Source organism: Natator depressus, chromosome 8, assembly GCF_965152275.1.
Source record: "Natator depressus isolate rNatDep1 chromosome 8, rNatDep2.hap1, whole genome shotgun sequence".
Classification (NCBI taxonomy): Eukaryota; Metazoa; Chordata; order Testudines; family Cheloniidae; genus Natator; species Natator depressus.
Window position 1 is genome coordinate 62,772,022 of NC_134241.1, and position 144,179 is coordinate 62,916,200.

A 144,179-nucleotide genomic window follows, 5' to 3' on the forward strand; every position below is an offset into this window, starting at 1 on the left:
CCTACTCAATAAAACTCTCATTGCAGCCATTGGGATTTTACCTGAGAAAAGACCGAGTAAACATTTGAGAAAGAACTTCAGGATCTGGCACAGGAAGAACTGTCTGGAAGAAACTGTCATAGTTCAAAATGACAAAGACTGAGGGCACAAAACAAGGGAAGTGGTGTGTGTGCGTGACTCAGATTCCAAATATGATCCATATCTTATCAATGCCACCTGTGAGTTAAAGAAAACAATATATCTCTAATCCCCAAATAAAACTTTTCATTTGAATAAACTGCTGACTGCTGTAGACTTAGAACTATTAGCCTATAACTTCGATGCCACACCGTTTGCAGCACATATACTCAAATTCATCCTTTTCTCCTGTTATTTTTTTAATTTTCAAATATTTCCTTGTATTCTGAAACATATTCTGTTACAGATTTTCATTTTCCTCCCATTTTAGTGTGTCAAATCTTTAAACCGTTATCTGCTAACAGCTTGAAATGGGTACATGGTGAGCATGAGATTCATCACTATGTTCATATGTGCACGCACTTTGGAGTTTGCATGCATGCCTGTCTGTTTATTGTGTGTATCTTCTAGACTAATACATAACCATACTTCAAGAGGTAGCTTTGCATATATATGCAGACTAGTGTATTATCATGCAACGTACTGTGTTTTCCTAATAAAACAAGTTATTTTTTATATATTTGAATAATACAAAAGTAGGGTGAAAATCAGAAAAAAGAAAAGAATACTTTTTTGTAAAACCTGGGATTTTTTTGGTAAAAATCAGTTTAAACTGAAAACGTAGGGGCTTATTTGTACCATATTATGTTATTTTCACAGGTGCTTTTTCCAAGTCAGTCAAAATAAACTTTTAAAAATAAAACCTCTGAAAACATGTCTAATTCATTTCTCTTTATATTGTCAATTGCAGATATTGTATAATCATTTGGGCTTTGACATTTAAAACATATAAAACCAAAAGCAACTTACAGATACACGTTGGAATAGGTAACCAGCCATTCTTTGTGCATTCCACTGTCTTTTCCTTATTCCATTTCAAAGTGAAATCCACTATTACAATCTATGCTGATTACATCCTCTTCCTTGAGCACTGACTTTTGAGGGTGGCAGGTTCCATTATTGCAGTTTAACAACTAGAAACAGGACACTAGGTCCTAAATCACCCCTTCAATTGAGATTATTTGACTTTTTTTTTAATTAACTTCACTAGCATTGTCGTATCCGAATATCTTTTGCATAAAATTGGCAAGGTGAAATTCCTATGAACTTGAAGTCTACAGCTGGAGTATTTGCTTGCAATAATATATGTTATTTTGGGGGTGAGAAGGGGGCATTGGTGGATATAAGTGTCATTCTGATTATCGTGGACAAACTTTCTCAAAAAATGAAATCTTGCAGTGAGACCTAAAAGTGATCAGACTGGATTTCTTTTATCTCTTCTGGCAGTTCATTCCATACTGGTCTTCTATTGTGTGTAGTTGGATGGAATACGTGGGCTCAGATAGTTCAAGGTGTTAACACTACCCTGTCACAGTACAGCACAAACATAGTTCAGGATTTTGAGTACAGAGTCCTGAGCCTGCTTAGTCCCGGGGCAAACACACTATTAAAATCATTTTATAATTTTAAAGACACATAAAAAGGAAAAACAGTTACAGCATTTGATATGTAAGGTATCAATTAAAGTTTTTATTTTAACAATATCCCTCTTTCATTTCCTAGTTCTGTATCGAAGTAAAATCCATTATTACAGGCTACTTCGATTTCATCCTCCTTATGGACGTGAAGTCTTCTCCCATCTTTGGAGTTTGGAGGATCTGCTGAGGGTAAAGTTATTTTATTTTTTTAGGGGGGAGTGGGTAGTTGTTATGATTAAGCCTTTCCACCATAATCAGAATGGTACTTCTCAAAAAGGCAATTCTTGTAAGTGAGACCTAAAGCTGGTCTGACTGGATTTGTCTAATTTCCTCTGGAAGTTCATCGCACAGCTGGATTCCTTTCACCAAAAATGGCTTGTATGTGGCACTTTCTCCTCAGCTTGGTGATCATCTTGTCCCAGAGAAATCAACTGCATGCCTAGTTGCTAAATGGAGATGTGATTTCCAATGTAGCTGGGATCTGGTCTATTACTGGCTTTGTGATCATGCTCAGGAGACCCCCCACAATATGTGAGTTCTGGGGACAGAACCCCTGCTCATTCCAGGACAAAACTCTACCTCCTCCTCTAATGGGATTCTCTACATAATGGGATTCTCTAATGGGATTCTCTGAGTGGACCCTTTAAAGGTTCACCCTGAGAACAGGAATGCTAAGCATAATCCTTAGTACTCAAATGAGGCAGGGCTCCTACAACTAGGGCAGCTTCGCTATACAACCCTGATTCATTCCCAGAGCAGGTCCACTTTAATAGTAAGGTTTCAAATGGATCTTCCTTTGCTTCCACTAAACCCAAATAGCCCTTATCTACTCAGGAATCACCCCATTCAGGTCTCTGACCTAGAAAGTCACACCTACATACATATATTTTACTATATGACATCATGGGAACGGACAAAGCAGGCTTGGTGTTAGAAATCACTCTACAGGGCCTCCTTTGTACTCTCTGTATATGTCTGGCACCTATCCCCAGGGTACCTATACATCACACCCACATGCCAGAGCATTTGCTATAATCCATGTACAACTGAATATGGGAGTGATACAAAACACAATTGCTAAACTATGAACACAATGAATATAATTACAATTCACTTAGTGGAATAAATAATTCTGGAGAAGAACCAGGAACAGGGATAGGAGTACATAGTGAATTTCCACAAACAAATATAGAAGTACTAGGAAGGTTCACCTGCTTTTGCACGATGAACTCTGCAGTATTTTGGAGGATGCACTGAGCCCTGTTTTATCAGGCAGTAGCTCTGGCATTCAGAAATATTTTCTAGAACTACACAAAAAGGAGGCTGCATAACTTACCTTCCCCTATCAAAGATTTCATTCACTGTTTTTAACTGCTTTCTCCAGTGTGCGGTACATTCTGCTTTTTGCCCTTGCAAAGTGGAGCTGGAGATGTCACCACTTAAAGCCATGACAAGATGGTTCAATCTCATGTTAAATATTTTGTGTTCACTACCGTCCCTCAGTTGTTTCATTTCCACCTCTGAATCCCTCTGTGCTATTGAAAACAGCCATTACTGTAACTGCCCACGGCTCTGTGTGGTATCAGGCTTGTTTAGTATCCCTGCATGCGAGAGAAGGGTTAAGCCAAACTGTTATTTAATCTTTTGATTAATTTTGTCTTTTACCTTGTCCCCTAGCACAGAAAGCCCAGAGTATCTGAATGATGAGACAGCTCAGCAAAGTCATCCTGTGCTTGATGAAGTAAACCCAGCGCTTGTAATGGCAGCCGTGGAGCTTTGTTCATCTCTGGATCCTGTCCTCACCAATTCCTTTTGAAGGCTTTCTAACCCTCCACCCCAGAGCTCTCCCCACGTCCCTCTGTCAACATCATGGTACAGAGATAACATGTGTAAACTCCCCCAGGAATACAGCCCAAGTTATTTTTTTAATATCCTCTTTGATTTCACAGAAGGTCTCTGCTCACCACATTTCCTCACTCCTTTACTCTATAACCTACCAGCAGCCGTGTATAGCACAAATCCTTGATTAGAACATGTGCACAAAGTTGGAGTCATGACGACTGACTCCTGTATTGCAGAAGAAGAGACGGAAAACATGCAACCGTTATAAATAGATTCAGCATAAGAACCTGCTTAAGGAACTATAACAGAGTTCATATAAACAGATTTAACACTCTGCTCAATATATTAAAATGTATCACGACTGACCCCTTCTCTTACACACACCCGTTTTGGATTATCTAGCTGCTGGTTCATCCTCTCGGTGAAAGTGGCAGGATCTTCAGCATGACTCCCAGTCCTCTTCCCTCCTCAAAGGTACCAGCTGGTGGTGGCAGCTAGGCTGGCAGATGCAGAGGACAGATCCCTGATGGTATATCTACCCTTCAGGTTTTTACTTCACATTAACTGGTTGCCAATTAACTCGATGTAATTTAAATATTTACAAAGGCTTGTCTGAACGACCCCCAAATATTTGTGGCTTACTCTAGCTGATGTCTCTTTGGTAAACCAAAACATTTGGACCCCGGAACAAACATTTGAGGAGCATCTTCGTTACCCTTTACATTTGTGTAAACGACCTCAAGTTATCTGGCAGACACTCAACTTTAGGTTAAAAACATGACGCCCAGGCCTGAGAGACAGCAATTTGCCAGGGGAAGGTGGTATTGTGAAAGCATGAATGTTTACCAGTTATTGATTAGGAGTTCATTGGCTGCACAGACACTTTGCATTTTGGAGTGAAGCAGAACTTATTCCAGTAAATCATGTTTTGAGGGAACTTTCCACCAAATGCTAAAGTCTATTAGTAGTATTTATAGTTACTACTTTAATGTGTCAGACTCCACCTCATCTTCCACGGCCTCCTGTCTCTCTGGGAAGTATATTACATACAGTTCATTGCTTTTGTGGAGATTCCCAAAAAGACAGAAATCACAAACACTTACAAATTAAAGATCAGTATCAGTGCATCACAGTACCGTGTATGGGATACGCATTGGCTTTCACAGGAAGAAGCAGCAGCAATTTGGGGGATGGAAAGTCCAGTACATCTCTACCAAATACCCACAAAGTGATGTTCTGATCTCCCCATTTTGCGATAGTGGTTCCAAACTCATGGTTCTACACTCAGAATTCAGGGAACACCCCAGTAAGGAGAATAAGTTCCCAAGCTATGTTATAGGGTATGGCTCCACTGCAATACAAGTCAAGCGTTAGTGAGATTTGAGTCAGCTGACCCTGGGTTACTATTGGCTTGAATAGCTTCACTGATTTTTATGTTACATCTATGTTATGACTTTTTTAACCTGGTCTCAAACCCAGGACTCTGACATCCTCACTGCAGCATGCAGATCAGACTCAAATCAACCATATCCCAGATTCCCTAGTGCCCTCCCAAAATGTAGCTAGTCTAGCCCTTTGACCATTGTGCACTGTGGGAAAACTTGACTGTCCACTCTGCATGTTGCAGAAAGTATGAACAGCCCACCAATGCATCCTGTGAAGCAGTTAGTTTGGTCTGTGTGCCCAGCTACCGGAGCCAGCAACCTGGAGGAGGTGCTTTTTGAAAATCTTCTCTTGCTTGCACTTTCACGCCTGTGTCGGGAAACAAACAGAGCTGCCATGAGACACTGGTGCAGAAAAAAGGCACCTAACAGAGCTTATCATGGAGCAGGAGGAAGGCAGGGGAGTACCAGGACCCAGGCATGGCAGACTCGCACTGACTGACCCTGCTCACAACACTTGGTATAGCCACTGATGCCCCCTACGTAGACTAGTGCTTCTAGATCAGGGCCACAAGCACAGGCTGGTTGGGACCACATTGTCATGCAGACCTGGCATGACCACCAGGGGGTTCAGAACTTTCACATGAAGAAAGCTACATTTCTGGAGCTTTGTGAGCAGCTTCCCTGGACCCTCCAGCATACAAATACAAGCAGGAGGACAGCCATGTTGGTCCAGAAGTGCTATAACTGTCTGGAAGCTGGCTACTCCAGACTGCTACAGGTCTCTTGCCAACCAGTTGGGTGTTGAGAAGTCAACTGTGTGTAAAGTGGTGTCAGAGGGTTCTAAGGCAATCAGGCGTGTGGTTTACCCCAAGGTGGCAGGCATAAAAGATAATCCTGAAGTAACTGCTGGCTTTGAAAGGGGTTTCTAAATGGTGCAGGGGCCATTGCTGAAACTCGTGCCCATAGCTTGCCCTTCTCAAGGAGCACATGAGTACATAAACAGCAAAGGGTGCACTCCATTTTTATGCAGGCTTGTGGTGAGGTAGGGATGGGGCTGATTGATCATGGGGGTTTCAGTGCTCAGGGAGGGATGGGTACATTGCACAGCAAGCAACTATTTATGAATGACATGACCACTTATGAAATGGGGGCGCAATTCACAAGATGGATTGCTATAGATGATTGTATTGAGGCATAGTGTTTATACACTAATTCCTAATTATTTATCTTTATTATTTTAAATATAGATTGTATGATCTGATGCAGTGATGGCAATAAACTTTGTGGATGAAATAAAAAGTTTTATTTTATAAATGTGTATTAGAGAAGTACAACATTCACCCACTGCCAAACAGGCCAGCTGCCAGTGCCACAGAAAAACACCAGTAACAACAGAACCTTTCAAAAACCATTTGAAAAAAAAGTGCTTGAACAAATGGAAACAGTGAAACCAGTTACAAGACAGAGACCCCATCACTGCATGACCCCTGGCCCCCCATTCTCCTTTATCTTCTTTCCCTGCTTGCCATGCACTTGGTACTGGGAGAGGGAGGAGGAGGCATCCACAGGGGAGTGGGTCAATATGGAGGGATGCATGGGTCAAGCTTGCACTGCCCAGCCGCGCATAGGGCCCCGTGCATGGGGCCCAAGCAGTTCCGGACTGCATTGCATGGTAACATGCAAGGGATTCAGGCCATGGTATGGGTGACAAGCATGAGCCAGTACTCTTGCAGCCATTAGCGGTATCAGCTGCTCAGACAGTTCTTTCAGTCCTTTTCCTTTCGCTGCTATTCCTGTTATTCCTGTTCCAGGAACTGCAAAGCAACTGTCTGCGCCCATGCTGAAAACCTGACCTCAAGCTGTGCAGCCAGCCTCAGCCTTTTCTCTTGCCATGCCTTTCCTCTGCCAGGAGTCCCCATCTTTGGTACTGTTTGTTGGCCCTCTCCAGAACATCAACCACAAGTTCATCATTGAAACACTTCCTCTTGGAATGGGCCATGAAAGTCCAGTGACCCAGGCTTCTGTTGCAGTGTGGATGGTCTGTGCATGTACAGCAGCCAGTAGAGGTCAAGGGGCCTGAAAGAGGAGTTAGATACAAAGGGTTATTGTCTCAAATAACTCAGTGCAGGAACATAGGAAAAATCCCTGTGGAAGTTCAAGGACATAAAATGTTACTTTTCCAAACTGAACTTCAGTGAGGCGGATGCTTCATGCAACAAAGCTCCTTGGACACAGCCTGGTTAATCACAGCAAAAGAAATGCAGAGGCAATGGTAAGTCAGAAAACAAAAAAGTGCTTTCAGTTTTTAAGAATAGCAGAACTACTTGGGTTTGGAGGGGGGCGGGGGGATGTGCCACCAGTGGCCACACTACAAAAACTTTGTCTATCATTTCAAGCCTTCCACATTTTGGAGGACATAACAGTTCTTATGGTGTGCAATTGGCAAAGGAGAGGTTATTCCAAGCTGCTGGTGGGAAATCTGCTGTGTACATAATAGAAGTATTCAGACATATAGTGACAAAACAGCACATCTATGAGTTGAGTGGGCTGGTCAGCTACCATGGTGGCATTGGAAAATATGCCCTTCCCTGAAAAGTGACTACCCATCTGGAGTTCCCGCTTCAGGAAAACTTTGCAGCTAGTCAGCTCCCATGATTGGGTCAGGGAATCAACAGGATGCTGTATTAGCTTCCACCTAGCTTAACCTGCATGCAAACACACAGAATTCCACAGCCATACTCCTTCTCCTGCTATATTCCTGTAAAAAATTGAAAACCCCAGTTGAATTTGGCATGAATGATGGTCATTTTTGAACTGCATGGATTACCTTTAACCTAATGGAAAACATTCCTTCACCTACTCAGAGTTCACTGTTCCGAGGCAGCACATTACACTGTCGAGTGGTTACAGAGCAGTGTACTTTCAGGCATGGCAATGAAAGGTTATTATTTTTAAGAAACAGGAGTGTCTTTGAAGTTTGTTTTTGAAGTTTTTTTGTTGCAGGATGGCTACTTTAAAATCTGCTATTGAATGTCATCGGGAATGGTAACATACAAAAGCCAGTAGGAGAACACTTCAAGCTCCCTGGACATTCAATAACAGATTGAAGTCTGTTTTTGAAGTTTTTTTGTTGAAGTATGTCTACTTTAAAATCTGTTATGGAATGTCCAGGGAGATTGAAGTGTTCTCCTGCTGGCTTTTGTATGTTACCATTCCTGATGTCTGATTTGTGTCCATTTATTCTTTTACATAGAGACTGCCTGGCTTGGCCAATGTGCATGGCAGAGAGGCATTGCTGGCACATATCACAGTATCACAGTGGATGTGCAGGTGAATGAGCCCCTGATGGTGTGGCTCATGTGGTTGGGTCCTCTTATGGTGTTGACAAAAAACTTCAGAAACAGACTTCAAAGAGAAACTGCAGAGTTACAATTCATTTGCAAATTTAACACCATTCCATGCATCTGAAGAAGTGGGTTTTTTACCCATGAAAGCTTATGCCCAATTAAATCTTTTAGTCTTTAAGGTGCCACCAGACTCCTCATTGTTTTAGTGAGGAAAATGTGAATGAAATGAAAACTATAATACAGTTGCATCTCACTGCTGTCTGACAGTTTTAGATGCTATTTCCCAATAAAGGAGTTTTAATATTTGAATGAAAAACTCTGGGTGAATAATCCTTTTGCTTTCGAATACCTAAGGCAATAAGGGAGCCAAATCTGACACCTGAGCAAGAGAATGAACTGCTGCATCTCACCTGTGATACTCTGAAAACACGATACAAGTCAATAAACTTGTCATTTTGGATCAATGTTTCCAAAGAATATCCACAGCTAAGTAAAGTAAGTGTACTCTTGTTGCTGCCTTTCAAAACAACCTACATGTGTGAAGTTGGGTTTTCAACTTTGACAAGATTAAAAACCAAAAGAAAGGAACTGACTGAACAGTGGATCTGATACGCGGGTAGCCCTTTCATCCTGTGATCCCGACTGGAACAAGATCATGAGGAACAAACAGGCCCACCAGTCACATTAAGTAAGTGAAACTCAACCTGATCGCCTTTATAGTGTTTTGTTTAAAAGTAATGTCTTTGTCTAGTGTTAGTTATATAAAGTGGGTTAAGCTGGAATGTATTGCATTATTATGATTTTATGAAAACTCTAGTCAAAAGATATAATTATGTTGGGTCATGAGCATCAACAATTTTCTTTAACTGGGACACGAGAAAAAAAGTTTGAAAACCACTGACCCTAGGCAATCTCTGTGCCAATGCAAAATTGTTCCCGATGGTACATTTTCTAGTATTCTGTCCAATCTAGTTTCCAAGCTCACATAACAACAAACAAATAAATAAAACAATGAACAATACTTATCTATGTGTAAGGCTCCATTAAAATCCTTCATTAAAATTCCCAAAGTTGATGATGGTACTCTAGGCAGAGCCAATAGTGCCACCTGTAGTTAAGGTAGACATACTTTCCATTATAACACCCTGTTTTCAATTGTTTATAACCTGGCCAAACTTTAACCATTCAAAATGAAAATTTATGTACTGGGTTTCTCTGTCATGCTGATTTTTCGTTAGGGCAAATATGTTGTTTTACCACATTAAAAAAATCCTTTCCATTGTTTTGTTGAGCCGTTCTAATGCCTGCATGCTTTGGAGTAGGTACTTAAAATTTGGCAGAGGTTTGCCTTTACATGAGGGGTATGTCCTTTGCTATCTCTGTCAAAATACACACAAATCTATTTCACAAAAATTTAATCTTTCTGCCAGGTGTTGTCAGTAGCAACAAGGGCCAGATTCAATATCTAAGCATTCCTCTGAAAATTACAAGCCACCCGCCCTCCCCCCTTCGATCACAGCTTGCTTGCAAAGGAAATCAAGTCATTGCCATTTAAAAACCATGTATTCTTTATTAATTGATTATAAAAATAGTGAGATAACTCACAAGGTAGCCCAGGTGGGGTGTGGGAGGAGGGTAGGAAAAGGCCACTTCAAAACTTGTTGAATGACAGCCTTCTGTTGCTTGGGCTGTCCACTGGGGTGGAGTGGTTGGGTGCCCGGAGCCTCTCCGCCCCCTTCCCCCCCTCCATGTTCTTGGGCGTCTGGGTGAGGAGGCTATGGAACTTGGGGAGGAGGGAGGGCTGTTAAACAGGGGCTGCAGCAGCAGTCTGTGATCCTGCTGCTGTTCATGAAGCTCCACCAGACGCCGGAGCATGTCCGTTTGATCCTGCAGTAGCCCCAGCTTTGCATCCTGCCTCCTCTGATCTTCCTGCCACCACCTCTCATGTTGATCGTCCCTCCTGTCCTCACATTCACTGACCACTTTCCTATACTGTGCTACTGTGTCCCTCCACACATTCTGCTGAGCTCTGTCAGTGCCGGACGACTGCATGAGCTCAGAGAACATTTCATGGCACGTGCATTTTTTTTGCCGTTTTATCTGAGATAGCCTTTGGGACGGAGGAGGGAGGCTTGAAACATTTTCAGCTGCGGGAGGAAAAAAACGGAGTGAAGTATTTTAAAAGATACATTTTACAGAACAATGGCTATACTCTTTCCACAGTGAACAACACTATTCACATTACATAGCACATGTGATTTCGGTACAAGGTCGCATTTTGCATCTTATATTGAGTGCCTGCGGCTTTAGTGTTAGAGATCACACACGCAGTGCCATGCAACAGAATTCGGCTTGTGGCGGCCATGGTAAGCCATAGTCTTTCGGTTTCTGCAACCTTCATAACAGCAGCGCCCTCCTTTCCCATACCAAGCAAAGCCCGTTGAGTTGATCATTTAGTACTGCGGTTTTCATGTTAACGTGCAGCAGCAGAAACCAAACTAACCCCCCTACTCCAATTCTCTGGGATGATCGCTTTACCCCTCCCCCCATCGCGTGGCTGGTATCAGGGAAGATCCCTGATCGCCAAACGTGAACAGCTCAGTGCCACTGTGCCCCCCCGCCCCCTACCCCTTGCCTAACTGCGGGGAGGATTTCTTTTCAGCCACAGGCAAATAGCCCAGGAGGAACGGCCACCTCTGAATGTCCCCTTAATTAAATCCCCATATTTCAACCAGGTTATCATGAACGATATCACTCTCCTGCGAATAACACAGAGAGATAAAGAATGGATGTTGCTTGAATGCCAGCAAACACCGGGACCATACACTGCCAGGCTTTGTCATGCAATCATACCAGATTACTTGCTACTAGCATGGCGTGGTAAAGTGTCCTACCATAGAGGACGGAATAAGGCTGCTCTCCCCAGAAACCTTCTGCAAAGGCTTTAGAGTACCTCCAGGAGAGCTTCATGGAGATGTCCCTGGAGGATTTCCGCTCCATCCCCAGACATGTTAACCGACTTTTCCAGTAGTTGTATTGGCCACGAAGGCATCCCAAGTCCTCAGGGCAAATTAATTAACAAACACTTGCTTTTAAAACATGTATTATATTTACACATGTACACTCACCAGAGGTCCCTTCTCTGGCTTGGTTGTGTTGGGAGGGTATTTCAGTCAGGGTGATAAAAAGATCCTGGCTGTCGGGGAGAACGGTGTGCTGTGTGCTCTCCTCAAGCTCATCTTCCCTGTCCACAAAATCCTCAGGCATGGCGGAGAGTACCCCATCATCGGAGTCCACGGACGGGGTGGGGTAGTGGTGGCGGCCCCCACTAGAATTGCATGCAGCTCAACGTAGAAGCGGCATGTCTGGGGCTCTGTCCCGGAGCGTCCGTTTGATTCTTTGGTTTTCTGATACGCTTGTCTGAGCTCCTTAAGTTTCACGCTGCACTGTGTTGCGTCCCTGCTGTAGCCTCTGTCCCTCATGGGCTCGGAGATTTTTTGAAATGTTTTGGCATTTTGTCTTTTGGAACGTAGTTCTGATAGCACGGATTCCTCTCCCCGTACAGCGATCAGATCCAGTACCTCCCGTTCGGTCCATGCTGGAGTTCTTTTTCGATTCTGGGACTGCATGGTTACCTGTGCTGATGAGCTCGCCTGGCCAAACAGGAAATGAGATTCAAAAGTTCCCGGGGCTTTTCCTGTACACCTGGCCAGTGCATCCGAGTTCAGAGTGCTGGCCAGAGCGGTCACAATGGTGCACTGTGGAATAGCTCCCGGAGGCCAATACCATCAAATTGCATCCACGCTAACCCTAATTCGAAATGGCGATGTCGATTTCAGCGCTAATCCCCTCGTTAGGGAGGAGTACAGAAATTGATTTTAAGAGCCCTTTATGTCGAAAAATATGGCTTCGTTGTGCGGACGGGTGCAGGGTTAATAGATGTTATAATATGATTCACTCACATGATATTATGATTCACTGTCATAGAGTGATTCACTCACCACTGGGCTAGTGCCTCCTACTGGTCATTCTGGGGATTAGTTCGAGGCCGACACCCGCACCACAGTTTGCACGCCGTCGCTCTGCCTCTGATCTACAGCTTCTCTCACTTGGCTGCCCCAATCACACCCGGATCTGCAGCCTCTGTTACATGGCTTGGCCCGCCAGCCAGATAACTAAAGTCCTCCTCTTCCAGGTAAATCACTGTGCTCTGTCTGTCTGGCAGCTCTCATGCCCTTCTACTTCCCAGTGGCAGGTAGCAGAACCCGGGCCCACCCTTTACACCAGGTTCCAGCCCAGGGACCCTTTACTAAGCAGCCACAGTCCCTACTCTTACAGTCCTACCCCTAGCTGCTGTTGCTCTGAGCTATTTCCTACCTGTGTGGCTTCCCCCAGTCTCTGAGTTTGCCACAGGAACCCCCCATCTGCAGCCAGCTACCTGGTTTGGGCAGGCAGCACCTGTTCTGGCACAGCTGAGCCTGTTCCTCTCATTAGAGCTCTCTCCTGTCCACATTCCATATATTAGGTTAATTGGTCCATCTGGCCTCCATTAACCCCTTCCACTTCCGTGTGGGGTGGATACCCCACCACAGTCCCTGAAGCCGCAGGCTCTCCTTCAGAAGCTTCTGCTCTTTGCAGCATTCAGTAGCCTACTAACTGTCTCCAAGTTCACTTTGCCAGATCTTCCTCTCCCAGTTTCCTCTTCCCCTCTGGCTCTGTGTAGAGTCCAGTTGCCCTCCATCAGGCCCCATCAAGAAGCTGTTAGTGAGGCATGGGCAGTGCTTAATTTGTGCCAGGGCTTGCCAGGGATGAGCCTCAGCACCTCCAGGCTTGGCAGTTCATAGCCATGGCACCTCTGGGCTTGCTGCATCAGTTATGAATGTAAAGAAATTGCTTGAGCCCTGACACCTCTTTCATTACAGATTAAGCACTGCGGACAAGTGGGCTGGATCCGTTCTCTCCTAATGGGGCCCAATCTACCCTGTGACACTTGGGATCAGACAAACATACTGTGGGTCAAAACCATTCTCTAAAAGAATCCATTTCCATCCCAGAGTAGTATTTAGAGAAGCTGGCAGTCCAGTGAGAAGGAGCTGACCCTTCTGTTACTGCTGCCACTGCCAGTCTTTCCCTCTGAATGCAGTTGTGGAAAAGAGCAGTTAAGAATCAGGAGAACCCTGCCATTAACTCTACATTTCCTGAGTCTTGTGTGATTAAAATCTCACCCTTAATCTTGCATTACATTCATTTTGTGCATCTATTTATATATTTATATTCATTCATTTCAATACATACAAATTTGGGGAGGGGCATATCACAATAGTTAGACTTTTCCCATAATTGAAGTTCTCCACCCAGCTAGTCACACAGGAAGCCTCATCCAAAGACCATTGAAAGCACATACATATTTGTGAGGAAAACTCTCACTGACTTCAAAGGGCTTTTGATCAGGCCCCGTGAGACAGTTATTGGGACAAATTCTCAGAGGCACAGGACAGAGGTGTCTGGCAGAAAATAGCCATCAACAATGAGTTATGGAGTTGACGTAGGCTGTCTCCATGCTAGCTCCACTCAAAGCTAAGGATAAGTCACTTCACTGGAGTCATTCAGGAGAGGCATTCACCCCACCACAGAGTATTAGTGCCCTGGCAGTAGTTAACCAGAAGGAATAATCTATTGGAGGGGGCAGCTGTACCTGGTTTCAGTGGTAGCCAGAATAACAAAGTACATTTAATGGACTTTCTTAGGGCCAGATTGAGATACCCCCATGCATGCTGAGTAGGACTTTACCTTGCAAGTAGACCCATTGATGTCATTAGAAATTGGAATAGTGACAGCCTGGAAGTGTGATCTCATTGCTGACTGCTGTTCTTCTGGCACCTCTCTACAGGGCCTGCCAGAATTTGCCCTAATAACTGTCTCTCTGGCCCTGATCGAAAGCCCTTGAAGTCAACAGGAGTTTTTGACACAAATATACAGGTCATAATATTTATTTCAAAGGGACTATGTGACGAGTTCCCCTGTGTAAGTGCAGTACCTGCCAGAGGTTGGTAACTTGATATCAGCATCACAGTGTGAGGGCCAATCGAGGTTGGTGAGCTTGGAAGAGCTCAGCGGTCCCACAGTCCAGGCTGCATCCCAGGGACCTGTCCCAGACTGCTCACAGCACTACTCAGACTGAAGAACATATCATAGACTGGCCCATAATGTATATCTATCTAAGCTTGGAAAGGGAGCCATATCACTTAGTATCTGAAAGCCTCAGTCTTTAATGCTAGGGGTGTGATTTGCAGCTTAAGGGGACGTACCTGCATTATCTTTGATTGAGATAGTACGCTAAAAATAGAGGGTGGCCACAGCAGTGTGAGTGGAGGACAGGCTAGCCATCCCACGTACGTCCCTAGTGTCTCTGACAGGCACATACCCAAGGTAGCTAGCCCTTTCCACCGCTCAAGCTGCCGGGACGACTATCTGTTTTTAGTACGGAAGCTCGATGATAGCTAGCACAAGTATATCTCCTCGAGCTGAGAATCATACCCCGAGCTTGAAGTGTAGACATACTCTGGGAGGTAGAGAATATATTATTCCCTATTTACAAATGGGGTGCTGAGGCACTCAGCCCTGGTCTACACTGGGACTTTAGGTCAAATTTAGCAGCGTTAAATCGATGTAAACCTGCACCTGTCCACACGATGAAGCCCTTTATTTTGACTTAAAGGGCTCTTAAAATCGATTTCCTTACTCCACCCCTGACAAGTGGATTAGTGCTTAAATCGGCCTTGCCGGGTCGAATTTGGGGTACTGTGGACACAATTCGACAGTATTGGCCTCCGGGAGCTATTCCAGAGTGCTCCATTGTGACTGCTCTGGACAGCACTCTCAACTCAGATGCACGATTGTTTGCCGTTGCTCTGACGCAGGGAGGGGCGACTGACGACACGGCTTACAGGGTTGGCCTACAGGGAGTTAAAATCAACAAAGGGGGTGGCTTTACATCAAGGAGTATTTCAGGCAGGACTTCACGGAGGGTTCCAATAAGAAATGGTGCACCTAAGTTATTGTTCTTATTGGAACAAGGAGGTTAGTCTGGCCTCTGATTGATACATGGCTAGATTTACCTCGCTGCACCTTCTCTGTGACTGCAGTGTGACCTAGAGGAATGAGTCCCCTAGACAGGGGGCGGGGGGGTTTGCAAATGAGTACAAAACAAATTGGGTCTATTTCTTGTTTTGATACACTCCATCTATCTTTTACATCTTTGACTGGCAGCAGACGGTGCAAAAGGACTGCATGCCATCCACATCTCATGGCTGCTTGGCAGAAGATGGTACAATAGGACTGCTCGCCATCCTCATCTCTTGCCTGCCCGGCAGAAGATGATGCAATAGGACTGCTAGCAATCCGTGTCACCTGCCTGCTCACCATAAGATGGTTCAATAGGACTGACTGCAGGACTAAAGAGAATGACCTGATCAAGTCACTCCAAATTTAGTCCCTGCGCCCGTGTCTGCCCAGGCGCTCCTGATCGACCTCACACAGGCGATCAGGAGCACCTCGGACATGACGATGACGGCTACCAGTCCTATTGCACCGTCTGCTGCCACAAGGCAATGGTTTGCTGCTGTTGTTTAGCAATGCAGGACCACGTCTGCCAGCACCCAGGAGACATACGGTGACAGTGAGCTGAGCGGGCTCCATGCTTGCCGTGGTATGGCATCTGCACAGGTAACTCAGGAAAAAAGGCGCAAAACGATTGTGTGCCCTTGCTTTCACAGAGGGAGGGAGGGAACGGGGGCCTGACGATATGTACCCAGAACCACCCGCAACAATGTTTTAGCCCCATCAGGCATTGGGATCTCAACCCAGAATTCCAATGGGCAGCGGAGACTGCAGGAACTGTGGGATAGCTACCCACAGTGCAACACTCCAGAAGTCGACTCTAGCCTCGGTACTGTGGAAGCACTCTGCCGAGTTAATGCACTTAATGCACTTACGGAGTAACAGCCGTGTTAGTCTGTATTCGCAAAAAGAAAAGGAGTACTTGTGGCATCTTATTTGAGCATAAGTCCACGGTATGCATCCGATGAAGTGAGCTGTAGCTCACGAAAGCTTATGCTCAAATAAATTGGTTAGTCTCTAAAGTGCCACAAGTACTCCTTTTCTTTTAATGCACTTAGAGCATTTTCTGTGGGGACGCACACACTCGAATATATAAAACCGATTTCTAAAAAAACGATTTCTATAAATTCGACCTAATTTCGTAGTGTAGACATACCCTCAGAGACTAAGTCTCTGGAGTCCCAGGCTAGTGCCCTAACCACTGGACCACCTTTCCACTCTGCCTGCTTTTGGGGCTATTTGGTTAAGTTCCAGAATTTGACCAATTTACTGGGGACAGAGCATCCCAACAATGCACACTAGTTTTGGATTTGTTTGTTATTCCCAGCTCGTTCTGGCAAATCAATCAGTTACAGGACTGGTCAATTTTCCAATTCACTGCTTACAGAGGAAGGCAGAAATAGTTTGTTCACATACTGTGAAACACACGTAGCTCACTACTGCTCAAGTTTTCTGCAGACCTTGGTTCATCTTTCTTTGCATTTTTCATCATACCCTAAAGTTTCCAGTCAGTTTATTTCAGGATGGGACTGTTAATAAGCCACAAAATATACAAGACAGGAATGTTCAGGTTATCTTAATTGCTAAATGTTTTGTACGCTGTTTTCATTTTAAAAAAAGAAAATTAAGATTATGCATGTTTAATCTTTAACCAAAAGGAACAATCATTTCTATATAATTCTGTTAAATAGATTGTGGTTGCATCTACTAAATTATTTTCTTTTCCCAAAAGTCAGTTTTTCCCCCCAAAAGTAAAAAGGTCTGAAGGTTTTCCTGAACAAAACCAACATTCTGGTACAAGATCAAGGTTGCTAGGGAGATTTCCCATACATCCTCCTATTGGCCAGGTGGGAAATACTACTTCTATCAGCATATTAGCAAAAATAGGAAGTGCAGAAGCATATGTGATTACGTTTTAAGCATCAAAAAAAGGTTTGGCGTTGGTTTGAGTTTGGGGTGAAGATTTGGCTCAGATCTTATTTTATCCAAACCCAGTTGCCCATCCTGCTTTACTTGAAATTAGTTGTAGAAATGTACCTTTGATCAAAGACATAAATAAATGTGTGTAACCCATACATGTAAACTGTAATCCATGCAAATATGCCAAAAAAAAAAAACAAACAACAACCAGGAAATAATCTGTGAATATTACAAATAACTGGTTAATGGATATTGAACATAAGATGCTGGTTAAAGATACTGTTAGATGCTTATTTTCCTTCATCCGAAGGAACCAATCAGCTAGAAAAAAATGGACAGTAAAGAAGTTACTTGTAAAGATATATTTTTGAAGCGAATAGTAGCCCTGAGAGCTTCCAGACTCCTGGCTCCATGGCAGGAAGTCCCAGGTTTTCTCAGTGACTGAACTAGCTCAGTGGCAGCTCTGTGGCAGGGCATCCGGAAGCCCGAAGAGACATGGCTGAACCAGGAACCTCAGACTTGGGCTCTCTGCCATGGAATTTCATTTTGAAATTTTCAAAATAAATGCTTCAATTATTTGTCAACTGAATTTTTTGGAACGTTCCTTCCGTGGGAAATTTCCACTTTTTGTTCTGAAACAGAATGATTTTTTTAAAATCAAAATTCTAGAATGTCCCACAGAAGGGACATTCTGATGTTCAACCAGCTGTAGTATCATCTACCACAAACTGTTAATTTCCTTATTGTAGAATTCTCTATAGTCTTGCCTGTTATGTACAAACTTTACAAACAAATGCTCTTGGGGCTTGAGTCAAAGTGCCATGAAGCACGAGGAGGGAGACTCTCATGTGAATAATTCTTGGCACAGGGTTGGGTGCCAAGGAAAATCTCTTAATGTCATTAGAGGACACTTTAATCCAAAAATATGTTTTAAGGATCCAAGATTCCCTGTTCCTTCTCCATTTAAAACACCATTATCAAAATAACCTCTCCAAATTAACAGAGTTACACTGATTTATCCCAGCTGGGGATCTGATCTCATGTTTTTAATTTCTTAATAATAACTTGCATACTTCTACTGGAATATTCAACACTTTGATATTAAGCAACAGTTTGTATCTTGTGAACAAGGCATAAATCTCACTTTATACATTAGAATTTCAGAGAATATTATATTTGACTCTGTTCAGTCACTATGTCATGTATTGATTGTATTTTATACACCCTTAGACATCCTCAAAAAAAATAAATAAATAAAAAACTTGGCTTAGTGGACAAGTCATCAATATTGTGGTTAAACTAAAGATTACTTCTTCCTGTGTTTACACTTAGGGTATTCCAGACTCCCCTCTAAACATTGTACCCTAAGTCCAGAAGATGTTGGATCCAATTTATATCCCCATTTACACACAAATTGAACAAAGATCCCTGATAACACATAGAATTTTTGTTCATAAGGCCATCTCAGCTGTATTTTGTTCCTCTCCATATCCTCCAGGGTTATGGTACAAGGCTCTGCAAAAAAAAGAAATGGCACTTCAGTTATTTGCACATGGGTCTGACCTGGACATTTGACTTAACAGCACTTTCTTTGTAAAGTATGTATTCGCAAATGCTTCAAATAAATAAAAAGATCAGTGCTATTTTCTCTTTGCCTCTGATGTTACAGAGACAGATGCTCCAGTAAAGAGTGGTTTCAGAGTAGCAGCCGTGTTAGTCTGATTTCGCAAAAAGAAAAGGAGTACTTGTGGCACCTTAGAGACTAACCAATTTATTTGAGCATAAGCTTTCGTGAGTTACAGCTCACTTCATCGGATGCAACTAAGGTGCCACAAGTACTCCTTTTCTTTTTCCAGTAAAGAGTGTAGACCTTCTTCCCTTCTGTCATAGATCCTAGCAAATACCCCCTTGTGGACACTTGCTAAGTCCAGCCATTGCCACAAGTTTAAGGTCCCTAGGCACACTCTCAGGGCTCAGACCGCTGTCCAATTGCCTAGCGCTTGGATGGAAAGATGACTCTTCAGAGTTTCTTGCACCTAAACCCACCCTATCCCAGAACTCCACCCAAAAGGTGTGAAGCTCCTGGTTTACAGTTTAAGACTCCCAGGGGCACACAGCAGTTAGGAAGAAGTTCACACACACACACTTTGCACAGCATGTAACACATTTGCTCTTTTACTTAATATAAAATGCCGGAGAGTATAGACCACACAAAATAATAAAGCTCTGAGACTGCAGTGTCCTACACTAGTTCACCCTGCTCTTGTGTGTCCTTGAGGAACCTTTTGGGTCCAGGAAAGTAGGCAGTTCCCTGCCTCATTCAGCCTGTCACATGCTGGCCGGTCTCTGTCCCTCATGGAGTTCCTTACCCAGCTTGCGTGACCTTGTTCTCTCCTGCCCCATTCTTCTTCCTGTCTGGCCTTCTCTGTTCCTGTTTGGTTGGCTATTTAAATCCCCCCAGCTTCCTTTGTTTTGTCTTTTGTGTCACTCTCGACTGCTCCAACCTTTCTTTCTCCCTTCAGGATGCAGCTGCTTTTCAGCATAACCTTTGTGTCATTCACTGTAAATATTTCCCACTGTCCCTCTCTGGTGTGTACCTGCTACAGGACTTGTCAGCAATGGTGGATCCATATACAAATTGGCAGTTTTCCATAATACAATGCCACAATATCAACCAGATTTCATAAACTGTACAGTCATAGTCCCAATTCATCTCCTGATGGAGAATTATGCAATCAAATGTCTATGGGGAAAATTTCTTCCCAATTAGAGCTAGGAAAATAGTGAGAGTAAATAAATATCCACAGATATTCTCTTGACTTCTAATTCATCTGTAATGTGACCATGTCCACACCAATTCTTACTTATTTACAAGGAACACTGGAGCAACCATTGGCTCAGTAGAATGTGGGGTGAAGTCACACGTGCATGCCACTACTGGGGTTACACAGGAGTCCCGGTGAGGGGGAAAGTGAACAAAGGATTTAAAAGATAAATAAACTGGTGCGATCAACATCATGAGCAGCCTTGATGAGGAGATTGTAGTACAGTGGGCCAAGAGGATGGATGCTGCAGTCCCTCCAGCTGAGAGGGCCAGCCCTTTGTACCATCAGTAAGCAAGGCAGGACAGGGCAGGTAGAGCCAGTGATAGTGCTATGGGGTGCCACAGACACAGGAGTAGGAACAGCCATAAAAGCTGCAGGTGGTAAGGTCTTTGCTGCTGAAGTTGACCAGCAGGTGGTACCGGTGAGAGTAACTGCCACAGCTGGGCATCTTTTCTCCATGAGTGGAGGCACACTTTGGGAAAGAGCAGGAGCTTTTGTGGAGTGCAAACAGCTCCTGAGGACCAGAAGGATGAAGCAGAATGGCTGGATGAAAGCCACAGGCTATATTCAGGTAGCCAGAATATAATGAATGCCAGGCTTTTAGCCTTAGGAAGAGGAACATTATTCTTAATTAATTATTATTATCTGCTACATGATGCATAGAGAGTAGAGCTAGTCAGAAAATGAGGTTTTCTTCTGCAGAATTTCTAACTTTTCAGCAAAATAATAATTGAAAAAAATTGTTGGAAATGCCACCATAGTGCCTTATGGGAGTTTAGTTCATCCGTCTCACAATCCCATTCTCCTCAGGCTGCCTGGTTGGACTGCATTTCCCTTGATATGCCATGGTCTCCCCCACTGGGTGAGGATAAGTGGTGCATCATGGAAATCCCTGGCCACAGTGCATCATGGGAGATGTATTTCAGCTGGGGAGCCCAGCCTACAGTGGAGGATGCCACAGTTGAAGCATTGGAACTACAAGTACCATGAAGAACCACCACAGCATATGCAAATACAAATTTTTGGTCAGAAACTGAAAACTTTGATTTTCAAGGATTTATTTTTTTCAACAACAACAAAAAAATAAAAACTTTACACAGAAGAAATTTTTGTGAAAAAAAAAAAAATCAGTCAAAAACCCAATTTTCAGTCAAAAAATGTTTAGATGGAAAATTTTTGACCAGCCCTAAAAGGGGGAGTCACATCACTCACACAAGCATCATACAAATACGTTAGGCTCAGTCATCAATGCTCATGCTCAGCACCATCTGTGGAGGTGGCAAAGATTGTCTAAAAGCCACTTTTATGCCTCCCCTGATCCTGGAGACAGCTGGGGACTAATCCCAGAAGACCCAGAAATTCAGGGCTAGAATTCTGCAGTGAGCATCAGGAGCAGAAACAGAAGCAACATTCTCATCACATGGACAGAGCATTACACAAGAAGCTATGCACAATCGTGGAAATATGGGATCGCTCCTACCCCACCCTCATTTGAACCTTTTCTCATAAGAATGTAAAGATGCTGATGAAGACGACTCTTGTGTAATGAAATGTAACAAAAGCCCCAGACTTTAGAGACAGAAACAGGAATGGCTCTGATATGTAGATAGGTACTAGTGCTAGCCTGAGTTCTGTGTTGCCAACAAATACCAGAGCCCAAATACGGAGTCTACTAAATTTTTCCTCTTTCCTCCTTTCCACATTCTATCATCCCTAATTATTAACTAACTGAATTCTAAGGGACTCCAGGAAAGGAGGCAACAAATTCCATATTCTCTGTGTGTAAAGAAGACAATCACTGGCAGGTTTTCCCCATTCACTGCTTTATGGGGCATGTACTTATTGGCGCTCAGAATCCTTTCTGGTTATTTTCCACCACCATCTCCATGGGTTTCACCTCTGCTACTAGTCTCATACTCTGGCTATGGGTATTGTCTGTAAGCAGGTAGCGTTGTTCATCTTAAAAAATAACACAGCTTCATAACTCACTACTGTCCTTTTTCATATAATTGATTTTTGTACATACCTAAGCAAACCGGTGGGTCTGTCCATTGTCCAGAGTCACATCTAACACTTTGAGGTCCCTTCAATATATGCAAACTTTTGCATTTATATTCCACTGTTGAATTTAGTACATATTGTTTTAATGGGAATGAAACAATGTCTCCATTATCAATTCTTGGTGGAGGCCCACACTTTCCACCAGCCTCTGAAATGAAGTATAGAAATAGAAAATAAAACTACTGGGCAGCATTTAGTTACTGTAAATGCTGTAATATGACAGTACAGCACTATCAATTCACTCTAATTTGGAGACCAGGAAAAATCAAAGGAAAAAGTGAAAAACATCTATCCCGATATGGGAACAGAAACCAAAATATTAAAAGTCATACGGACATTCAAGTTGCAGCAGTACTGTATGAAACTGATGGCAAACTAGGGTAACAAGATGCTCTAGCTCTTCATGAATTGGTGCTGGGTGGACTTTGAAGCAGGGAATGTATCCTGTTTTGAAATCCTTTGGCTTGCCAGTCATTTCCACCATACTAATCACACCATTCCAACTTAATATTTGACACACAAAGTGAAGGAGGCTTTGACACAATTCATCTTGTGCCGAGGCTTCTTATTTGTGCTAGTGTTCCCACTTCTTGTCACTCAAGTAGTCACCGGCCTGTGCACAGCCTCATTTCTCCATGAACATGTTAACCACTGAGGTATTTCAGACAGTGGTTGAGTACATTAGAGCATTAGATACTCTTCCTGTGGTGACTAAGTATTGAGAGGAGGAGGAGGAAAGAGAATTAAGAGAGATGAGAGATGGAGGGTAAAAAACTAGGTAAGAGGATTCAAGTTAAGGAGAGAAATGGAGAAAATGGGTTAAAAAGTGTAACATAAAACACAAAATGAAAAAAGGAAGAAATACTGACTAGATAAGAAAATGAGCAATGAGAGTTCAACAAAGAAATTAAACAAAAGAGAAAAAGAGGAGGAAAATAAGAAAAGGAAAGGTGCCAAGGAGAAAAAAAACCAATGGTAATAATAAGAAGTGATGTAATCATGAATGGAGTTAATGCTTCGCTCTCTGGAAAAGGCCTTGGGCCCAACAGATTAATAATGGATTATACAAATATAGGAAAGAGAAGCACCACTCATCATTTGATAGTTACTCTCAATAAATATCAAACGATAATGATTTGATTAGTAAAATAGCCCAGAGTGGCTAAAGGGGCTGCAAAGGATTGTTTCTGGACGGGGAAGTCATCAGCTGAAAAAGGCAGTGTCTGAAGGGATTGTGTTGGGGCAGAGATGACCTGCAGCATGTACCCCTAGCCAGTTCTGAGCTGAGGAGTTGTCTCTTATGGTTTTTCAACCATCATTGGCCTCAGAACCAGGCTCAAAGCCACTTTTCCCCCACCCATCCTCAGCTGTGCTTACCTTATACTCAGCACAGCTTGAAGGCACTGGCCCACATTTGGAGCCATGTGTAGCCTTTCCACCCTAAGGAGAATTCTGGAAGCCACTGTGCCATAGGGAGGGAACACCTCCTGAGCTCAGTGATGCACAGGGGGGTCTGTGCATGCTGCACCACCCCTAAGGAAAGAGGGGGTGGTGTTGCCAACTCTCAGGATTTTGTGATGAGTTACATGGTATTTCATGTGCTGTTGGTTGTTTTTTTTTTAATTCCAACTCCTGGAGTTATGTTATTATGTGAGAATTTCAGCTGCCATTAAAAAAATAAAAAGATGATAAACCTCATGGATGTGGAGGAGCACTTGAAAACATGGCCCAGAGGGTTAAAAAAAACAGAAGACAAACAGACCCCAGATTTATTATTTTTAAATATTTTATCATTGTTTAGTGCATCTGATGAGTTTAGCAGGCCTTATTCATAATTACTGAATGCTTGAGGTTGGCAATACAAGGGGAGTGTTCTCCCTTTTGTGGCTGGCCAGATCCTCTAGCCAGTGTGAGCCACGGCCCCTCCTCTTTCTGTCCTCTTTCCAGAAGGAACTAAAGGGCAACAGGCTCTGTACTGAGAGCAGGGACTGCAATATATGATTGTTTCCCCCGTCCCCCTCCCCTCCCCCGCCCCAAAAAATATTAACGGAAATACCCTGGTTTTATTTTATTGTCAAAAGAACTGGAAAATTAAAATATTATATTTGTGGAAAATGTGTGTGTTGAGAGAAAAGGTCTTTCTGCTGAAAAAAATTAGTTGGAAATGTTTCTGTCTACTCTAGTTATTGGTAAAGGAAGATTCATAAGCTCTTTGAGGCAGGGGCGGTCTCTTTATGCATATGGCTACAGTGCCTAGCACAATGGGTCCCTAACACTACTATTTTGGGGAAGTTCTATGGCCTGTGTTATACAGTACGTCACACTAGATTATCAAATCGTATCCTTCTGACCTTGGACTCTATGGATTTTCCTGCCCAAATAAGCAGGTTTCCTAAATAGCTGCCCAAATAGCTATGGTTTCCTAAAATCAAATGCAGTCTATAGCACTTTAAATGGTGGGGCAATGTTTAAAGAAACTGTATTTTTTTTTCCTGAATTTAGAAGTTAACTTAGACTTTTAAAAGACCTTTTACATTTTGTTCATATTTCATCAATTTAACTTTTCATTTATTTTTTATAAAAGTCATAATTACTTAAAATGGTTTACAATTATAGTATGATTTTGACTTTAATGTACATAAACCAATAAACTGCTATTAAAAATAACCCATTCCAATCGTAATGATACCGGTGGCAGCTGAACAAGAAGGTCTTACTCTTTTTCAAGACTACATTGCTTCTGCCAGAGAGAGATTATAACGAGGAGTCCTTCTGGCACTTTAGAGACAAACACATTTATTTGGGCATAAGCTTTCATGGGCATGAAGTGGGTTTTAGCCCACAAAAGCTTATACCCAAATAAACGTGTTAGTCTCTAAGGTGCCACAAGGACTCCTTGTTGTTTTTGCTGATACAGATATCACGGCTACCGCTCTGAAACAAGAGAGATTATAGAATATATTCTACTTCTTTAACTGCATTACCACCTCCAGCTTCAAATTACATTTTCATAGTATTTTCCTGCAAATAAAAAGGTAAATGGCAACACCATAAGCACACTCACATTATTGCCACAACATTAAAAATAATAATTTTAATGAGCAGAGGATGTTAACATTTACTCTAAGAGTACGATAACTTTATAGCTAATGGAAGAGGAACCATATCACTTATTTTTCTGATTTTTTGTTTCTAAACAAAGCAATGGAATGTACAGCTTTTGGGTTTCCCAGAGGCTCTAGTTGGGTGGGCAGGCTACCTGGCTCCCCAGCTACTTGGACTGATAAGAAGTTTGAACTTATTTTAATTTTTTCTGATGGAAGAATGCTGAGTATCTGGCCGTTGCTAGGGTTCTCTCTCAATTAGCTATGTTTATAGTATTTTTATGTTGAAATTTCCATAAAATGATGACATAATATCATCTTAAGAATTTTCACCCAGATAAAACCATGCCAGCTTCCTCAAAAATGGTCTCATGTATCTGGATTTTTTATATTTTTGGGGTGGGCCACAGACATCGATCTCTGTGTTATGGAAAACACCAAATGTTTTTAAAATTGCTAATTTAAGGGGGGCTTTTCCAAGTTGATACTCACTAAAGATGACCTAATTCAAAGCTGATTGCACCAAGTTGCATGGCTCCAAGGTAGGCCTCTCACTATGAGGGGGGAGGTACATCAAGGTTGAGTAAGCAACTTTCACAAACAGTAAGAATCAAGTGTAAGGCTGAGCTCCCTTGCGAGACATCCCAGCTGTTTAATATTATTTAATTTTAGGGTGTGGAATTGTGGTTGTAAGCATGCTTATGTAGAACACTACCCATAAAGTCTTCATGGGGAAACCACCAGAAGAAAATTTCTCTATGTTAACACAGCCCAAATAATGTCTCATAGAACTTATTTATTAGAGAGTGGGTTCTGCATTCTATGTTTAAAAGTCCTGAGAGATTTGATATTGCCATTTATGATAACTTGTCTGGTAACTTCTGATAGTTGTCAAACTTCTCCTTATCAAGAGTGTTCTGTTAAAGTCTGAATTATAATCTCTGTCGATGTGAGAGGAATGTATTAACCACTATACAAGATGGAAGAAGCTTTGTAATTGGCTCTGGGATTGCGATTCAGACATTATCTTAATACTGAAACCAAATTATTATCTATTTAACCAGTGCAAAGTTATATATTTAATTGACTTTGGTAAAATTCCTTACTTGGGATTTACAAAGAAATGGACAGCCATCTCCTCAGACTCCTCCTTAGAATTTATATGAAATTTTTTTGCATTAATTTGATGATTTGACTAATTTGATTATTTAATTTCAATCCAATATTGAGACTAATTTGTTGATTTCTTGAACTTACAACAATCTAATAAAAATAAAATTAATGAAACACTTTACTTTTAGTTTAGTTTAATGAAATAGCAACTTAGCTTTGGTGATATGTTTTCTTAGTTTTATTTTAATTTGTCTAATAGTTTTAGTAACATTTATAAAATCAATACAGTCACATTTCTTTCAGTAAGCAACATGGGTTCAGAAACTTTGAAGGCACAGGGTGGATATTGGCCAGTCAACCTAGAAGCTTGATGAGCTCCCCCTAAATAAGTCTCTTGGTCTCACAGTCTATACAAAGCCCTGACCAGTAGAATTGTCCAGAAAGAGATAGGAGTATGTTTTCTTCTTCCTTAAAACCATTATTAATATTATTGGACCTTTGGAAGACTTTTGAGACCAAATGGCAATGACTGGAGTTGAAAAAGTTGTCATCCCTGTGCAAAAGGGGGGAATTATCTGTGGTATGGTAAAATGGGAATGTTTGTTAAAAATAAACAAAGGCTAGATTCTTTCAGTTGGAATGCTATAAAAGTTCCTCAGAAGGTCCGAGGTTGCCTCAGATAAATATATATATCCCTCATGCACTTGTTTGTAATCCTCTGACACAGATTCAGACATCAGGCCTTCCTTCCCTGGAAAGGAAGATTTCTTGACACCCCCTTTTCACCCTTTGGTCTTAGGTGTTTGGCCCTGTGACAGAGTGGTCTGGGACTTTGTGGTGCGATATATATTGAGGAGGTGTTTTCCCTTTAAGAAATTTCTATTGTTGATAAAACTCTTTTGTTGCAAGTGGCATGAGTGAGTGAATGAGATACAAATGGAGATGGCGTATGAGAGATCATATTCGTTTTTGGTATTTGTACCCCTCTGCTTTATGTCTGTATATGCTGCAAAATTTTGTTGTTCTACTTCCTATTTCACTTTTGTTGGGAATTAAATGAGTCCCAGAGGTTTAGCAAGCGCTGACATTGGGAAATTAGTTGGGGTTGTCATGACAACAGTTAGCCAGGAAAAGCAAGAACTAGTTCCCCGGATTTGATTTGAAACACTAGATGAGGAAATAGAGTCTGGGTCAATCAGGACAGAGGAAGGGCCAAATAAAAACAGGTTTCTTCAGTTTGTAAGGTGTGGATGATTCCACAAGAGTGGGAGCCTTGTGTGTGCTGGTGGGGTTGAGGCCTGTGAACTGGAACTAGTTAAGAACTAATGACAGGATACTCAGACAGGGAAGCTGAGGGCAGTATACTGCAACTGTTATGCTGTTAATTTAAAGGCTGAAAGCTGCAGGTATTCTGAATCTGGATGCTGAAACCATTAAACTTCATGTGCTGAGACTGAACCTAGGAAGATTGTGTATGGGGAAAACCAAGTGTGAAACCTGAATTCTTTTTTATTCTTTGGGAATGTTCTTTCCCAGTTTTGGGAAGGATGAAAAGATTATATTATAGAAAGAGAGCACTTGTGACTATTTTATTAAACCTAGACCCATCAATTGAGAAGAGTCCCGGGGACAGGTCCTATGCTCCTGTTTCAGAGGGAGGCAAGAAATTGGGCTCAGGGATTGTTCAAAAAATATTTTGAATAAGTAGGGTTCTCCCTCCCCACAAAGAGGTTTGGCTTAATGACTCACATCCCACTCTGGGGCTTGCCTATGGCTCCCTCAAGGAATGGTTTGGGCTCAAAAATGAACTCTCCAGAAGCCTGATGCCTTAGGACTGACTTGCCCAAGATGGGAGGTCCCCATGCTCTACCCCTTTCTGACACATGGGGTTTACCTGGGTCTGCATTTCCTCTGAAGGCTTGAGCCTGGAATATTGTGGGAGACCTCTAGGAGACCTTTGACAAGTGGCAGGAGTGGGAAGGGGTCTGGGCAAAAATGCCCCTTACCCAGCTACATGGTGGTGGCACTGTGCATGTTGTGTCTAATGCTGCCTTTCTGTGATCCTATATGAGGTGGAGCCATTGCAATCTTCAGTCTGCTACACTGTCTTTCTGGTGTTGCTATTTTGAAGATGGGGGCATGGAAGTGGGAACTACTTGCTACTGGAGCTGGCTTTTCAAATTCCACCTGCCCCTTTCTCCATCTGCTGGAGGGAACAGAGGTGATTGCACCTGGGCTGCTGAAATGCTTCCTGCATGTTGGAATCAGAACTGCATTTTCCTTGCCTTGCTTCTATCTTTCGTGCCTGGACAGACTTCAAGCTGACCCCGACCCAGACTGGGCTGTGAGATGGAAACTCCATTCTGTTCATTGAGAACACAGAGCTTCCCAATGAGCTACTCAAAAAGGGGGGTGGGATGAAGCAGGAGACACAGAACTTCCTTTTTGCCTTTGGCTTTTTTGGCCTCGCTTTCCCGCAGAAGACTGTATGCAGCTCTTCAGAAGAGGAAGCAGTACTGAAGGGAAAAACTCCAGCAAGCAGACTGAAGTAACCATCATAATGGATCTGTGGCCCTTAGCATGATGAAGAATATATTTCTTTTTCTGGTGCATGTTTTGCAAGTCACATAATATAACAGGGATCGGTAACCTTTGGCACACGGCCTGCCAGAGTAAGCCCCCTGGCGGGCCGGGCCAGTTTGTTTACTTGCCACATCGGCAGGTTCAGCCAATTGCAGCTCCCAATGGCCTCGGTTTGCCATTCCAGGCCAATGGGGGCTGTGGGAAGCGGCACCCAGCACATCCCTCAGCCCGCGCCGCTTCCTGCAGCCCCCATTCGCCTGGAGCACAGAACCGCAGCCAGTGGGAGCTGCGATCAGCCGAACCTGCAGACGCAGCAGGTAAACAAACTGGCTGAGCCTGCCAGGGGGCTTACCCTGGCGGGCTGCGTGCCAAAGGTTCCCAATCTCTGTAATATAAGGAGAAAGATACAGAGAGAAGTAAAAGCTTCTTAGTATGAATGCAGCTTTTGATTCCAACAGTATCTTCATTTTTAGGATATGTATAAATAATAAAATAAAATACCTCTGCATTCTGGTGGTTCTGACCATTTTTGCTTCTGACACGTCACTGTCTGTGACCCAATGAGGCTCAGCCCTTGTTGACATCGATAGCGCACTCTCTCACCAGGCAAATACCTTTGGTTTCCATACTCTAGAATCTGACCATTAGTAACTGCAGGTGGAGGTCCACACGTCATATCTGAAAAGATACATGGGCACATTTACAGTCACTGACATTTCCAAGAAATACTTCAGTTTAACCAAATCTTTAATGACATTTCATTAGCTGTGTATCATTTCTGTTCAGATCCTCCAGGCAAGGTATGTAATTTATTGTGTTTAGTTTATCAGAACCTTTTTAATTGTAGAAAACCAATTGACAAACCTTTTTAACTTCAGAGATTAACATAATTAATCTGAAATACCCTTGGTCTATAGAAAATAGATCCTGTCAAACGAAACTGATATATCTTTGATGCAATTACAAGTTTTGTTAAGTAGTGATGTAACAGACAGACTTCTGTAAAACATTTGACTGGGTACTATATGACAATTTGATTAAAAAACTAGAACAATACAAAATTAACATGTCATATATTAAATTGATTAAAAACTGGCTAACTGATAGGTCTCAAAATATAACTAACGGGAATCATCATCAAGCAAGTGTGTCTCTACCAGGATCCTGTAGGGATCAGTCCTTGGCCTTATGCTATTTAACATTTTTATCAATGACTAGTTTTATCTGCACTTGAATCAGCTGCAGCCCTAGTCACAAAGAGAATATCAAAGAGAATATTGCTGACAGGAATGGGTTGGGATTTCAAGGGACACCAGAACTTCCCTCCACATCCTTCAAAAAAGATGAACAAGACAGACTTCTGAATTATTGAGGGGCTGAAAACATAAGAAACAGCATATAAGTCTTTTTCCTAACTTCTCCAAATGGAAAAATCTTAAAGTCAGCTTGTTTGGCTGAAAATATTTGCATCACCTTGATTTTACTCATTTCAAATTTAACTTTTCCTACACTTCATTTTTGTAAAGTTTTTCCTTTCCTGTTTTAAAGGAGACACTAGTTGCAGACTCTGTCACCTACAGATGTCCATATGGACTATGAGAGGAGTGAAGGAGACACTGTGATTTTACCCAAAGTTGGCAAAATTAATAATAAGCATGTTAAGGGCAGGGCTGCATGACCCCTCTCTTTGAACTGTCCATTGAGCTGGTGAAGTACTGAATGTTGTACCCATTCTAACGGCCAGATTCTGTTTGGCCCTAATACAGGTGCTCACTTGTGGCAAGGGTGCAAGGACCCTTCCCCGACTTTTGAATAGCTTACATAGTGGCCAGAGAGAATTTCAATCCCTATGCTCAGATGCATGTAAGGCCTGCTTTCTCTCTACTAGTGGTACATGGTTCTAAAAGGGGTAGGGCGGCAGGGCCACTGCTCCATCCTTCTACACAATAGACCATAGAGCTGACAAACCGTGGACTGGGGAAAATGAGCTGCAACCAAGGAGGGTAATAGCGACATTCATTCAGACTCTGCTTGCCAGGGATGTTTCAGAAGGGATTCTGCAACCTCCTTGCCTTACTTGACACCCATATACTGGGCTGGTACAATCTGACATGAATTGTTTTAATAAAAATTCAAACCTCTACCTTCGCAAGTTGGAGGTTGTGACCATTCCCTATTTATACAGGTGACATCATTTGGTCCATGACTTTCAAAACCTTCATGACACTGATACTGAACTCTTTCAGCAGGCCAATATCTTCTGTGTCTATGGTCTATGATCTCAGCATTGGCAACTGCAGGTGGATCTCCGCATGTTACATCTGAAAGGGGAGATTTATCAATGTGAAACACTTTTGTGGAGTATCTTATACTTTATGGCCCATAAAAGAAAACTCCAGGCACTCTCATAACAAAGGTAATGAAACAAATCTGTAAATGTGAGATGAGAGCATTTATTCTATATTCCTTATTCAGGCAAAAAAAGTCACAGGCTGCAGCACTGGACTCTATATTGTGACAAATAAGTAAATTGAAATATGTTAAAACAACCTGCAGATCTTTTTGATAGTTTTAAAAATGCATTTAAGTTCTCTTCTTAGAAGCTGGGAGGAAAAACAATTTGCTTTCCTATTCTGTCCTTTTCCATTTGACAAACAACAAATCCTCTCGCAGCTCCTTCCATATCTGAAGTTATCAGCATTTGTGTATCAGCCTTGCCAGTGAATGAAGCACAGCCGTGGAACAGAGTTTGGTGTTAACTTTCTGCTCCCTCTGTTGCCTCTGCAGGAGCAGAGGACAAAACAGTCAAGTATCCTAAAGTATTTATCGAGTCTATCAGTATATCTATCTGATGCAACAAAAGGCACGTGGTACTGTGGGTAGCCAATCCCAGTGTATTCTGCACTGCCTTCAGGTGCACCTTGTGGGGAATTGTCCCTGTGTATTGTGCAGCAATCACTGTTTATTTAGGGATACCTATAGACTTCTCAGGAAATCGTGGGTACTTGATCCCCAAATTTCTACAATTTCCCTTGTTCCATCCCACAATATACTGCTCTCAAGCTCCATTTTTGAATTGGCTGCTGCAGTCTCCTTAAAGTATCGATCTACTCCAGCTGTATCTCTGACTCAGCTCGATAACTGAAATAACCTTCTCTCTGGTCTTGACAAATGCACTCTTGATCTGGTCATATCCATTCAGAATGCTGCTGCAAAGATCATTTTCCGATCCCATCCCTTTGAACATGTCACCCACCTCTTTTAATCCCTCCACTGGCTCCCCGCTTCGCTATTGCATCAAATATCCCATCATCTGTCATTCACTAACAAACTCTCAATGCTCCTCTCCAATCGGCCCATGATGCCAGCCTCCACTGCCCACGTGTTCCATTTTCAAACTAGCACCTTCATGCTTTTTCCCATGCTGCCCCTCACACATGGGAGACACTCCCCATAAACATTCACAAAGTAACCTAATTATCCTCCTTCAGATCCCACCTTTAAATTCTCCTTTTCCATGATGCCTACAAAAAAACTTGACAACGTAGGCTATTGGTGTGCTGATACCACTGTCTGTCATGCTAGCATGCTAGCCAATAGTGTCTTCTTGTCTCCTTGTACTCCCAGTACACTCTGTATCCATCTGTTGACTCTTGTCTTATACTTAGATTGAAAGCACATTGGTATAGGGACTGTCTTTTTGTTCTGCGTCTGCACAGCATCTAACACAATGGGGCCCTGGTCTATGGCTAAGGATCCTAGGAACTATACTAATTCAAATAAATAATCATCATCATCATCATCCCCTGGGTATCTGAGTGCCTATAATATTATAATAGGTTCCTGACAATTAAATCAATCAAACTACACACTGTACCTTGGCATTCAGGTAGCTGGGTCCACTGCCCTCTTTTACATGTTACCTCCTGTGATCCAACAGCAACAAAACCTGGGTGGCACTGATAGCGCACTGTTTCACCAGGTTCATAATTAGTCTTTACGCTACCTTCAGCCTGAGCATGGGGGACATCAGGTGCAACTCTGCATGGCATTTCTGAAAAAATAGTCACACAAATTGAAAGTGAGTGAAACCCTCTCACAAATTACCTTAATTCAATAAACCCAGTTTAACAATGTGCTGAGAAAAGAGAGAGAAACTTTGAATAAAGGCTTCAAGCCACACTCAGAAATGTTCACTGAGACATGAATGGGTATGAAACTTACACAATGTGCACTGTTAAATAAAATTGCTCAATACTTGGTTAATTAAATAAACAAACGCTAAATAAATTAGAATTCAGTTTTTGTGTATGTTTAGTTTCTGCCTCAGACTAAGATCAGCATTTCTGGTTGCTTCTTGTCTCCTGGATTTCTCATGCAATGGCCTGTCCTGTGCTAGGCCTTGTCAACACAGAGAAGTCATGTCATTGTAACTTAAATTATTTTTTAAACTGAGTTACTTTAACCCCGTGCAAACTCCTCTGTTGGCACTTTTATTTTGATTTAAGTATCTCACTTCAGTTTCATTTAAACCTGTTGTGACTAAACTGAATCTGGTTTAAACTGAAATAAACTTTTTTAGACACCATCACCATAGTATCTGAGTGACTGACAATGTTTAATGTATTTACTCTCATGACACACCCGTGAGGTATCTAAGTGCTATTATCCACACTTTACAGGTGAGAATTTGAGGCACAGAGAGAAAAAAGGTAATGTGCCCAAAGTCACACAGGAAGTCTGTGGTGGAGCAGGGAACTGAACGTGGGACATAAGAGAGTTCACAGACTGATACACCAGTTTAACTAACAGGTTTCAGAGTAACAGCCGTGTTAGTCTGTATTCGCAAAAAGAAAAGGAGTACTTGTGGCACCTTAGAGACTAACCAATTTATTTGAGCATGAGCTTTCGTGAGCTACAGCTCACTTCATCGGATGCATACTGTGGAAACTGCAGAAGACATTATATACACAGAGACCATGAAACAATACCTCCTCCCACCCCACTCTCCTGCTGGTAATAGCTTATCTAAAGTGATCATCAAGTTGGGCCATTTCCAGCACAAATCCAGGTTTTCTCATCCTCCGCCCCCCCACACACAAACTCACTCTCCTGCTGGTAATAGCCCATCCAAAGTGACCACTCTCTTTACAATTTCAGAGTAACAGCCGTGTTAGTCTGTATTCGCAAAAAGAAAAGGAGTACGTGTGGCACCTTAGAGACTAACCAATTTATTTTGAGCATGAGCTTTCGTGAGCTACAGCTCACTTCATTGGATGCATACTGTGGAAACTGTGGAAACACACACACACAAACTCACTCTCCTGCTGGTAATAGAGAGTGCTATTACCAGCAGGAGAGTGAGTTTGCGTGTGTGTGTTTTTTTGAAGGGGGGGGGTGAGAAAACCTTGATTTGTGCTGGAAATGGCCCACCTTGATTATCATACACATTGTAAAGAGAGTGGTCACTTTGGATGGGCTATTACCAGCAGGAGAGCGAGTTTGTGTGTGTGTGTGGGGGGGGGGGCGGAGGGTGAGAAAACCTGGATTTGTGCTGGAAATGGCCCAACTTGATGATCACTTTAGATAAGCTATTACCAGCAGGAGAGTGGGGTGGGAGGAGGTATTGTTTCATGGTCTCTGTGTATATAATGTCTTCTGCAGTTTCCACAGTATGCATCCGATGAAGTGAGCTGTAGCTCACGAAAGCTCATGCTCAACTAATTGGTTAGTCTCTAAGGTGCCACAAGTACTCCTTTTCAGTTTAACTAAATAGGTTTAAAATCACAACTCAAGATAAACTTGGGCAACTGCCTCATGTACACAAGCCCTTATTAATGCTATAGAGATGAAAAGATAGAACCCATCGTAATAGCATCAGACCATCTCACAAGCTTTAATTAATTTATCTCCATAGTGTCCTCTGAGGTAAATAAGTATTATCCCTTTGCAGAAGGTAAACTGAGGCCCTGAAGGATTAAGTGACTTGCCCAAGATCACAAAGGACATTTGTTTTAGAATCAGGAACAGATGCCAGATATCTGAAGTCCCAGTCCAGTGCCTTTGCCACAAGACTAGACAGCCCAGTACTATACCACATACTCATTTCAATAGTCCTAGGACTGTGTGATTATTATAGACCATGACTGTGGATTGGGCAGCCATTGCTGGAATTTGCACTCACTATTATGTAGACTGGCTTAATACATTTTTTTTTGTAAAGCCCTGGTTGTAACACCTATAAAAGTTGCATTACATAGAGGGAAATGTTACTTCTCCACTGGTATTCCCCATCCCAGGGGCAGCACATGGGGAGGTTCACATTATAGAAAAATTGAAATGTTCAAGAAGAAACCCCAAATTAACTATTGCTTTTCCATAAAAACATATTTACCAACAAAGTCAAAATTACAGGAATGACCCTATAGTAACATTAAAATTCCTGTTTTAACGTATACATAAGAGTTTGACTCACTTCTCAGCATGTGGCCATGTTTTTGAAAATTAAGTATCACTGGAAATTGTCTATTTATTACATATAGAGGAATCCGGGAATTTGTTGTGAGCTTATGCCAGGACTGGTTAGAATGTGATCCTTAACCTGACTTATCTGTCACATGCAAGTGATGAGTGCTATAAGTACAAAATGATGGGTCCCTTTCCCCCTGTGAAATAAACAAAAGGCTCCTTATTGTTCTGTACTGACAAGATATCAATGCATGTGCCTTTTCCAGCTGGAAGTGCTAATTTCTGTGCTATATTGCATCTCACAAAACAACACACATTTTTTAAAAGTGTAAAGAAGCACCTCACCTTGCTCAAATGCAAGCCTTATTCACGAGCCATCTTAGTTCAAGGCATGTCAGTTTTTGCTGCTAAGATGCAGTACAGGTACAGTGCTTACTGCAGCATCCCAATTACATCCCAAAGCAGAAATGCTGGATGTACTAAACTTTTGTGAGCACTTTAGGAATGTACATTGGACAATGACTGAGGGAAATGACCCTACCCATTATCAGAAAGTTAGAAAAATCTGTCTTCTATTGTAGAATCATAGTAATGAAAGATGGAAAATACCCATCATGTAACATATTCTCTCTCTCTCTACTAAAACAAGATTATTCAAATATATATGCTCTGTTTTCTGAATCATTATAAAAACTTAAGTTATAAAAGAATTCTTATTTTTTGGATGGATTGATTCCATCCAATTACAAAATTTCTTCAGTCATAGTTTAGTATATTTTAAAGTAAAATAAAATGTACAGTTTTTTTAGTTATTTTGACTCTGTGAACAAGCGAATTCCCAGGCGATTGCTACCACCTGAACACTGGCTGATGTCTATTGTTTTCTATGGGCATAGCATGATACTGCGCCAAGGAGGGAGAATTTCCAGCTCCTGTGTGGCATACAGGGCAGGTTGGGATTTTTGGGTACAGCTTGTTCTGCTCTGGCTCTTTGGCGTTGTAAACTCAGAACACTCAGTCCGTGAAACGTAACAGTCTGTACGCCAGTAGGAACCAGTCTCTTCCACTACCAGCTCCTGACACCGGTCCTTTGACCCATGAAGATGCCAGGTGTAGAGAAGAACTGACAGTGGAAATAGCTGGCACCAGTGACTGTTTGGAAGCTGTCAGGAAACATTAGCCTGCTGAGACAGATGTGCCTATGGTCTTCATGGGGCCTGCAGGGCAGAGCGCTAGAAGAGGTCTCATTTTCTCAGAGAAGTAAAAAAGAGGGAGCAATCACTGGGACAGAAGATAAGTTTCACGAGGCAGTTTTTAAAAACGAAACTTTTTTTTTTTTAAATAAATCCTTCAGTTAGAAGTTTGTTTCACAACAATCTAAACAAATGTAAGAGTTCCTGTTCACCATCATTTAGCCTCCACTTAAAGCTCACTGGGCCAAATTCTTTGCTGAACCCATTGGAATTACACTAGCAGAGACTTTGGCTCTTTGATTGCTCTACTGAAAAAATATTAATGGAAACGCAACACAGCAGACAGTATAATTACCAATACACGCAGGAGGTGAGGTCCATTTTTCCATATTACAAGTTATCTCTGACGGGCCTCTTAACATGAAGCCCGCATTACAGATGTACTTTAATGTTTCACCATTCGGATAAGTCACTGGTCCCGGTTGCTCCATTCTTAAGCTTTGATTTTCTAGACTTAAAATCTCACCATTTTCTACAGGATATGGTTGCAAACATGATTTTTTTTCTGTTTGAAAGAGAAAAATTAATAAAATTTACATATCAAATGCACATGTAATCCAGAACTGAAAGAACAAAAGGTGAAGCTGAGTGAATGTAAGTTCTAGTCATTGTTCTTATTGCAGGACTCCTTGTATGGGCTCAAATTAAGAAATGCTACAAACAAATCCTCTGGCCAGCCCCATAATAAACATTTGAAGCGGTTACCGTGTAAGTTAAGCACAGTACAGTCAAACAGAAACACAGGGATTGTCATGCTGAACGTGAGCAATGGTCCATCTGGTGCAATATCTTCTCTCTGACTTTGGCCAGAACTAGATAATTCTGAAGAAGCTATAAAACCGCCATGAAGGAAAATTATGCAATAATATGTCCACTGAAAATTTTCCTCTTAACCCCAAGTTAATGAGGATAACAGTGATGAAGTGACTGAATTCCTGCTTCTCTGTACGCTCAAAAAATTTTCCATATACCAAAGCTGGATAATGCTGAAGAGTTTCATTAAAGTGTGATTATTCCATCTTGTTTCTAGCCCCAAATGAGAGCTGAACATACACCTACACACTGAGGGGTGCATTAAGTGAGGGATTTTTAAGAAAGCTCAGTACTGGCTTAACTCTTCTTTCTTTGAAGTCAGTGGGAATTTTACCTTTACTTCAATGGGAGCAGAGTTAGGCCCAGTGTGTATCAGCTCCAACAATATGACAGTTGTTATTACTGAATGTGTTTTTTGTCTGATTCATCCAATTTCAGGAAATCTGTATTAAAAACAAAAACATGAATAAAACATCCTACTGACCAATGCAGTGTGGTGGTGACTGCCACTTCCCATCTTCACACATTATTTCTTTCACTCCATGAAGCTTGAAATTTTCCAGACACGTAAAAGCTATTTTTTCACCAGTCTCATAGCTTCTTTTCTCTGTTATCTTGGAGGCTCCTGGTAACTGAGGGGGAGGTGGGCATTTTCTTTTATTCTCTTCAACAAAAGATAGTTTCAGTCAGATCTCATGGCTCAAAATAGGGTAAATGTGACAGTTCATTGCAAATAAGATCAGTTATTAGATGAAAAACTGAGTGTACCACAGATCTTTAGTAACCATTCTCCACTTTTAATTGCCATCATATTCATATGGTGCTGAATCACAAAGATCTGCTAGCTGATCAGCTCCCTGTCCAGAGTTTTTCAAACATTCTATTTCAATTCTTCTCAAATTGTGGAAAAAATGGCATTTTGGATTTTTTGTTCTGACTTGGGGATGATTTTTTTTTTTAAATGTGAAATTTTCCATGGAACAGAAATGCCAGTTCCCACATAGCTCTAGTGCTTGGTTTGTTGCCTTGGATTTGAGGGGTGTGTATACCCCAAAATATGATCAAGCTAATTGCAACCATTTTGTGTGCATTCCACCACCCTGAAGTAATGAAATAGAATACCACGTAGTTAAGGGTTAATTTGGAGACAGGCTTTTAGAGACAAGGTCAAAACTAGCTACAGTTTCTGCTTATCAGAATGGGAGGCGGGGACAGACAAGTAAAAAACTGAGTGTGAAAACCTTGGTGGCTGGAAAACTTTGAATCTAGACACCTTTGATATTAAAAGTTAGAAAAGTGATGATCCAGTAGAGGTCATTATGACTTATGTGTTTTGTAGAAGTTAGTTATAAAACATTAGCTAATAGAGTGTACTTGGGAGCAGTCCTCTGAAGCCATCTTGAGAGACATTTTTCCTGATACCCTTTCTCCCCAGTGGGTGAGCAACTGGCCACTGCGAACCTGCTGTTAATTATTCAATACTGAATAACTGAATACTATTCAATTATTCAAAACATATTCCAGATGTTAGGTAAGTATCTGGGATGATCTAAACCTATTGCTTATGTTTGTGTGTGCTTAAATCTAATAAACTGTAATTTTAGATAGAGCATGCTTAGTAGCATGAATCTGATCAGACGGAAGTGCTGTGTTCCTGTTGATTTATTCCTTACACCGCCTGGAGTGAAATAGTTAAGTTGTCCCTGTTGGGGGTTCTGAAAACCCCGGGTAACGGGTTCACAAGTGAAATGACGGCCTTCATTCTGATGCTCCCTGCAGTCTGTCTATACTGGACCTAGTGGCCTATAGGAGCTCTAAGTTGGTGGATCTCACCACTGGCACAAGGGGGACTCAAATAGAAAAGAGTTGGCTGATGCCCCTCAGAATCATCCCACACAGCAGTGTACCAATGTATGGGTATGCTGAGGAAGGAAGGGCTGCTCTGACTTACACAGGGATCATTCCAGTCCCTGACAAACCCCAGAAACAAAGAGGTGCAAGGATGGTCCTCATGAAAAACATGGAACTTAATAGGAAATATGATTGCTCTCTTTTGAGCCCCTCAAGTGCCCATTTGAGGGGAATAGAATCTTTAATCAGGACCCTTGTAAGGTCCCAGGTCAGGAAACAACAGGCCTTTGTAAGCTATGGCCTGGTCTACACTACAGAGTTAGGTCGAAGGAAGCCGCCTTAAGTTGACCTGTGAATATATGTGTCTGCGCTACCGAGTCATTTACGTCCACCTAAGTCGCCTCTGATGTCGACTTCTGTAATCCACCTCTGCGAGAGGTGTAGCGCTTAGTTCAATTTTCATGGGCCAACTGCGAGGTAGTAGAGACGCAGCGTTGCATAATTTGACTTAATTGGCCTCCAGGTGGTGTGCCACAATGCTCATCTATGACTGCTCTGGAGATCACGCTCAACTCTGCTGCACTGCAGCCAGGTTCACAGGAAACAGCACCTCCCCTGCTAAAGCCCCGGGAACGTCTGAATTCCCATTTCCTGTTGGATCAGCACCGAGAGTGTGCCAGCTTGAGCACAGCTGATCATGGAGACTACGTGCCCCAAACACACTCCATTCTGGTCTGCACAGGAGGTGGTGGATCTCATCACTGTGTGAGGAGAAGAGTCTGTGCAGGCAGAGCTCCGATCCAGCAGAAGAAATGCTGACATCTATGCAAAGATCACTCACGGAATGCGGGAGAAGGGCTACATGAGGGACACACAGCAGTGCTGTGTGAGAATAAAAGAACTTCACCAGGCATACCAGAAGGCAAGGGAGGCAAACAGTCATTCTGGTGCTGAACCCCACACAAGCCAGTTCTACAACGAGCTGCATGCAGTTCTCGGGGGTGACCCTACCAGCACCCCCACAAGCAACATGGACATCTCACAGGTGTGTGAGTCTAGGGACAACAAGGAGGATTATATGGTGGATGAGGAAGAGGAGGAGGAGGAGGAGGAGAATGAGAGACAGGCGAGCAGTGGATCAATTCTCCCTGAGATCCAGGAAATATTTTTAACCCTGGAGCTCTGTGGGTCGCATGACAGCATGGTGGTCCACCGTGATGCCAGGGAAGGCACCTCTGATGAGTATACATTTAAAAGGAAAGTCCAGTTAAACTTTAGTGGGCACACACGTTCAGTGCTATTGCATGTTTACCGTGAAGAAAAAGCGAGGTGCTGTGGTTCTTTGCTTACAAGAGGCAGCTCCAGCTATGCAGAGGGTGGCCCCTGGAAAAGACTGTTTATGTGGACTGGGATAGCCCGGGAATCCTCCATGGATATCTCTAGGAAACTTTCATGGAGGTACTCTGCAATCCTTTGCAGAAGATTTCTGGGCAGGGCAGTCTTATTTCTTCCACCATGGTAGGACACTTTCCCATGCAACTCCTGAATTAATGCTGGCATCATTGCAGTACACAGCATAAGGACAGACACTTGCAGCATCTCCTTCCTTTCCACCTCTGTTACCCGCAGGAGACTGATATCACATAGGGTTGCCTAGGGGAAACAGGGGAAGTTCTCATTAAAAGTCCATGACTCGCAGGTGGGGGGGGGGGGAAGGGGGCACTACTCACTGGAGCAGCAAACAGCACAGTGAACGGTTATGGATTCTGATTATGTTATGGCTTGCACCTAGTGTAATAAGGGTTTTCTTTTAAAGAAAATGGCCTTGCTAGGGAAACATTTTATTCATGTACAGTGGCTCCTTTATTTTTTCCCCTTTCTGAAAGCTAGAGATGTGTCCTTCGGTGGGTCATCAACACCTGAAAGCAGACTTTCAGTGATTAGAATGGAGGAGAAAGAGAATGTGGAAGGACATGTTTACTGAGATAACGAATGCCTCTGGGACAACTGACGCAGAGCTGAGAGCATGGAGGATTTCAGTGTCCAAAAAGTTAGAAAATGGACATGGAAAGCAGGAAAGCTTCCAATGAGCAAGAGCCTGTGGTGCAGGATGAGATGCTTCGGATTATCAGGGACCAAGCAGACATGTTGAGGCACCTGGTTGAACTGCAGGAACAGAAGCAGGAGGGTTGAGTCCCTCTGCAGACCCTGGTGGACAGCCAGCCAGCATCACCTGGGCCAGAATCACCCTCCCGCAAGCGTTCCATGAGGCGTGGGCAAAAAGTCCATTATCCCTTTCGCTTAACTCAGGGGGGGAGGGTACAAGGAACAGAAGGCGCCCATTCACCCACCTTTGATAGACTGGAATGAGGTGTTATGTTACACAGCTGAAAATGTTTTTCACTTTCCAACTTTACAACCCCTTTTCCCCAAGGTTACCTTTTCTTTCTGCTCTCCTTCTTTACTTATGTTTGTTAAATAAAGTAAATGGATTCGAGAAATAAATGTTCTTTACTGAGTGGAAGCAGCGTGCTTGGGCGGGGGTTTGGCTTTACAGAGACAGTGATACAAGCCAGGTGAAGGTTTGGGAAAGCACAATGCAGACAAGCAGTTCACATTACTGTGACTCATTACTGAAAAGGCTTTTCAAAGCCTCGCTGTACTCTTCTTGGTGCCATGGTGTCTGACTGCTCAAAAATGGCTTCCACGTGACCTGTCTTAACTGCCCATCCCTGCAGAAAATTTCCCCCTATTTTTCCACAGATATTATGGAGCACACAGCAGGCAGCTATAACCATGGAGATGTTCTCCTCCCTATGGTTCAGCCTTGTTAGTAGATTTCTTCGGGGCCCTTTTAAACAACCAAAGGCACATTCAACCACCATTCTGCACTTGCTGAGCCTATAGTTGAATGGTTCCTTACTGCTGTCCAGACGTCCAGTCTATGGCTTCATGAGCCTTGGGGTAGGCTGGGTCCCCCAGGATAACTATAGGAATCTCAATGTCATCAATGTCAATTTTGTGGTCTGGAAAGAAAGTCCCAGATTGCAGCTTTTTGAACAGATCTGAGTTCAAGGAAGCGTGCGTCATGAGCCTTTCCCGACCATCCTGGTTGATATCAGTGAAACTCCCCATGATCCACCAGCACTTGCAACACCATTGAAAAGTATCCCTTTCAGTTTATGTATCCTTTGGAAAGGTGGTCTGGTGCCAAGATATGCGTACCATCTATCACCCTACAACAATTAGGGAACCCCATCGAGGCAAAACCATCCCCTATGTTCTGCACATTTCCCAGACTCACTACCCTTCATAACAGAAGTTGATTAATGGCCCTGCACATTTGGAGCACAGCAGCTCCATTGGTTGATTTACCTACTCCACATTGATTCCCCGCTGACCGGTAACTGTCTAGCATTGCAAGCTTCCAAATAGCGATTGCCACTCACTTCTCCACAGTCAGAGCAGCTCTTATTTTTGTGTTGCTGAACTGCAGGGCAGGGGAGAGCTCTGCACAAAGTTCCTGGCAGGTGGTGTTCCGCATTCGAAAGTTCTGCAGCCGCTGCTCATCATCCCAGACCTGCCAAATGATCCGGTCCGACCAGCCAGTGCTTGTTTCACGGGACCAGTAACAGCGCTCAACATAGTGCAGCTGCTCTGACTGCCAGCAACAACTGTGAGTTGTTTTTTTAATGGCTTGCAGAAGGGCTGCTTGCAGGACATTGCTATGTTCCGCGCGGCGGACGCTACCTTGGCTCTGGAAATACTGCAGGAGAAGGCGCAAGGTGTTTGAGATGCTCACAGCAAGAATGCACAGGTGAGCGGGCTCCATGCTTCTGGGGTTATGGCATGCTTGTGGCAGTTTTAAGGCGCGAAAACCACGTGGTTGTTTGCCGCTGATGTGAGGGAGGAAGTACAGTGCATCATGGGATATTGACGTAATGTTCCCATTCTTCCCTGAGACAATGTTTTGGTCCCATGAGGCATGCACAAACTTCCTGAAACACTGCGGCAAGTTGCACTTTGGGATAGCCACCCACGATGCACTGCTTTGTGCATCGATCCAGGCGCTACTAGTGAGGACGCGCTCCAGAGAGACAATGAGCATGGTGTGGCCAAGCACAATCGACTTCATTAATTCGGGGGCTCGAGCTCGAATTAGATAAAGTCGACTTAGGGCTTGTCTACACCACAAAATTAAGTCACTTGCAGCCCTAGCAGCCTCCAGGATTCTATTTTTGTCCAACATCAGACAAACTGGCAGCATTTCTTAGATTATCCATTTTTCCAGATTTATGCATGGGGATTGTATTGCATGAAGGCTCAAAATGATATTACAAAACACAGAATCCAAACACATCTAGCCCTCACCTGGTTTTCCAGAGTTTCTAGTCTTCCCCCCTCCTCCTCTTATTGAGAGGTTTTTGCATTTGTTGAGGTTTCATTTCCACAGATATTTATTGGCCTTAATCACAGTCTCCATGTACCTCAAATGCGGTTCAACCCTAGTAACTTGAGGATAAAACCACTCACGATACTGAGTCCCTCTTTTCTTCCACAGAGGACACAAATTTTGTAAACCATTGAGTTAAACATGTAGGGCAAAAATCATTTCCTTTGGAGTCCCCTTTCTCTTCTGCTACAGGATTAAGTTAATTAGAGAGAGAGAGAGACTCACTAGCACAAGCTCAGCACACTGGTCTGACATTTTCTTTAGCAGTCTCCCACTGACCCAAAAATTCTACAGTTTGTTTAAAGTTTCTTTCTGAGCACAGCACAAAAGTCAGGTCTACGTAATCTGCATTCACTTATGGCACTGCAGATCAAGAAGACATCATCTCTATGTAGAGAGAGAGAAACTAAACCAACTCTCATTGCAATAAGTACTTTATTCAGACTCTTAATTGTTCTGCAAAAGTAATTCATAGTAAATAGCCAAAAGTCATTTGTTTACGATGTCAAATTCTTTCTGCAATTTAAAAAGTATTTGGTCAGTGTTTTCTTCCTATTAGCATATAAACAGATTTATGGTTTAATTATTAAAATCCGTCCTATTTTTCAAACTAGTGAACTTCGTTTAGATTAATAGTAGCTTTAATGAAATTAGCATTCTTTAGCTGGATTACAAAGCAACAATTTTATATAAATGCAAATACTTACCAATGCATTCTGGCTTGGGTGACCATTTCCCATATTCACAGACTGTTTGTTTAAGTTTCTTGACATCTGAATTACATCTGTACTTTACAACATCTTTGTGATAGAAACTCTTTTGAAAATTGTAAACCGATAAAAATCCGATATTCTCAAGATTCCTTGGAAGTACACATTTGACAGATGGATCTAAATAAAACCCAACACAAAAATTAAAATATGTTATAGATCAAAGAACCTGTCAAGTAAATATGCATTTAAAGAGATTCCATCAACTTGAAGATGTGTCTACATGAAAATTTTGTACCTACTATTGTTACAAGTAATGTCCAAGATTAGTAGCAGAAGGAGATCAAAGGAAAAGCATGTTTTCTCCAGTGTTTATAGTTTGTGTGCTTTTAACAATAGCAGGCAAGATATTTTCTAACAGAAGGTGATTTTTTTAAGTTAACAGTGTCCCTTTAAATGTGTGAAAGAACAACCAAATTTTAATTTGATTTTTTCTTCTGCTATTTTCTTTCTGCTGTTTTTCAAACCCCACCACTGTGTAGAGAAGTGTACCACCATCAGCAGATTATTTCAAACAATCAGTATCCAAGAAAGGAATACGTGTCTTAAAGTTGATGTGCTGAACCAGGCCTTGTGTCTTTAATTAGGAGTTTCTGGGAGTTATAATGAAGGCTTCTCTGATGAAGTGGGTTTTAGCCCACGAAAGCTTATGCTCAAATAAATTTTTTAGTCTAAGGTGCCACAAGTACTCCTCGTTCTTTTTGCTGATACAGACTAACATGGCTACCACTCTGAAACCTGTCAGATAATTGTGCAAGCTAAGCAAACTGACCACTGGGTTGAATACAGGATACAATTTTCCGAAGCTCCTTAGTGACTTACTTACTTTCTTGGTTTTGTAAATATGCAAATCTTATTTTAGTGCAATTACCTGATTTTCATAGTCCATATACTATCTTATAGTAGCCTGTGAAACTGAAAGAAAGAATTAGAAGAAAAGGCCACAAAAGTAGTTCCAGTATGAAAAGACCGGCTTCAGACATACAGGAGGTCAGAGGGTGGGATTAATCTCTCACATCCTGGAAATGTTTGAGGTTATTGGAAAATTCCATAAAGCAAACAAATAAACAAACCCACCGTATAGCCCCTTACATCCTAAAAGTCCCAGGGATGCTACAAAGTTGCCTGTTATTGGAAAGATACATTGAAACAAGGGGTCAAACTGTTTTGAAACTCCAGAACAAATTTAGACCCCAGGACTGTGAAGACTTACTTATGTGCTACATTTACACACTGAGTACCCCTTTGAGTTCAGTAGGACTATTCATGGTGCGTCAAGTTAAACTAATGCCTAAGTCTTTGCAAACTAGGAGCCACAGTAGAGAAAACCCAGCATGAAACCAATACGGGAGCTATGCCAGGTGGAGAACGGTTCTCCAAATAATTAGAAACGGTGCAGGTAGAGCTGCCTAAATTAAGATTGTCCAACTCTTCACAGTAGAACTTTGTTAAACTTAAACTGTTCAGGCTGAAATTTGTTATGCTACGCGTGATGATTCTGTACAACTTATGAATTCTGATTGATATGATGATGTCATTATGAAGTTATTAGTATGAAAAGTGTTAGTAAAATGGTTCTGCCTTTTCTAAGAATGAAGTAAATGAAAAACACATTCTTTTGCCCATGTTAATGAGTTGGTTGTAAGAATGTTTTTAGAAGCTTTAGCTCCTCCATACTGAGGCATGGATCTCAAATTTGGCAAGAGGGGACATCCTGGCATCAGAGATGTGCCTTTTGCTGTTCCTGGGAAATACTGCCTAAATATGGCCAATGTATGAACCTTTGAATAATTTCAGCTCACACGAGCTCAAAAGACAACTGAAATTTTTGAAGATTCTGTCAGCACTGAACATGCTCCATGTCCTTAGAGCTCCTGTGAGTGACCAGACTGTGCACGTGCCATCTCCACAAAGTGAGTGAACACACTGCATTCGGCAGCGATAGGAGCTGAGCAGGACTTTCCATACAATTACTGCTCCAGTTTGCTGTAGTCCTGTTGGGATCCAGAACTGAGAACAGGAAGATTGTCTTCCCTTGCGCTCTTAATGTTAACTTACAGTGCTCAAGTAGTGAGGAGAATAAGGAAGCAGCCTGATTTAGTATGCAGGGGGTGAGAAACGGTGGGTTGGTGGGGTACAGGGAGAGGGGTTTGCAGAGTCAGAGTGTGAGGAAATGCACTTGGGGGTGGGAGACAGTGGTGGAAGGGGGGACAACATCTGGGAGGATGGGAGTAGAGGGAGAGGAAGTGTTTTGGCAAGGTATAGGAACAGATGGTGTTGGATAGGAACAGAAGGGGATGGGGCAGGAGCTGGAGGATGTAGGGGAATATAGGAGCAAAGGGCAGGAGCCAGCAAAAAGGTATAGACAGAGAGGAAGGTGGGAGTATAGAGGAGGAGCAGGAGGGGCCTGATGGATGGGGGTCAGGAGAAGGATAGGAGCAGGGGGTGGGACAGTGGAAGGGTCTATAATCACTAGTATACACTCCTATCCAGAACCTGGAATTAAATCCAGCAGTCCTGAGTTTCTATATTTCTTTGCTCTCAAATATCTGTGAAACTCACTGGGAGAGTGTATGTCTTCTATAGTACCTGATCCACAAAGGAGGACAGCCTCCTTTAACTCAGAAGTCTGTGCAGTGGATCCAAAGAGCCAAACCTTGCCGATGATACAAATTGAATGTCAGAATGGTTCCACATAATGGAATTTCTGTTTTTACAGTTTTCTTGTTATTTAATTTTGAAACGGCATCCAAAAAAAAAATCTTATGTTAGGAAGTGCCAGAATGAAGGTTACCTATTCAATCTTAATTTGGCTCCCTTGTGATTATGCATTAAATTACAGTCTTTGATTACATGATCACATACTTTTTTCATCCCACTTCAGTCCAAAGGACGGTCCTGGTCAGAGGATGAATTAGGGTTGTATAGTAAAAGAGATTGTGGTCTTAGGAACCTTGTTTCAACTCTTCACACTAGAAGGCTGGTAAAGAATGAGGTAGGAAATTTCCTGAAGAGGAGGGATTGTCTCATTGTTCACAAAGTTGAATGCTGGCCAAGAGAATTGGACTGTATCCCTGACTCTGTAAAAGAATTATTATATGGTGCTAGCCAAGTCAATTAAATGTTCACAGTTGACCACAAGACATCTAGGGCCAGATTTGTAGAACTGCTGAGCACTCATGCCTGAAACTGAAGTCAATGGGAGCTGTGCTTTTAACATACAGTGTGCTATAAAACTGCTAGAAGTAGTGTGGAAAGTTAGAGCCTAGGTGTCTCATTTGGTATTAGTGGACGCTTTTGACAATTTTAGCCCTAATGTCTGTATTTCAGTTTCCTACCTGTGAAATGGAAATAATTCCCCATTATCTCACAGGATTGTTGTGAGAACACATGTAGTAATGTTTGTGGAGTGCTCAAATACTATGATGAGAAACACAGAAACATCCAGCAGGAAATTAGTAGTTTTCTATTCAGTGCAGGGTTTGAATGGTGTGCAGTAAATAAGGCCGTGGCCACATAATGAATGTAGAGGATAAAAAGGAATGTTGAATAACTTCTCATTCGCTGAATGAGGCTGGGGTTTTGTGGAAAATATAGTATATTGTTCATCTGATTAAAGACTATAACACAACACATGTCCAGGAAGGCAGAAGTAAAGATACATGGACAACCTTCAGTTGTGTATTTCCTAACTTTTGAGTGCTTGACTTTGCAACCTTGATGTTATTTTAATATAATTGGTTTTGGATACAATATCCACATTATTCATCTATATTTATGAAAATACTATTAAACTCTATACATCTTTAAACATCAATGTAACTTAATTTTATTTAAAGTGTTATCTAACGACAGTTTACCAGCACATGAAGGTAAAGATGTCCATTCTCCACTAAGACATTTTATGATATTTGTCCCAACAATTTCAAGGTTTCCTTCACAGCCATACTCCACTGAATCACCATGAAAATATTGGTTCTGGTTTACATTGATAGCACTCCCTCTGACAATACTGGGGGGTGGGACACACATTTTTTCCTCTTCTGTAGGAGAAAGAACATAAATGATCCATATTATAGTTTTGTCACATTTACAGATATATCATAAAAGAAATTTAATGCAAATATTAAAATCACTATTTTAGGACCTGATCTTGTTCCCATTCTATATTCTTTGATCCAATCATTTTAAATCTCAGGTTGCAGTCATATTTCCTGCCTTCCCTCAAGCTCAGCCTCTCATCTTCCAATCTGCAGCAAAAACAGCGCTAAAATAATTTCCCTCCCTTCCTGCTGTGACCACATCACTGCTCTCTGGATTCTTTCCTTTGCTGGCTCTCTTTGACTGCAACAAATTCAGGTTCCTTACTCTCACTTCCAAGGCTCAGCACAATCTCATTACTACCTGTCTTTTTGCCCCATATTGCCTACCCCCACCTACCTACATTCATCACAAAATCTCCTGGCTAGCTGCTTTTTTTTTCTCCTCTCATTTCACTTTTAGTTTGTGCTTAATTTCATGTCCACCCCTACACCTAGGATTCCTTATCGCTTATTATACACGACCCAACCTCCCCTCCCTCTATTAAATTGCTCCTTACAACACACTCCCCCAGGAAACATTCCATTACTGATCTGCACAAATATCCTTTTCCACACCTCTTTGCTTTTCAACTGTTTTTGTACGTGCACCTAAGATTCTCTATAAATAGGTAACATTCATAGTATCTCTTTATTTTATGAAAAGATCTGTAATTATTTCCTGGAGCTGCAGGTCTTCACTGCTACTGAATCCAAACAAAAAAAACTCTATTTGATTTCCAAATAAACTGCAAGAGCAAGAAAATACTATAGTTTTGTGCATTTATTTTTAATTCTTAAAATTATAAGAATTAACATGCATACCAAATGCCTCCCTCAAGGTACGAGTAGTAAACTAGCCATATAGCACTCATAAATAATATTACTGCAGTATCAAGGAGCCCCAGTTACGGACCAGGACCCCATTTTGCTAGCATGGTACAAACACAGAACCAAAGAGCTTACAATTTTCCTAATCAACCTTCGTTCCAGATCCTGCAAATTACAGTTGGTCCCTGAGTAGCATATTAGGCATCAAGGTAATAAACATACTTTGTCACAGGGTATCCCTTCACTTACTGTGTGAATACTGCTACCTAGCTACAAACACACAGCCTGTTTCTCTCTCACCACATGTGCTTTTAGTTTTCAGCATACAACAGGAAAAGCATTCCACACAGCTTTCTCTCCTCTCCCTTCACTTCCTAGTTCCGCCCAGATATATCTTCCCATTTACTGAATAAATTGCCTCATTAGCCCAACAATTGCCGCCCAAGTAATCCCTAAGAGAAACTGCTTAATTGACTTCAATTAAGGCCGGAGTCTTTCCAGTGTTACCTCACTAAAGAATGCACCTGTCACAAGCTTTCACAGGTCTGATTCCATCCCACAGAGGGCTATGGTACCGAAACTTTGCACACCAGCCAGCATGTTACTATGCCTCATTGTGTATAGTTTTCTAATCTTAAGAGTGAAAAATCTATAGTTTACCAATGCAAACGGGTGAAGATGACCATTCTCCATCAACACATTCTATATTCTTTGATCCGATCATTTTAAATCTGAGGTTGCAGTCATATTCCACTGAGTCACCATGCTGATATTTCTCATGAAGTTCACTGATAATATTCCCATTGGTAATGCTGGGTGGTGGCCCACAATCTTTGATTTCCACTAGAACAAAAAGAATATCTGAATATTTAGTATAATATTAGGCACAACTAGAAATACTCTATAATCAACATGGATGAAAACAAATTAACTCCTGCAAGTGGGGAAATGTGACACAAATGTCTTAGTGAGTGACCACACATCTCTGGAGATTTGGATTCAAATGCTGATTTAGGTCACAAGTGGAAATGATTTTGCAGGGCTCATCCTAGTCTCACTCCACACAATTAGTAGATTCTACTCCAGGATAGAAGAGCAAGGAGTGAGATGGTTTTTGGACTGGGTAGAAAAACACCAGTATAGATATGTGATAGAAGTTTACATAACACCTCCCCGTACTATGAATAATTAGCTTGCATTGTTAGTACCTGTGATAAATGAGGTGGGGGGTAACTCCCTTTAATGGACACCCAGCCAGTCAATAGCTATAGGATCCTCCTGAGCACTGAACCCTAATTGCCTTAACTGTAAAGGGTTAAGAGAAGCTTAACCTGAGTTAGCACCTGATCGGGGAATCAATAGGGAGGCTGTACCCTTTCAAATTGGAAAAATGAGTGGGGGTTCTTTGTCTTTCAGGCTGGAGAGAGGGGAAGGCAGCAACATGCTGTAAACTTTAAGCCAGATATGGAAAATCATCAGCATCATACCTAGAAATGCCTCATTTGGAACCCCAGATATGTAAGTAGCACAGGAAAAGTTAAGACAGATGCGATTAGGAACCTTTGATTGTTTTGGTTTGTGGATTCCTCTGTGCTAACCCCAGGTGCTTTTGTTTTGCTTGTAACCTTTAAACTGAACTCCAAGAAAGTTATTTTTGGTGTTTAATCCCTAAAGCCTGAGTTTTCAGATGTTTCTTTCTTTTTTAATAAAATTTACTTTTTTTTAAAATAATCCTTTGATTCCAAAGTCCTTAGACAAGGGGTTGGTCCGTGCTCATGTCTGATTGGTATTTTATTCTCCAGCCTCCCCAAGAAAGGAGGTGAAGAGGCTTGGGGGGGTATTTTGGGGGGGGACAGGGTTTCCAAGTGACCCTTCCCTGAATATTTGTGAAAATCACTTGGTGATGGCAGCAACATCTGTCCAAGGCAGAAGACTGTGCCTTGGAAGAGTTTTAACCTAAGCTGGTAGAAGATAAGTTTAGGGGGTCTTTCATGTGGGTCCCCACATCTGTACCTTAGAGTTCAGATTTGGGGGGGTATACCCTGACAGTACCCTACTTTAAACAATGAGGCATGATCTGGATAATTTAGAAAGGAAATAGGGGTATGCACTAAGGTTATCTTATGCCCCTCGCCTACAACACAGAGGGACTAGGTAGGCACAGCCTATCCTTTTCTGGATCAGACATATTGTAATTTTTAACCATTGTTATGAAAAGTCTGAGTGGACTTTTATATGTGTAAATTTTACCTGTCCATTTTCAGACAACAGGCCTCTCCACTATGCATAGCTAAGAATAATAGGATGAAATTAAGAAAGGGAAGAAACATCCTAACTGTGAGATATGAGGTTCAGGAATAGTTTCCCACTGTAAATGGTGAAAACTCAGTTAGTCAGGGCATTTAGAACTAGACAATGAAAACGTGCTGAAGGCAACAGTCCCTGCATTAGCAGGGGGACAGATGAATGATTTGACTTGGAGGAGAGGCTACAATACAGAAGAAGCCCACCACAAGATTAAGAGTATTCAAGAGTCAGATGAATTACTATTCTCCCTTTTCAATAACCTGAGAGTAAATATTTACCTTGACATGTCGGAGGTGCTGGGGACCATCCAAAATAATAACACTGAGCAGAGTCCGGTCCTACTCTGGTGTAACGTTTTGCACAGGAAAATGTCATCACGTCTCCATTAAGATATTTGTCCTTCTTGGGAAAAGCCTCTCCATGGGCCAGCATCACCATTTCACATTCTATTGCTAAAGATGGCAGTGAGGGAAGGAAAGAAAATATCACATTGTAACAACTACACCTATGGAAAAGGATTCAATAATTTTGCTTATAGGAACAAAATAATTTAGGGTCTGATTAAGAGCCTGTTGAAATCAATGGAAAGGCTCCCATTGTGTGGACCAAGGCTTTGATTATCAGCAAGAAGAAAAGTCCTGGGGAGGATAGACTGGGAATCTCTCTAAAAGTATAAGATTCCCATCTCAGGTGGGGAAGAAAAGAAGACAAGGAGGCAAAACAAAATGAATAAAAACAAGCTGCGGGGCATAATATGATATTTGTCAGAAGGCAAATGATGAACCTTAATAAATGAGGGTTTGAATTTTCATCATCTTTCCCCCACATTCTATCTTCTAATTATAAATAATTTTGCAGGAAACTTTAAAAACAGACCATTTTCACTGACCTGGGGCTTCACTCAGCAAAATTATATTTAGTGAACTGTAAATAATAAGCTGATCAAGTTAACCTTTCAAACTGCACTATTTTCCATCAGGCCTTTAGATTTCCCTGTTACAATAAAATCTTAATGCAGATATTAAAATAAGTATTTCTTATTTTAGTAAAAATTCTGTTTGCATGAGTTGATTCAAGCACTCTAACTAGCTAACATACAAGCTACTAATTCTCGAAAAATCCACTGACTATGGCAAGTAAAACCATAACACGTCCCCCAGTCTAAAACAGCCATACACCCTCGGCCCCCACTCCAGGCCCTGGTGTTTCTGTACAGATACTTCAGCTCCATAACAGGGACTGGGCTTCCTGCAGCCTGCTCAGGAACAACCTATGATTCCAGATGGGGACTGACCACAACTATTAGGGTTCAAGAGACACAGTACTTGATGCTTCCAATAGCCCAAAGAGAATTTTCTCTTGCTGTGGTCTTGGTACATCTCTACCACTTCCCACACTACCTATATCATCTGTAAAAACAGTCTATGAAATGAAGTTGGAGGGATACAACAAACAGATGTCACACTGTGCACCATCAATAATGTCACCCACATAGTTTATTCCAAATTTTCAAAGAAAGCCAGGAAATGGGAAATGAGGTTGATATTTTAATCTTAATCTATGAAGAACACTGTTTCCTTGGGACTGCTGACTAAATGGGATTAATGATTCTTGACTACCCTGGGAGCCATCAATTTTTTCCACCCAATCATTATTCACAATGTAACCTGCACCTAAATCATATTTATTTAAATTATTAAATGAAACCGCTACAAAACCCATTCAAAGAAACACATTCTGCAGTGTAGACGTTTCATTAGTACAAAAAAAATAGCTTACCAAAACATTGGGGCTCTGGAGTCCATCCATTTATGCTACATATTGTGTGACCCCTTGAGATTCTATTTAATGTTTGGTATCCATCTGCACATTCATATTCCAGTATGTCTTCAGGCAAAAACACCATTTTGCTGGTGTTGAAATGAATATGCTCAAAAGCAGGCATTCTACATGTCTCTACAGAATTAGAGAAAGATTAGTTATTTTTATTAACTAGATACTCTGACAGCCTAAAGTATCCTCATACTCTGACAGCCTAAAGTATCCTCATTATATGTACTTTGTGTATGTCAACCTTATTAATTGCATATTTTTAAAAACTTAAAAATGTAAAATGCTTCAATGCCACACCAAAACAGAGTATGCTACACAAAGTGTTGCACATTACGTCTGTTGCATTTGTCTTTAGAAATATGTGGAGGTAAAAGAAGAGGATTCTTACACTCAAAAGTCAGGTACAGAAGAGATCATTTTGAGCATTTAATTTGAGACCTGATTTTGTAGGCTTCCCTCTATGCTAGTCCCACAAATGTCTTCTCAGACCTGTTTGTTCTTGACAATCTATTGTGATAGTGACTCAGGTTTTCCCCTTGAGAGTCAACTCTAACGCTCTTACTATAAAGAATATCTTCCTAACATCTATCCTAACTTTTCCTTACTTATAGTGAGGCCACTGGGTTTTTTTTCTTACCTTCTGACACTGAATAATTCCCTTCCTTCAGTTGCTGTACTGGATATTGTTACTGTGGCTGTTCCCGTTGTAGTCATGCTTCCCTCAGCCATCTATGGGGATGTCTGCATTGCAGCTCGGAGTGAGCCTCCCAGCCCAGGTCGACAGACTCACACTAGCGGGGCTTGAGCTAGAGTACTAAAAATACCAGTGTGGACACTGGGGCTTGTGCTGGAGCTCAGGCTCTTAAGCCTACCCACCCCCTAGGCTTCAGGCTGCAAGAGTTACACTAAGAGCTAAACTCTCCAGGATGGGGAAGCCAGGGCACAGATTTTCTGATCTTACCAGTTAGGCACAACAGGGAACCAGAGTAGGGGAGGGAGCAAAGGTGATTTTAAGCCAATCTTCTGCCTTCCAGATCCTCAGACTGATCCACCCTCTTCAAGCTTCCTTGTGCTGGCTACCTATGGCCCCAAGGGCTCACTCCAGCAGCCAGTGACCCCTGCAGTGCAAGGACACCCCAGTAATGTCCCTTTTCCCTAGCCAACTCCTCCATGGCTGGGGGGAACTCTCACTAGCTAGTTAAATTGATTTCTGGCTGTTTTGTGCAGCCAGAGCAATGCCAAGTGGATGGAGCAAGAGGCAAATTTGGCTTTGTATGTATAAAAGGGTTAGGGATGGAAAGACACGTACAGCCTTACATACGATGTTCTAACTGCATTTAACAATATTGGCCCTTATATTGACCCGTTTTATCCCATTTGAAGGTCTAGTCCTTGTTTACTAACCAAACTGATCCATGCTGTGGCATGGTCATGCTCACTGTCTGTATTTCCAACATCATGACATGCATGAACACCACAAAAGCCAGAAACATTTCCCCACTGAATTCCATATGAGTCATATGGTGCAGAAAGCTCCTATAGAAACGGGGGGATTATTCTTGGCTGGAAATATGGGAAAATGAGGCACTCATCCGAAAAACGGTCTATTCCTTCATTGCACGAATTTTGTATCCTGATTTGTTTTGAAGCTTCCCAGTTTGCTAAAGCTCCGGTAGGTGCTATCACAAGGGACACCGCTTTGTAGAGCCAGAACTGTCAGCAGCTTCAAGTTCATGTATTTCCACAGGCAGCCACCGTAGAGGGGATTCTCATAGTCATGGTAGCTATGCTGATTATGTTATAATTGTACCCTTGCTCTGTGAAACAGAATGGGCCTCATCTTGAAAACTAATTATAAGTGAGTTCTTTCAGTCACAAAGGTGATACTAATAGACGGAATAACCAGGAGATAAGGTAAACTGGAATAAAAGGAATGCCCTAAACTTCACTTGGGCTGGGCTAATACTGTAAGTCATTATTTCATGAAAGTGGGAGATTTAGTTCTCCACCATTAAAACCATACTTCCCCTGGCCTGGAGAAAAGGGACATTTAAGATACCTAAGGTGATAACAATCAGAAGAAAGTTTCGAAACCTTTCCACTCTGGTGTTTTACATAAAATACATCTCCTTATGATTTAAATACAGATGAGACAATGGCAGTAAGTTATTTTGTTTATGATGGTAACACCTCCCCAAACAATAGATTAATTAAAATAAGGAAAAACAGTTACAATTAAGGGAAAATCCAGTAAGGAGCCATGTGACAAAAATAGAGAGATTCAATCATTAAACTACTCACTGATGCATTCTGGAAAAGGACTCCATCCTTCTTCAAGACATTGTATCTCCCCTGTCTCATTTCCTTCTGGAGTCGTGTAACCAATCTGACACCTATATGTTGCTTTTTCATTTAAATCAAACCTGTTCTTTGTTTCATAGAAATAACCATGAGGTACCTCTGTCCTTCCACATATTTCTAAAGCAGGGAGAAAATGACATTACTTCAAGAAAAAAAATACTGTTAATTAACACGTGTTTCATAAATGTAAGGTGACCATGAGGAGAGATGCACATGAAATTAAATGGAGTAATGCCATTTAAAAACTCCTTGAACAATTCACTTCATTCCTTCATATTGTTCTGACTTTATGGAGACCAGGTGGGATGTCAGTAGGGAAGGATAAAGGTCATCGCACCATATTGCTTCCCAGCTCTCATAATTTCTGATAGTGTCTTAAGTTGGCTGGAAGGAAATGAACATTTTGATTTTGACACTCATAGCTCTTATTTTATGGCAATTCTTTTGTTTGTTTGTGGACAAGTAATTCCGTAAAGAAACTTTGTATTGTTAATGTACTTGACATATCTTGATAAGAAGGGGCTTGTACATTTAATTCAATTTAATTCAATGCAATTCAAAGGAACAGTGCTGTTAGCAGGGTATTATCCCTTAAAGGCACTTACTCAGCTTTGGAATTAACTCTCTGCCTGAATTTTCTGACCTTCAGGATACACTACACAGCTCATCTGTTTTCCCAGGCAATTGACAAAAATAGAGATATGAAGGAAAGAAGGCTTTGAAGCAGAATGGACGATGAGTTTGTATGGCTCAATTTTCTTATGGTATTGCTGACTAGAATTACAACCTGTATTTGAAATTCTATATGTGATATCTTTATTGATTTCCAGGCCCCAGGGGCACTGGACAAATTGTGCAAATTGCCCCACAGAAGAAGGGGAGGCAGAAAGAGAAGGTAGGGCCATGGCTTTAACCCACTTTGAAACACTCAGAAGTGTTAGTCAGGCATAGTCAGAGGAACATGCTGCACCATCCTAACATGTATATACTACACTGTGGCAGGGCATCTGGAGGACAGTCTGGAGCTTACAGCCAAGATAGCCTGGGTTCAATCCAGAAGCACCCTGCCCTGCCCCCGGAGCTGGGCTATATAATTAGGGAAAGGAAGCTAAACAATGGAAAGGGGACCTGAAACCACGCTGGCTACTGTAGGTGGCAGGTCACTACCCTGACCAGAGCCCTAGAGACTTTGTTTATTGGACTATACATTTGGTTGCTCTGAAGTCTCAAGGGCCTTATGAACTAGATGAAGTGATTCCTCTCCTGACATGACATGACACCTAAGGAATAGGAGAAAGCCAGCCTGCCTGCCTCCTAGAACACCAAGAAGCAGTAGGAAGTCTGATAGCCAGGGTCAGTTTGGAGGCCTTCTTAAAGAGGACACTTTTTTTTGTTAGTTAGGTTTTGGCCTCCCGCTTGATGGACCCTGTACAAATGGTGTAGTCAGCAGGGTTCCATGTGAGCCCCCTACCCTCAAGAAGGGTCATGGATGGAATACTCTGATTATTCCTTCAACACAACAGACAGTGGGAGATTGGAGCTGGTGGTTTCTGGAGGCGCAGCATGAAGCCCAGCCATACCCACAGGACACACAGCTGGTGGAGCATGAGAGGAATTGCCCATAACAAGAATCACAGCTGGTGTCCCAACAGCCTCAAGAAGAGATGCAAATAGTCACCCCACAACAAGAGGTGCTATGTGCAGAGCAGGAGCAGAACCACCAGCTTCAGACAGACATGGCCAGACTGCTCACCCAGCAAACTGCAGGGAGAAGATACCAGCCGTAGTAAATCTCCCAAGCCTCACCCTGACCAAGCTGAGTGGTGATGATGACCCAGAGACCTATTTGATCACTTTGGAGAACGTCTGGGAAAGGAGTACTGGATAGTGTGACTTGCTTCTACCTCACCAGCAAGACACAAATGGCCCGTGAGTAACACAAGTGGCTGAGTGAGGATAGGGCATAATTATATATAACACTAAAGATGAGCGTAAGGGACTGGTTTGGCATCTACTTGGAAATATATCATCAGAGTTTGGGGGATGAACCATTTTCTGCCAGAGTGCACCCATGTGGTGTGGCCCAATGACTCCAGGATATGGTTGCCTAGTGGCTGATTCCAGAGACCGAGACTATGGGGGAACTAATGGACGGTATTGTTCTGGAACAATATCTGTAGATGATCCAGCTGCAGTACAAGCCTGGATCCAGCATTTCTGTCTGACATGTTTAGCAGTGGCCATGGAAATGACTGAGAGGTTCCAGAAGGCCAAATCACCCACAAATGGGCAGGCGTGGTCAGGAACAGCAGCAGGAAATGGCACAAATGCCCACACAGAGGGTCAGCTCAGAGCCACTGAAATTCTGGACTGAGGCCCACCCACAACAGCAGCACAGACAGAAAGGATCAGCCCTCACAAATCTCAAGTTGTCTGGAGCATACCACTTTTTGTCTAGGGAGATTGGGTGGTGTGTTATCACTGTGAGGACCTGGGATACATTCGGCATGAATAATCCCTTATGAATTGTGGCTATCTGGGATGCTACTTTGATTAGTCTAGGGAAGTGAACAACGAATCCATAGGCCATCACAGTACCTTATGTAACACAAACAAAAATAGGGCCAAACACCGTGGAGCATTTGGTAGATTCAGACTGTGGGCAGACCAGCTTCAACACTACCTAGTTTCATTGTAGGCCTTAAATCAGGGACATCCCATCCAGGTGTCATGTAGCCACGGTGATGTGCAAACATACCTGACAGCCTTAATGATCCTGCGTGTGGTGAACCAGCTCCAGATAGAAGTGACTGATCATCTATCCTGGTCAGTGATCCTGGGACGGGACTGAAAACATCTTCTGGCTCTTTTGGGAGGAGACTCCGTCCCATCTTTCCCTGAAACCCTGAAGTGGCAAGAAGGAATGCACTCAGCAGATACCTGGGATCTAGCCCTGTTGCCCAGTCAGACCTTTGAAATTCCTCAGAAGACCTGAAAGCCACGGAACCAATGGTGGAGGGCTGGAAAGCTTTGGCAAGTCTGGGTCTGTCCCAGAAGTAACTCCACAAAACCTGAAGGTGACCATGGGGGCAGACCTTAGAGAGTGGATCTCCTAACAACACAAACCCCTTTATGACCAGGAGAGGGGCCCAGCAGAACAATCCTTCACTCTAGATTACAGTGTGCTAGGTAACATCTTTGACACTGAGGTGGCCTAACACGAGGACCAACTGTCCAGGGGTGTTGATTTGTTTCTTGGCCAGACTGTACAAATAGGTAGCAAATATCTGCCTCCTGTCCTGACTGCCAGACACTAGCCATTTGCTATGCAGCAGGGGTTATGCCTTCACCATTGCCATGTGGCACCATATTTAGACAATGTCATAATCTACAGTTAGGACTGGTCCACCCATCTCTGGGACTTGGCCATAGTCCTACAGTTACTGCGAGATGCCAATCTGATGGTGAACCCAAGAAACTGCAAAATGGGAAGGCAAAAGATTAAATAGAACAGCTAGTTGATAAAGTGGATACCATTAATGAAGGCTCCTTGGAACCCACAAGGGGAGAGGCAATTCTTGGCTGAGTCCTAGGTGGGGCACAGGATCTGGTCCAAGAGGTGAATTTAGCTAAGCACTCGGTAATAGCGACAATAATGTAATTAAATTTAACATTCTTGTAGGGGGGGAAATACCAAAGACACCCACCATACTAGCATTTAACTTCCAACAGGGGAACTACACAAAAATGAGGAAGCTAGTTAGGCAGAAATTAAAAGTAACAGTGAAAAGAGTGAAAAGCCTGCAAACCGCATGGAAACTCCTTTAAAACACCATAATAAAGGCTCATACTAAAGGTATACACCCAAATTAAAAAAAAAAGCAGTAAGAAGATAAAAAAAATGTCACCAAGGCTAAACAGAGTAAAAGAGGCAACTGGAGGCAAAAAGTTATACCTTAAAACTGAAAGTCAAATCCTATTGAGGAAAATAGAAAGGAGCATAAACTAAGGAACATTAAATTGCAGAACTACTAACTGTGGTATGTAACCTATCACTTAAATCAGCCTCTATACCAGATGACTGGAAGATAGCTAATGAAACACTGATTTTTTTTTTAAAAGGCTCTAGAGGGAATCCTGTTAATTACAGGCTGGTAAGCCTAACTTCAGGACCAGACAAATTGGTTGAAACCATAGTCAAGAACTGAATGGTCAGACACATAGATGAACATATGTAGGGGAAGACTGAACACAGATTTTCTAAAGGGAAATAATTCCTTACCAATGTATTAGATTTCTTTGAGGGTATCAACAAGCATGTGGACAGGGTGATTCAGTGAATATAGTGTACTTGGACTTTCAGAAAGCCTTTTGACAAGGTCCCACATCAAAGGCTCTCAAGCAAAGTAAACAGCCATGGGATAAAAGGAAAGGTCCTTTCCTGGATCAGAGTAACAGCCGTGTTAGTCTGTATTCGCAAAAAGAAAAGGAGTACTTGTGGCACCTTAGAGACTAACCAATTTATTTAAGCATAAGCTTTCGTGAGCTGCATCTGATGAAGTGAGCTGTAGCTCACGAAAGCTTATGCTCAAATAAATTGGTTAGTCTCTAAGGTGCCACAAGTACTCCTTTTCTTTTTCCTGGATCAGTAACTGGTTAAAACATAGGAAATAAAGGGTAGAAATAAATGGTCAGATTTGACTATATAAAGAGGAAAAAAGCAGGGTCTCTCAAGGACCTGTGCTGTTCAACTTATTCATAAATGATCTGGAAAATGGGGTAAACAGTGAGGTGGCAAAGTTTGTAGATGATACTAAATGACTCAAGATAGTTAAGTCCAAAGCTGGCAGCAAAGAGTTACAAAGGGATCTCACAAAACTGGGTGACTGAGCAACAAAATGACAGATGAAATTCAAAGTTGAGAAGTGCATAGTAAAGCACATTGGAAAACATAATCCCAACTATTCGTAGAAAATGATGGGTTCTAAATTAGCTGTTACTACTCAAGAAAGAGGTCTTGGAGTCAACATAGATAGTTCTCTGAAAACATCTGCTCAATGTGCAGTGGCAGTCAAAAAAGCTAACTGAATTATTGGAACCATTAGGAAAGGGATAGATAATAAGCCCATGATACCTCCACATCTTCAATACTGCATGCAGTTCTGGTTGCCCCATCTCAAAAAAGATATATTAGAATTGGAAAAGGTACAGAGAAGGGCAACAAAAATGATTAGGGTTATGGAACAGCTTCCACATGAGGAAAGATTAAAAAGACTGGGACTGTTCATCTTGGAAAAGAATGACTGAGGGGGGAATATAATAGAGATCTATAAAATCACGAAGACAGGATATGGGGCTAGATGGACCATTAGTTTGATGCAATATGGCCATGTTTATCAGCCAACATACCTGTTCCAAGCATCAAAAAACAGGTATGTTCTTCCTGGGCCCAGTCAGATATTATGGACAGTTTGTGCTAATTTTTGCCTCACTGGCAGCACTTCTCATAGACCTTGTCGAAAAGTCAGTCTCAAGACAGATTGGAGTCACCTCAGTGAGACCAGGTGTCTCAGGAGATGAAGAGAATTCTCTGCTTTCTGCACAGCCCTGACTTCACACGAGAGTTTATTTTGCAGACCAATGCCTCAAAGTGAGCACTGGGTGTGGTCCTTTCCCAACTGTTCCAAGGTCACTAATACACCATCTTCTACATGAATAGGAAGTCCCTAGACAAAGAGATGTGGTACTCTGCCCTCAAAAAGATTCTTGCCCATCCACTGGGCCATGAGGGCACTAGTACACTACCTGTTTGTTTATCTTGATCACTGATCCTATAGCTCTGCACTAGCTCCATATGATGAAATGCCCATATCAGTTCTGAGCAGTAGAACACTGTCCAGGAAAGGAACATCATAACACTGATTTCTGTTCTCTGACTGAGGAAGATGTAGGCACAATTATTGAGTGCACCCATGGATCTAGTCAGAGCGGGGAGATATGTGATGAGGTGTACTACCCCTTTACGGGACAGTCAGGCGCTTACAACCAAGACAACTTGGGTGTAAACACGGGCTGCTACAGATTGCAGGCCCCTTAGTCTTTAGGTCACTAGCCTGACTAGGGCCCTAGAGACTTTGCATATCTGACTATAAGTTTTGTTGCTCTGACTCAAGGCTCAGAGATCTCAAGGGCCGTAAGAATGGGTTAAGCGGTTCCTCCCCAAGCTGACACCTAAGGGAAAGGGAGAATAAGCCAGCCTGCCTCCTAGAACAATAAGGAAGCACTAGGAATTCTGCCAGAAGGGGTCAGTTTGGAGGGTTGGTTTTTTAAAGGGGACACACATTTTTGTTAGTTTGGTTTTGGCCTCCCCCTCCAGGATCCTATACACACACACTGCTCCTGACTGATAGGGGGCTGGGGGAGGGATTGGGCTTCCAAACAGCAGAGAGCGTCTGGATGAGGAAGGCTGAGGGTCACAACAACATGATCGTACAGTTACTCAGGTCAAGAATAAACATTCTCATGATAATTCATCTGCTAGAATTGGTATTATAACACTAGCTTATAGAAATCAAAGGATTTATTGGGACACTGCAAGTAGTAACTCCAGCACAAACAGGCAGAGCTAAAACTCCTTACTAATGCCCTGATCAGATATAACAACATATTAGAAACAAAAACAAAAAAGCAACAACTTTGCACTAAGATAAAGATACAGCACCACCTATGGGTAGAGGTTCTATCTATACTAATCACTACACTATTTTTGTATTTCTCTTAAGCAGAACATGATCATGTTTTGGAAGTATTTTAGCCAGGAGCCTGAAAGAACAAAAATGCTGCTTACTGTTCAAGATACATCTTGGAGTGGGCATCCAGTTATTCTTTGTGCATGTAACTTTTGCTTGCTGATTTTCGGGGACATATTCATGATCACACACATACGAAATTTCATCACCTTCTTTGTAGTATTTCTGCCATAGAATTAGGAATCTACCATTTGACAACCAAATGGGAGAACACTTTTCTAAAGGAAAAAGGTTTAGTATGGTTAGCAGTTGGACAGCAAGTATTTAAACTGGGGTGGGGGGGAATGAGATCCTTTGGCTTTCCACTTTCTGTCAAGCCTACCATTCTGTGCACCAGGTCTTCTATGCTTCAGATCCCTCATTAAAATTCACCTCTTTCACTGTCACATCCTATGTCATTCTGACCACCAATGTCTCTAAACCTACTGATCTTGTACTGGAACAGCTATGCTGTGCATTATGTTGACCTGAATTTGACTGTAAACTCTTTGGGGAATGGATCTTGTCCTTATTTGTGCTTTGTGAAGACCCATACATGCCCACAGCTCTATTTAATTAACAACACTGCACCAGGTTGTGGTGACCCCCACTTCTCTCTTCTAACTTTTCATGGGAAGTAGCTATTCCTATCCGCAATTTTATAACTAATCTAATGGAGATTTTCCTTTAGTTTTTCAAAGGGTAGAATAAAAGTTTTCAAACATCAAGACTTCAAAAATGAGCACTTTACACACTGGGGGCTGGAGGAGTAAAATCTCATAATATTTCTGCCACTTCTAACATAAAAATAGAATAATCTGTACTTTCAAAACCCATACAGGGCCAATTAGTGTACATTCCCCTCGCCTACTATACGTGATCAGAATTTCAGTTTTGAAATTAGTTAGAATTGTCTGTGATGAGTAGTGGGAAAACAGGGCTGGAGACTCTATGAGGGGCCAGGGAGCAGGGCTGGACAGACAGTAAGACATTTATACATGCTCTATGGAAAAAAAATATTCATAGCAGATGGAGAAAACTTGGGTGTAGGTAACAAATTTCTCCAACTGGAACGCAAAGTTTTCCACTTAGAGTGGATCTGGCTTTGTAAAAAGCTTTGTGCACAAGCCTGGGAAATCTTAGATATTGGCTAAAGACTTTATGGAACAGCTGCGATGCTTTTAGGTCTCTCAGACTCCCCTGGTCTGCGCCCAACCTCTGAATTACTTTCCAGCCCAGAGCCAATTCTCCAGGTACTAAGTGTGTTCCCTACACATACCAGTTCCCAGAATATGCTGAGGAATAGATCTGGACAGGGAACCATTTTCCTATTTCACATTAAGACAAAACCTGAGACCTTTTGAAAATTTTCATAAAAAATATGAGAGAGAGAGAGAGAGATGCTCATCCCAGAAGAGCCAAGTGGTAGGGCACTTACATAGTAAGTGAGAGACCAAGGTCAAGTCCCTGCTTTGCCATTCTCCCACATCCCAGCTAAGTGATCTAATCGCTGCCCTCATCACTGATTATAAGTCACTGGTAAAACTGGGTTCAAAGGCGATGCACTTCTGGGGTGGCCACACCTCATAACCAAAGAGCAAATTAGCCCTTACTATTTCAGGAAACTGGAGTTATCCATGGAGAATGGTTGTTTTCTATGGGGGCTATGAGTAGTAATAGCAAAATGTGAACAGCAAAAGATGCCAGTGGAATTACATGAGCAGCACCAAAGAGTAGTAAAAATGAAAAGAGTGGCCAGAAGTTATTTTAGGTAGTTGGCTTTAGTTCAAGATATAGAAACAGAAAGTAGCCAGCATGACTCCTGCAACAGCCATTGAAACATATCAGAAACGATACTATGTCACCCATGAAAGGGGGCTATGAAGCCTGTCAATGGCTGCACATTGACTCTGCAGAAAAATAAGCAAATTTATTTAGTTGTGGTTGTTGCTTATTCTCGGTGGCCAGAGTTGGTGTACATGACAACAGTCTCTTCTGTTTGCCATCTACAGTTTACCTACAGAGCTCTTTTCTGATAATGGTCCATAATTTATTTCTGAGGATTTTCACACATTTCTATGGAAAAATGTGTGGAAGCATATTTGGTTGGTTACCTATCACCCAGCATCAAATGGACTGGCCGAGTGTTTTGTGCAGATATTGAAACAAGCATTAGACCAAAATAACGGGGGACATAGTGCGTTGCAAATTTCATGTTCTCATATAGGTCTAGCTCAGTCTGTCAGCTGAGGTTTTTAAGACTTTAGTTAGGTACTACAGTTGATTTACTTAGACCAGACTTACTGAGAATACTCGATGAAAGACAGCAAACAGTCAAAAACCCACAATGTAAACCTGCCAGGTTTGTCTCCATAGGACAGGCAGTGTTGGTAGAAAATCACCGGGGAGGGATGAAGTGGGGAAAAGGTGTGGTAAAGCAGATATTGGGACCAGTGACATGTTTGGTAGAGGTGAAAGAGGAGACAATGAAGAGGCACACTGATCGACTGTTACTAGATACAAGCTCAGCATGGTTATAGGATGTGACAGTAAGATCCATGTGGACTTGATCAGTGTTTTCCTGATCCTGCTTGCAGGCTGTGGGGCTCCGTAGGGAAGCATGCAATCTGGATCTAGTAGCAGTTAGGCTGTAAAGAGGCAGCTTGCAGTAAAATGGGGTGAATTGTGCCTCCCTGCCTTGGGGACCAGCCTGCTTTCTCTCTGTGTTTTTGGTTTTGTGTCTTAAAATTTTGGACACTAAGAAATAAAGTCATGTTATTATGCAACCTTCCCAAAAGGATATTTTGTATGTTTATCTAACTTCTCTGTTTGTATGCCATGACTAACAAGGGGGAAGTCCTACTAAAGATTTTTTCATGTCCCTGGATTACGAGTCTTGACTGGGACATGTAAGAGCCAGACTACAAAAGCATTGTTATACAGTCTCCCCACTCCTCCCATCCTGGTTCCTTCAAATGCTGATGATACTCTACAGATTTATTAGTGTTTCATGCTACAATAGTATTTTTCAGAAAAAAATCAAATTTACATTTACTTACTAAGACATTTTGGCATTGGGTCCCAGCCATCTGCAGTACATCTGATTAGATTCCAGGTGCTCTCGCTCTTAGATACATAACCATCAAGACATCTATAGAAAATTGTCACCCCTAAACGTACTGGAAAGTCCTTTTTGCTGTGGTTTTTGTAATAGCCAGTTAATCTGCCATTTTCTATATGTGGGTAGTCACAGAGTTTCACTTTAAAAGAAAGTTTTGAACATATATATATTACAGAGTATATGAAAGAAAAATTAACTTGTTATATTCACTCATCAGTTCTCTCCTCAGTTTTAGTACTTTGCTATTTGAATGTTACATTAACTGGAGTCATGAGTTCAGGACATATACAATCTGATGATCTGGATTATTTTACTTCTCACCTCCATAAGCTTTTCCTACCAAGCAGCATGAGACAGCTTTAGAAATTACTGCATAACAGCTTGTTATTCACAGACTCCAGGAAGGATTACCCTGTTCTGTGGAAACTAATTGGAAGAGGTGGGAGGAGGGGAGAGCTCTGCAAGATTCCACTCACAATTCACTCAGATTGTTCAGTTGGTGCATGCGTTACCGCTTTCACCTGGTGAACAGGGGATCCTGCCCCCAGAACACACACATTGTGAGGGATCTCCTCCTGGTACACGACCATCCACAAGTGGGCAAGATGGTACCTTGGAGGTGAGTCATTTCCCACCACACAGGACAAACTCAGTGTTTACCACAAAATCTGTAGTCTCATTATTAGAGGGTTAATTTATAATGACACTGTTGGGCTTCAAAATTTCTTACACCTCCTCCTGTTTTAGACAGCTTTCATTTATTGTTAAATATCGAGGGCCAAATTCCTCGATTTTTACTTAGTCCCTACTCAACAAAACTCTCATTGCAGCCACAGAGATTTTACCTGAGGAGAGATTAGGTAAACATTTGCAAAAAAACTTTGTGATTTAGCACAGGAAGAACCACCTGGAAAAAACTGTAACAGTTCAGAATAAATGAAGGTACCAAATCTGAGGGCACAAAACTAGGGCTGTGGTGTATATGAGTGACTCAAGAGTCCAAATATGTCCCATAGGGTTTCTTACCATTCATACTATACTGGTATTATGCCTGGCAGGCTACCATTTTGTTAGGTAAAATGCAGAGATACAAATCTTCCCTCTAGTAGGGTTAATCCTAACACATTTGCCAAGTCAGTCATAGTGTATATGTTCATTGCACAGTTATTTACAACTATCTGATCCCACACCATGTTCTTTTCACGGCACTTTTTCCAAGACGTTCAAAGTAAGCTTTGCAAAAGGGAAAAGCCCTGCAAGTGTGAATCTTTCATTTCTGTTTACTGCAGAAGTGAGGCCTCTAGCTTCTTTTAATTTAAATATTTTTACACTGTCCATGATACACAGTATATAATCATCGGGATTTTGATAGCTGTTTTAATATGTTTAAAAACTTACAGATACATCTTGGAATAGGTAACCAGCCATTCTTTGTACATTCCGCTGTCTTTTCCATGTTGTCCGTTTCAAAGTGAAATCCAGGATTACAGTCTACTCTGATTACATCCTCTTCTCTGAACACTCTCTTTTGGGGCTGGAAGGTTCCATTAGTCACTAATGGGGGATCACATGTAATTTCTATACAGAAAGAGACAAACAAGTTGAAATGGAAACAGGACTTTAGGCCATAAATCCCCTTCAGTTAAGATTCTTTATATCCATCTTTTTTATTACCTCTCAACATTGCAGTATACGAGCACTTTCTGCATCAAACTGAGAACGTGAGATCCCTGAGCACTTAATGAAGTCTGTAGCTCTTCTCCTGTGTCTGCTGCTGGGAGGATCTGCTTAGGGTAATTTTATTTTATTTTATTGTGTGGGGAGCAGGTAGTTATTGTTATAAGTATCATTCTGATTAGGGTGGGAAAGCTTTATCAAAAAGGCAAGTCTTGCAGTGAGACCTAAAACTGGACAGACATAATTTTTGTTATGTCACATGGAAGTTCATCCTATAGCTGGAGCTGGATCTCCTTCACCAGAAATACCTTATATCTGGCTCACACACACACACACACACACAGTTTCTCCTAGGCTTGGTGATTGGCACTGTCCCAAAGAAGTGCAAGTCTTGGCACATCATAAATGGAGATGTGATTTCCAATGTAGGTGGGTCCTGATCTACTAATGGCTTTGTGTTCATGATCAGAAGAACCCCTCCACAATATGTGGCTTCTGGGGGAAGAACCCCCCAACCGCTCATTCCAGGTGGAAGCTCTACTCCTTGCCCTAATGAGATTGGCTGCGTAAATTATGGGTGGCCTTGGCAGGATTAACCCTGAGGTGAGAAATGCAGAACATAATCCTTAGTGCTCAGATGAGACAGGGGTCCTAAAAACAAGACTTCTTCACTACACAACCCTGATTCATCCTCAGAGCCACTCGATTTTAATAGTTAGGTTTCAAATAGACCCTCCTTTCTCTGCACCACATTCAAATAGCCCTTAAATACTCAGGAACCCCCAAGTCTCCTGGAAAGTCATCCCTCCAAGACATATTTTGCTGTATGACATCATGGTAATGGACAAGTCAGGTCTGGTGTCAGAAATTAAAGCACCCACTCATTCTATAGGGCCCATTGCATTGTCAATAAGTATATGAAAAGCACCTATCCCCATGGTACCTATAAATCAGGCCCACGTGCCAGAGCATTTTCTTCAATCCATATAACAGTGACCCTGGCAACCATACAGAACAATTGCTAAACAAACCAGAATACAATGACTACAATTACAATTCATTTAGTGTGGCATAAATAAGAGACATCTGAGTACATGAGTGAATTTCACCTGCTGTCTTGATTACAGCAGTGCTACTTATAGAAATACTGGGACTGCTCACCTGTGTCTGCACTTTGAACTCTGCAGTGTTTTGGGGAATGCACTCAGCCCTGCTGTATCAGGCAGTAGATTATGTACATGGCTAGTCTCCAGAACTTCGTAAAAATGAGAGTGAATATCTTACCATCCTCCTTCAAAGATTTTCATTCACTCTCTTGTTAATGACTTTGTCCTATTTACTGTATATTCAACTGTTTCACCTTTGCAAAGTGGGGTTGGGGATGTCAACGCTATCAAATAATGTGAAGTTGTATATATGAGAGTTTGCTGTAACAGCACTTGACTATGTACAGTATTGAGCATATGTAATATCACCCCACACCAGGGAAGAGTTAAGCTAAAGTGTTGTTGAATATTTAGATTCATTTTGCATCTTACCTTGGCCCTGAGCACAGAAAGCCCAGAGAAGCTGAATGATGAAACAACTCAGCAAAGTCATTCTGGTGGTTGACCAAGTAAACCCAGCACTTGTAATGGCTCCTCTCTGGATTCTGGCCTCAGCAACTGCTTTTAAAGATTGATCGTGCTTTCTAACCCCTCCCTGTTGTTCTGTCTATCACCTCTCTTTCAACATCAAGGTACTAGAGATAACATATGTAAACTCCACCGGGAATACAGTTCAAGGGGTTTTTTTTCAATATCCTCTTTCATTACATGACATTTCTCCCCGCACAGCGTGATCTGGGATATACTTGTACAAAGTACTAAGACATCTACTACTAGGAGTTTAAAAAAAATTCCTCATGTGTAAATATCAGATAAAATGTATTCTGCTGAGACACAGCATTTCACCAGTGGAGGCTGGTATTGTGCAAGTGCGAGTGTTTATCAAACATTGATCAGAAGGTCATTGGCCAAACAGACACTTTGAATTCTGGCGTGAAGCAGCACTGAATGTGGTAAACATATTTTGAAAGAATCCCCCTTGTATGCCAAAGGCTAAGGAAAGAAACATTGTCATCATGGAGTAACTTATCCTGGTGTTTTGAGTGGAGTCAGGATATGGCCAACTAACTACCACCTACAAATGTTACTGTTGTCCGCAGTGTTTCCGATGGACACCTCTGCACAATGTCTGGCAGGGCCTGGCATGGTAACTCATGGTAACTCATGGTAACACATTTTACAAATGAAAATAGGCCAGTATGCTGTACAATCCATCAGCAATTATTGTGATTTATCTCTGAATAAAACATATGGAAATTGCATAGGAGGGAACCTACTGTGCTCCCCCACTTTTACGGTAATGCTGTTTAAGAAGTTGCCAAATAGAATGTGGATGAACTGATTTTTAATTGAGCAATACGCATGCCAGAGCTGGTCAAAAATTTTCAGTCAAAACTGTTGCTTTTAAAAGAGAAATGGGTCTTTTTCTAAACCAAATACTTTCACAGAAAAGTTTGGGTAGCTTGGTTTGAAATTTTTGTTTGGAATTTTTCCAGTTTTTCATAAAAATTGGATATTTAAAATCATGTTTTTTCTACTCCCGTTTTCTTCTTTTTATTAGTAAATACAATAGAATGAATGGTGTCAAAGTCTTTTACCACCACTTTTTCTTTTTTCCATCTTTGGCTTTTCTACTGTGTAACTATTCCAAAGTTGGAGAAGTTTTCAAAATTTACAGAGTGGAAAAAGGAAAACGAGATAGGAAATCGCAGACACTATTCATATACTATTTGCAGTAAGATGCCAAAAAAATAAAATTGGGAGGGTGGATAGGAAAGGAAAACATTCAAAATTTTGAAATTAAATGTATATACTTTGTGAACAAAATGAAAAATTGCTCTATTTCAAACCCTGCAAAATGATAAAACCATCAGATGTCAACACTTTTCACAAAATTGCTTCTCCATTTTTCATCCAGCTCTGGCAGATTTGCTGCGTCAGGGCTGGTACCATAGAAATTAAAAGGACGTTGTGTTATTCTGTAGTTACAAATTGTTATACCCAGCAGGTGATTATACCATCTCTAGTTCTCCCAGCACTTTCATACCCAATAGCAACAAACCAAGCTCCAGGCACAAATTCTGTTTTCCCATTATAGACCCAAGTTGTGCTGTCAAGAATGGCCTGAGAAGCTCTGACCTCTGTTTCTGAGAAGGCTTCTGAGTATTGCCCTTAAATATTCTGTGAATGGATTCAGTAACATCTGAAATAGCCTTAGATACGCCTAGTTACAGACAGTAACTCATTTACATTTTTTAAATTGTTGAGTGACAAATAAATGCCACTTGGTTGTTAAATTAACTCAGGGGTCAGAGTAGGGTAGGGCGAATCTGCCTCACAGTGTCTATTAGCCCCTGAAATGTAATCAGCTTAACCGAGCTGCCATCTGGAAGGCTTTAAATCTGCGTTGTAGTGATCAGAGCAAAGAAGCAGCTCTTTCACGTTCACTTATTCCTATCATTGCAGAGTGCCCTCTACTGAAAGCAGGATATTTGAGATACCCACTAGAGCCCGTTTCTACCTACCCTTGCATTCTGGATAGACAATTGCATTTCCATGGCACTGCACCATAAGATTGAGATAAATTAGTTGCAGGTGCATATCCTGGTTTGCAGCGAAGCTCAAGAAAATCATTACATTTTAGGTATACCCATTGTTCTCATTTGCTGTCCCATTCAACTCTACCATCCGGATTTCCATTTCTTCCACTGAAATAGCACATGGCTCTAAAACAAGAAAAAGAAGCAGTTGTCTTGGTAACCCCCCACACCCCCAGGTAAGCACATTAAAGTAATGTGTTTACACAGGTGATGAGTTTTGTTCAGTGAATCTCTAAATAAACCTCAAAGCCTAAGAAAGCAGTATCTTCTTTACCTAAACAGAGTGGTGCTTTTGTCCAATTCCCATTGTCACAAAAAGATCTGTTCTGTCCTTCCATTGCATAAAATTTTTGGCATTTGAATTCTACAAAGGAGCCAGATGTGTATCCTTTTTCCAAGAATGTAGTTGTGTCTCCATTCTCAATAGTAGGTGGACGGCTACAGTTTTTTCCTGTTTCTAAAGGGAAAAAATAACAATTATAATAATCTTAGGAAAAAATGGTTATGATGTAATTTTTTGGCTTTGGTACAGCATGTGGAAAATGGCTCCTTGTCCAAGGTTAGGGAAACCACTTGTAGAAACCTCATGTGGCTGAGCTAGGCACAATGACCAAAATACTAAGGGCCTTATCCTCAGCTCGTGTAGATTAGTGTTACTTCACCTGAACACAATGGGGCTATGTCAGTTTACACCAGCTGAGGACGGAGCTCTGAATTTCTTGGGTTTTATTCACTTAATTCAGACACTAATTTTTATATGTAATATATTTAGTTGTATATCTCGTATTTCGTACCTACCTTTCTCTTTCACACTCTCGATTATACATATTTGTATTACATACAAAACACCATCAAATGGATGTTAAAAGATTATTAAGATTGCAAAGTGAAGCATTCAAAATACATACATGCATTACATTAAAATCTTTAATAGCATGATCACACACTATTTTTCCCACAGGACCCCTGCCTCATTCAATGCACAGACTGGCCAGTGCTCACTGAATGAGATGACTATTCAATATTTCTTTTCATCCTCATCTTTCTATGTGCAGCCCATTGCCTTATTGGCCTCATTACTCACAAATGCTAAAGGCAGGAGGAAGGCACTATGCAGCCCATCCCAAAAAAGTGCCACTAAATGTGAAGCTGCACAGTGTTTTCAGTTGTTAGAAGCAGTCCCAGGGAGACGGGTAAGTGGGCAAATGGCAGGGGATGCTGTCCAAAGCACACACTTATCACATGGCTCTGCAGTTTAGCACATGGTCATCAAAACCACTATATATTTTCTATATATACAACAAAACTAAGCTAAAAGACTGTTAGGCCTACTATGTGAAGCAACCCAAAAGTTAAGAAATTCCAAAATTAAGGCTGCCTGTATAACCTTAACTTTGCCCCCTGTGTTTATACATTATGACTGGCCTTTAATGCATAATCATACTGTATTTTTTCTAGAGCAACCTGGCCTCATTCAGAGTGAAAGCTGAACAATGACTGAGGCAGCTGTTTCATACTAATTTTTGCTCACAGTGTTCAATGTGAGCTCTGTTTCATTCACTACACATTCTGCAGTGGTCTTGCGCACCCTGACTCATGCAGTAAAAAAACTTCTCATTCACCATCTAATCTGCTCACTGAAGCAGAAATTCATCCAGGCACAGAGAAGCAACACAAGGTCTATGCACCATTTATGCCTTACCTTGTGCTGGCCCTCTGAACAGCAGTGAATTCACCCTGAATGAGGCAAGAGCCCTGTGGAAAATACAGTATACCATCATTTAAGTGATGCCTCTAGAGGGTGATGCCTCATGAGTGATTATCTCTAATGTAAGGGGCAGGTATCACATTCTGTCTTATTATGTGTGTGTGTGTATATATATATACACACATGTATATTAACATTTAGAAATACCTCTTTTATTTTCCTTGTCAGCAATGTCAATTTTATAGTTGTAGTGAGAAATACATTTTAATCTATATCTTGATGAAGATAATGGGTCTGATACTCCACTGCCTTGCATCTTACAAACAATTTACACCCTGCAGAGAGAGAGAGTACAAAGCAGAATGGGCATGTTTTGCAGTGACTCACTATAGAGCAGGTAAATGGCTGCGCAAGATGAAGGACACTGAAAAATCAGGCTCTATCATTTTCATTTTTTCTAGTTTTTTTTTAGCACCGTGTAGCCTCACACAACAGCAACTGGAGACCAAAAATCTGCTTCTGTTCAATGGCCGAAGACATGCACAGCTGATTCAGAGTGACCACACACTGGAATTTATGTGCAGTGAAGGATATACCTTCACAACCCCTTCAGTCAGGAAGTGTGTTAATGGGCACATGGACTTGCCTTCATGTATCTGTAGTAAATCTGCACTGTATTTTGATAATTCAGTTTTTCAGTTTTATTTGATCTCTTGTGTACAGTCAATTAGGTGCATGTAGTGTGCTGAGTGTTCTGGACTGTGACACCTGTACTATTCTGTCTTACAGCTAGAAATGGCAGAAATATCATGTGGCTTTTCTTACTTTTGCTTTTAGAAAAAGACTCTTTTTTTGAGGCCTGGATGCTTGAAAGTTTTTATTCTACATTTGAAAAACTACCTGAAAATCCCCCTTCGATTAATTACAAAGTTGCTGTCAGGAATAACTACTGCCCGTGAAAACTTAGAAGAGAGGAGTGGGTCAAAACAATACTTATAATTGAATTCTGTCTGAATGAAATAGTGTCATAAGTGTGCACAGTACTTTACAGAGCTCAAACAAGGACAAGGTCCCCTCTCCAACGAGCTTACAGTCAAATTCAGACCATCACAATGCACAGGATAGCAGTTCTGGTACCAGGACAGTAGGCTCAGAGACATTGGTCGTTAAAATGACGTAGAAAGTAACAGTGGAAGAGGTGAATTCTAAAGAGGGGGTCTGAAGTAGAGGATCCTTTTTGCACAGAGTGGGCGGCTTTCCCACTGTAGGGAGTATATTGATAGGAGGTGCAAAGCCACAAGAAGCTTACACTTCAATCACAATATAATTGCCAATCACACCTTCCTGGCACTCATGACTCATGCAGGTGGGTGAGAAAGGGTTAAAAAAATATTCAGGGGGTTAGAATTTTGGTCTTGAGCCTCGTTCTTTGCTCCCAGGTTCTAAGGGGCATGGTGGGCGGTGGAGTCAGCATGCTTAGCTCTTGGTTAGGATCTTGGCAGGAGGGAGCAACTTGTGTTTCTCTGTAGCAAATCTTCAGACTCTGAGTCTGAGTCAGTGATAAGTGGGTGAATAATAACTTAGCATGAAGCCTTAGGGGCTTGGAATGAAACCCTGGTGCCATGGAAGTCAATGGCAAAACTCCTATTTACTTCTATGGGGTCAGGTTTTCACCCGTGGGTAGCAGCTGATGAGTTGGGAATGGAATTGCTTCAAGAGCAGTCAGAGGATACTTTAACGAAAAAAATGCCCAGTTGCTAGATGCACTTAACCTTTTTGCCTTTAGGAAAGTGTTCTGTCATTCATTTGGAAGATGGTAAATTTATATGTAACTTCTATTGTGTTCCTGTTTAAAAACTCTAGACATGTTACTATCTTGGTCTGCCTAAGATAAACACCAGAATACCAATTCTAGCAGGTGACTCGTCATGGCAATGTACATTTCTGATGTGAGCAACTGTGCGATCATATTGCTGTGATATTCACCCTTCCTCACCCAGTCCGTCCCTGCTGTTTGTCATCCCCCCTCATTGTGTTGTATCTAATACAGTAACTCCTCGCTTAACGTTGTAGTTATGTTCCTGAAAAATGCAACTGTCATAAACATACAGCTAAGGGTAGCCTAGAATTCCTCCTTACCTGTAAGGGGTTAAGAAGCTCAAATAACCTGGTTGGCACCTGACCAAAAGGACCAATGGGGAAAGAAGATACTTTCAAATCTGGGAAGGGGGGGAGGCTTTGTTTGTACTCTTTGTTTGTGTGTTCTCTGGGGGAAGCAGAGAAGCATCAGGTCAGAAAACTCCTTCTCCTAAAATCATCTTAAAATGAGTCTCAATATTGCAAAAAGAGTAAGTAAATAATGCAAGGCGCATTAGCTTATCTTTTGTTTTTAGCTTATGAATTTTCCCTGTGCTAAGAGGGAGGTTTATCCCTGTTCTTTTTTTTTTTTTTTGGTAACTTTAAAGTTTTGCCTAGAGGGAATCCTCTGTGTTTTGAATCTGATTACCCTGTGAAGTTACCTTCCATCCTGATTTTACAGAGGTGCTTCTTTTACTTTTTTTTCCCTTTATAATAATGTTCTGTTTTTTTAAGAATCTGGTTTACCTATTTGGTTGGTATATTATTCTCAAGCCTCCCCAGGAGAGGGAGTGAAGGGGCTTGGAGGGATATTTTAGGGAACAGGAACTCCAAGTGGTCCTTTTCCTGAATCTTTGTCTAACTCACTTGGTGGTGGCAGAAGTACCCATCCAAAGACAAGGAAGGATTTGTGCCTTGGGGAAGTTTTGAACCTAAGCTGGTAGAAATAAGCTTAGGGGGTCTTTCATGTGGGTCCCCACATCTGTACCCTCGAGTTCAGAGTGGGGAGGGAACCTTGACAGCTACTTTAAGCGAAACAATGTTAAGCGAATCCAATTTCCCCATAAGAATTAATGTAAATAGTGGGGGGTTAGGTTCCTCACACTCTACAAGGCAGCACGAATGGAGGAAGGGGAGATAGCATAGCAGACAGAGACAGACACCCTGTGTGAGAGAGAGAGATTGTCCCTTTAAGTAGGCTGACCCCACTCTAAGTACACTGCCTTTTTAAGTACTGTAACTCCTCACCTAAAGTCATCCTGGTTAATGTTGTTTTGTTGTTACGTTGCTGATCAATTAGAGAACATGCTCGTTTAAATTTGCGCAGTGCTCCCTTATAACGTCGTTTGGCAGCCACCTGCTTTGTCCACTGCTTGCAGGAAGAGCAGCCTGTTGGAGCGATCTGGTGGGGGATTGGAACCAGGGTGGACTGGCAGCCCCCATATCAGCTCGCCGCTCCCCTAAGTTCCCTGTGCTGCAGCCGCCCAGCAGGTTATCACCTGCCTGCAGCTCAGATGTCCCTCCCCCCATTGCCATGTGCTGCTCCTGCCCTCTGCCTTGGAGCTGCTCCCCGGAGCCTCCTGCTTGCGGTACAGGAGGGGGGAGACGGGGGGCTAATGTCAGGGTGTCCCCTTCCCCTCTGCTCCTGCACCCCACTTACCCCATCTCCATGGGCGGGAGGTGACACGACAGGGCTCAGGACTGAGGGAGCTTCCTGGGACCAGCTGCTGTATCAACTTGCTGATCTACTTAAAAAGGCAGTGTACTTAGAGTGGGCAATCTCTCTCTCACACCCAGGGTGTATGTCTCTGTCTCTGTCTGCCATGCTGTCTCCCCTCCCTCCATTCGTGCTGCCTTATAGAGTGTGAGGAACCCAACCCCCCCCCCAATTTACATTAATTCTTATGGGGAAATTGGATTCACTTAACATCGTTTCGCTTAAAGTCGCATTTTTCAGGAACATAACTACAACATTAAGCGAGGAGTTACTGTATTTGGTAAATACAGGGAAAAAAACTATCAACAGTGTGCATTGTGCAACTGACACCTTTGAAATGAATTACCTTGTATTTTTTTAGCAGGGCTTCATTATTTTAGTTCTCAGAAAACAATTATTTAATAGATCAGGGTAGAGAGCAGCAATTAATTGCCCGGTTGCCTTATTTGTCATGCTGGAGGAACACCACACATTAGAAAATAATTAGCCTCCATAGGTCCAGAGATTCCAGGGAGTGAAGGATAAGAACTGCAAAACACATCCTCACTAAGTAAAAGTAGCATTTACTTCCTGAGTGCTCACTCAGGTCCTGAAGAAGGCAAAATAGCCACCAGTTGGTGTGGATTATCCTGGACCAACTCAGTTTGTATTCCCAGAGGTAATTACCTTTTTCATAAATTCCTCATACTTTTTGTAATCGTCTAGAACAGGGGAAGATAATTCTGAACCAGCAGCCTCCTCTGGCAATAATGAAGTGTTGAGTGAAAGCATTAAATATTCCATCTGCTCCACTGTCTGCTGAGCATCCATAGCTGGAGGACCAGAAACTGGAGAGAGAAATTCTTTCAGCTGCTATGTAATGGTTCTGGTACACAGAACAGTGCCAGCTAGAGCATGGCACCCTGATAGAGACCTAGCAGAGTGCTGACTATGTGAATATCACATGGAGACTGGAGAAACACTTCCTAGATTCAAGAAAGTCCACCGCTATACTTGATTTAGTACCATGGCCCAACTCCAAAGGAAGCTATGTCGAGATCTGCTCATGTAAGAGTCATGGTGCCAGTGCGTTAACTTGCACAATAAGGAATCCTGAGTTGCTTCAGATCTCCTGTAAGGAGATCTCAATATGTAGGATCTCACTTCTAGTCTGAAGAAGAGTCAGCACTGGAATGCCAAGGTGGCATTGTACTGCGTGGAGAAGATGAACTGCAGGACCTGGACCAACGTAAGATGGACAGTACCAGAGAAAGCACTGAGGCTTTCCTGATGAAGGGACTTGCTGGAAAATAGAGCTTCAAGACTGGTCTTCCCCCTTTCTCTACTTGGCTAGAGCTCACGACTTCCAGTGACACTCGCCTCTTCCAGTGACAGGAAAATCAGCAGCAGGAAGTCAGGTGTAGGATTTCTTTCCAGTACTCTACCCAGCTGATGATCTGGGTTGGCTCCTCCCCTGATCAATCAGACCTTGTGGAGATAGGGCTTTCCCTAGTCTAGGAAGTGACTGCTCCACACTGCACTATTGACCTCACTCCCAGGAGGGGCCATAGAAGCAGTTTGGGTGCAAGGTTGTCCATCACTCAAAGGCTCAGCTACAACTTCGAGTTCTAATCTGTTCTAATTCAAAAACCCTGCTTAACGTCCCAGAGAGAGAATGGGACACATTCTGCCTCCTAATTGCTGTGCTTGTAAGCATCCCAAATGGCTGATGCCTGCAACTAGATAGGGCTTCTTGTGCTAATTGAGCTAACAAATTAACTATAAAAAGCGAGTAAAAAAAATCATAAAATGTCACAATGACCTAGATCAGGGGTTCTCAACCTTTTTCATTCTGACTCCAATAGGCTATAAAAACTCCATGGCCCACTGTGACGCTACACCCCGTGGTCTTCATAGACATATGCTTATGACATGAATATGGCATAACTAAGTTGTATTTGATGCAAGATGGGTCTTGTGAGATATCCTTGGAAAGGTTCTGATTTAACCAAATATGATTATCCTATTTGTATGCATGTATCATTGCTGTATCTAAAATTAGGAATATAAACTCTGTATCTATTGCAAAATTGTTTGCATCTGGGAAACGCCCATCGGACAGTAGGCAATCAGCCTGAATGGGCCATTAGGAAGAACAATAAGACTTTGAAGATACTAATCTCCCACCTTCCTGAGAAGCTTCCTGAGTTGCTGCTTTGACACTACAGGGTCAGGTGATCATGTCACCTGGTACTAGACTCCCATCTTGGGCTTTCAGTGTTTTTCCTTTAAGAGGGGATGGAGGGGTCAGACTGGGAAACAAAATATTCCCGCTATATGTAAATTCTATTTAAGGCTGGTGAGTGAGTTAATCAAGGTGACTGGTTCTTTACTGAATCCCTGCCCAGGATGACTGCTGGAAACACTTAAGACTGATCTGGGGAGAAGGATGGGGATCCAGGCTGAGAAAGGTCAGCCTATGATGGGTATACCTAGAAATTTGAGCTGCAAGGGGTGCAGTTTACCTTCAAGAAACTCTGCAGCCTGCATAAAACAACATTTAGGGTGAGAAATTACTATTTGTAGCCAATTTCTTTAATGTTATCGAGCCTAGTCTGCGTGTTTTGTTTTATTTGCTCAGTAATCTGCTTTGATCTGTTTGCTATCCCTTATAATCACTTTAAATTTACCTTTTTAGTAAATAAACATCTTTTTTGTTTATTTCAAAACCCAGTTTGTGCAATTCATGGGGGAGGGGCAAAAAGCTGTGCATTGAGCAGGGGGTGTGGGGTGTGATTTTTATGAGTGTGTGCTGTACAGATCTCTCTATACAGCGCAAGACAATATTATTTTGGGCTTACACCACAAAGGAGGTTTGCACGTGAGCTTAATCCGCCCTCACAGAGCTGATTTCAGGCTGTGTCTGCAGTTGGGTGTGGCCACACTTGTGTGTGCTAGAGAAGGCTTGAGGGCCTGGAACAGCAAGGACAGCGTGAGGAAGCCCAGGCTGGTGGAACGGGTGGGCTCAGTGGGACCCAAGTATATCAGGTGGTACCCCAGAAAGGGGGGGGTCTAACCGTCACACCCACCTGTGCCAAAACTACTGGTTGTCGGCATATAAAAGCCAGGGTTGGCGTTGGGGGGGGGAGCAAGCAGGGCAATTGCGTGGGGCCACATGCCACAGGGCCCCTCGTGAAGCTAAGCTGCTCAGGCTGTGGCTTCAGCCCTGGATGACAGGGCTCAGGGCCCCAGGCTTCAGCGCCATGTAGTCGGTCTTTGGCTTTGTGCCCCAGACTCCAGCAGGTCTAACACTAGTCCTGCTTGAAGGACCCCCTGAAACGTGCTTGCAGCACCCCCTCTCCCCCCTAGCAGGGGGACCCAGACTCCTGGTTGAGAACCCCTGACCAAGACAACAAATGTTGATAGGAAAAAATACAAAAGGGAACCAGAAAGACTAATGTAGTCCAAACAATATGCCCTGCCCCATGAAACATGATCTCCTGAAATCAGCCGGGCTGGGGAGGGACAGGACTTCTCCTTCCCCTGCATGGCTGTTAAGGGGAGAGATCAGACCCACCTCCACAGGCACCGCAGAAGTGAGGGTGATACACCCTCACTTCTGCGCTGCAGCAGCCCCAGAGCTGAGCTCCAGACTGTCACCCCACATGGCTCCTGCTGGGGCTGAGGGCACCCGGGCTCCAGACGGGACTTAGGGCTTTCACCCCCTGGAACTCCTGCCTGGACTCAGGGACCTGGGCTGGGGGCTGCCATCTCTCGTAGCTCCAGTCCCTGCAGCTCCTGCCCGGGCTCAGGATTGCTGCCCCACCACCACCTCCCCATGGCTCCAGCTGGGGCTTGGGGCAGCCGGGCTCTGGGCTGCTGTCCCTGATAACTCCTGCTGGGCGCCAGGGCACCCAGGCTCAGGGCTTCTGCCTCCCCGCTGGCTCCTGCTGGAGCTCAGGGCTTCCAACCTGTGGCTCCTGCCAGGCCTGGGGCACCCATTTTTCAAATTGTCCAGGCCATAGGCAACCCCCCTACTACAGAGGGTGTGTGTGTGTGTGAGAGAGAGAAAGAGAGAGAGGCGCTCACATGTTTTATGGAGATTTATCTTTCTGTTTTGTTAAGGACAATTAATGCAAAAACTTCTGTGTACCTGTTTATAGCCATTCATGTGTCCTGCCACCAGAGGGTCATGGACAGTGTAATGACTGTGCACATGCCCTGACGGGACTGACCGATACATTCATATCTGTACTTCAGAGACAGGGAAAGCTCACCAAATGTATGCAAAGTTGTTAGCAGCTTCTTGACTTCATTATTGTTTATTTGATAACTATTCTTCCCCTTATGCTTTCCCCTTTCCCTGCTTTGCACAGTGTATTTTGCATGATCCCTAACTGGTTGACTCCTTCCATGAGAATCTTGTATAGGTCTTATATTGCAGACTGTCATTGAACTCAGTGTCACACCATTTTCTACCTGCCTGCTTGAAGCTCTTCTCAAAGCAATTCCACTGCTTAATGATATCTGACACTATTGTCAGGGAATAGACAATGCCAAACTGAAGCCAGTATGCCTGTCACTGACAGGACCAGAATCTGGTCAACTTTGTATTTAGCTGTGACGCTGAGTACCTTCCCCAGAACTGAGGAAGAGCTCATTGTGGCTCAAAAGCTTCCCTCTCTCTCTCCCGCTCTCTCCCTCTCCCTCCAATAGAACTTGGTCTAATAAAAGATATTACCTCACTCACCTCATCTTGCGGAGATCCAGACCAAGGGTCCACCTAGTCCAGTATCCGGTCTTCCAACAGTGGCCAATACCAGGTTCTTCAGAGGGAATGAACAGAACAGGTAATCATCTAGTAACCCATCCCTTGCAGCCTGTTCCCAGCTTCTGGCAAATAGAGGCTAGGCACACTTCAGAGCATGGTTTTGCATCTGTGCCCATCCTGGCTAATAGCAATTGGTGGCCTTATCCTCCATGAATTTATCAAGTTCCTTTTTGAACCCTGTTATAATCTTAGTCTTTACAACATCCTCTGGCAAACAGTTCCACAGGTTGACTCTGTGTGTGTGTGTGTGTGTGTGTGTGTGTTGTATGAAGAAATACTTCCTTTTTTTTTTGGTTTGTTCTAAACCTGCTTCCTATTAATTTCATTTGGTGACCCCTAGTTCTTGTGTTATGAGGAGAAGTAAAGAACACTTCATTATTTACTTACTCCACACCAGTCATTATTGTGTAGATCTCAATCATATCCCCACTTAGTTGTTTCTTTTCCAAGCTGAAAAGTCCTGGTTTTACTAATCTCTCCTCATATGGAAGCTGTTCCATATCCTGAATCATTTTTGTTACCCCTTTCTGTACCTTTTCCAATTCCAATATATATTTTTTTAGATGGGTGACCAGATCTGCATCAAGATGTGGGTGTACCATAGATTTAAATAGAGGCAATATGGTATTTTCTGTCTTATCTATCCCTTTTCTTATGATTCCCCACATGCCATTATCTTTATTGACTGCCGCTGCACATTGAGTGGATGTTGAGAACTATCCACAATGACTCCAAGATCTTTCTTGAGTGGTAACAGCTAATTTAGACCCCATCATTTTATGTATAGGTGGGATTATGTTTTCCAATGTGCATTACTTTGCATTTATCAACATTCAGTTCCATCTGCCATTTTGTTGCCCAGTCACCCAGGTTTCTGAGACTCTCTCAGATGTGGGAGTCCCAAGTTGAAGTCCCCGTTCTAATGAATTTTTTAGTTAGTTAGGCAGACAAAGTGGAGCAGCTACAATTGGAGACTTGAGAAAGACATATACCAGAATAACTGATTGCCTAGTAGTTAGTGAATCACCTGCATGACCTGACTTCAAGTCCCTGCTCCGCACCAAGCTGTGGACTTAGGTCTCTACCTGTGTGTGCGCGCGTGTATGCACACACGCCATAGGGTACAATGACACCACCACCTGGTGGTGTGTATTTTATGAGAAAGAGCTGACCTGACTTAGGTGCTTAACTCCAGGAAAGCGTTCACAACTGTGTATCCTGAATGGAGAAAAGTGCTCTCAACTGCCACTGAGGGTTAAGGCTTAGGCCACAGCCTTGTCCTTGGCATTCCCTACTGTCTAGCTTAGGTGCCCTCTTGCTCAACCTCCTGGCTTTTGTGAATCCCAGTCTAAAGATACATATACATTTGAGGTGTGGTGCCCAGCTCCTATGTATTTAGCCACACTAACTCAGTCCAACCTAGCACCTAAAAGTAGCCGGTGGTGCTGCAGCACGGGCAATAGCTTGGGCTCACCCCCCCAGGTAAGTAGCAGAGAGTCTGGTGGGGTTGAAGCTAGGCCAAGCTGGTGCTGGTACCTGTGCAGGGCAGGTATGTCCATAGAAGCAGGGAATCCCACCTCCAAGCTCAAATATAGATTACCCTAGGGTGACTGACTCTCCCCGTGCATTGAATAGGGAGCCTGGGTGACTAAATTTGGACTGTGGATTCCACTAGGAGAATCAGTAATGTAAGTGCTAGAGGCAGTCTTGCAATAATGTGAAAAACTTCAACATTCACATAATTTTGGGGAAAATACATGCCTAGTTTTTTTTCAGCTTTTATAGTGTACGTGTGCTTATTTGTGTATGCCACAGGTCCAGAACTTGATCCATTCCCTACATATAGCATCCCCTCAATATTCAGTTTACCTTCATTTATTTGTCTATGTGGATTCTGATAACGATTCATCTCTGTCACAGCACTAGTCTAATTTCCAGTTTATTGCATACAGTGGAAAATAGCAACAAACAATTTATTCACACACTATCAAATGCATGTATCTTGTTGCTATTTAAATTAGCTGCAGGCTTTCATCTTTGTCTCCATTTTTCTACAAATCCTAAGATTCCTTCCCTCTTTACTTCAGATTATGGTGTTAATAAAAAAAACCAAAAAAGTACAAATAACAGACTTTTTAAGAGTGGTAAATGAAACATACAAATCTTTAATTTTATAAAGGAAAAATAATTAAGACACTATGAGTTTAAACTTTAACCAGAGAAGTCAATGTTTTCTGTACAACTGTGCTAGATGACAGGATCATTTTTTGGTTGCATGGACTAAAACGTTTGGAAAAATGATCACCAACAGCTAATACCGATGGGCAGAATTCAAAAACGCCTCCATGCATATTCCAAACTTTCTGGTGTGGTGATTGGGCTAAAAATCTCTCAAGATTAAGGTTTCTAATGAGACTTCCTGGAGTTCCTGATTTGGGCCAGAGGGAAATACTGGTGCTTTCTGTTTCAGCAAGCAGGAAGTATGTAATTCAGGATGTGCAGATGTGTACAATTTCCCTTAAAGTTTCCTTTTCCAAATAGCATAAAAAGCTGTAGTTTGATCTGAGTTTGAACTTATTTTCCCATCTGTTGTTGTTATTTTATGAGTGTATATTTTAAACCATTGTGACCAACGATAAAAAAAGGGACTGAACTGATACATGTAATCAATTTAAGCTAAAATACTGACAAAGGACATAATGTGTGAACATTACAAATAACCGGTCAAAGGATTTTGAGCCTCAGATCTGAGTTAAAATTATCCGCTTGATGCTTCATTTTATTCATCCTGAAGTATCTGTCAGAGAGAGAACAAACAACAGAAAATCAGTTTAGTACATGTCAATTTTTTTAAACAAATATTACGTACAAATCCCCTATGGATTGCACAGGAACAGACTATTGATTTCAACAGAATGGCATAAAACTCATACTGGATGGCTTTAACCTTTTTTGGAAAGTAAATGGGAACAAACTTCATCAAATGTTATTGCAATTACCGCTGAACAGCAGTGGTTCAACTACTTTTCATATTAAAAACTATTACTTATTTTAAAGTGGAACTTAAAAGTAGCACAGAAAACCATACATTGATTTACTACATATTACTGTATTTTATCAGTATCCATGGCATAGTTATTAGCATTTGAAAGTGATGGAATTTTTGGAACAGGGATCTTGAACCTGTTTCATTCCACTGCTTCTTATCAGCTGCTTCCAGCCAGCCTTCTTCATACGTATGCAGGAATTATTTGCTTCTGTTCCCATAATGCTATAAAGGTGGTGTCATTTCTCACACCAGTTTACAAAAGGTGATGTGGGAATTGCCACAATGATATAGTCATCCTAATATGGGAAGAAGATCAGCAATTATGATTCTTCTTTATCAGAAGACAGGAGAACTAGAACAATGTAAGACAATAGATTTTTTCCATCGATAGTATTGTTGTACTGGAGATACAGTAGGTTGCAGTAAGCAGGTCTGATCTATGGGCAGTCACAGACCTCAGTGAAACTGATGGGCATGATACTCATCTTTCATTCAGGTGAAATGAGGAAACAGTTACATGCCCCTTTGTCTAGTGACAGCTGACACAATGGAAACCACTGCCCATGGACTAGACCATATGCAAAGCCTGAGAAAAGGCTAGAGCAATTCTGGTTGAGTGGTTTCTCTAGGGATTGACAATAGGAGGGCTGGGGATTAAAAGAGGGATGGAGGAAGGGAGTGTGTGCGCACAGGTGTGCATGTGTGAGTGTGCCAGAAAGCTATGGAGAGACAGCAATAGAAGTACTGGTAGCATGGCCCTGACAGAAAAGATCTTTTTGGTCAGATGGGTGAATGTAAAGGTAGGCTTGGAATTGTGAGCAAGGAAACTACCTCCTGTTGTCTGATCCAACCATTCAGAGGAACAGGACTTTGTGTCCATTCTTTGTAAATAACAAAGGCTGTGTCATGGAACTACTTGACACAACACCAATTTTTTCCTTCCAACATAAAAAAAGGTGGAAGACCCTGAATATTGGCGAAAGGCTTAGGCTAAAAAGCACAAAGTCAAAGATGGCCAAAAGGAATTAAAACAGCACCTAAAACAGGAGCTGGAGACTTTGCAAAAGATGTTGAAGCGACAGTGGGAGGTTTACCAGAAAGGACTGAGAGATGACATGCAGTCTAAGGATGTGGCTACGCTAGTAGTTATGTTGCTAAGATTTTGTTGCTCAGGGGTGTGGAAAAAATACTCCTCGACCAACAGAACTTTTGTCATCATAAGCGCATTCATGCACAGCGTGATGTCAACAAGAGATCTCACTGCGCTGGTTTGATTATGTCAAGAGGAGAGCTCCCTTCCATCGGCATAACAAGGCTACACAAGCCCTCTGACACCGGCACAGCTGTGTTGGTACAACTGTGCTGCTGTCAGCTTGTAAGTATAGACATGGCCTAAATCTTTCTTCGGGCAGCAGCTACAAAGTATCTGGGCAGACTGAGAAGGCCAGCTGCAACACTCCCACTCTGGACCAACAAGGCAGATAAATGAGGTGACAAGCAAACTGACTCCCATGGATCAGAAGGTTTCAGAGTGGTAGCCATATTAGTCTGTATCAGTCAAAACAACGAGAAGTCCTTGTGGCACCTTAGAGACGAACAAATTTATTTGGGCATAGAGAGTTCCCGGCCAATGGGAGCTGCAGAGGCAGCGCTTGGGGCAGGGGCAGCGTGCAGAGCCCCCTGGCTGCCCCTATGCATAGGAGCCTGAGGGGGGACATATCATCTGCTTCCCAGGAGCAGCGCCAAGGCTAGCAGGGAGTCTGCCAGCCCCGCTGCACGGTGCCGTCAACTGGACAGTCAATAGCCAAGCTGCCAGACTGGACAACTGGATAGTCAGGACAACTGTCCAGACTGGACAACTGGATAGTCAATAGCCAAGCTGCCAGAATCCCTTTTTGACCAGATGTTCTGGTCAAAAAGCCCCACACCTGGTCACTCTACATACAAGCAGGAGTGATGAACAGCCGGCAGGGGCTGGGTGACGAATTTTGAATACAATTGCACAGTTACTCAGGTCAGAAATGTGCATTGTCGTGACAAGTCACCTGCTAGGATTGATATTTTTGTATTTATTTCAGGCAGATGATTCTAGTAATATGTCTACAAGTTTTTTAAGCAGCTGATCAATAGAACATGACTGTTGCTTACTGTTAGAGGTACATATTGGAGTAGGTGACCAGCCATTCTTTGTGCATGTAACTTTGGCTTGCAGATTTTCAGGAACACACACATATGAAATTTCATCACCTTCTTTGTAGGTGGTCCAATAGTTAAATATAAATTTACCATTTTCCAAATGACCAGGAGAACACTTTTCTAAAGAAAAAAAAAGATTAAGTTCAGTTAGCAAATGGAAGTCAGACATTTAACAAAGAAAAACCAAACCAAAACAAATCACCCTTTTCAAAACTAGCTATTTATTTGAAAAAAAAATCTTTCAAATAAGACCTTCTTGCTGCATAGTACTCTAGTACTTTATACTGAAAATACCTTTATTTTCAAACGTGAATCAAAGAGCTTGATCTTTTCCACTGGCCTGAACCTTATGATATCAACTGTGCACAGCTGTAAACAATTACGCAAGATGCAAGGCAGTGAAGAATCAGGTCACATGGGCCAGATTCTCAATTGGTGCAAAACAGCAAGCTCCATCAACCTCAATGGAACTACACTGATTTACACCAGCCAAAAAATCTTGCCCAATATGTTTAAGTAGTGGCGTCTGCACACATTCATTTACAGCAGAGGACATTATCAATCATATTATTCCCTGAAGGTATTGTATTTACAGGTATCACTATGATGTTCATTGAATCTGATTATTAAAACAAAAAGCATCTTTACAGAATCCAAATGATACAGGCACTGAAACACCAACATGTAGGGAAATAGATACCATTGCTGTTGATTGGGTTTGTGTTCAGGCTCAGGCCCTAGCTGAAAAGTTCCATTAATACCAAATAAAAACCAAAGTCAGGTGTAATGGGATTGTTTAAATCTTGCCATTGTGATGGAAATCATATAATCAGCGCAGGATAAACAAGGTGACAGGAGAGGGCCAACAGCCAAAGGAAGTCTCTCTTACTTTCCTTCTCCCCATGCTCAGTCACTGGACTACCGTGATGAAGTGTAAAGGTAACTGTGTTAAGCCCTCCAAACTAAATTCACGTTTGTTTCATGCAGCAGATTGAAATGTATTATTCAGACAGGTTTGGGTTTGGGCTCTTGTTAGGGTTGCCAATTTTGGTTGGACGTATTCCTGGAGGTTTCATCAGATGACATACTCTTCAATTAAAAATTAATCTTTAATTCCTATAGACTCCATGGCAATCCTGGAGGGCAACCCTGGCTCTTATTCCTGCCACATTATGAGACCTGATTTTTTTTCTTCCCTTCCCAATATTATCTAGCAGCATAACATGGTGCTCTTGGCCAGTGGCATTTTTCCCTTTCATCTGAGCTCTCTGGGAGATCTACCATTTCCCACTCATTAGTTATCACCTAAGGATCAAACTCTGAACCTGGTGAACTCAATGGCAGTTTTGTCATTGATCTCAGTGGAGGCAGGATTTTCCCTGAAGGCCTTAAGGCCTCATGGTAAATTACTGTGGATCCCATTACCACTAACTCAGATTAAGCCAGGAGTTTTGCTACAGAGCAAGTTGCTCCCTCCTGCCAAGGGCTAAAGATGCTGCCTTCACAGCTCACTAAGCCTCTGACAGCCTAGGAGCAAAGAACAAGGTTCAGTATCAAAATTCTGATTCCCTGAATATTTTTTAACTTTTTTCCACCCACTTCCATGAGCTATGAATGCCAGGAAAGTGTGACTGGCAATTACAGTGTGATTGAACTTGTGGAGTACTTGTAACTTTGCATTTTCTGTCAGGACACTGCCTATACTCGGAAAGCCTCCCACTGTGTGTACCAACTGTCCTTCTGCTTCAGATCCCTCTTTAAAAATAATTTGCCATAAGAGTCTCTGTCTTGTGACCTTGTACTAGAATTGTCATCCTGTGTAATATGTTGGTCTGAATTCAACTGCAAGATGTTTGGAAAAGGTAACTGTTCTTTTTTGTGCTTTGTGGAAGTCCTATGCACATTCACAGCACTATTTTATTCACAACTCCACACTCAAGGTTGCGATGAAAATATTTCCATTACAAGCATTGTTTGGACCCACTCCTCTCTTTTGACTTTTCATGGGAAGTAGCTTTTTCAAGGAGAAATTTTATAACTAACATAAGGCGGGTTCCCTGTCTTCCTCCCACTCTCCAAGAGTAGAATAAACATTTTCAAACACCTAGATCTAAAAAGTGAGCCCTTTGTTAAAAGTAAAAATAAATAAATAAATAAATAGATCAAAAACACACAAAACCCATTCATAATATTCCTTCCACTTCTAACTTGAAAATAAAACAAGCTACAAACTGAAAAATTCATACATAGGCAGATATTTATACATCCTCATGCCTACTTATTAGAATTTCAGTTTTCATACTAAAATGTCATTGATTGTGTTCACACCAACCAAACCACCCTGGGCTGCAGAGCCCAAGCTCCAGACTCAGCTGTAATCTCTATACAGGTATTTTTACTGTGGCAGTGCAACCTCTGCAAGCCCAAATCTCTTGCTACAAACTTGGAGATTCTCTGCCATGGACTGTGTAGATGTACCTTTTGAGGGGACATGAAAACAGCTGGTCAGACAATAGGACATTCACAGGTGCTCCATGAAAATTTATGCATAAAAGATGGATAAGACTCGTAGATTACAGTTTTCTTCAACTGGCATTCAACATTTTCCACTTAAAATAGAAAGAATCTGGCTTTGTGCACTAATCTAGCTAATGCCCAGGCTTTCTCAAAGACTTTGTGGACTCTTAGGATTCTCTGCCTCTCCAGCTCTGCTCCCCAACCTCCCATTACCCCAATTAGTTACCCTTCCCACCAGAATCAGTCTCCAGCTACCCAGACTATATACATCATTTGTGTGTGTGTGTGTTTCAAAAGGTTGATTGAGAATATTTGACCTGGTAGAGTAAGGGTGTGCCCGGAGTCGGGGAACAAGATTTCTTTTGTTTCAGATTGTAACAGCATATTCAACATTTCAAAATGTCCCTAATGACCTTTCCCAACCCTTCTCGGGGGAGGGGGGTGGTCATGACCCTCTGGTTGAGAAATCCTGGCCTAGTAGTTAGGGCACAGAAGCTGGACTGGAGAGTGAGGAGTAAGGAGGATGCAGCCCCAAGCCTTTGCTTTCCTGGGGGGCTGCTAATCCTTGAAATATACATTATAAAAGGGAGATTTTGATCATACTTGTGCTAATACTAAAAAGAAAAGAACAAAAAAACTAATTTATGCACCCTGCTGCTATTGATTTTGTCCCAGTTTCTAAAGCTTTCACAGTTAAAGTTTAATTAATGTTTTTAGACTTTGAATTGTTGGTAACGAGGGTGCGAATTAGCGGTGTTAATTGCCATTGCTGGGTGCTAATGACAGAACTGCAGTATTGTTTTAACCTTGCATAAACAAGATGTCCAGTTGACCATTTCAAAGCAGAGCACCAAAAAGGAAAGCTAAGTTAGAAAGAGAATATTGTAAGCAAGTTACCCAAACTTGCTAACTATTTTCTGTTAGTACTGCTTCAGAATTATCTTCCATGGTGGTGGATCATCTCTCTTAAAAAATGATAATCAAAGCAAAGATATGAGTATGAACTTGTTCCCTCAGGAGACTTCAGAAGAAAAGGCAAGCATTCCTGAAATCAAGGATAAAACTAATGATGAAAGAGATGACCCACTTTTTCTAACACCTGTCCATACAGAAGGTAGAATGAATAGTAGTGATAAAGAGGATGATGTTGCTGTTAGCGTTGAACAAAATCTGGCTAAATAGCCTACTTTGATAATGGAAGAGTTTTGTACTACAGGTATTGAGAAAGGACTGTTCTATTTTCAGAATCGCAATGACAAAGTTATAGTTTCTGAGTGTCAATACAAATGTCAGAAATGATATCTTTCACCTCTTCTTTTTGAATGAAAACTACCAAATGGAGAGCATCATCAGAGGCATTGGTCGAAGCATTCTAAATCCACAGAAGCAGTATTCTGTTTTATGTGAAAACTCTTTTCATTGCCTAATAATCTTAGCACCTTCATAACCCCAGGCTTTTCCAACTGGAAAAAAGCAGAGGAGAAGACTTGCTCTCATGAAAACAGTGTGGAACATTGCAACGCCATAGCTGCATGGCTAGCATGTTCACAAGGCAAGAATCACATTGATAGGCAGATGGTACAGCTGCGTCTAACACAAACTGCTTACTGGGAAGACATTTTAAGGCATATCGTGACAGTTATTAAGCTTCTTGCTGAATGTGGTTTAGCAGTTAGAGGAATGGAGGAAGTTATTGGCTTTCCTCAGAATGGAAATTATTTAGATATTCTTGAAGCCATCATCGAATTTGACCAGTTTGTAAGACAGCATATTAAACACTGTGGAAACAAAGGGAAAGGTCACCCATCCTACTTGTCGAAAACAAACTGTGGTGAGTTCATTGGGCTATTGGGACACGAGGTTTTGGAATTCATTGTAACTGAAGTCAAACAGGCAAAATACTACTCTTTGATAGTAGATTCAACTCCTGATATTGCCCATGAAAATCAGTTATCTGTCATTTTATGCTACTACTTACATGGCGCCATAAGAGAGGATTTAATTGGGTTTATACCAACTGAAAGCCAGATGGGCAAGTCACTCTTCGAGATCATGAACAGTTTATTGAATGCAAATGACAATGCTATTGAAAACTCCAGAGATCAGTCATACAGTAACACAAGTAACATGTCTGAAAAGTATGAAGATTTTCAAGCTTATATCAAAAAAGAGTAAACCCACTAGCTGTGTACATGCCATGCACAGCTCTTCTCTGAACTTAGCTGGAACTTGCAGGATTGATTGTTGCATGGAAGCCATAAACATTTCAGTTTTGTTCAGAAAGTATCTTTTTTGTGGCATTGCCCAGGTGATGGAAGCTTCTACAAAACAATCTTATCAAAAGGAAACATGGACCTCTCCTTCTCCTAAAAACCCTGTCAGGTATGAGATGGTCCTGTCATGCTGAATGTTGTAAAACAATTGTAGTGAAATATGAAGGCATTCAAAGTTGTTTGAAAGAAATGATGGACAATGTCAAGGAAAATGGTGAAACTCAGAGGAAAGCACAATTGTACAAGAAAGAGTGCAGCATGGAGACTGCTTTTATTAGTATTTTATGGAATGTTATACAAGAAAGGTTTGACAAAACTAGAGTACAGCTTCAAAAGCCAGGTCTGAATCTTCTTGTTCCTGTCAATTTTCTGACTTTCTTTGCAAACATTTGTCACAAGCTTACAGTCTTACTTTGATGATTTTGAGGAGCAAGCAAAACAATTAGGAGGTTATGCTGATAAGTCCAACCACGAAGTACACAAACATACTCTAAAGCAAAAATTTCCTGATGGCAGAAGTGACACTGCTTTGAGGGAAAGGGAAATTCAAGGTTCACTGCTTTTGTGTTATCCTCCATAAGCTACGTTCAGAACTAAAAAGAAGTTAATGGTATACTAATTATCCACAAGGTTTGGTTTGCTTACATTTCTTGATCAAATAAAGTGACGCGAACTACAGGGGAGATGAAAACATGCACTCACACATTTCTCAGTGCTTACCTGAATGATCTAGAACCTGAGCTTTTCATCAAATGACAAATATCTGAGCAATGTTTTCCTGAATATTCACATTGCATTGAGACTGTATTTGACTATACCTATTGTCAACTGTGAAGCAGAGTGATCGTTATCTAAGCTTGCCTTTAAAAAAGTTGTCTTCAGTCAACTATGGCAGAAACAAAGTTTAATGCTCTGGCCACTATGTCAATTGAATGAGATTTATTTCAAACACTGTCATTTCAAGATGCAATAACTGAATTTGCAGCACTTAAAATTTGCAAGATGCCTGTCTAAATACGCAGCATTTCATCTGACTCTTAATTTTCCATATTTTTATGTTTATCCAGGTAGTTTATTCTATTCATTGTCTTTGATTTTCTTTTCATGATTATTCAGTAATATACATGATTTGTTGGTTGTCAAAAGCAGGGTACTTTTTTGCTTTTATTAATAGTGTGTTCATGAAAAGGGGGCCTCCACTTATTAATCTGGCCAATAGGAGAGTTGGGTTTTATTCCTGGCTCTGACACTAACTTGTGTGAATGTTGGCAAGTCATAACACCTTTCTGTGTCTTTCTCTTCCACCTTTTTCCTGTTTTGTTTATTTAGATTGCAAGCTGTTTGAGGGAGGGACTGTTTCTTATTGTGTCAGTACAAAGTGATGGGGATCCAATCTTGGTTATGCCTCAACTCACTACTGGAATACAACCAAACATCATCATTATTATTATTATTAATTTCCAGGAAAAGTAAAAATGATTTCTGTAGAATGTGTGTGTGTGTGTATATGAAGTACTACACACAATTGTTCATTATGATATTAATGGTTGATGTTTTTATTCGAAGAACATAATTTTATGACCTTATGTAAGACTGAGAATTAGGCTATGTTTATACACAAGCTATATAACTAATATTTGCCTAGTTAGGGGTATACAGATTATTATTTGTATGATATTGATGTACCATACAATTTTTACAAGAGCCTACATCCCATTGTCACAACTGACTTGTTAAAGTTTCTTTCATTTGTAGTTTTGTATGATTTTGAAAATGACCAGAATTTGGCTAGTCTTTGTACAAATAAGAGGGAAGGTTGTATAGACAGTTATTAGATTAAGTTATTTGATGGATGGCCTGAGACTGCAAAGTGGAATGATATAGAGGAGTCTTCAGCTGGCTTCTTAGCTTTAAATCTGCTTTATATGGCTAGAGGATTGCAAAGCAGACTTAGCATGTGTCAGGATCACTAGCTGTAGGCCTCCATATTCAGAGCATCTGGCAGTGGCACTCCACCCTCTTTGCCACCAAAAAGCAGCCCTGAAAAAGGGATAACATATGCAGCCTAAAAAGTAATCTCCAGGGCAAGCTGCAAAAGTCTTCTAAGAAACAATATATTCCCACACAGCAGGAGGAGTGTGCATATACGCATGTGCACACAGGGCCAATGGCAGAAAAGAGAAAAGAATCCCTATAGTTCTGTCACTCTTACAGGCAGTCTTCTTACAACTGAATATCCCAAAGACAAAAGAACCAACTAAGCCCTTCCTTGTGAAGAAAATTTCACAACACAACATACCCCTCCTCATAGGTCTCTCTCCACACAGGTTATTATTGATCTTTGCTCACCCTTTCTAAATCCACAAGATCCCAGTACCTTCCGCAAACACTCTCGCTCTCAGAGGGATACCAATTCCTACCCTATTCCCTTGTAAGAGAAACAGAAATGCTGGTTGAGGGATCAGCAATAAGGAGAAAGCAAAAAAGGAGGGAAAAAAAGAACAAAATACAAACAACCCCTCTGCAAATCCTACAACCCGTTTATTGAAGGCCTGTTCCAAGTACTGGCTCCTTCTCATGCTTTTGAATCCTTTTAAAGAGACACTCATGTCCTTGGGTGACAGTCTTTGCTGGGGGAGTCAAGGGGCCACAATGGAGCAGCGTTGTAGTAACACCCACCCTCCCTCGCAGTCCTGGTTCTGTCCATTGCTGGATATAATTATTAGTTATAGTACAATAGAATTTTTAAGAAAATAATACAAACATATGTTTACTTACTAAGGCATTTTGGCGCAGGAGACCAGCTGGCTTTAGTACATCTGATCAGAGGCCACCTCTCCTCTCTTTCAGATACGTAACCATCAAGGCATCTGTAGTAAATTGACACGCCCAACTGTGCTGGAAAGGCTCGTTCTTTGTAATATTCATAATAGTCAGTTAATGCTCCATTTTCTATATGTGGGTAGTCACAGGGTCTCACTTTAAAAAAAGTTTAAAATGTATAATATTAGAAGGTACACGTGGACACTAATTCAAAGAGGTGGAAGGAGAGAAGAACTCTTCAAGATTACAGCCGCAGTTTACCCGAATTGTTTCACTGGAGCAGGAGATAGAGCTTTCACCTGGTAGGCAGGGTTTCCAGCCCCCAGAACCCACATGTTGTGTGGGATCTCCTCATGATACAAGGCCATCCACCAGTTGGCAGGAGAGTGTCATGGAGGTGACTGAATTTCCTCCACACAAGACAGAATATGATCCACATACTAAAGGTTCCCTTTGTGTGCAGATCCAGATCTTTGGATTAACTCCATGTTTTCCAAGACATCTGTAGTCACATTATCAGAGAATTAATTTATAACACCATTGCTGGACTCCAAATCCACTTACACCTCTTCCTGTTTTAAACAGCTGTCATTTGTTTGTAATTATCAAAGCCAAATTCTGAAGTCCTTGATAAGTTTTTACTCAGTCCCTACTCAACAAAACTCTCATTACAGCCACTGGGATTTTATCTGAAGAAAGATTGAGTAAACATTTGAGAAAGAACTTCTTGATTTTGCACAGGGAAAAGAACTGCCTGGAAGAATCTGTTGTACGCATTGTTGGTGTTGCCATGTCACTCCCAGGATATTAGAAAGTGAAAGTGGGTGTGGTAATATATTTTATTGGATCAGTTTCTGTTTGTGAGACAAATTTTCAAGCTTACACAGAGCTCTTCTTCAGGTAGAGACTGACAGTTCAGAATAAATGAGGAAACAAAAATGGATGGTACAAATCTAGGGCTGTGGTATATGTAAGTGACTCAGAATCCAATTATGATAATAGGTTTTTATTTTCTTTTATACCATTCATACACTCATGGCATCATGCTTGGATGCTATTATTTGGATGGATAAAACACAGCTACAAATCTTCCCTGTAGAAGGGTTCAGTCTAGCACATTTTTTCAAATAAATCATGATGTATATGTTAGTTGTATAGTTATTTACAGCTCCATTCACTTATACCATATCTTATTTTCACAGGTGCTTTATCCAAGTCCATCAAAGTAAATAAGGAAAGTAAATAAATGTTATTTACTCCTTCTCATAACACAAGAACTAGGGGTTACCAAATGAAATTAAAAGGCAGCAGGTTTAAAACAAACAAAAAGAAGTATTTCTTCACACAACACAGTCAACCTGTGGAACTCTTTGCCAGAGGATGAAGTGAAGGCCAAGATTATAACAGGGTTCAAAAAGGAACTATATAAGTTCATGGACGATAGGTCCATCAATTGCTATTAGCCATGATGGGCAGGGATGGTGTCCCTAGCCTCTGTTTGCCAGAAGCTGGGAATGGGTGACAGGGTATGGATCACTTGACGATTACCTGTTTTGTTCATTCCCTCTGGGACACCTGGCATTGGCCACTGTCGGAAGACAGGATACTGTGTTAGATGGACCTTTGGTCTGACCCAGTATGGCTATTCTTATGTTCTTAAACTTTGTAAAAGGAAAAACCCCGCAAATATACCTGTTTCATTTCTGTTTACATTCTGAACTGCAGAAATTGTATAATCATTGTATAATAGTTTGGGCTTTAATATCTAAAAACATGTTAAAATAAAAGTAACTTACAGATACATCTTGGAATAGGTAACCAGCCATTCTTTGTGCATTCTGCTCTCCTCTCCCTATTGTCCGTTTCAAAGTGAAATCCTTTATTACAATCTACTCTGATTACTTCCAATTCTCTGAACACTTTCTTTTTGGGGTAGTAGGTTCCATTAGTCATTGTTGGAGGATCACATCTAATTTCTAAACAGAAACAGATGAACAAGTTTAACAGCTGTAAAAATAACTTTATGCTGTAAGTACCCCCTTCAATTAAAATTATTTGTATCTCTCTTTTTTTTTTGCTAGCTTTATTATCACTGTCATATTTGATCATCATCTGCATAACAATGGCATGGTGAGATTCCTATGAATTTGATGAAGTCTATAACTCTTTACCCATCTTCAGAAATTAGAGTATTTGCTTGGGGTAGTTTATTTTATTTTGCGGGTGAGAAGGAATCAGTTGCTGTTATAAGTGTCATTCTGACTATTGTGGAAAAACTTTACCAAAAAATGAAGCCTTGCAATGAGATCTATAGGTGATCACACTGGATTTGTCTAATCTCTTCTGGCAGTTCATTCCACACTACTTCCTGTCATGTTTGGTTGGATGGAATAAGAGAGTCCAAGGTGTTAACATGACACTGTCATGGTACAACACAAACATGGTTCAGTGGTTTGAGTATAGTGCCCTGGGCCTGCTTAGTCCCATGGCAAACACACCATTAAAATCATGTTAACCTTTTAAAGACATAGTAACAGAAGGAAAAACAGTTAAAGCATTTGAAATGTAAAGTTGCAAGTAAGGCTTTTATTTTAACAATATTCCTTATTCGCTTTCCCTTTAGCTATAGAGAGATTTTAGAAGGAAACCCCTCTGTTTGACCATCTTTTTGACAGTATTAACGACGATAATAACTGGTCTTTATGGGGAAAAAAAGTTAGTTGAGATCGGCTGGAGCTTCCTGCTGCTGTTGTTAAAGTCTGATTCTGCTTCCTTTACGACAAAACAAGACAAACACACACAAAAGAGAAGAGAAAGGAAGAGCAAAAATAGACAACGCAGCTTCTGGTCTCTGGTGCTGACTCTTACTTGCAACTTCATTGTTGGAGAAAAACAAGCACAGTAAACCCCCTTATCAGGCACTTAGAGACCTGGAAAACTTGAACCAGCATCAGGCTGTTTAGGACATTGCTTTCAGCTGCCTTTCCGACACAGGCTCACAGTAGTGTTGCAAAATATACAGTCCCAGACAGGTAGACCAGACTTTTACTAAACGGAAGGCAAAGAGAGAGATAGAAAAGAGAATAAGGTGGGGGTGGAAGATGACATGAGGGAGGGAAGGACAGCAGGAACCAAAGTTGCACGTCCCAGGTGGTATTCAGGATCTAGTTGGAGATGGTGAAGGTGGCGATGTCTTCTGTGTCCATCTCTCTGTCCCAGTCTCATCAGGGCATCTTTCAGGGTCAAGATGAAGGCCCAATGGTGTCAGAGTATCCCAGGAGATGGTGAGGGTTGCAACCCTGATGGTGGAATCTCACTCCTTCCAGTCCACCCATCTCCCACTCAGCCTGCTAACTCTTTCTGAAGATTTTTTTTAAGGCCCCTATCAAAAGGTGTTTGTTCAGCTACCTGATGTTCCGCACTGTCTGGCCCATTTGCGTATTCATGCACAGAGTCCGTTTCTTTCCCCCATGTGTACTTTTAATCTTTAGATTCCAAGCACTGCCGAACATAGCACAGGCATGTGTCGGAAAGTTCCTTCCAATTACATATCTTCCCTTTACTGAGCTAATTACATAATTATCCCAAACCCTGCCCCCAGTGTCAACAATCCCCCCAATCCTATAATCTTCTCATTGATTAATTATTAGCAAATCCAGAGATCCTCACATCATCCTCTTAAATGATCCCACTGGCTAAACCAAACAAGGCGTTGACAAGCTGCAATGGAAAATGTGTCCAGCTTTCATTGGCTGGAAGGATGTTATCTTAATGTAGGACATTAGAATCTATAACAGTAGCCACTGAAGTCAGGAGATGTTGACGCCTGTAATGTGACAGGCTATTCATTTTTGAACCCAAGAGCAATCAGGAATCTCATGTGGTTTCAGTGGCTCTTTTTGCATTTTTCTTTCTGTACTGAGTAGCACTGTTTCTTTCTGTAGCACTGTGTTGTTGGGGAGGGGACCCTTTTGGAACAGTTGTTCTTAGACTGGAGCTGGTTAGGTCAGATATACGTGTCCAATCTGTTCCCAACTGGCTACATCGGTTGGCAGGTAGGAACTTCATTGTTTTACAATGGAGTAAGAATGCTCAACAGATTGAGGGCAAGATACCATGCTCTAAAAATAAACTAAGCCGAATAAGCGCCTTCAGTCTCTCACTGTAAGGCATTTTTTCAAGATCTCAGATAATTTGTGCGTCTCCTTTCTGCTTCCTTTCCATTTTTTCAACATCCTTTCTAAAATGTTCACACCAGAACTGGTTGCAGTAACCTCAGTAGTGGTCTCACCAATGCCTTTTGCAGAGGTAAAAAACACCTCCCTACTTCTACTCACTACTCTCCTATTTATACATTACACAAGCATTGCCTTAGCCCTTTTTACGATAGCATCACAGTTCAGTTGTTTTTCCTCTATGCCTGGTGCAAGTACATTGGTAAATCAATCCCATACTATGATCTCTATTTACAAAACAAATTGAGAATCAAATAAGTAATATATCTGGCCATGCCAATTTGAATAAAGCAAGATCCACCATGATTGTTTCAGTTTTAAATACTTTAAAAATACCAATCAAGTGGAAGCATACTTGGTGCCATAAATATAAAGGGAAGGCTAACCACCTTTAAATCCCTCCTGGCCAGAGGAAAAACCTTTTCACCTGTAAAGGGTTAAGAAGCTAAGATAACCTTGCTGGCACCTGACCAAAATGACCAATGAGGAGACAAGATACTTTCAAAGCTGGAGTGTGGGAGGCGGGGGGGGGACAAAAGGTTCTCTCTGTGTGATGCTTTTGCCGGGACCACAGCAGGAATGCAGGTCAGAACTCCTGTAAAGAGTTAGTAAGCAATCTAGTTAGATATGCGTTAGATTCTGTTTTGTTTAAATGGTTGATAAAATAAGTTGTGCTGAATGGAATGTATATTCCTGTTTTTGTGTCTTTTTGTAACTTAAGGTTTTGCCTAGAGGGATTCTCTATGTTTTGAATCTGACTACTCTGTAAGGTATTTACCATCCTGATTTTACAGAGGTGATTCTTTTACTTTTTCTTTAATTAAAATTCTTCTTTTAAGAACCTGATTGTTTTTGTCACTGTTCTTAAGATCCAAGGGTTTGGGTCTGTGTTCACCTATGCAAATTGGTGAGGATTTTTATCAAGCTTTCCCCAGGAAAGGGGGTGTAGTGCTTGGGGGGATATTTTTGGGGAAAGACATCTCCAAGTGGGCTCTTTCCCTGTTCTTTGTTTAACTCACTTGGTGGTGGCAGCATAGGGAAAACAACTGCCTGGAAGAATCTGTTGTATACATTGTTGGTGTAGCCATGTCGGTCCCAGGATATTAGAGAGACAAAGTGGGTGTGGTAATATCTTTTATTGGGCCAGTTTCTGTTTTTGAGAGAGAAGCTTTCAAGCTTACACAGAGCTCTTCTTCAGGAAGAAACTGTGACAATTCAGAATAAATGAGGAAACAAAAATGGATGTGTAGCGGGGTGGACACCAGCTCGAGCCCAGAGGGGTTAAAACAGCCCTGAGAGAGGGCTACTGCAGAAGAAAGGCAGCAGGGCTCATTGGGGAAGCAGCCTCAGCTGGGGAGGCTACACCCCAATCAGGGCCCAGCTGGCTCTGTAAAGGCTGTGAGCCAGAGGCCCAGGAGTCTCTCTTTAGCTTCTCTGAGGGACGGACCTGGCTGCAGGGATCTAATCAGGGCTGGGGAAGAGCTGAGGAGCTGGGGCACTCCATCCAGGAAAGCCCCAGGCTGCAGCCTAGCATTAGGCCCAACAGGTACTGGAGTTGCAGGGGACAGCCCAAGGTTAGACAGATGCAGCAGGTCCAAACCCAACCTTGCCTGTGATGAGTGGCTCATACTGCAGTCTGCCCAGGGCGGGACTAGCTGGTGACTGGCAGAAGCCTACGACTGAGGCAAGGTAGGGACAGTGGATGAGGGGTTCCCCTTGGAGGGGGAGACCCAGAACTGTGGGGTACAGCCAGGAGGCAACACCCAGTGAAAGAGGTACCGGGGTCCTGGGAGGGACACGGGAGCCAGCAGCAAGGTGAGACACCAGCCTGAAGAGGGCGCTCCGGAGGCTGGAATGCTAATTCCCAAGGACAACCAGCAGGCGGCACTGCCAGTGAGTCCTTGCCCGGTTACAGGATGGTACAGATCTAGGGCTGTGGTATATGTAAGTGACTCAGAATCCAGTTATCATAATAGGTTTTCATTTTCTTTTATACCTTTCATACAGTAATGGTATCATGCTTGGCATGCTATCATTTGGATGGATAAAATACCCAGCTACAAATCTTCCCTGCAGAAGGGTTGAGTCTAGCACATTTTGTCAAATAAATCATGGTGTATATGTTGGTTGTATAGTTATTTACAGTGCCATTAACTTATACTGTATCATCTTATTTTCACAGGTGCTTTATCCAAGTACATCAAAGTAAATAAGGAGTAAATAAAAAACGGTTACTTACTTTCTTGTAACTGTTGTTCTTCGAGATGTGTTGTTCACATCCATTCCACATTAGGTGTGTGCGCACCGCGTGCACGAGTGTCGGAAACTTTTTCCGGGGCCCCCCAAGTGGCGCCCCTGTGCCGTGCATATATACCCCTGCCAGCCCGACCCCCTCCAGTTCCTTCTTGCCGGTGACTCCGACAGAGGGGTAGGAGGGTGGGTGGTGGAAGGGACATGAACAACACATCTCAAAGAACAACAGTTATGAGAAAGTAAGTAACCATTTTTTCTTCTTCAACTGCTTGTTCACGTCCATTCCACAAGCAGGTGAATTACAAGCTTTCCTCTGGAGGAGGGTAGGAGTTATGGAACAACTGCTCAAAGGACAGCTCTGCCAACTGCCATGTCCTCTCTGGCCTGCTGGTTGACCACATAGTGGGTCGTGAAGGTGTGCACCGAGGACCAGGTGACTGCTCTGCACATCTCCTGGATCGGGACCTGTGACAGGAACGCCATGGAAGTCGCTTGCGCCCTGGTCTAGTGGGCCATGACCGCCGGGGCCGGAACACCTGTGAGCTCATAGCACGCCCGGATGCAGCTTGTAATCCAAGATGAGATCTGCTGCGCTGACACCGGGAGGCCTTTCATCCTCTCGGCTACGGCCACGAACAGCTGCGTGGATTTGTGAAAGGGCTTGGTGCGCTCCAAATAGAACACCAGCGCTTGACGCACATCCAGGGTGTGCAAGCTGCGGTGATTCGGGTCCGTATGGGGTTTTGGGAAGAACACCGGCAGACAAATGTCCTGGCCCAAATGGAATTGAGACCCCACCTTAGAGAGGAACTTGGGGTGTGGCCGGAGCTGCACCTTGTCCTTGTGAAATACTGTATACGGTGGCTCAGAGGTGAGGGCCCTCAGTTCGGACACCCTTCTGGCCGAGGTAATGGCAACCAGAAATGCCACCTTCCAGGAAAGGTGGAGGAGAGAACAGGTAGCGAGGGGCTCGAAAGGGGGTCCCATGAGTTTAGAAAGGACCAGGTTCAGGTTGGATGGAGGGACTAGGGGGAAGGAGTACGGGAACACCCTCTCCAACCCTTTAAGGAACCGTCCCCACTATTGGGTGAGAAAACACCAAGCCCCCCCGAGAACCCCGGATGGAAGGTAGAGATGGCCACCAGGTGCACTCTAAGTGAGGACGGGGTTAGCCCTTGCTGCTTGAGGTGCAGGAGGTACTCCAGGATGGCCTCCACCGAGGCCTGGCCCGGCCACATCTGTTGGGGTTCACACCAAGATGAGAACCTTTTCCACTTGGACATATAGGCCGCCCTGGTAGAGGGCTTTCTACTGCCAAACAGAATCTGCTGCATGGGAAGGGAGCACTGGCTCTCCAGGGCGTTTAGCCACAGAGCCTCCATGCTGTCAGGTGCAGTGACTGTAGGTCGGGGTGGAGAAGCCGCCCACCGTCCTGTGTAATGAGGTCCCGGTGTAGGGGCAGAACTACTGGGGCCTCCACCGACAGCTCTAGGAGCGATGCATACAGTGCTGCCGGGCCCAGGCTGGGGCGATGAGGATCAACGCCGTCCTGTCCCTGCACACCTTGAGCAGGACATTTGTGCACCAAGGGGAGTGGGGGGAAGGCATACATCAAGCCCCCTCTCCACGGGATCGCAAATGCATCTGCGAGCGAGCCCGGGCTGCAGCCCTGGGACGAGCAGAACCGCGGGCACTGGGCGTTGGCCCTGGTGGCAAACTGGTCTAGCCGGGGAAACCCTCAGCACAGCAAGGAGTCCAGCACATCCCTTGGGGCTGTCACTACCAAGTCCAGGGGGTCCCTGCCTGGGCGGTACACCCGAGCGAGCCACGCCTGCAGAGTCCTGAGTCTCAGACTGGCATGCCTGACCACGTGCGTTCATGCTGCCATGTGGCCCAGCAGCCACAGGCAGCACCTGGCCATTGTCATTGGAAACTGGCGCAGGAAGGCCACCGCTTGTTGGATAGCCTGGAATCGGGATACTGGAAGGCTTGCCCTGGCCTGCAATGTGTCCAGGACCGCCCCTATGAATTCCACTCTCTGCGTGGGCACGAGCGTGGACTTGGGGACGTTGACCAGGAGCCCTAGTTTGCCGAACAATCTCAGGGCCACCTCCACATGGCCCCGCACTTCCGCCTCGGATCAGCCCGCCAGGAGCCAGTCATCGAGGTACGGGTACACCCGGATTCTCTGCCTCCATAAGAAGGCCGCCACCACTGCCATGCACTTTGTGAACACCCTTGGGGCCGTGGCTAGACCGAATGGGAGAACCGCAAACTGGTAATGTTCTTGGCCCATGGTGAAACGTAGGAACCACCAATGTGCTGGGTGGATGGCGTCCTTCATATCGAGGGCAGCATACCAGTTCCCCAGATCCAGGGAAGGGATGATGGTGCTCATGAGAGGGGTCCCTGAAGAGGGAGGGGGAAAGGGGATGGGAGTGAAGCAGGGAGGGAGGGAAGAGAATTGCAGTGAGTATCCGTTCCGCACCGTGCATAAGACCCAATGGTCTGACGTAATGGTGGACCACGCACGGGAGAAACGGGACAGGTGGTTCAGGAAACAAAGGGACGGATCCGGTGACTGGTCTGGTACACTGTCCTCGAGCGCACCTTCAAAAGCCTGGCTTAGCGCCCGGCTGGGGTTTGTGCTGGCCTTGGTTCTGGCCCGGCGCATTATTGTTACTATTGTTGTTGCGCCGTCACCTGTTATCCCTGCCTCGCTTACGGAAAGGCTCATGCCTATAGTGAGATTGGTACTGGCGTTGAGGGGTAGGCTGCGGCTTAAAGGGCTTCCTCTGGGTCGCCGGGGTGTGCATACCCAGCGACTTAAGCGTAGCTCGCGAGTCCTTGAGGCTGTGCAGCCTCGTGTCTGTCTGGTCCAAGAAGAGCCCAGACCCTTCGAAGGGGTGGTCCTGGAGTGTATTCTGGACCTCGGGCGGCAGGCCTGACTCCTGAAGCCATGCCAAGCACCTCATGACCACCCCTGACACGATTGTTCTAGCTGCCGCATCTGCCAAATCCAGGGAGGCCTGGAGAGAGGTCTTGGCTACTGCCTTGCCCTCGTCCACCAGGGCCATGAACTCCTGTTGGGAACCTTGAGGAAGGTTGTCCTTAAACTTCCCCACTGCGGCCCAGGAGTTGAAATTGTGCCTGTTGAGGATGGCCTGCTGGTTCGCAATCCTCAACTGAAGGCCCCCAGATGAGTACACCTTTCTGCCAAACAGGTCCTGGCGTTTCGCCTCCTTGGCCTTAGGGGCCGGGGCCTGCTGTCCATGGTGCTCTCATTTGTTTACCGCTGAGACCTCTAAGGAGCATGGACTTGGGTGGCAGAACAGGAACTCATAGCCCTTAGAAGGGGCAAAGTATTTACGCTCCACTCTCTTGGCTGTTGGAGCGCTGGAGGCCGGGGTCTGCCATATAGTCTTATAGTTGGACTGAATGGTCTTAATGAGTGGGAACGCTATTCTGGATGGACATACAGGGCTCAAAATGTCTACCATGGGGTCCTCCTGCTCAACTGTCTCCTCAGCCTGCAACCCCAAGTTCTGGACGACCCTGCGCAGCAATTCCTGGTGGGTCTATCGGTGGAGGGCTGGACACCTCTGTACCCACCACCGCCTCATCCCGGGAAGACGAGGAGGTTAGCTGCTGCTTGACCCCCTCCGGTTGGTCCTCCTGCTTCCCTTCTCCTGTGGGAGGGGTCTCCAGCTCAGGCCGGGGCGGGAGTCCATAGGATGGCACTGGACTCGGTGCCGGTCTCTCCCATTTATCCTGGGGGGATGCTGGAGGCCTGGATACTGTAGCCTCTGTCACCGTCTGGCATCAGTGTGGGGACCGGGACCGCTGCACCAAGTAACTTGCACTGGACAGGTCCCCTTGGTGCTCCTGATAGGCCCAGGAGGTCCAGAAGGGCCAATGGCCTGGCAGCCCCCATTGGGGTTGCCAGCCCACCTGAGGGTCCCTGCTGTCTGGGGCCCGGTGTGGGTAGCTATAGCAGCCAGAGTCGGAGCTGGACTGCGGCGATGCCGATCGCGAAGGCCATGGCAGTGCCAATGATCTGTGTCGGCGGGAGAACGAGCAGCTCCTGGCTGAGCGGGAGCAATACCGGTATCAGGACCAGGACTGGTGCTGGCGTTTCCTGGACCGGGACCGTCTGTGGGAGTCCTCTGGTGAGGGCAGTCTCAACTCCTCCCGGTGCCAGTCTCTGGGTGGTGCTGGAGAGCAGCATGCACTTTCTGGTGCTTCCTCGCACCGACCCACTGCCGGTGCTGCAACCTCCTTCTGGGCCACTGGCAACTGTGAGTCTGTGGAGTCGGAGCTCCACCAGGACCAACTCTGGGAGCAGTGCCGGGATGGTATCGTTGAGTGGCACACCATTGTCAGCTTACCCCTTGACGGCCCCTGAGGCATGGGTGCCGGAGGGTTCTCCCCATAAGGGAGGGGGCTCGCCACCGACAGCTCATTGAGGTCCTTTGCAGCCTCAAGGGTGCCAGGCATAGAGGGCTGATCCGTTATGCCCTCGAGCCCATTGTCCGCACTGAGCTCACTTAGGTCTGGGCCCGGTGGGGCTTGTGCTGCTAGGACCACCTGTGTCAGCGCCGGTACCGCGGCCTTCCCGCTCTTATTGGCGCTCGGTACCTTGGGAGGTACCGGCCTCCTGTGCGGGGAACGACCACACCTTCCTTTTGGCTGCGCCGGGGGCTGCACCGGGGAGGACAAGCGGTGCTGGGGCCTAGCCTGACGCTCTGGGGCCGACAGTTCACAGTGCTTAGCCGGTGCCGGGTCTTTTGACAGCTCCGGGGCACTACGCACCAAGGAAGCCTGAGCCAGCATCAGGCGCTACAGGCCCGAGGGCTGCAATGCGGCCTCCATCAACAGCTGCTTTAAACAAAAGTCTCTTTCTTTCCTTGTTCTTGGCTTAAACGCCTTGCAAATCCTACACCGTTCAGTTTGATGTCCGTCCTCCAGGCAACATACACAGGAGTCGTGGGGGTCACTAACTGGCATAGGTTTGCGGCACATGGCACAAGCCTTGAAGCCGTGGGCCTGCGGTATGGGTGCTGGAAGCCTCCAAGCACTTAATCATTTAAGTGTCCATAATAGGTATGTTAACGAACTGAGAACAGCTACTCTAAAGGCTAAGGGACTGCTCTTCTACAAGAGAAAGAGGTTGTTCCAACGCTGCCACGGACGGTAAGAAGGAACTGGAGGGGGTCGGGCTGGCAGGGGTATTATACATGGCGCAGTGGTGCCACTCGGGGGGCCCCGCTGGCCTGATGGGAGCCGCTAAGGGGAAAAGTTTCCAACGCTCGTGCACGCGGCGCACGCACACCAAATGTGGAATGGATGTGAACAAGCACTCGAAGAAGAACTACTACTTTCAAATTCTCTTGCTCCGGACACATGGTACATGAGTAAACCCTCAGTGGAATACTATAGGGATCATCACTCAGAGAAAAAGGAGCAGTTGTTGTGGAAAGGTGTGGGGTGAGGCTATGGAGAGGAAAGGTCATCCTCCAGTTTTGGAAGTTGCTGTATCTTGCCTGACATGCTGCCATCTGACTGATCCCAGTGCATTTTACCAAGTCAACAGCCTACTATATATGGTGATTGGAGACATCTACATTTGCTTATACACTCGCCAGTTTCATCCATAGCTTTTGTCACATCCCTTATTTTAAAGACAAGAATAAGTTATTTCACAAAATAAATGGCCTTGAATACAGACCCAATCCATTTTGTAAGTGACAAAATAATACAAATGTACCTGTCAGTTCTATGTACTGTCAAAGGAAAGGGGCAAACACCTGACCAAGTACCCACAATTGACATTTTAAAAAAATACTAGGTTAGCAAGTGCATTCTCGATCTGATATGTTTAGTATACGGAGTTGGGTTTTACATTTGTTCAGCAAGATAAGACATAAATGCAACTTACTGCTACACCCTGGAGGAGACAACCAGCCATTCTTTGTGCATTCAGCTGTATCTTGGTCATTATTAATGTGAAATCCACGATTACACGTAATTATAAGGACATCACCATCCCAATACACGTTCCTTTGAGGTCTGAGTCTACCATTAACCACTGCCAGGGAGCGGGGGCGGGGCCCGGGTGCTTTCCCTGACCCTCGGCAGGAGCTCTGGGCGGGCGGAGCGGGACAAGGTACGGGGCGCCCATTTTTCCAGGGCCCCCCCAGTTAGCCAGGGCCCCTGGGCACGGGCCCCATTGGCCCAGTGACTAATCCATCACTGCATGCCATCTGTACACTGCTCCCACTCCCAGCACTTTCATACCCAATAGCGACAAACCAAGCTCCAGGCACAAACTCGGTTTTCCCATTATAGACCCAAGTTCTGTTATCAAAAGAGGGCTGAGCTGCTCCGAACACTGTTTCTGAGAAAGACTCTGAGTAGTGCCATTAAATACTCCTTGAATAGATTCAGTAACATCTGAAATAGCCTTAGATACGCCTAGTTACAGACAGTAACTCATTTACACTTTTAAAATTGTTGTACAACAAATTAAAGCCACTTGGTTATTAAATTAATTTGAGGGGCCAGAGTGGAGCAGGGAGAATCTGCCTCACAGATTAGCCCCTGAAATGTAATTAGCTTAACACAGGTCCAGTCTGGAAGACTTTCCCCGCTGCATTGTAGGGATGAGAGCAAAGAAGCAGCTCCTTCACATTCACATATTCCTGTCATTGCAGAGTGCCCTCTATTGAAAGCAGGATATTTGAGATATCCACTACAGCTCATCTCCACCTACCTTTGCATTCCGGATAGACAACTGGATTTCCATGGCACTGCACCATAAAAGCAGATTGAGATAAATTAGTTGCAAGTGCATATCCTGGTTTGCAGCGAAGCTCAAGAAAATCACCACGTTTTAGGTACATCCATTGTGATATGGTCTCATTTGCTCTCCCATTCAACTCTACCATCTGGTTTTCCATTTCTTCCACTGAGATAGCACATGGCTCTAAAACGAGAAAAAGGTGTGGTTGTCTTGGTAAGCACAAGTAAGCACATTGAAGTAATGTGTTTACACAAGTGATGAGTCTGATTCAGTGAATCTCTCCATAAACCTCAAAGCCTAAGAAAGCAGTATCTTTTTTTACCTAAACAAAGTGGTGCTTTTGTCCAATTCCCATTGTCACAAAAAGATCTGTTCAGTCCTTCCATTGCATAAAATTTTTGGCATTTGAATTCTACAAAGGAGCCAGATGTGTATCCTTTTTCCAAGAAAGTAGTTATGTCTCCATTCTCAATAGTAGGTGGACGGCTACAGTTTTTTCCTCTTTCTAAAAGGAAAAATGACAATTATAATAATCTTATGCAAAAATGGTTATGATGTAATTTTTTGGCTTTGGTACTGCACGTGGAAAATGGCTCCTTGTCCAAGGTTAGGGAAACCACTTGTAAAAACCTCATGTGGCTGAGCTAGGCACAATGACCAAAATACTAAGGGCCTCATCCTCAGCTGGTGTAGAGCAGCACAAGGTCTATGTACCATTTATGCCCTACCTTGTGCTGGCCCTCTGAACAGCAATGAATTCACCCTGAATGAGGCAGGAGCCCTGTGGAAAATACAGTATACCATCATGTAAGTGATGCCTACAGAGGGTGATGCAGTGCCTCATGTGTGATTATCGCTAATGGAAGGGGCAGCTGTCACAGTCCAGAACACTACATGCACCTACTTGACTGTACACAAGAAATCAAATAAAACTGAGAAACTGAATTATCAAAATACAGTGCAGATTTACCAGAGATACATGAAGGCAAATCCATGTGCCCATTAACACACTTCCTGACTGAAGGGGTTGCGAGGGTATATCCTTCACTGCACATAAATTCCAGTGTGTGGTCACTCAGAATCAGCTGTGCATGTCTTCGGCCACTGGACAGAAGCAGATTTTTGGTCTCCAGTTGCTGTTTTGTGAGGCTACACGGTGCTAAAGAAAAACCAGAAAAAATGAAAATGATAGAGCCTGATTTTTCAGTGTCCTTCATCTTGCGCAGCCATTTACCTGCTCTGTAGTGAGTCACTGCAAAACATGCCCATTCTGCTTTGTACTCTCTCTCTCTGCAGGGTGTAAATTGTTTGTAAGATGCAAGGCAGTGGAGAATCAGACCCATTATCTTCATCAAGATATAGATTAAAATGTATTTCTAACAACGAAAAAAATCACATTGCTGAGAAGGAAAAAAGAGGTATTTCTAAATGTTAATTTAGATGTGTATATACACACACACACACACACATAATGCAGTGCTGCCAACTCTCATGATAGATCTGTAGTGATATCTGGGGCATTTTTAAATCCCCAGTTCCAGGAGTCAAGTGAATACAAAGGAATCCCATCTTTTGTTTAATAAAGTAAGTTTCTAGTCAATTTGATTATTTAGAAAAGCTCGAAAACATGATCCCAGTGTACCTTAAGGCTCAAAAAGCAGAAGGTAAATAAAAATACCCAAAAGGTAGTATTTTTTTTAAATGAATTTCATTATTTTTAAACTAGTCTCATGAATTCTGGAATCTTGGGTTTAGCAATACTGAATAGACAGCAGGAAAAAATAGGATTTTACCAAGAAAGTATTATCTCAACCATAACTAACACATGGGTCACTAGTTTGATACTATATTCAGTGACAGGGCACTAATAAATATATTTATCCACATATACAAAAGAAAATTTCAAAATACCATGTATATCTGGGAATGTACCCTCGTCCAAATCTAGTAGCCCAAAATCCCATACAAAATTAACAGGAATACTTGTGGCACCTTAGAGACTAACCAATTTATTAGAGCATAAGCTTTTGTGAGCTACAGCCCACTTCATCAGTTGCATAGAATGGAACATATAGTAAGATATATAGATATATATATATATACACACACACAGATAAGTTGAAAGTTACCATACAAACTGTGAGAGGCTAAATAGTTAAGATGAGCTGTTATCAGCAGGAGAAAAAACTTTTGTAGTGATAATCAAGATGGCCCATTTAGACAGTTGACAAGAAGGTGTGGGGATACTTAACTTAAGGAATAAAAGGAATATATATCTTACTATATGTTCCATTCTATGCATCTGATGAAGTGGGCTGTAGCCCACGAAAGCTTATGCTCTAATAAATTTGTTAGTCTCTAAGGTGCCACAAGTACTCCTGTTCTTTTTGCAGATACAGACTAACACGGCTGTTACTCTGAAACCAGTCATATAAAATTAATTATTCACTCAATAAAACAGAAATCATAACCTTAATTTATTACAAATGCCAAGGAAATAAGCCCTAAAACAGAGAAATCCCTAAAGAGGAGAAACTGATGATGTATGTTTATTGGCAAATGGCAAGCAAGGGCCTGCTCCTGCAAACCGGACCCATGCATGAGATTCCAATGAGGCCAATGAGACTACTTACATTCGGAGCACTTTTGTGAATAGGAATTGCAGGAGTGCATCTAGGGCCTGCTCTTGCTGCTGGTGAAGTCAGTGGGAACAAGATTGGTATAGACTTTGTAAGCAAGCCCATTTGTTCCCCCATACTGTAGCTGGTATTTTCCGGGACTTGCTGAAATTAGCCATTTCTTGATGGAAAGGCCTCAGCCATCCCCTTCTTACACTACTCAAAGGTGCATCAATCATGTGAAATGAAAAGAGGCACTAAAAAGTCATCAGATAGAAATAGAAGTTCTAAAATCCTACATCATGCACACAATATACATGAAGACTTAGACATGAAAAGGGCAGGGTAAAAGGAACAGTAATAAATCAATAAAATTAATTCCTGCTATACTTACCTGCCAGGACTGAAGTTTGGGATTCAGTAATTTCCCCTCACAGATGGTAACATCACAAACACCTAATATAGGTGGTTTAGGTCTTAATAGTGTCAAGAGATGACAACAGTTATAGGAGAAGATACACAGATCACTGAATTCAGGTCTTTGCAACTAAACAAGCATTTCATCTCATCAACTAAATTCAAGGGGTTGTCAAAATCAGCAGTAGGCCGAGCTCCAAAATCCCCAATGCTGCATTAAAAATAAATGATTTCTCATTAGAATCACTCTCTTACATTTCCAAACCTCATTTCAGTATGAGTGAGCACAGACATCGCCTCGTGCCAGAGTACGTGTGTAAAATCAAATCACTCACCTGCACACAGTTTCTACATAGGAGACAATCAATCAAAGCCATTAGGCCGTGTACAGTGTTTGGGCGGTCACATGGATGTGACACAATAGCTTACATGGGTCTCTAAGCAACATACCATTATGTGCAGATTTATGCAATAACCAATATACACATCCGTCTGGTTTGTATATAACTTTGTCTAAGTCAAATAGCCAGGATTTCAATTATCCGAGGTCCTAACAAGTACCATAATTTTACAGTATCCCCTAAAAAGATGAGAAGCTCCTGTACAATACCAAGTAGTTCTAGGATACTTTGCTTTTAATAAGACTCCCTCTTATACAGTGTAATTAAAAATATCACATATGTTCAGCGTCCTGAACGTTACAGTGCTAAACTAGCAGGGTATCAGCTAATTTGTTTAGTAAACTATATTAAAAGAAAATCAACTCACAGCCTGTCTCTAATAAGAAAAACTAATATAAACAACAAGGAGTCCGGTGGCACCTTAACGACTAACAGATTTATTTGGGCATAAGCTTTCGTGAGTAAAACACCACTTCTTCAGATGCAAAACTAGTATAGAATTCATGGACTTTCTAATAGAATTTTGGAATTTTAATCGCTTCCATGCCTATGACAGTAATGCATATGTAAAAAATAAACAATAGTTAGTTGGACCTTTGCAGGTATGTTGAATACCTCACTTCTTTACACGCCACAGCTGTAGTATGTATATAGTGCACATCCACAGGTTTATCTAGGCATATCCGGTTAGCACATCCCCCTCACTCAGTGTTTTTTTTCCCTGCTTTCAGGGGAGAACTTTTAGCAGTGAAGCAGGCCATGATAAATGGCGAGATGCACCCCTCTGTACCCCTTTCCAAGGTACAGCCTTAGGGGGCCCACCAACTCCTATGATGTCACTGAAATGAGGATCTTGATAAATATTATTTGCCAATTTCTCCTAATGCTGCAGCCCTCTTCTCTTTGTTATGATGATACAATGGTGTTTCATCTCCATATTCTTTGTTATGGATATTTTTAAACCTTGCCTCCAGTATTCAGATCCTGTGTCATTGCTGGCATTTAGGGTTATTAACAACAAAAATCTTGGAATTTGATAAAATGGAGAAAATTCTGTCTTCTGTAATATAAATAAATAAATTTAGATGTTCTGTTGTCTTGTTATAAAAGAGACCCACCTAATTTAAATTTCATATTTGAAACTATTTGGTGATCTGCAGAGATCTCATTAATAGAAACTCCTAGGGACCAGATATGGCTTGAGCCATAAACCAGATAGTTGAATCCTGGGATCAAGTGTGGTCCATCAGACACAGGAATCTGCTCTGAATTCTGATACCACTTCCCCTGTCCCCCATAGTTGAGGAGCGTTTGAATTCATGGGTTTGATTTGGGTCCATCTCTACGAAAGAACCAACCTGTGGGAAAAAGCAAAAAAGCAGTTCCCCTTACCCAAACACTGTGGTGCAGGTTTCCAGGTTTTCCCACTGCATGTGATCCATTCAGTTCCCATCAGGCTGTATCCAGGATTGCACTTGTACTGCACTTTGTCACCTTCTCTGTACTCCAACTTGTCAACACTAACAATCTCCGCAAAATCAATAGCAGGTGGCTCTTCACATGCTGGAGCTGCAATAGATGCACAGACATAATTGTTGTTGTTTGATGTAGGGACATGTTCTAAGATCATTTGGCTTACTAATGAACACCTTACTGGTGGTTTTTCACAATTCATTTAATTTAATCATTTATAATTCATCTATCAACATGGTACATAGAAACTTTACTGCACAAACACACACTCAGTCACTGCAATAACCTGACAGAAAAGGGAGAACAGAAGAGGAGAGAAATGCTTTACATTAGGCTAAGGTTTGGCTGCACTGATGAGCCTTGCACCATGCACTGAACATCAGCAACACAGAACTGACCCATCACCACAGGGCATGAGCACCACAGTTGTGGCCCCTCCACATGCAAGAATATCCTGCCTCCAGTCCCCAAGAGTGCACTTCAAGGGACTGTCTGCAGCTGTGCCTCAGCTGATCTGAACTGTCACAATGGTGCATAAGGTGGGAAGGAGCCTCCAACGTGCCACACCATGTACGGTTTTATTGTCTACAACCGACACCTGGAACTGCTCACTACACAGCAAAAACACACATAGCAGAAAGAGGAGGTCTAGAGACGGGCAACCATGATGAGGAGCATGGAAAGAGCCAGAAACCTGAGACAATAAGAAATTTATTAATATGCTACATGGTCCTGCTCCAAAGAAAATCTTTGTTCAGATCCACAACAGTATTCTCTGAAATGGGTAAAAGCCCCTTTGCAATTCTTCCATAAACATCCTTGTAATTTAGAAGAAAAAATGGGATCATGGATTATGAATATAACCAATGGAGTTAATGTCAGGATACAGTCAAAAAGTAGATGAGCAGGAGATGAATTGGGTCTCATATATATAACAGGGTTGGGGTCGAAAGCAGCATACAACAATAAATATGGAGGTCTCACTGCATTATATAATGTGGGCTCCAATATTGACCCCTCTTTTATCCCATTTGATGGTCTGGTCCTTGTTTACCAACTAAATTGATACATGCTGTCCTTTCTTCTGTAGGGTGGATTGCACAATGTCTTAAAGATGGATGGGTCCTTTACCATAGTGTTTCCATGAGTAATTTAATGGTTGAAGAACTCTCTACCTTTGTCACATTGGTCCTTTCTTCCTGGCCATCAAATGAGCATTGTGCTCATGTATGGGGCAAAGATTTGTGGCTCATATGGGGAAATTTACAAGACTGAGGGATCCTAGGATTATGTCTGGATCTTTCTTTAATTGTTTCTTCTTACTTTGACGAGTCACAATCTATTGTTTCGGAAGGTGTCAGTGTCATAAATAAAAGAACTTACTGCCATTGTCTGATTGTATTTAAATCATAAGGACATACATTTTATGTAAAGCACTAGAGCAGAAAGGTTTCAGAACTCTTTCTACTGACTGTTGTTGCCTTAGGTATCTTGGGTTTCTTCCTGTGGTCCCTTTTCTCCACCCTACAGAAGAAAGGAAGGTACAGGGAGAAGGTGAACTCACAACTCCTGTTAATGTAACATTCAAAGAATAAAGTACTAAAGCTGAGGGGAGAACTGACGAGTGAGTATTCAGAACTTATCAAATTGAATTTTTCTTCCATGTACCTTGTAATATTATATGTTTTAAACTTTTCTTTTGAAGTGAGACCCTGTGGTTACCCACAGTTAATGCTCTGTCTTCTAGATGACTATTATGAATACTACAAAGAACGAGCCTTTCCAGCACAGAACAAGGACTGGGGTGGGGTGGGCTGGCAGGGGGGGAGGGCAGGGTGTCACAACACTGCTCCATTCTGGTACCTACACCTCCCTGCCAAAATTGTCATCTAGGTACATGAGCGTCTCTTTAAAAAGACTCCTCCTCCTATCTGGCAGCAGCAGCAGCAGCATTAGAAGGAGCCAGGGCTGGGAACAGACCTTACGTAGACAGGTTGAGGGATTTGGAGAGGGGTTGTTCTTTTCTCTCCTTTTCCTTCCTCCCCAGTGCTGGACCCTCAATCAGCATTTCCATCCTGCAAGCAAAGGGATGGGGATCAGGTTGGTCCTGGGATCTCTCTGAGAGTAAGAGTTGCAGAGAGGAGCTCAGGTCTGGTAGGTTTAGAATGATCAATTATCACCTGTTGTGGCAGAGACCCATGGGAGGGGGTATGGTAGGCTGAGAAATCTTCTTAACAGGAGCAGAGGCTCTTTAGTACTTGGGGATATTCAGTTGTAAGGGTGGAAGAGAAAGTCTCACAGAAAGGTGAAATGACTTCCAAAGTTCACACAACAAGTCAGTGGCAGAGTTGGGAGTAAAACCCAGGTCTCCTGATTCCTGTCCCTGCGTCCTATCCACTAGACCAGTGTTTCTCAGCCAGAGGGTTGTGACCTCCAAAGGAGGTCACAAAAGACCACCAGAGGGGTTGTGAGGTGTTGAAAATGTTATCATCTAAAACAAAGGAAGTCTTGTTCCCACATTTCCCGCACACCCTCACCTTCAAGGTCAAGTATTCTCTGTCAACATCTTGAAATGCACACACAAACAATGTATATAGGCTGGGTACCTGGAAGATTGCTGCTGGGATGAATACTAATTGCAGGGCTGGGGAGGCAGAAAGCCATGTCCATAAAGTTTTTTAGCCAAAGAACAGCTTTCTCAGGCTAGTTTTCTCAAAGCTAGAGCCCTACTACATGAAGGGGAAAGCTTTGATTTCCAGTTGGAGAAACCTGTAACCTACACCCAAGTTTTCTTGGTCTGCTACTCAGAGTGTTTCATGTAGCACCTATAAATGTATTACAGTCTTGCCAGCCCTGCTCCCTGGCGCTTCAGAGAGTCTCCAGCCCTGTTTCCGCCACCACTCATCACAGCCTAATCCCAGACATGAGCCAGTTCTTGCTTCCCTTCTGCAGCCTTGCACCTCAGCTCCAGACCCCAGCCACCTCAGCATATGGCCCAATTCTGAGTCCAGTCCCAAGTCAGCCCTTCTCCTGGGATACCTTCTTGCCAAATCTACACTAGCTTTTCCACTGTTATTCACTGAGGGCACAAATCACCTCCTCTGACGGTGCTGAAACTCTGCAGGAAGAGGGGTCCTGCTTTCCTCCATGAGACTTTACCAGGTCCACTAGCCTCCAAAATGTATCTCCACACTGGACCTGGGAGCTGCACTGAGCACACATCCTGAGATTAAAGCCTCTCCCTTTTCCTAGACTGTTCCAGACTCCCCTGATTCAACGCCCCACCTCGCTGCCTCCCCACACTCTTAGCGGTTTGGAATGCAGTTCAATCCTGCAGTAGTTAAAATGATAAATGATAAGAGTTTTGCACTTACAGCTTTGTGCCCTCAGTGATTAACAGTTTAACCAGTAAGCGCTTAATCATTTAGGGTGGCTTGGCTAATCGTCACACAATCATAACTTTTTAGCTTAAAAAATGAAATTCTAATTGGTTATACTAGGCATGGGACTGTAATTGGCACTGTATGGATTTTTGAGCATATGAACTATTCTGTCTTACAGCTAGAAATGGCAGAAATATCATGTGGTTTTTCCTACTTTTGCTTTTAGAAAAAGACTTTTTTTTTTTTTGAGGTCTGGATGCTTGAAAAGTTTTTATTCTACATTTGAAAAACTACCTGAAAATCCCCCTTTGATTAATTACAAAGTTGCTGTCAGGAATAACTACTGCCCGTGAAAACTTAGAAGAGAGGAGTGGGTCAAAACAATATTTATAATTGAATTCTGTCTGAATGAAATAGTGTCATAAGTATGCACCGTACTTTACAGAGCTCAAACAAGGACAAGGTCCCTTCTCCAAAGAGCTTACAGTCAAATTCAGACCATCACAATGCACAGGATAGCAGTTCTGGTACCAGGAGAGTAGGCTCAGAGACATTGGTAGTTACAATGAAGTAGAAAGTGACAATGGAAGAGGTGAATTCCAAAGAGGGGGTCTGAAGTAGAGGACTCTTTTTGCACAGAGTGAGCGGCTTTCCCACTGAAGGGAGTGTCTTGATAGGAGGTGCAAAGCCACAAGAAGCTTACACTTCAATCACAATATAATTGCCAATCACACCTTCCTGGCACTCATAACTCATGCAGGTGGGTGAGAAAGGGTTAAAAAAATATTCAGGAGGTCAGAATTTTGGTCTTGAGCCTCATTCTTTGCTCCCAGGCTCTAAGGGGCATGGTGGGTTGTGGAGTCAGCATGCTTAGCTCTTGGTTAGGATCTCGGCAGGAGGGAGCAACTTGTTTTTCTCTGTAGCAAATCTTCAGACTCTGAGGCCAAGTCAGTGATAAGTGGGTGAATAATGACTTAGCATGAAGCCTTAGGGGCTTGGGATGAAATCCTGGTGCCATGGAAGTCAATGGCAAAACTCCTATGGACTTCTATGGGGTCAGGTTTTCACCCTTGGGTAGCAGCTGATGAGTTGGGAATGGAATTGTTTCAAGAGCAGTCAGAGGATACTTTAAAGAAAAAAAATGCCCAGTTGCTAGATGCACTTAACCTTTCTGCCTTTACAAAAGTGTTCTGTCAGTCATTTGGAAGATGGTAAATTTATATGTCACTACGGGAAAACCTACCAAGAAGGTGATGACATTTTATGTGTGAAAAGAAAAGGAGTACTTGTGGCACCTTAGAGACTAACCAATTTATTTGAGCATAAGCTTTCGTGAGCTACAGCTCACATCATCGGATGCCTAGTGTGGAAAGTGTAGAAGATCTTTTTATATACACACAAAGCATGAAAAAATACCTCCTCCCATCCCACTCTCCTGCTGGTAATAGCTTATCTAAAGTGATCACTCTCCTTACAATGTGTATGATAATCAAGTTGGGCCATTTCCAGCACAAATCCAGGGTTTAACAAGAACGTCTGGGGGGGGGGTAGGAAAAAACAAGGGGAAATAGGCTTGAATAGAGACTGGGAGTGGCTAAGTCATTATGCAAGGTAACCTAAGTTAATTGTATCAAATTTGCAAATGAATTCCAATTCAACAGTTTCTCGCTGGATTTGAAGTTTTTTTGTTGTAATATAGCAACTTTCATGTGTGCAAACGCGTGACCAGAGAGATTGAAGTGTTCTCCGACTGGTTTATGAATGGTATAATTCTTGACATCTGATTTGTGTCCATTTACTCTTTTATGTAGAGACCGTCCAGGTTGACCAACTTAGGTTACCTTGCATAATGACTTAGCCACTCCCAGTCTCTATTCAAGCCTATTTCCCCTTGTTTTTTCCTACCCCCCCCCCCCCAGACGTTCTTGTTAAACCCTGGATTTGTGCTGGAAATGGCCCAACTTGATTATCATACACATTGTAAGGAGAGTGATCACTTTAGATAAGCTATTACCAGCAGGAGAGTGGGATGGGAGGAGGTATTTTTTCATGCTTTGTGTGTATATAAAAAGATCTTCTACATTTTCCATAGTATGCATCCGATGAAGTGAGCTGCAGCTCACGAAAGCTTATGCTCAAATAAATTGGTTAGTCTCTAAGGTGTCACAAGTACTCCTTTTCTTTTTGCGAATACAGACTAACACGGCTGTTACTCTGAAACATTTCATGTGTGTGCGCTCATGGATATAGTCCTGAAAATCTGCACACCAAAGTTATATGCACAAAGAATGACTGGTCACCTTCTCCAAGATGCATCCATAACAGTAAGCAGCATTTATGTTCTATTGTGTTCCTGTTTAAAAACTCTAGACATGTTACTATCTTGGTCTGCCTAAAATAAACACCAAAATACCAATTCTAGCAGGTGACTCATCATGGTAATATACATTTCTGACGTGAGCAACTGTGCGATCATATTGCTGTGATATTCGCCCTTCCTCACCCAGTCCGTCCCTGCTGTTTGTCACCCCCACTTATTGTGTCATATCTAGTAGTTAGATTGTAAACTCCTTGGAACAGGTACCAGGTATTTCCTCATCTTCTGTGAAGAGCCAGTTGTACTTTTGGGTGCAATAAATAACAGTAATAATGCTCAGCCTGCAGCTATTTCTCCTTATCCCCATCCCAGAGCCTGCCTCTGCTCCCCAGGCTCCTCACCCCACTGCAGTTCAGTCAAGCTACTTCCTCCTCCAGCCTGACTGAGAACCAGCGATGTGAACAATGAGAGTGCAGGAGAGAGTCTCCCTGCTCTCAGTTTTGGCTGCTGCACCACAGTGGCCCTTCAAAGTCGGGAGGAGCAATTAGCAGGGAAGTCCTGCACAACACCTGCAGCCCTGGAGCATATGCAGTGCAGACAGAATCTTGAGGGAATTTATCTGTCAAACTCTAACAAGTCTCTACTGTGCAAACTGAGATTTTCCTACGCTTATAACTTGGCCAGATTTTGGGAGCACAGAAAAAGTCACATCCCTGGCACCAGGTGGAAACCCCAACCAGATTTCAATGTCCTACTCCAGAGAATGTGGGTGCTAGAGCTCCTTAACAAAAAACTCTTGTAAGAATATTTTAACACACGCAAAACAAAATACTTCTTCCTCATTTCATTCTTGTAAATGGCTGAAATGTCTATTTTAACAGAAACTTTCCAACAAAATTCAAACTGAGGAAGACACTCAGCATAGACAATTTCAGCCAGAATGATTAAAGTTTGACAAAAAGTTATAAGCAACTGAAAACTAGGTCTTATAATGGAAAGTGTTGGGTATCCTATTAACAGGCGTCACTACTTGAGCCGTCTATAATCCAGCCAAATTGTGACATTTAGTGAGTAGCCCGTGTCCAGGACATATACAATCTGATGATCTGACTTATTTTATTTCTCACCCCTATAAGCTTTTCCTACCAATCAGGAAGTGACAGCTTTCAAAATTATTGCATAACAGCAATTGGAAGGCGGAGCCACCACTTCAACACACTTCACAACACCCAGGGGAACATGCTACAACCATGCGAACAGATAGTATAAGGCACACACTTCTCCTGTCTGGTAGGATGCTATAGGAGACTTCTTGTGACACATCTTGGAATAGGTAACCAGCCATTTTTTGTGTATTCTGCTGTCTTTTCCCTGTTGTCCAAATCAAAGTGAAATCTACAATTACAGTCTACTCTTATTATATCCGCTTTTCTGAACACTCTTTTGAGGGTGGTAGTTTCCATTATTCACTGCTGGAGGATCACATGCAATTACTAAAGAGAAACAGACAAACAAGTTTAACTGGAAACAGGACATTGGATTGTAAATCCCCTTCAATTAACATTATTTATATCCATCTTCTTTTTTTTTTTTTCCTAACTCCAAGGATTGCCTTGTAGAAGCATTTTCTGCATAAGATTGTCAAAGTGAGATCCCTGTGGTCTTGATGAAGTCGGTAGCTCTTCTCCTACCTTTGCTGCTGGGCGGATCTGCTTAGGATAAATTTATTTTATTGTTTAGGTGGGTGCAGGTAGTTGTTATTATAAGTGTCATTCTGATTAGGATGGAAAAGCTTTATCAAAAAAGGAGACTCTTGCAGTGAGACCAAAAGTTGGACAGATATGATATGTCTAATCTCTTCTGGAAGCTCATCCCACAGCTGAAACCCTTTCACCAAAAGTGCCTTAATAGCTCACACACATTCCTAGGCTGGTAATGGCATTGTCCCAGAGGAGTGCAACAGTCTTGCCATGTCATAAATGTAGATGTGATTTCCAGTGTAGTTGGGACCTGCTCTACTGGTTTTGTGATCAAGATCAGGAGACCGGGGGGAACCCTCCCTGCTCATTTCAGGTGGAAAGTCTACCCCTTCCTCTAAACAGATAAGCTGATTTAATTGAGAGTAGACCCTGGCAGGATTAACCCTGAGGGCAGAAATGCTGAACATAATCCTTAGTATTCAAATGAACCAAGGGTCTTACAAACAAGACTCCTTCACTGCTCTACCCTGATTTACCACAGACCAGGTCCACTGTAATAATTAGGTTTCAGATGGATCCTCCTTTCCCACCACTAAACATAAATAGCGCTTATCTACTCAGGAACCCGACAGTGTCCTGGAAAGTCACCACTCCAAAACATATTTTACTATATGACATCGTGGGAATGGACAAAGCAGGTCTGGTGTCAAAAATTAAAATGCCCACTCGCTCTATAGGACCTATTGCACTATCTATAAGCATATGTAAGGTTCCTGTCTCCCTTGTATCTATAAATCAGGCCCACATGCCAGAGTGTTTTCTTCCATCCATATAACACTAAATCTGGGAATGGTACAAAACACAATTTCTAAACAAACCAGAAAACAATGAATATCATTACAATTCACATAGCGTGACATAAATAAGAGACATATGAATATATGAATGAATTTCATCAGCTGTTCTGATAACAGAAGTAACACATACAGAGGTACAATGAAGGCTCACCAGCCTTTGCACTCTGAACACTGCTATATTTTGAGGGATGCACTCAGCCCTGTTTCAACAGGCAGTAGCTCTGACATGTGGAAATATTCTCTAGCACTACCCAAAAATGAGACTCAATTCACACCTTTTGCCTTCAAAGATTTTCATTCACTCTGTTGTTAATGGCTTTCTCCTGTTTACTGTACCTTTGATTGTTTTGCCCTTGTAAAGCGGGGTTGGGGATGTCTCCACTATTAAATGATGTGAGCTGAAGTTGTATATTTGAGAGTTCACTGTAACAGCACTTGACTATGTGCAGCATTGAGTGTATTTAATATCACCCACACCAGGGAAGAGTTAAGCTAAAGTGTTGTTGAATATTTGGCTCCTTTTGCATCTTACCTTGTCCCTTAGCAGAGAAAGCCCAGAGTATCTGAATGATGATAAAGCTCAGCAAAGTCATTCTGAGGGTTGACCAATTAAATCCAGTACTTGCAATGGCTGATGTTGAGTTCTGTGCTTCTCTGCATTCTGTCTTCAGCAACTGCTTTTGAAGACTGATCATGCTTTCTACTCCCACTCAATACCTCTCTCTATCACCTCTCTTTCAACATCAAGATACCAGAGATAACATATGTAAACTCCCCTGGGAATACTGTCCAACTTGGGTTTTTTCATTGCCCTCTATGATTCCATGGAATTTCTCCCCTCACAGTATGGTGTGGAAGATACCTTGTGTTTGTCTCAGCAGAAGTATCAACTACTCAGGGTTCAGAGACATTCCTCATGTTAAACACAGGTTGCTTAAGAACATTGTTGGTCTTCAGAAAGCTTAATTATGCAAAATGAACAATTAATTCTTTACCACCAGGGTTTAAATACTACAATCTGCTCACCTTGGGGATCATGCAGAGTTTCTGTGGATCCAAAGACCAGGCATTTTGAAAGGCTGGAAAGGGAATTCATGACTTATTCAAATGTTAAAAGAGGGATTTCCTGGCTTTGGGAAGATTGAGAACCACATGTACCAAAAACATAACGTTTGGTGGAATTTTCAAAAATTCCCATTTAGAACAATAATTGATGTGACTACCAGATTTTATAAATCATCTTTCTTCAGAACCATGCACTATATACAATAACTAAACGGATATTCCAACATGCCTGACTATTCCATTTGGCACAAGCATTTCAAATAAATGTGGCATAGTGAAAGACTTTGGTTGCTGAAGTTGCTCCAAACTAACAACATTTCATTTGACTTGAAATGCCCTCTTTGTTAAAGTTTCCAATTTGCTAAAATTTTTCAAAATTCTTGGATTCCATTTGCCCTTACTGAAATGGTTTTTTCCAGTTTTTTCAGAACTGCCAGCCAACCAACCAAATCAGTTCTTCTCCCAGCTCCAATTCAATCATGTCAGACTATTTCATCTGGCACATGCATTTCAAAAAAGCAATGCGACTCTCTGAAAGATTCCAGTTTGCAATTTAAGAAACCTTGATAATCATCCCAGCGCTGCCAGATTTGACCTTGTACCAACTCCCACTTACTTTACCTGCAAACAAGAAGAGCAGCAGAGATGCACAGCAACATAAACAGGTGTACTACAAGAGGAGACAAACGCATAGGTTACTCAGACCAATGCCTCTTCCACAAGGGAACGGGGATTTTTTTGGTGTGAGCACTCACTGAGGACTAGCCCAACCACGTACTGTTCAGCAAAGAGACATCTATGTGCGAGTCTGAGCCTGAGCATTGTACTGTCAGGCCAAAAACCACTTGTTCCACAGAACTGAACTAAACAGCTAATATTCAGAGACAGGTACAGTAAACAAGCTGAGTACTGGGGGAGTTCAGGGATATGAGTTTTGTGTGGTCCCTCCCCATCATTTGTTCTGAACCAGTGCACACAAAAGCATAATAAGAAACTGCCATTTTAGAAAGCAGTCTTTCTGAGGGGGGTAATGAATCTTGGAAATCCTTGAATGCATTTACCCCAAATTTGCACCATCTGCTCTAGTCCTACACCTGAAATGTCACAGCAATTTTCAAGGCAAACTCTCTATGCGTGTTGATTTTAGAGAACTTTGAAAAATTGCCCATAAAGAGAAACTCTGATTCAACCTTAGATAGGAGTTGCCCTATAACCAATGTTCAGAAGCCACAGATGTTCTGTTTTACTAAACAGCCAAAAACACAAGCTGATCAGAACTTTTTGGTGATTACCCTGAATGTCAAACACCCTCCCTTCTTCTCTATGGCATTCCCTAGGATCTCCTGGATTCCTAAATATAGTTCCTGTCTCTCTTGCTTTATGAAGACCCCCTTCTCTTGCACATACATCAGTTTTTGATTAACAAGTTACTGGGTCCCTCTCTTTCTGAAGGTGGCAGGATTTTGAGGATACTTGTATAGGCCCCAGTGCTTTCCCCTCCTCAAAAGGTAGCAGGATGAGGTATAGCTGGGCTGGCAGGTGCAGTAGACAGAACAGTGATGGTATATCTATACTAGAGTTTTTACCTCAAATTAATTGATTACCAATTAACTAAAGCTAGTAAAAGTCTGTAAAAGCTAGCCTGAACTCTTCTCAAACATCTGTCCCAGAATACTAACATGCTTTGACCTAAGCATCAGTCTAGGCATCATTACCTCTGGTTAATCACAAACATTTGGGAAGTGTCCAAACCACCCTTTACGCTTGCATTAAGTCCCTGGAGTAAATTAGCAGTAAAAAACTCGAGTGAAGCCAAGTCTTGAGACATACATTTTGGCTGTGGAGGATAGCATTGTGCAAGCATAAGTGTTTATCAAACATTGATCAAACAGAACTTTGAATTCTGGTGAGAAGCAGCACTGTATGTGCTAAATCATGTTTTGAAGGCTAGAGAGAGAAAAATTGTCATCATGGAGGCCTCTCAGGTAACTTATCCTGGGGTTTTGAGTAGAGTAAGCCACTCTTCCACCTCAGAAAGGACCAACCAACTTCCACCTAAGAATCTTACTGCTGACAACGGTGTTTCTGACAGACACCTCTTCATAAAGTTTGCCAGAGCACGGCTCAGTAACTCTGTCCTTCAGTGAAACATCTCCATGACTATTTATGTGGAAACTTTTTAGGTAAAGCAAAGAGTCCAACCCCAAAAATATGTATTTAATAAATGGAATGAACAGAAAAAAATAAAAATAGCTGCAAAAAAAGTAAACTAATACAACATTAAGAATGAAATTTCCATTGCCCGCAATTTAAAGAATGCAGAATTTAGTGAATTTATTTATATGTTTGCTTTGAGAGCAGAAGGATGGCAGCAGCTGAAGCAAGGGGGAAGGAGTGACCCAAGAACCTCTGGATGCCAACTGGTAGTGGGCACTGGAGTATATAGGGATCCCCTAACTTCACCAAAAGAATGTCATGTAAGGTCTCCACTGAGAGCCTGTGTCACTCTGGTCATCACAACTATTGCAAGGTATATGTATGGAAAATATGTGAGGAGTTACATATATACACTAAAAAGTATGTTCCCTAGGACAGTAGCTAGAATCAGGTCACTCAAAAGTAGTGTGTCTTGCGACACATTCCTCCAGGCAGGAGGTGGGAGACACTCATCTCCAGGGTGAACCATTGTGTGTTTTATGTCATACTGTAGGAGTCTATTAGCATTCTAAGTCAAATGCTTCTGAGTAGCTGGAGGAGACTTCAGAAGGAAATTATCAGAAAGAGATAAACAGTGGGGAGAAACCTATTTTGAGGTGAACATAAAAGGTCTGTGCTGGTATATTGGAGGGTTCACCATGACACCATGGCATTCCTTCAGTGTGTGAGGACATTCTGGCAACAGGCTTAATCTGATGACAAAGTGTTTGAACCAAACTGGCTGAAAACGCTGGGGAAAGAACTTGGGGTACATTATCTTGTAGGAGTTAGGAGAATGCCTTGTTAGTTAGGTTTACTCTCTAGAAAGCATGTTTGAAGACTTTTTTATATAACCTCTAACACGGGTTTTTAATTGAATCTTCATTCTTTCTTAAATAAATTTCCTTTTGTTGTATAATTGAACTCAAGCACCTGTGAGTAATACAAGAGCAGTGGGCTAAGGTAAAATTAGTAAACTCACATACACTGTTCCTTCGGAAACAGAGGAGCTAAGATTTCTGTAGGTATCCAGTGATCAGGGGCTGGATACCACATGAGAGCACTTTGAAGGGACTCAGGGGCTGGGGTGCACTTGTCAACCTGTAAGGCAAAGACAGGGCTGGTGTAGCCCAAGGGCGAGTGTTAGGGAGCTAACACCCAGCTAGTAAAGGCAAGACTCCCTCATGCTGGTGGCCGGTGATAACAAGGCGCCTCACAGTCTTGGGTGGCCCATGAAGTGTCACAGTGGTGTAGTTGGCAGGATCAGTACACTGTTCTCTAGCTAACCAAAAATCACACTCCAAGTACTTATAAATCAGATTCTGAGAGATTCAAAAGAAAAATTGGATGCAAATAAAGAGGAGGTTACGGGTTGTTATTTTCTGTTTGCTGATTTGGGGTAAAGGAGATAAAACAAAAGAAAATATAAGATGAGTAAACAGGATAAACAGCAAAGAGATTAGACTGATCCACCAAAAGGGACTGAGCCCAAGGGTGGAACAGGCTTAGAAGACCAACATGACACAGTTCTTGGTGCCGTAGCCATGTAAAGCGAACAGGCTGAGATAGAGGTCCAGAAAACAGAGCTAGTGGAGTGGACCAAAAGGCTGAAAATGGAAGCTAAAAATCAAAACCTGGAAGCAGAGAAGCAGAAACAGGCAGTGGACAGAGTAGCCCACCAGTGAGCATTGGAGCTAGAAGACAAAAGGTGTGAAGCCCAGGAAGCAGAAGCCCAAGGCGGGAAAAAAAAAAAAACAAGAAGAGGCAAGAAAGAGAGGAGAGGCTGTATGCCCTGAGCATACTGGAAAAACAAGGCCAGGTGGCCTCAGCCCCCAGGTGCTCATCCTCTCCAGAGATCCCATGGGTGGGACAAACTGTGCCCCCTAGCTACAGGGATATTGATTGCACTGGAGAATATTTAACCACCTTCAAACGGATCTGCAGTGTACCCTGATGACTTGAGAATAAATGCTTTCCAAAATGACTGGCAAAGCTTTGCAAGTGTTTAATGATATGGATGTAAATGCAGCTATGAGGCATGGTATTATAAAAACCGTTTCAAATTACACCAGCATCATATTGCCTCAAATTCAGAAATCTCAAAAAGACTGATAAATTACATCACAGGGAATGTGAGCATAAGATGGTGGATTATTTGAGAAAATGGATAAAGAGTAAAGGGGCAGATTCCTTGGAAAAGCTGTAGATCTGATTGCTCAGGGGCAGCTCTTTGAAGTCCGCTCCGAGGAAGTGCGAACCACTGTGTAGAAGAAACCTCCAGCATCAGTGGAAGCAGTCACTGAAATAGCTGCCGTGGTACACACAAGTGAGACTATACAGTGAGCACAAACCCCAAAAGGAAGGGCAAAAACCTGGAGTAAAAGGATGTTCCTGATTTGTCCCGGGGGTGAGAGTGAAGTCCACACCACCCCAGTAACTGCCTCCTTTTAGTAGCCCTAATTATCAGACCCCAGCTCAAAAAGAGGGACCAAGAAAGCGTCACTCATGTGGGTCCCTTGATCACATGAGAAGGGAATGCACTAAGTACAGGGGGGTCCCAATTCAGTCCCTGATCTGTTCAGGTTAATGCAGCTTCCCCTGTTCAGAGACTTCAGTGGTGGCAGAGAGAGTTCTGGTTAACTTTGTCAGGTCTGACCTCCTGGAAGTAGACAAAGAGTTCATTAAAAAGGCCAAAATAAATGGTAAAGTGTGCTAGGGCTGATGAAATACTGGTGCTCAGATTTCCCTGGCCAGGAGAGATGTGATTCCGGAGAGTGACATGCTTCCAGGAGAGGAAGTAAAGCTACTACATGTTTAAGGACAGTTGAAAACCACAGTGCCTTTAGCCTGCATCAGATTGGAAAGGGAAGGTTTAAAGTGTACTTAAAGAATTCTTAAGAATTTGATGTGTTCGTTGGTAATGATATGATATCACTTCCCAAAGCTGTTAATATTGTGACCTGTACTAAAGGGGAATGCGTCTCTGAAGCTACATCTACAATGCATGCTTCTTTCTGCAACATGTAGAGTACATACTCAGGTAGCCCACTTAGCACGGGTATACGTAGCAGCATAGATGGAGAGGCATGGCTTAGGAAAGAAGAATACAGACACACCTGAAGGAGATGGATATGTATCAGCTGTACCCCAGCTAAGGACTCTGGCAGTGGGGAAAGGCTCCAGCAGAGAGGAAGCAGCCAGGAAAGGCTCTGGCAGGGCTCTCCCTGCCAGTTCCTTTCCTCACCACAATGAAAGGCTCCAGCAGCAGGAAGCTGCTGAAGCCTTTCCCCTCTTTTTCCCCCCGCCACAGCCTTTCACTGACATGTGTAGCTACACACTGCAATGTGGACACAACCTGTTTTTCACTGTGGCTTGTAGCTACATGTACCATCCATGACGTTGAAGATGTGTAGATGTAGCCTGAGTTACCAGGAGTAAACTCTGAGGAGGTCAAGGCAGGTGAGGGGAAGGGGAAACCTCTGTCCCCTTAGCAGCAGAGAATAGCAACGGCAGGGGAGGGAGAGTCTTCCCCCCTACTTGTGACAGCTCTCCTTGCAAGCCAAATGGATTTTATTGCAGAGCAGGATGCCAACCGCCCCTCTACCCCCAGAAAGCATGAAAGTCACAGTTCTCAGTAATGCCCCAGAGAAACAGGAGGATGTTCTTTATAGAAGAGGGAGGGATGTACAGAGAAGCTCTGGTGCGCTGTAGTGCTAGGGAGCCATATAAACTATTGATTGTGCCCACTAAGCATTGTGCATTAATGTTACAAGCCCACAGTTGCCCTTTTGCAGGACACTTGGGAACAGAGAGGTTTACAGTTTGGTTCAATGGCTCTCAGCACCCCCTCTATACAAATTGTTCCAGCATCTCTGGCCACAGATATCATTAGGTTATGCTCTGCCCAACCCAGAGGGGGGAAAAAATTATATTGGTTGCAGCCGACTTTGCCACCGGGTACCCAGAGGCAAGTTGTTCTTGTCTAATGTGGAAGCTAAAACAGTGGCTACAACTGTTTGCTATATTCAGCTGATTAGGTTTTCCAAAGGAGATCCTGTCAGATCACGGATCAAATTTCACATCCCAGGTAGTTAGTGAGTTATGGAAGATGTGTGTGGTAAAGCAATGGAAAACAGCCACATAACACCCTCAAACTAATTATTTAGTGGAGAGGTTCAATGGGACCCTAAAATTTATGCTGGAAATATGTACAAAAAAAAGAGGGCAAGCTGCTGGGATGTAATGTTACCTTTTCTATTATTTGCTTACCCGGAGGTACCCCACTTGTCCACATGGTTTGCCTTATTTGACTTCCTGTAAGGGAGAAAGGTCAGAGGTCCCCCAGATCTCACCAGAGACTCCTAGGAGGATGGCACTCAAGCAAAGGGGGAACCAGAGGCTGAATATGTGCAAAAGTTTAGGGAAGATTTAAAGACTATGATGGAAATTGTTCAGCAAAACCTCATTAAAAATTAAGCAGCTCAGAAAGCATGGTATGATCTCAATGCCTGTGTTCATTCATTTGATGTGGGTGATTTGGTAAGGTGTTACCCCTTGTAAAAAAGTATAAAATGCAGAATTCATGGAAGGAGCCTTTGGGGGTTGTGGCAAAGGTTAACAATCTTACCTACAATATACAAAGGCCCTACAACAAGCCTGCACCACGGACCATTTGCATAAACATATTAAAAGTGTATCACAAATGGAGAAGCTATTGTAAACATGATATCCTGTACAGAGAATTCTCAACCTGTACTTCTCATTGAGTTGATGGCTGAATGCCCTAACAATGCCTCACTAGAGAGCACTGAGGAATGTGAAGAGTTAACCCGATCTGAAAAGGCAGAGTGTTGCAAATTTCTCTCAGTGACGGCACTGATTTAATTTCTAATCTGTCAAAAGTGGAAGTAAAGAATAGAGACTGCATTCACAAGCCACAAAATATATGCAGTTCACAGCTGCTCCATTTCTCTGCTGATCTGAGTTCATCTTTGTTTAGCCTTTTCATAAGATTTCTTCTCAGTTTGTTTATTTATCTATTTATTTATTTAACAAACAGGCAACAATATTTTCCATTCAATTCTGTTAAATTACTGACTACTCAGTGGTTACATCTATTCAAAAAATTTCTTTCCACAGCAATCCATCATTAACAGCATTGAGCAACCCTGCTAAAAGGCTGAATATTTCCCTGAACTTTCCAAGCCCAAAAGTTTAGGGTAACATCACAGGGCAAAGGAATGTATTCCTGAAATGATTTGTGAGCATATAAAAAGGGCTGCTAGTTGATTTTAATTATGACAGTTTTGTCTAAAATGATGGATGTTTTATCATATACAGATACCTTGGGAATGCCCATTGCAATCAATATGATAAATGTTCTTGTATTTTGACTTATTCATTTAAATGAAATACGACAATAAGTTTTACAAGAGACACTCGCTATCAGTTAAGAGCATGTCTTTCATTTTAACAACTTACCTTTTTGTGCAATACATATCCATAGCAGGAGTAGAACAGTATAGCGCTGCAGTATCAGTGTCTCAAAAACAGACCAGACACATTTACAATGATAGCTGGTGTTTTCTGTTGCTGTAAGCTACGTTCACTCACCAGTTCCTCCTGGAACTGTCCTTGTAAAAGTTTTATTCCCTGACTTCTGTAATCACTTCCCCTAATCCTCTTGCAACACTCAATAGTCTCTTTCTATCCGCACAGATACATTATGCGAACTTTGAAAAAAAATACCTTGCTAATATTTTTAGATATAAAGCCTTTCAAAATAAACCTGAAAATATCCGTCATCAAGGAAGTGATGTAGAAATTTCAATTAGCCTAAGAAGAAAAACTGAGCCAAGTTTAGTCTAAATAGTAATTTTGCACTATGTAACAAAGCGGGTTTAGTCCTGCTTTCAGTACAAATACCAACACCTCCTTAACTATGGACCCATGACAAGCACCTCCATAATAACGAGAGCATCCACAGTTACATAGCTAGAACACTTATTCTAAACCAGACACTATCAAATTAGGCCAGAATAAAGACTGGGAGTGGATGGGTCACTACAAAAACTAATTTTCCCACTGCTGATACTCACACCTTCTTGTCAACTGTTGGAAATGGGCCACCTTGATTGCATTGGCCTCATTAGCACTACAAAAGTAATTTTCCCTCCCTTGGTATTCACCTCTTCTTGTCAATAGGCCACTTCCACCTTAATTGAATTGGCTCATTAGCACTGACCCCCCACTTGGTAAGGCAACTCCCATCTTTTCATGTGCTAGAATATATATTCTGCTTACTGTCTTTTTCACTCTATGCATCTGATGAAGTGGGTTTTAGCCCACAAAAGCTTATGCCCAAATAAATTTCTTAGTCTCTAAGGTGCCACAAGGACTCCTTGTTGTTTTTACTTATTCCAATATCCGCTGAAGTCAAAAGGAGTCTTTCCATCAATGAACATTAGATTGGGCACATATAAACCTACATGCTTCAGGGCATAAATCCAACTATTGGGTGTTAGAAAGAAATTTCCGCTGTGGGCAAAGTATTCTGTAATTGCCTGCCCTTTATGGGATTTCTTAAAAAACTTTCCCCTGAAGTCCTGAGCACTGCCAGGAACAGCATGTTACGCTAGCTGGACTATTGGTCAGATCATGCATGACAACTCCTGATCTCCTTTTGGAAACCACACTGTTGTTTCTGCTCACCGATTCAATGACTGAAACATTTCAGAAGGAGGTTAATGAGTAACAAATAGCAAAAACTAACAAAACACATATCAAGTGAATTTCATAACCATTTGTGTTCCAATTTGTAAAGCTTGCAGGATTTTAAAATGTTTTCACAAATAGACACTTTCTTTCTGAATATTTGTAAACAAAAATGTAACAATACACATTCAACAGCGAACATGAACTCCAATTTTATTTGAGAAAGTATTAATGAATCAGCTTTCAAAAATATTTGCCTAGCTCTAAGTATTTCCTATGTATGACTATTTCACAAAGAGCGATTAAGAGCCGGTTTTTAAAGGTATTTAGGCATCTAACTGCTTTTGGTTTCAGTGGGACTTAGGTTCACAGAGATTCAGATAAATTCCTACTTGGATACTCCAAAGCACATAGGCACTTAAGTTCCATTGAAACCAAAAAGAAGTAGGCACCTAAATACCTTTGCAATCTGGCCCTAAGCCTTGACTGTTAGGGTAAAATCCAGGCTCCACTAAAATCAGTTGAAAAACTCATTAACCTCCTTGGGTGCAGAATTTTACTCTATTTCCATGTCCTTCCCCACTCTATCAACCTTCTTCTCCTCTCTCCCACTATTTGTAAAAAATGTATAGTACCAGTGGCCATGGGAAAAATCAGTCTGAAAGGGGAAGGTGAGCCTCCAGCCTGGACTGAACCCAGGCTCCTGCTAGTGTATAGGGTAGTATCCATTTGAATACTTTGTGAGCTCTCTAGTGGTGCTTAACTGTGTTATCTTTTAGAAGCTATCAAAATTCAATCAGAACATCAGTATCTTTGTAGGTAGGCCCTGTATGCTTTTAATATTTTTTGTGAACATGGCTATTTGGGATCCCGCTGTGCTTGCGTGATTTCTTCATGCTGTTTTTGGTTGTGTAAAGGATGAAAGTCCCAACCTATGATCTCAGTATCAAATTGCAGCGTAGCCTGTTTTAAAAACCTGTTCAAGTAACTGACAAAAAATTAGTTGCTCAACAGAGGGTGACCTCCTAATGAAGGTACAAGATGATTGCACTCTTCATGTCTGGAGATACTTCAGGATGGTCTTAAGACAGGAGATTGCCTAATAAGTACAGGTTTCACTATATATAGTTAGAGTCCATTAAATATTTTAATCATTTTTAGTGCACAGCACAGAAAATCTAGGATGCATGAATGACACTAAAGCTGAGCAATATCATTTCAGTGCTCCACAAAGTAAACTAAGGACTTTTGAAGGCTAATGTACTGTTGCCCTTGGCTCTGGATATTGCTCTCAACAAATGCTTTTGGAGACTGAGTATTAATCTCCTCCACCACCTCACCTTAAATATCAAGGTAGAGAGAGAGAATTTATTTGAGTTTTATGAAGAATACAGTCCAAATTATTGTAAGTGCTTCTTTTGCATTACACTGAATTTCTCTCCACTTAGTTGGCATGATCCAAAACCCATTAAAATCAACAGGAAATCTGCCATTGACTTCAACAGGCATTAGATCGGGACAGTGGGATCTATCATTGTATTCACCCTAGTTGAGATCAGTCTTGTTCAGATACCATAATACTTAGATTTAAAACCTGTCCTAGCTCCTAAGAACCTTACTGACCTGGAGCCCATACAGCTGGATGGGAGTCAGTTGGCTCACTTGTTCAAGGAAACGCGGGAGGGGAATTACCGGAAGAAATTGATCTTTTTGAACAACTAAGACTGCTTTTTAAATTAAAATTTGCATACATTTGTGATGCAATATTGACAGAGTGTGGGGCCCAGCAGTGAAGGGATTATAAACAAGAGGTCAGCTTTTAAAAGACAGAGGTAAGGACAGAGTCCAGGGCACAGCACTACACTACACCAGCACTTTAAAATTGCGGGCCAAGCTTTTGAGGCACAGAGATGACCCAACTTGGATATATTGCCATTCTGGTATTATGGGCGTGCTCCACTGCATTAGGTAAGATGTTAAGATACAAACAAAATATAGACTCATAAAAAGACCATGTAAAGGTACAGAGATAACTAGAAGGAAAAGATTTTTAGCACATAGCACCACCTAGGCCTATTGGGGTAGGAAAAGCGGATGGTGACTTGGTAGTACGACTGAGGGGCAAGGTAAAGCAGTGACCCTGCTTCAAGGGCAGAGCCTGTGTTGAAGATGCTAATGGAGTAACTGTCACTTTGTCTGTGTAACAGCTATACAGAAAATTCTTCCTCTCCAAATTTAGCTGTTAGCTAGTTTATACCAGCTGAATACGCCAGAAATGCACAATTCTTTGCATCATTGCTGCCCCTTTTCCATAATATTTCACAGAGATTAAGCATCACTAAGTTATTGGTGATATAGTCTTGACATGCTCATCTCACCCACTTCCACCAACCACAGGTGGAGTTCTATTCTTTAGAGCTGGGTGAAATCATTCAACCAAAACTGCTTTCAGTGAAAAAAACAGATTCAGCAACTCTGCAACATTTCACAAATTTGTGTTGATTTTGCCAAATTGTTTCAGTAAAAAAAACAAAAAAAAACAAAAAAAAACCACACCTTTAAAAAGTCTCAAAAAAATTAAATAATTTCTTGGGACTTTTTTTTGGTTACAATTTTTGATTCTAAAAAAAGAAGACCTTGTTTCAAAATTCTTACATTTTATTTTAAAAATTAAAAGTGTTACACTATGCTCAGAATTGAAATGAAACAATTTTGGGGGTATTTTTATTTGCTGCAAATTTTCGGGGGGGGGGGGCATTTTTAGCTCAATCCAACATATTTTTTGTCACCAAGATGAAAAATCCATTCTTTGCCTTAGCTCTAGCATTCATACAGCAACTTCTCTGCTACCACAACCGTGTGTGCTTGTCCATATGTTCCATGCTGCCTAACCATATTTGCATTAGTGCATTTGGGGGAAATCGTGGCAGCAAGCAAAATTCATTAGCAATGGTGAGAGCTCAATTTAAAAAAAGTCATGTTATATAAACTGCTTTGCCTATTTGTGTGTCTTAATTAACTTTCACTAGTAATTCCACTGTTAGTTACCCATGGCAATGTTTTCATTTTAAACCTTTACTAGGAGAGTTTTCATTTTGTTTCACCCAGAAGATGTTCCTCAGCTTTTCCAAATGGCTCCAACCAAGTTTAAATCCTTTTTCATTCTCTTTAAATGTATTATGCTGTGCTAGAAAATATCAGCAGAATATTCAACCCAAGATTTCAGAGTACATACAGTATGTCTGAGTTTATGCATTTGCTTTGCTTTCAGCTGTTTCATGTGGTAACATAGAAAATGGGAGGGTAAAGCCAGGTTCCTTCTTCCACAGAAGAAAAAGAACATTTGAATGTAATGCCGGGTATATAGCAGAAAATGACAACAAGAGAATTGAGTGTACTTCTTCAGGATGGTCTCCTGTACCCAGATGCATTCGTAAGTGAGCTTTAAATAAGGTTAATTTCTTCTATGTTGTCCTTCAAAGAGAGATACATTGCAGTTTTTATAGTACTCGAGATGTACTGAAATACTTACCCATTATACATGGGCTGTATGCTGCTTATTTACTTTCATTATATACACCAGTCTTGGAACAGAACAGTCACAAAGGGCACTCACCTCAGTCAACCCCCTTTTTCAGAATTCTCAGCAAAACACCAATGCCAAGTTCCCAGGAAGCCACTCTGCAACACGGATCAGCTGTAATTACAGAGATGAAGGTAGAGGGCAAACTCTCTTACTGTTTTCCACAGCTCCCCCACCAAATGATCTGCATCACAAAAACGAAGAACAATATATGTAAAAAGTAAAAGTTTTGTTATCTGGCATGTTGGGAGAAAGGGGGGTGCAAGTTAATCAAAAATTCCGGTTAACTAAGAGCTATAGTTACCCATGGAATACCAATTTTCAAAGAATTAGAATACAATTAAATGGATAAAGTATAGTCGTAGTAGTACAGCACTGCAGAGAGCTTGGCTTCTTGAAGCACTTAGGTGTATACAGGTAACGTTTTCTATACAGTAGGTTATCTTATGACACTATATATCACTATGGGCAGCGCATGGCCTACACTCAGATCACTAAAAATACACTTAATACTAAAACTATACTGAACATAATTTAATTTTTGATGATTCAGAAGGCACTTCAAGATCTTGCAGGGCCTCAGGGTCATCATTAACGTCAATTATAATTGTAGATGTAGAGAAGATTGGGCTGAATCTGTAATGGCCCTATGATACACCCTGGAAGCTGCTTTTTGAATAACTGGCTGGTAACGGGGGACAGCAGCCAATGGGAGCTTCGGGGAAGGTACCCACAGGTGAGGGCAGTGCACGGAGTCCTCTGCCACCCCTCCCCCAAAGCCTGCGGGGATGTGGTGCCTGCCCCTTCTGGGAGCGGTGCGGGGCCAGGGCAGGCAGGGAGCCTGCCCTGGCCCCAGTGCACGCTGGTGCCACCCCACAGCCACTCAAGGTAAGCAGCGCCGGGCCGGAGCCCGCACCCAGAACCCTTCCTGGACCTCAACCCCCTGCCCTGAGGCCCCCACCCGCACTCCTCCCTGCACCCCTTTGCCCTGAGCCTCTTCCTGCACACCACACCCCCTCTGACACCCCATGCTTCCTCCCGCACCCCATCCCCCTGCCCTACATGCTTGGCCCTGCATGCAATTTCCTCACCCAGATGTGGCCCTCGGGCCAAAAAGTTTGCCGGCCCCGGCTTACAGCCTTGTCAGCAAATGGTAGATTCCACATCCATATGGAAGCATTCTCTGATATAACAATTTCATAGCGTCAGCCAGAACTCAGATTATCCATCCCACTTCTCCAAATTGTCACAACACCTGCTCCAGAGTGACCAAAACTGGTACAGTAACGATAACAGAAAATTATACACACTCAGTACTTATATGATTCTTTGAATATCATTACACTTCACTTTGTACGACTTTCCATTACATTTACACTGTTATGCCATACAGTTTCTTAACTAGTTTTGTCACCTTTTAGGGATAATGTAATATATGTGTACACTGATAATATCACAAACCCAGTCTAAAAGAAAAATTAGGACTGCACAAAAATTAGCCAAAAACATGTACAAAATTAGACAAAATAGTGCTATTATAAAAATAAAACTAATGTAGCACCTATATTTTGGTGAGTAGGTTGGCAGCAAGATACTGTAGAAGGGATTAAACAAAACAAAATATGGAATGAAATTTTTCAAAGCCAGTGAGGGGATTTAGCTACATCATTCCCATTAATTTATGGGACGTTTATATGGCTAAAACCCTGTCTAGATTTGAAAAATCTTAACCATAGATTTTAAATAAAAAAACAACATACTTTAGAGCACTATTGTCATTGTATTTGCCTTTAAGTACTACAGGTAATGTGCAGCATTACCTCGTCTAGATTATGGAACAGATTCAATCCTAATCCTTCAAAAAACTTGAGTAAATCAAGCAACTATTTTAGAGAAGAGAGCTCCTTCTCTGCACTTTATCAGTATTATTGTTTATTATTTGTATTGTAATAGCCCCACTCAGGTTCAGAGCTGTGTTATGCTAGGCACTGTACAAACGTATAGAAAGATAGTCTCCAGAGCATTGCATAAACTCTAATAATTTAATGTACTTGGTAGTTACATTTGGATGCTCTTCCTGTTTTAAAAGGGAATTTGCTCATTAGAAAGCATTTTCAATTTGCCTTCACTTAGTCAAGCCAAAGTTACAAAACACAGATAATGTCCAGTTTATGCTGTAAATTGCAACCATGTTCGTACTCAGTTTAGAGAACAACCATGTTTTAATCAAGGACCCTGAGAATAAGTGTATTTTAAGAGTCAACAGCGTTTTTGTCTGCTCATGTTTCCAGTACTTTCATATGAGCTATAATTAACTTTGAGTTTCTGTCAGAGACGAAATTAGATCTAGAGAATCTGGGGTAATGTTTTCAGAAACACCTACGTGAGTTAAAGCCTAAGTCCCAATTTCAAAGTGACTTCGACACCTCGGCTCCTAACTACCACTGAAAGCCAATGGGACTCTGGGTCCTGAGTGCATAAGTCACTGTAGAAAGTCCAGGTGCTTTAAAAACAATTTTACCCTGTTCAAAAAATGCTTAAAGTTTTCAAAGAAAAAAATTTCATCAACATTTCAAAAATTTTCAGATAAACTTGTCATAAAAATCACAAGGTTTTTCACAAAATATTTTGTGCTTTTTGAGAAAACAAATGTCAAAAATTTATTTTTCTAAACTGACTAGCTCTACTAATAATGCATTGCTAACTATTATGGTAGTACAATATGTTGTATACAGTACACCATGAATTCCTGTGTATTATCTGCAATGGTCTTTTTGGTTATGTTGCTCTGTTTTTGTTCAGCAATACAATGTGGAAGGATAGAAAATGGGAAAATAGTGGACAAAGTTGAAGAAAAAACAACCTTTCAATGTAATCCTGGATATAAATCTGAAAATGGAATTAATGAAACTACCTGTACCTCTGAAGGCTGGTCTCCAGTACCTACATGTACTGGTAAGAAAGCTTTCATTTAAGATTAACTTCTGCTAGTTCTTTTTTCCCTCAGACACATTGTGTTTATTTGAAAAACCATCAAGTGTTTTAATAATCAATCAGTTGTATAAATAATGTGGAATGTAATGTGTTCTTAAAACAGATACCAAACTCTCGAGTTTGGTAATACAAAACCAGGTAAAATTTCTCACAGTACCTAAAACGAAGAAGGACCAGAGCTTGAATCCTAAAAAAAAGAAGTGCCAGAACACACAATTTCAACAGCAAGAATCTCTTATAATAGTAATATACATTTTTATTGCTCACCTGAAAGATGCTATATGTACGCACACCATATTCTTCATTGTCTACCCAATTACGATATCAGTTTGCTGCTTGTGCTGCCTCTTCAGGTATCTTTTTCCGTGATTTTGTGTCTTCTGCAGATTGATGCTTTGCAAGCCACTTCTTCACGTATGGACAAGCCAGGCCATCACACTCTTTGACACCCTTTTTCTGACAGCATTACATATTTATGAAGTAGACAATTTATCATTTGTCTTTTTGATAAACGGATGCTGGCAAAAAGCTGGAATTAGTAGGGTTGTGATACAGGATTTTTGAAAAAGCGCACTAATGAAAATTCCGATATTTTAGCATGAATAATCATTGGTTTACTTTACAATTATCAGAAATACCAGAATGCTATTCTGCCTCCTCCAAGAAAAGGGCTAGAATGGTGTTCTGGATCAACATGAGTGCTGAGGAGGACTTGCCTCTCTAAGCAATTATCCCAAACATAGAGAGGCAGGAAGGCATTCTTCGTACCGTAAAATATATCTGCTATTCATTCAAAGCTTGATCCTGTACTCAATGAAGTCAGTGTCAAAGCTCTCACTGACTGTAATGGTGCCGGATCCGGGCTTTAGAAATATAAGAAAGTGTGGTGATGTGGAAAGCTTATAAGGAATATGACCCATATTCAAAGATAATGTTGTACGGTGGTGTAAATTAGATCACCATATCCTAGCTTAAACTTGTATTTAGATCCCTTTACACATATTCTCATCACTTAATGATGTATCAACTTTAAGGTCAAGACATTAATTACAAACAGAAACAATATTACTTCTTTTCTTATGTCAATTAACTGGAGCTTCTTCCTATGGATGTACATCAGTGAAAATAATATTCTAACACAGAAAATGAGAGGAGCAGTGTTTCCGCAAGACCCATCGAACATTCATGAAGTTCTCACATCAGACTTTTATTTTCATCAATTTTGATGATGGAAATATCCCCCATTAATTATTATTTGTTTTGTTCTAGCCACAAAGACCCCAGCCAAGATCAAGGCCTCATTGTGATTCTACAGCATCTAACATAAGAAATAATTTTTACCCCAAAGAACTTACCACATAAAATTGATGTAACACTGTTGCTTCTTCAATTCGGTTCCCCCTCGACCCCCATCAGTAATAGGTTAACACGTGTGTGTGTTGCAGTTCAAGTGTGTCCACATCCACCTGACATCGATTTGGCAGAAATTGTCAGTGGGGAGAAAGCAGAATATCAGGAGGGTGATGTTGTTCAGTACAGGTGCTACCCAGGATACACTCTGGCGGGACCTGAAAGGATAACGTGCAGTGGAGAAAAATGGACACCTCCTCCAAAGTGCTTGGGTAGGATAATGTTTTGATTCTTAATTCATTGGACTAAAGTAGGTAGGGAATAACGTCCCTCTCTTGTCTCATAGTATTATTTAATAATGGATACTATTCCATGAGTGGCTACTTAATGTTTCCAGCACTCCCATAGTTTCTGATCCTGCTCCCATACAATGCAATGGCAAAATTCCCATTGACTTCACTGGTATCAAAGGATCATGCTGAAGCATCATACACTATTTAATTTTAGGTAGCGCTGAATACTGATCAGCGAACAGGACTATCTAGTTGATAGATAGTAAATGGCAGATTATCTGGTATGGACAGCGTAGATAACAGTATCCTATTGGCTTTGCTTAACAATACTTTATATTAGAATACCTTTCATACATTCTTTAACAATGGGAAGTTACTGTCCCCATTACAAGAATGGAGAAACTGGGGCAATGAAATTAAGTAACTTGCCAAGACCACACAGCAAATTAATAGTGGGTGGGACTAGAACATGGGAGTTGTGATTTACACTTCCCTGATCTAACAACTTTTGAAAGTAGTCCACTTTTTCTTTGTTAAGCATCATTCATTCTCTGTGTGGTAAACAAAAAGGGAAGATGACTCTAGAAGTATGGAATCTGCAGTACTGTGTTAACATGGGAGGAGATAGTTAAACTTTTGATCTGCTTTTTGTGTGTTGCTCTTTTCTATTTAAAGCTCCATGTATTATCACAAGGCAACAACTGGAAACAAAAAAATTGCTTCTGTCCAATGGCCGAAGACGTACAGTATTGATTCAAAGTGACCAAACAATGGAATTTCTTTGTGGTGAACATTCTGACCTTAAAATCCCCTACCTCATCAAGTGTGTAGATGGGCACATGGATTTACCAACTTGTATATCTGGTAAATGTACTTAGTTCTATATCAGTTCTTTTCCTCAAATACATTTGAGCAATAAGGAGGGGAGCATACTGTAGTGGGTTAATGTTGGTTCCGGGCACAGTTAAGCAAATCAGTCTTCCTTTCAGATTTATTTGGGACTTGGTAATTCAGGACTTCCTGAAAAAATAACCCTTTTCATGTTTCTATTTAATTAAGCAGATAGCTTTAAAAACTCTGGCACCAGCCAAGCTGGTCCAGTGAAACACTGACAAAGGTAAACGTGGGCAGAAAGCCCACTTCTTTCAAAAACATACATTTCCTTTTACAGAGACAAAAAGCTTTATTTAATAGCCAGAAGTAGGGGGAGGGTTTCAACACTAATTCAACAATCCAGATCTGAAACCCATAGAAAATGCCTTGGTCTTCTCTACCAGGGAGTAACCTACTTAAAGCGGAGTTTCAACCTGGACTTTCCTGACAATCCTTTCATTTGAAGGGTGGGAGGGTTTTGCCATACTTGAAAATAGCCAGGGATTTAGTATCCTAGAGCCTGAATATCTTAGGCTACCTGCCAGAGGTCAGGCTCATGTGCATGGTGTCCCATTCCTCACACTAGTTCGGTGTCAGACAAGCAGGGTTCAGACTCATAACAACATACATTGTTTACTGTGGAAATTTAGCTCAAATGCAACATTTGACCTCCCGTGAGATCCTGATGTTTCATCCAAAGTTTCCATGTGTAAAGATGTGATTCACCCAAGGCCCTGTAGGAGCTCAGATGGGATTATAGCCCAAGCGATCTAGGAACTACTTGTCTAGGACTGAATATAGCAAGCCTTGCACCTTGGAACAGTGTAATTCCTTAATCACTTCTCATGCCTGCTCAAGGCCACCAAATACAGGAGAAAAACATTTTTTGTGGTTACATTCATTTTTGTAAAACTGGCAGTTTAGGTAACTGCAAGGCAGGAAGGAATTTTCTGGTGTCATCCTGGATCAATTAGATCAGCAAACTGACCAGTCATGTAGATTATGTGCACAAAAATGAAAGGATTAAGAGTGCAGATTATGTTTATTAATGACAAATTCAATGCAGCTTATTCCATGATTTTCAAAATAAAGGAACTTATGACCATAGATGTTGTATAAATGTGTGTTAGAGTAGCATTTAGGACCTTGCTTAAATGTATACCAGTTTGATCTTGCCCCATGGCTAAACTATTGATTTCAGTGAGAGCTGGATTAGGCCTGAAAACCAAAAAATTCAGAGCATTGTGACAGATGAATACAGTAACTTCTCACTTAACGTCCTTCCACTTAACGTTGTTTCAAAAGTTAGGTCGCTGCTCAATTAGGGAACATGCTCATTTAAAGTTGTGCAATGCTCCCTTACAATGTCGTTTGGCTGCCTGCTCTGTCCACTGCATGCAAGATTTTGTGGAAGAGCAGCGACTTTACAAAGGAGAATTGCACAAGGTCCTCTTCTCCACCTCCTCCCCCTCCCTCCCAGCGCTTCCCCCACCGCCAAACAGCTGTTTGGCGGTGGGGGAAGCGCTGGGAGGGAGGGGGAGGAATGGGGAAGCACCGCGTCTCCACTCCTCCTCCCTCCCAGAAAGTCCTAAGAGTCGCCAAACAGTTCCTTGGCAGCGCTTAGGAGTTTGGGGGGTTCGGGGACGGGGGGGGAAGAGGGGAGAAGCGGGGATGCAGCATACTCCAGAGAGGAGGTGGAGTGGGGGTGGGAAGAGTGGGCCTGGAGTGGAGCGGGGACAGGAAGAGGCGAGCCTGGAGCATCCCCCGGCAAAGTCAGGGCCTGTTCTTCTCCGGGTAAGCTGCCACTGCTGCTGCGAAGGTGCTTCCTAGCGTCCTTGCTGCAGCGGGCTGTGCCTGTGTGGGATAAGCCAGGGGCACTTCCCAACCACAGTACAGCACAGTACTGGACAGTATATAATGCCTTTTGTCTGCCCCAAAAAAATTTCCTTGGAACCTAACCCCCCCGCATTTACATTAAATCTTATGGGAAAATTGGATTCGTTTAACATAGTTTCACTTAAAGTTGCATTTTTCAGGAACATAACTACAATGTTAAGTGAGGAGTTACTGTACTGGTGCCATCAGCATGCTACATATAGAATAGCGAAGCCAAAAACATTTGTATCTGTACAAAATCATAACTACAGATATTTTCATTTAGGAACTGGGGAAAAGTGTGGCCGTCCACCTACTATTGAGAACGGAGACATAACTACTTTATCGCTAAATGAGTATGCATTTGGCTCTTCTGTAGAATACAGATGCCAGCATTATTATATAATAGAAGGAGAAAGGAAATCATACTGTTACAATGGAATCTGGACAAATGAACCAGTTTGTTTAGGTAAGAAAAATATTCAGGAGTAAAAAGTTTTTAATTTATAACTAATTTAATTTTTATAAACCATGATCTCCTGGATACTATTTTGTCATTTCTTTTTCATGAAGCTGAAATTTATTTTCAAAGCGGTCATTGCATTGACTTTTAAAAAAAAAAAACTGTAAGTGACATGTAGATTTAACAGCATAATTAACTAGAGTTGATCAAAGTCTGGGAAAATATTTCTATGAAAATGTTTACAAATTTATCTCCCCACTTTTCCATTTAAAATGTTTCAATGGTAATTTTCAGACTAGCTTTATGATTAACAAATCAGCTAAAAAGGAAAGGACAGAGTGAAGTTAATTGGATTAAACCATATTTGCTCCTACGGCAAAGAGCCAGAACATTGTATAGCCAAATATCCAGCATCAAGGAGTCCAGCTGCCATTCTAACCAGACTAACATTCACATCTGACTATCTGGTAGTTGATGTGATGGTTCTAGCAGGATGATGAACCAAGCTTAAAAGAGTAAAAATGTATTTTTAAATACACTTGTGAGAATGTGCCATCCCCTCATAAATAAGGGTGGGAAAAAGGACTTAAGAACATTGACAAACTGGAAGGAATGAAGATGTAGCAAGAAGCATCCAGTTACAAAATGGCCACTTTAGGTTATGCCAAATGAACAAGACTAGTCCTCGGAACAGTACGTTGGGGGAAAAAGTTCCTATAAGAGGCCAAATTCATACCAGCAGAGTTAGTAAGGATCAGGATATCACGAAGGAATGGGTTATTGCTCTGTTTACATGCTGCCTCCATGGCCAGTGGTGTATTACAATCATAGTACTGCAGATGGAGTAAACTGTAGCTACAAAGTTTTCAGCAGCTCCCATGTGTGATACTTCCCACCAGCGAAAAAAAATTGTTGATTTCCCCCCATAGTGGGAGTAGGAATGGGGAAGAAAGAACTTACTTGCCACAAATCTGAGAAGTAAGAGAGCCTGGGGATACCCGAGGCAGCTGGCATGCTACCGGAGCCAGTAGGGACAAGGGTATTGATGGGAATCAGGGGCCAGTGGGGTGTGCGGGGGTGCTATGGGAGGGAGACTGAAAGAGGGATTAGTGATGGAGGTTGGGGTGCAGGTGTGGAAGTCTAGCACAGCAGGGGTAGGGAGACAAGGGTGGATCAGTGGGAGCTGGGGAGAGGGACAGGAAAAAGGGTGGTTGAGGATATAGAGGAACCTCTAGAATATAGCAACCCTGTCACCTTGGAGCAGTGTAATTCCCTAATCACTTCTCAAGACTGCCATGTACAAGAGAAAAGAAAAAAACAACATTTTTTGTGGTTACCTGCATTTTTGTAAAACTGGCAGCTTCCCTCATTTTGCCCCTTTCCCAAAACCGTCCCTCCTCTGCCCCTCCCTGTCACCACCACCTCTGTCTCCCTGTGGATTCCACATGACTCTGTCCAACAGAGGGGCCACCTAAATTACCTCAAATTAGGCATCACAGCATCACCCACTACCTGGGAAGAGCACTTGCAGCTGCCTGCCCACAACCCAGTTGAATGGGCTTGACATCTAACAGGACACTGAACAGCTCCTGAATAAACTCTACCTACCTCAGAGCTTGGTTTAGTTAACACTTTTTTCAAATACATTTTATTTGGAATAGTTCCTAATTTCTATTTTATGCTAGGCAAAGGCACTTAATTGTAGATAGAAAACATTCCATTAGTTTCATGCTTTTATTGTCTTACTGCTTCATCACTAAAAGGAATGCTACACTCTTCTTGCAAATAGTCTAAAAACAGTGACATTACCCATTAAATTCAGATTCAGGTAACACTAATCATCTGTAGTAAGTGACTTTCAGAAAGTGGAAAAAACTGTTTGCTTTCTCCTAGGACTAAAGTTCCCTACTTGGAATCACATTTACATCACATATTGAAGCCAACGAGCTTCAATGAGAGTCACGGAGGGCACAATGGCCCTTAATTATTTTATCATGGGATCTCCTTCAATTTCACTGTAGGATTTTTCCATTTGGATTTCTATAACATTCTAATAATATTTCTGTTGTTGTTACAGAGCCATGTGTTATCACACAAGAAGA

General features: G+C 42.3%; 3 protein-coding genes across 3 annotated transcripts in view; 1 reads left to right on the forward strand and 2 right to left on the reverse strand.

Annotated features, from left to right (window-relative positions):
* Window positions 1-18,574: 18,574 nt before the first annotated feature.
* LOC141993008 (complement factor H-like) lies at window positions 18,575-77,357 on the reverse strand. The gene is made up of 19 exons (XM_074962349.1): window positions 77,214-77,357; window positions 73,181-73,289; window positions 71,540-71,722; window positions 67,281-67,460; window positions 65,821-66,021; window positions 62,821-63,000; window positions 55,914-56,090; window positions 53,559-53,735; window positions 52,058-52,231; window positions 50,133-50,315; window positions 48,423-48,605; window positions 44,500-44,682; window positions 37,973-38,152; window positions 36,971-37,180; window positions 32,832-33,008; window positions 31,099-31,275; window positions 29,456-29,632; window positions 22,120-22,302; window positions 18,575-18,783 (listed from the first exon to the last, which is right to left on the reverse strand). The coding sequence occupies exons 1-19, from the start codon at window positions 77,355-77,357 to the stop codon at window positions 18,575-18,577; spliced, it is 3,387 nt and encodes a 1,128-aa protein (XP_074818450.1).
* Window positions 77,358-93,361: 16,004 nt separating this feature from the next.
* LOC141993009 (complement factor H-related protein 2-like) lies at window positions 93,362-112,571 on the reverse strand. The gene is made up of 7 exons (XM_074962350.1): window positions 112,334-112,571; window positions 108,476-108,664; window positions 107,828-108,010; window positions 107,476-107,688; window positions 96,012-96,191; window positions 94,210-94,371; window positions 93,362-93,432 (listed from the first exon to the last, which is right to left on the reverse strand). Exons 1-7 carry the CDS (start codon window positions 112,569-112,571, stop codon window positions 93,362-93,364), a joined length of 1,236 nt encoding a protein of 411 aa, XP_074818451.1.
* A 19,985-nt stretch (window positions 112,572-132,556) lies between these two features.
* LOC141992284 (complement factor H-related protein 2-like) overlaps window positions 132,557-144,179 on the forward strand; it is an 11,792-nt gene continuing 169 nt past the window's right edge. The window contains exons 1-7 of the mRNA XM_074961168.1: window positions 132,557-132,614; window positions 133,918-134,079; window positions 137,032-137,184; window positions 138,669-138,845; window positions 139,542-139,730; window positions 141,901-142,083; window positions 144,155-144,179. The exon at window positions 144,155-144,179 is cut by the window's right edge and continues 169 nt beyond it. Coding sequence (XP_074817269.1) covers window positions 132,557-132,614; window positions 133,918-134,079; window positions 137,032-137,184; window positions 138,669-138,845; window positions 139,542-139,730; window positions 141,901-142,083; window positions 144,155-144,179 — 947 coding nt within the window. The remainder of the gene's footprint in view (window positions 132,615-133,917; window positions 134,080-137,031; window positions 137,185-138,668; window positions 138,846-139,541; window positions 139,731-141,900; window positions 142,084-144,154) is intronic.

What these genes read in the sequence shown, in the direction of transcription:
- LOC141993008 (XM_074962349.1), bottom strand. Translation starts at nt 77,357, where the DNA reads ATGGATGCTCAGCAGACAGTGGAGCAGATGGAATATTTAATGCTTTCA. An exon ending in TGACAAGGAAAATAAAAGAG is followed by an intron (nt 71,723 to 73,180) that starts GTATTTCTAAAT and finishes TTTTCCCTTTAG; the next exon opens with AAACAGGAAAAAACTGTAGC. An exon ending in CCAGCTACCTGAATGCCAAG is followed by an intron (nt 31,276 to 32,831) that starts GTACAGTGTGTA and finishes CTCCCCTTTCAG; the next exon opens with ATGTAACATGCGGAGATCCA.
- LOC141993009 (XM_074962350.1), bottom strand. Translation starts at nt 112,571, where the DNA reads ATGATCTTAGAACATGTCCCTACATCAAACAACAACAATTATGTCTGT. An exon ending in ACCTGCACCACAGTGTTTGG is followed by an intron (nt 108,665 to 112,333) that starts GTAAGGGGAACT and finishes GTTTTTCTTTAG; the next exon opens with CACCGTGTAGCCTCACAAAA. An exon ending in ACCTATTCCAAGATGTATCT is followed by an intron (nt 94,372 to 96,011) that starts GTAAGTTACTTT and finishes CTTTTTTTAAAG; the next exon opens with TGAGACCCTGTGACTACCCA.